General features: G+C 43.1%; 2 protein-coding genes and 2 long non-coding RNA genes across 16 annotated transcripts; 2 read left to right on the top strand and 2 right to left on the bottom strand.

Moving 5' to 3' along the window:
• Positions 1–8,392: 8,392 nt before the first annotated feature.
• LOC124003431 lies at positions 8,393–11,534 on the bottom strand. Its single transcript, XR_006833219.1, has 3 exons — positions 11,484–11,534; positions 10,477–10,631; positions 8,393–10,278 (listed from the first exon to the last, which is right to left on the bottom strand). It is a non-coding gene; the product is annotated as an uncharacterized LOC124003431 (long non-coding RNA).
• A 697-nt stretch (positions 11,535–12,231) lies between these two features.
• Positions 12,232–13,918, bottom strand: LOC124003426. The gene is made up of 3 exons (XR_006833218.1): positions 13,744–13,918; positions 12,380–12,458; positions 12,232–12,280 (listed from the first exon to the last, which is right to left on the bottom strand). It is a non-coding gene; the product is annotated as an uncharacterized LOC124003426 (long non-coding RNA).
• On the top strand, positions 13,868–102,552 carry LOC124003378 (protein-methionine sulfoxide oxidase mical2b-like). 13 transcript variants are annotated; one of them, XM_046311589.1, is made up of 38 exons: positions 13,868–14,102; positions 29,394–29,757; positions 32,106–32,313; positions 35,548–35,664; positions 37,051–37,152; positions 38,139–38,294; positions 42,809–42,909; positions 43,765–44,022; positions 57,555–57,670; positions 58,335–58,461; positions 64,231–64,321; positions 64,949–65,096; positions 73,989–74,188; positions 76,846–76,946; positions 77,313–77,384; positions 77,487–77,612; positions 79,577–79,708; positions 79,943–80,194; positions 80,517–80,633; positions 81,164–81,277; positions 81,381–81,482; positions 81,736–81,822; positions 82,080–82,172; positions 82,365–82,457; positions 84,758–84,944; positions 85,063–85,139; positions 85,262–85,343; positions 91,030–91,138; positions 91,244–91,314; positions 92,028–92,093; positions 93,698–93,789; positions 93,946–94,711; positions 95,399–95,481; positions 97,513–97,608; positions 98,250–98,346; positions 101,442–101,547; positions 101,648–101,721; positions 101,851–102,552. In XM_046311589.1, the coding sequence occupies exons 2-38, from the start codon at positions 29,494–29,496 to the stop codon at positions 102,033–102,035; spliced, it is 5,268 nt and encodes a 1,755-aa protein (XP_046167545.1). In that variant the 5' UTR covers positions 13,868–14,102; positions 29,394–29,493; the 3' UTR covers positions 102,036–102,552. The 13 variants fall into 13 exon arrangements, 12 of the variants coding, with proteins under 12 accessions (XP_046167545.1, XP_046167536.1, XP_046167527.1 ...); XM_046311580.1 differs by having other exon boundaries at positions 93,698–93,804; XM_046311571.1 differs by having other exon boundaries at positions 93,698–93,804; positions 93,943–94,711.
• Positions 102,553–106,005: 3,453 nt separating this feature from the next.
• On the top strand, positions 106,006–125,023 carry LOC124003371 (alpha-parvin-like). Its single transcript, XM_046311558.1, has 12 exons — positions 106,006–106,273; positions 112,957–113,046; positions 113,137–113,310; positions 113,495–113,635; positions 114,708–114,823; positions 115,110–115,168; positions 118,712–118,731; positions 118,906–118,967; positions 119,051–119,119; positions 120,780–120,881; positions 121,888–121,960; positions 122,623–125,023. Exons 1-12 carry the CDS (start codon positions 106,138–106,140, stop codon positions 122,697–122,699), a joined length of 1,119 nt encoding a protein of 372 aa, XP_046167514.1. The 5' UTR covers positions 106,006–106,137; the 3' UTR covers positions 122,700–125,023.
• The last annotated feature ends 3,774 nt before the right edge of the window (positions 125,024–128,797 follow it).

Raw genomic sequence — 128,797 nt, 5'->3', positions numbered from 1 at the left:
CCTCCAAATTGATCCCGCTCCAGAGAACAGGCCTCGGTGTAACGCTCATTACTTCGACGATAAACGCAAATCCGACCATCACCCCTGGTGAGACAAAACCGCGACTCGTCAGTGAAGAGCACTTTTTGCCAGTCCTGTCTTGTCCAGCGACGGTTGGTTTATGGCCATAGGCGACATTGTTGCCGGTGATGTCTGGTGAGGACCTGCCTTACAACAGGCCTACAAGCCCTCAGTCCAGCCTCTCTCAGCCTATTGTGGACAGTCTGAGCACTGATGGAGGGAATGTGCGTTCCTGGTGTAACTTGGGCAGTTGTTGTTGCCATCCTGTACCCGTCCTGCAGGTGTGATGTTTGGATGTACCGATCCTGTGCAGGTGTTATTACACATGGTCTGCCACTGCGAGGACGATCAGCTGTCCGTCCTGTCTCCCTGTCTTAGGCGTCTCACAGTATGGACATTGCAATGTATTGCACTGGCCACATCTGCAGTCCTTGTGCCTCTTTGCAGCATGCCTAAGGCACGTTCACACAGATGAGCGACCCTGGGCATCTTTCTTTTGGTGTTTTTCAGAGTCAGTAGAAAAGCTTCTTTAGTGTACTAGATTTTCATAACTGTGACCTTAATTGCCTAATGTCTGTAAGCTGTTAGTGTCTTATCAATTCAAATCAAATGTATTTATATAGCCCTTCATACAACAGCTGATATCTCAGAGTGCTGTACAGAAACCCAGCCTAAAACCCCAAACAGCAAGCAATGGAGGTGTAGAAGCACGGTGGCTAGGAAAAACTCCCTAGAAAGGCCAAAATCTAGGAAGAAACCTAGAGAGGAACCAGGCTATGTGGGGTGGGCCAGTCCTCTTCTGTACCCAGCTGTGCCGGATGGAGATTATAACAGAACATGGCCAAGATGTTAAAATGTTCATAAATGACCAGCATGGTCAAATAATAATAATCACAGGCAGAACAGTTTAACCTGGAGCAGCAGCAAGGCCAGGTGAACCTTGGCGTGATCCTGGACAACACCCTGTCGTTCTCAACTAACATCAAGGCGGTGGCCCGTTCCTGTAGGTTCATGCTCTACAACATCCGCAGAGTACGACCCTGCCTCACACAGGAAGCGGCGCAGGTCCTAATCCAGGCACTTGTCATCTCCCGTCTGGATTACTGCAACTCGCTGTTGGCTGGGCTCCCTGCCTGTGCCATTAAACCCCTACAACTCATCCAGAACGCCGCAGCCCGTCTAGTGTTCAACCTTCCCAAGTTCTCTCACGTCACCCCGCTCCTCCGCTCTCTCCACTGGCTTCCAGTTGAAGCTCGCATCCGCTACAAGACCATGGTGCTTGCCTACGGAGCTGTGAGGGGAACGGCACGTCAGTACCTCCAGGCTCTGATCAGGCCCTACACCCAAATAAGGGCACTGCGTTCATCCACCTCTGGCCTGCTCGCCTCCCTACCACTGAGGAAGTACAGTTCCCGCTCAGCTCAGTCAAAACTGTTCGCTGCTCTGGCTCCCCAATGGTGGAACAAACTCCCTCACGACGCCAGGACAGCGGAGTCAATCACCACCTTCCGGAGACACCTGAAACCCCACCTCTTTAAGGAATACTTAGGATAGGATAAAGTAATCCTTCTCACCCCCCCCCCTTAAAATATTTAGATGCACTATTGTAAAGTGGCTGTTCCACTGGATGTCATAAGGTGAATGCACCAATTTGTCATTCGCTCTGGATAAGAGCGTCTGCTAAATGACTTAAATGTAAATGTATGTAAATGTCATTGTCCATTTGGAAGACCCATTTGTGACCAAGCTTTAACTTCCTGACTGATGTTGCTTCAATATATCCACGTAATTTTCCACCCTCATGATGCCATCTATTTTGTGTAGTGCACCATCCCTTCTGGAGCAAAGCACCCCAACAACATGATGCTGCCACCCCTGTGCTTCACGGTTGGGATGGTGTTCTTTGCCTTGCAAGCATCCCCCTTTTTCATCCTAACAAAATGATGGTTATTATGGCCAAACAGTTGTATTTTTGTTTCATCAGACCAGAGGACATTTCTCCAAAAAGTATGATCTTTGTCCCCATGTGCAGTTGAAAACCGTAGTCTGGCTTTTTTTTTTTTTTGGAGCAGTGGCTTCTTCCTTGCTGAGCGACCTTTCAGGTCAGACTTGTTTTACTATGGATGTAGATACTTTTGTAGCTGTTTCCTCCAGCATCTTCACAAGGTCCAATTTGTAAGTCGCTCTGGATAAGAGCGTCTGCTAAATGACTTAAATGTAATGTAATGTAAATGACTGGGGACAGCAAGGAGTCATAAAGCCAGGTAGTCCTGAGGCATGGTCCTAGGGCTCAGGTCCTCCGAGAGAGAGAGAGAAAGAAAGAAAGAGAGAATTAGAGAGAGCATACTTCCATTCACACAGGACACCAGATAAGACAGGAGAAGTACTCCAGATATAAAAAACTGACCCTAGCCCCCCGACACATAAACTACTGCAGCATAAATACTGAAGGCTGAGACAGGAGGGGTCAGGAGACACTGTGGCCCCATCCGATGATTTATTTATTTATCATTTATTTTACCAGGTAAGTTAACTGAGAACACAGTCTCATTTGCAGCAACGACCTGGGGAATAGTTACAGGGGAGAGGAGGGGGATTAATGAGCCAATTGTAAACTGGGTATTATTAGGTGACCGTGATGGTTTGAGGGCCAGATTGGGAATTTAGCCAGGACACCGGGGTTAACACCCCTTCTCTTATGATAAGTGCCATGGGATCTTTAATGACCGCAGAGAGTCAGGACACCCTTTTAACGTCCCATCTGAAAGTCGGCACACTACACAGGGTAGTGTCCCCAATCACTGCCCTGGGGCATTGGGATATGTTTTAGACCAGAGGAAAGAGTGCCTCCTACTGGCCCTCCAACACCACTTCCAGCAGCATCTGGTCTCCCATCCAGGAACTAACCTGCTTAACTTCAGAAGCAAGCCAGCAGTGGTATGCAGGGTGGTATGCTGGTATGCTGATGATTCCTCCAGACAGGGCCAAACAGGAAGGATATAACCCCACCCACTTTGCCCAAGCATAGCCCCCACACCACTAGAGGGATATCTTCAACCACCAACTTACCATCATGAGACAAGGCTGAGTATAGCCCACGAAGATGGCACAACCCAGGGGGGGGGCCGCCAACTCAGACAGGAAGATCACATCAGTGACTCAACTCACTCAAGTGACGCACCCCTCCTAGGGACGGAAAGAGCACCAGTAAGCCAGTGACTCAGCCCCTGTAATAGGTTTAGAGGCAGAGAATCCCAGTGGAAAGAGGGGAACCGGCCAGGCAGAGACAGCAAGGGCGGTTCGTTGCTCCAGAGCCTTTCCGTCTACCTTCACACTCCTGGGCCAAACTACACTCAATCATATGACCCACTGAAGAGATGAGTCTTCAGTAAAGACTTAAATGTTGAGACCGAGTTTGCGTCTCTCACATGGGTAGGCAGATCATTCCATAAAAATGGAGCTCTATAGGAGAAAGCCCTGCCTCCAGCTGTTTGCTTAGAAATTCTAGGGACAATTAGGAGGCCTGCGTCTTGTGACATATCGTACTTGTAGGTATGTACGGCAGGACCAAATCAGAGAGATAGGTAGGAGCAAGCCCATGTAATGCTTTGTAGGTGAGCAGTAAAACCTTGAAATCAGCCCTTGCCTTGACAGGAAGCCAGTGTAGGGAGGCTAGCACTGGAGTAATATGATCAAATTTGTTGGTTCTAGTCAGGATTCTAGCAGTCGGATTTAGCACTAACTGAGGTTTATTTAGTGCTTTATCCAGGTAGCCGGAAAGTAGAGCATTGCAGTATTCTAACCTAGAAGTAACAAAAGCATGGATTAATTTTTCTGCATCATTTTTGGACAGAAAGTTTCTGATTTTTGCCATGTTACGTAGATGGAAAAAAGCTGTCCTTGAAACAGTCTTGATATGTTCGTCAAAGAGAGATCATGGTCCAGAGTAACGCCGAGGTCCTTCACAGTTTTATTTGAGACGACTGTACAACCATTAAGATTAACTGTCAGATTCAACAGAAGATCTCTGTTTCTTGGGACCTAGAACAGGCATCTCTGTTTTGTCCGAGTTTAAAAGTAGAACGTTTGCAGCCATCCACTTCCTTATGTCTGAAACACAGGCTTCTAGCGAGGGAAATTTTGGGGCTTCACCATGTTTCATTGAAATGTACAGCTGTGTGTCATCCGCATAGCAGTGAAAGTTAACATTATGTTTTCGAATGACATCCCCAAGAGGTAAAATATATAGCGAAAACAATAGTGGTCCTTAAATGGAACCTTGAGGAACACTGAAATTTACAGTTGATTTATCAGAGGACAAACCATTCACAGAGACAAACTGATATCTTTCCGATAGATAAGATCTAAACCAGGCCAGAACTTGTCCGTGCAGACCAATTTGGGTTTCCAATTTCTCCAAAAGAATGTGGTGATCGATGGTATCTAAAGCAGCACTAAGGTCTAGGAGCACAAGGACAGATGCAGAGCCTCGGTTTGATGCCATTAAAAGGTCATTTACCACCTTCACAAGTGCAGTCTCAGTGCTCTGATGGGGTCTAAAACCAGACTGAAGCATTTTGTATACATTGTTTGTCTTCAGGAAGGCAGTGAGTTGCTGCGCAACAGCCTTTTCTAAAAAATAATTAGAGAAATGGAAGATTCAATATAGGCTTTATTACTGCCACTTTTAGTGAGTTTGGTACACATCCGGTGGATAGAGAGCCGCTTATTATTTTCAACATAGGAGGGCCAAGCACAGGGAGCAGCTCTTTCAGTAGTTTAGTTGGAATAGGGTCCAGTATGCAGCTTGAAGTTTTAGAGGCCATGATTATTTTCATCATTGTGTCAAGAGATATAGTACTAAAACACTTGAGTGTCTCTCTTGATCTTAGGTCCTGGCAGAGTTGTGCAGACTCAGGACAACTGAGCTTTGAAGGAATACACAGATTTAAAGAGGAGTCTGTAATTTGCTTTCTAATAATCATGATCTTTTCCTCAAAGAAGTTCATGAATTTATTACTGCTGAAGTGAAAGCCATCCTCTTTTGGGGAATGCTGCTTTTTAGTTAGCTTTGAGACAGTATCAAAAAGGAATTTCAGATTGTTCTTATTTTCCTCAATTAAGTTGGAAAAATAGGATGATCGAGCAGCAGTAAGGGCTCTTCGGTACTGCACGGTACTGTCTTTCCAAGCTAGTCGGAAGACTTCCAGTTTGCTGTGGCGCCATTTCCGCTCCAATTTTCTGGAAGCTTGCTTCAGAGCTCGGGTATTTTCTGTATACCAGGGAGCTAGTTTCTTATGAGAAATATTTTTAGTTTTTAGGGGTGCAACTGCATCTAGGGTATTGCGCAAGGTTAAATTGAGTTCCTCAGTTGCGTGGTTAACTGATTTTTGTCCTCTGACGTCCTTGGGTAAACAGAGGGAAGGACATCAAGGAATCTTTGTGTTGTCTGTGAATTTATAGCACGACTTTTGATGTTCCTTGGTTGGAGTCTGAGCAGATTATTTGTTGCAATTGCAAACGTAATAAAATGGTGGTCCGATAGTCCAGGATTATGAGGAAAAACATTAAGATCCACAACATTTATTCTATGGGACAAAACTAGGTCCAGAGTATGACTGTGACAGTGAGTAGGTCCAGAGACAAAACCCACTGAGTCGAAGATGGCTCCGAAAGCAGTTTGGAGTGGGTCTGTGGACTTTTCCATGTGAATATTAAAGTCACCAAAGATTAGAATATTATCTGCTATGACTACAAGGTCCGATAGGAATTCTGGGAACTCAATGAGGAACGCTGTATATGGCCCAGGAGGCCTGTAAACAGTAGCTAGAAAAAGTGATTGAGTAGGCTGCATAGATTTCATGACTAATTATTAGCTCAAAAGACGAAAACATATATTTTTTTGTAAATTGAAATTTGATATCGTAAATGTTAGCAACACCTCCGCCTTTGCGGGATGCACAGGGGATATGGTCACTAGTGTAGCCAGAAGGTGAGGCCCCATTTAACACAGTAAATTCATCAGGCTTAAGCCATGTTTCAGTCAGGCCAATCACATCAAGATTATGATCAGTGATTAGTTCATTGACTATAATTGCCTCTGAAGTAAGGAATCTAACATTAAGTAGCCCTATTTTGAGATGTGAGGTATTATGATCTCTTTCAATAATTACAGGAATGGAGGAGGTCTTTATCCTAGTGAAATTGCTAAGGCGAACACCGCCATGTTTAGTTTTGCCCAACCTAGGTCGAGGCACAGACACAGTCTCAATGGAGATAGCTGAGCTGACTACACTGACTGTGCTAGTGGCAGACTCCACTATGTGCCTGGCCTGCACCCTATTTCGTTGTGGAGCAAGAAGAGTTAGAGCCCTGTCTATGTTGTTAGATAAGATGAGAGCACCCCTCCTGCTTGGATGGAGTCCGTCACTCCTCAGCAGGTCAGGCTTGGTCCTGTTTGTGGGTGAGGCTCAGAAAGAGGGCCAATTATCTACAAATTCTATCTTTTGTGAGGGGCAGAAAACAGTTTTCAACCAGCGATTGAGTTGTGAGACTCTGCTGTAGAGCTCATCACTCCCCCTAACTTAACGACCGTTCCACAGGTGCATGTTCATTAATTGCATATGGTTCATTGAACAAGCATGGGAAACAGTGTTTAAACCCTTTACAAATAAGATCTGGGAAGTTATTTGGATTTTTACTAATTATTTTTGAAAGACAGGGTCCTGAAAAAATGGCCGTTTTTTTTCTGAGTTTGTGTTCTTGCTTATAGTGCAATGGATTATAAAAATACCTATATGCCTATGGATGTGTAGCTAGCTCCAGTTGAAGACGGAAGTTTACATACACTTAGGTTGGAGTCATTAAAACTTGTTTTGCAATCACTACACAAATTTATTGTTAACAAACTATAGTTTTGGCTAGACAACAGTTGTTTCCAGACAGATTATTTATTATAATTCACTGTATCACAGTTCCAGTGGGTCAGAACTTTACATACACTAAGTTGACTGTGCCTTTAAACAGCTTGGAAAATCCCAGAAAATTATGTAATGGCTTTAGAAGCTTCTGATAGGCTAATTGACATCATTTAAGTCAATTGTGTACCTGTGGATGTATTTCTGTTGTATACCTGTGGATGTATTACCTTCAAACTCATTGCCTCTTTGCTTGACATCATGGGAAAATCAAAAGAAATCAGCCAAGACATCAGAAAGAAAATTGTCGACCTCTACAAGTCTGGTTCATCCTTGGGAGCAATTTCCAAATGCCTGATGGTACCACGTTTATGTGTACAAACAATAGTACGCAAGTATAAACACCATGGGACCACGCAGCCGTCATACCGCTCAGGAAGGAGATGCGTTCTGTCTCCTAGAGATTAATGTACTTTGGTGCGAAAATTGCAAATCAATCCCAGAACAACAGTAAAGAACCCTGTGAAGATGCTGGAGGAAACAGGTACAAAAGTCACTATATCCACAGTCAAACAAGGCCTATATTGACATAAACTGAAAGGCCGCTCAGCAAGGAAGAAGCCACTGCTCCAAAACGCCATAAAAAAAACAGACTACGGTTTGCAACTGCACATGGGAACAAAGATCGTACTTTTTGGAGAAATGTCTTCTGGTCTGATGAAACAAAAATAGAACCGTTTAGCCAAAATGACCATTGTTATGTTTGGAGGAAAAAGGGGGAAGCTTGCAAGCCGAAGAACACCATCCCAACCGTGAAGCACGGGGGTGGCAGCATCATGTTGTCGGGGTGCTTTCCTGCAGGAGGGACTGATGCACTTCACAAAATAGATGGCATCACGAGGGAAAATGTGGATATATTGAAGCAACATCTTTAGACATCAGTCAGGAAGTTAAAGCTTGGTCGCAAATGGGTCTTCCAAATGGATAATGACCCCAAGCATACTTCCAAATCTGTGGCTTAAGGACAGCAAAGTCAAGATATTGGAGTGGCCATCACAAAGCCCTGACCTCAATCCTATAGAAAGGTTGTGGGCAGAACTGAAATTGTGTGCGAGCAAGGAGTCCTACAAACCTGACTCCGTTACACCAGCTCTGTCAGGAGAAATGGGCCAAAATTCACCCACTTTGTGGGAAGCTTGTGGAAGGCTACCTGAAACGTTTGACCCAAGTTAAACAATTTAAAGGCAACGCTACCAAATACTAATTGAGTGTATGCAAACTTTGACCGACTGTGAATGTGATGAAAGAAATAAAAACTGAAATAAATCACTCTACTATTATTCTGACATTTCACATCCTTAAAATAAAGTGGTGATCCTAACTGACCTAAAACAGGGAATGTTTACTAGAATTAAATGTCAGGAATTGTGAAAAACTGAGTTTAAATGTATTTGGCTTAGGTGTATGTAAACTTCCGACTTCAACTGTATCTAGCCTATCGGTGATTTGACCCAAACATTTGGTATACATATTAGTTCAGAACCTAGCTATGAACCTCAGCTATCATTAACCAGTTGTATCAACTTCAAAACCGTCTAAATGACATTAATGAAGCCTATGGATTGAGTAGAATATAACTTTGTGCCAAGGATGCTAGTCGTATATACATGTAGTTAATACCAAGCATGAGATTGGTAGCCTGTACATTTCATATATTCATTGATCATGTACTCTACCTTGGCAATTAAAGGTGCAGTTCAGGTATGAATGTCTTTTAGATAATTTTTCAGTCGTATCAAATTCCAGTCTTTGAATGACACCGTCTGAATGTATGTATTACAATTATACACTTCAGTGTTTACCAATCAATGGTTACACATTGTAACTAATAGACTAGAAACAGGATTTAACTAGTTCAAAGACTGATTTGTAATTCATATATACAGAATTTTTTTTTAAACAGTACACTACACTTCCTATGCATCATGTTAATACTCTAAAACCAGTTAATCTTAATATCTAATTCCCTTCATCTGCATTGATCTGATAAACACAGGATAGGTGTAGTATTTCATCAAATGAGACTTAATTTCAACTAGTAGAGAATATGAAACGCTTTGTGAAAGAAGTTCATTATCAAGTGTTATAAATACATGCATAAATATAATACAATACAAGTTCAATCTGTACTTCAAAGCACATCTGTTGTGCACTATAAAAACAGAGGAAGAAAGAGGTGTAATCATAAGCATCAGGAGGTGAAATGCAAAACTGACCTTCGATCATTAACTCTGAAATACAGATAGATGCAGTAATCCCGATGTGAAGCATCTCTTTAATAATACTTCCTGTTGACCTGACCAAGTGCCCTCTATGTAGCCAGCTCAGATGCGGGAGGGGTTCCCCGACACAGCTGATATAAACTAAAGGATTTAGGGAGAAGAGGGATGAAGTGAAGGAGAGAGACCGTTATTGAGAAAATGTTCAACAGGAATCAGTGTGGTGTGAACCCACCACACTAAGTGGCTGCAGAGTACTCTTTGCTGAAAAACATGAATGGACACACAAGGACAAACATTATAGCGTAGTTATAGAAATAATAAAGTGTCTTATTATTCTCCATGGTTGCCCTCTTGCCTATTCTTTGAAGGTGTACAGAGCCACAGTTATACAGTCAAGTCTGCTTACTGCACAACACAGTCAGTTCATCAATCAGATTGATACATGAGTGTGTAGGTGTGGGTTATAGGGTGTCTAATTGTTCTCCATTTTTTCAATATGGATTATTTAAAATAGCCCGTTTTGTTTTTGTACAGACGTCACACCCTTACCTAAACAGTACCCTCCTACCTGAGAAGTAGGACTCAAAGAGCGAGAAACTGGGAATTGAATAACTGCAGTTAACATAGCTAAGTAAATAGAATAATACTCTTAATGCAATGTCAATGACTCTTAAAAGAGTCTTTGGTTGTGCGTAGTGTAGTCTATGGTGTTGCCAGGGAACAGCACCCTCTTCCAAGAAGTAGGAGGTGAAGATCTCCCGCACACGGATTTGCTCTTGCTGAATTGTTGGAAACTCCATCCTTGAAACATCCTGCAGAGCAGCAGACTCGAGCTGCAGAACCCCTCCTGCAGATCCCCTCCTGTCCATCCTCATGAAGTTATGCAGGACACAGGTAGCCTTCACACACCTGTATTCCTCCAACAGGAAGTCCCAGATGGCCCTGGACACCCAACCTTGCAGTGCCCTGCACGTTAACTGTAGCCAATCGTTTTGAAGGAATCTCCAGTTACAAGGTATCTGTAGGAATATGGAAGACAATGTCATTATTAGACTTTTACATCACCAGGTCATTGTGGATTACCAAAGTATAATATCCCTGATATCAATCCATTGTTATCATGATTTGTTAGATGCATGGGCACACGTGTGCATGTGTAGCATGTGACAATAACAGGATCATATCAAGGATAGCATCACAAATGAATACATAAATACCACTTGAAGCTTGATGAGGAGTTGATCATTTGAGTCGGCTGTGCAGTGCTGAGGCAAAAATAAAAATGTGCACCGCTGTGAGTCCCCAGGACTGAGAACCACTGATCTTCATTGGGACCTCTTCATATGTAGACAGGTTTCATAGCTCTCTTTATCTGAGGACATCATTAAAAAAATATATATTTCACCTTTATTTAACCAGGTAGGCTAGTTGAGAACAAGTTCTTATTTGCAACTGCGACCTGGCCAAGATAAAGCGTAGCAATTCGACACATACAACAACACAGAGTTACACATGGAATAAACAAAACATACAGTCAATAATATAGTAGAACAAAATAAAAATAAAAGTCTATATACAGTGAGTGCAAATGAAATAAATAGGCCATGGTGGCGAAGTAATTACAATATAGCAATTAAACACTGGAATGGTAGATTGGCAGAAGATGAATGTGCAGGTAGAGATTACCCATCAAAACACAAACGAGAATAGCCAGGCACTTCTATGGAACAACAAAGATATTCTTGTAAAAACAAAGTCTTTGTTCTAAGTGATTTGTTCTAAGTGATTTGAAAGAAATATATTTGTGCTTGATTTATTTGACAAAGAAGGAAATATACTCTCTTCAAATCAAATCGAATTGTATTTGTCACATGCACCAAATACAACAGGTATAGTAGACCTTACAGTGAAAAGCTTACTTACAAGCTCTTAACCAACAATGTAGTTTTAAGAAAAATAAGTGTTTAGTAAAAAATAGAAAAGTAAAAAATAAAAAATAATAATAATTAATTAAAGAGCAGCAGTAAAATAATAGTAAGGAGGCTATATACAGGGGGGTACCAGTACCGAGTCAATATGCAGAGGCACAGGTTAGTCGAGGTAATTGAGGTAATATGTACATGTAGGTAGAGTTAAAGTGACTATGCCTAGACAATAACCAGAGACTAGCAGCAGCGTAAAAGAGGGGATTGGGGGGGGGGGGGGGGGGGCATCACTGCCATACCAGGCCCCGTCGATGAGAATGGGGGCGTACTCTGTCCTCCTTTTCCTGTCGTCCACAATCATCTTCTTTGTCTTGATCATGTTGAGGGAGAGGTTGTTATCCTGGTACCACATGGCCAGGTCTCTGACCTCCTCCCTATAGGTTGTCTCCTTGTTGTCTGGGATCAGGCTGTTGTGTCGTCAGCAAACTTAATTATGGTGTTGAAGTCGTGCCTGGGCATAGAGTCAAATCTAATTTCATTGGTCACATACACGTGTTTAGCAGATGTCATTGCGAGTGTAGCAAAACACTTATGCTTCCAATTCTGACAGCAATATCTAATTCTAATTCTGTGCAGCAATATCTAACAAGCAATATCTAACAATTTCACATCAAATACCTAATACACACAATCTAAGTAAAGGTATGGAATGAGAATATATAAATATGTGGATGAGTAATGTCAGAGCAGCATAGGCTAAGATGCAATAGATAGTATAGAATACAGTCATGGATGAACAGGGAGTATAGGAGGGGACTGAGCACGCACCCCTCAGGTGCCCATGTGTTAAAGATCTGCGTGGCAGATGTGTTGTTACCTACCCTTACCACCTGGGGGCAGACCATCAGGAAGTCCAGGATCCAGTTGCAGAGGGAGGTGTTCAGTCCCAGGGTCCTTAGCTCAGTGATGAGCTTTGAGGGCTCTATGGTGTTGAACGCTGAGCTGTAGTCAATGTAGCATTCTCACGTAGGTGTTCCTTTTTTCCAGGTGGGAAAGGGCAGTGTTGAGTGCAATAGAGATCGCATCATCTGTGGATCTGTTCGGGCGATATAGAAAGTTCTCAGAAACATATAACTTTCCAGTACATTATAAAGAATTGAATTCTATATACAAAAGCAATACTTTCAGGACTTACTCAATTAATGAAATCTCATTTGTGTTTTGAAGAACATGTCAAGATAGATGCCGAATTTATGTTAGCAGGTTGCCCCCTGCTGGATAAGAAATATAATACGTAATAATACATTCATAATGTTATTTTATGTTTCTTCAGAGAAAAATACGTAAGGTGATGTCCTATGTTTTTTTGTTATTCATTTGTAATTTGACATTTTATAATAATAAAAATTAAATATATTTTTTATAGTAATAATATTTGTAGCATATAACGCATAGAGCAGTGGAGGCTGGTGGGAGGAGCTATAGGAGAATGGGCTCATTGTAATGGTTGAAACAGAGTAAATGGAACGGTGTCAAACACATCAAAGATAGACACCACATGCTTGATTCCGTTCCATTAACTCTGTTCCAGCCATTACAATGAGCCCATCCTCCTATAGTTCCTCCCACCAGCCGCCACTGGCAGAGAGAGAAGTTGACCATGTTGGCTGTGCTGTGCAAATTGTTATGGATTTGCAATAGCACCTTTTGTCCTGTAGATGGACAGCTAATCCTATGTTTCCACACATCGAGTCAAAGGCATATGATCAGTCTCGGATTCCGTTTGAAAATTCAACAAAAAAGTTTTTTTTTTTGCACAATCAAATGATCATAGAAAATATTATTTTTACAATATGTTTCCATAGGGCCTGTTTTCCAAATGTATGGGATAACTCACTCTTAAACACTCACAGATGCCCCTTAGGCCCTGTCTTGGGATGTGAAATAAAATAAAAAATAAAACAAGGCAAGTCAGTTAAAAACAAATTCTTATTTACAAATACGGCCTACACCGGCAAAACCCGGACGACGCTGGGCCAATTGTGCGCCGCCCTATGGGACTCCGAATCACTGCCGGTTGTGATACATCCTGGAGATGTACTTATCATAGGCTATTGTGGCAGGTTATAAATGTTAGCTCCTTGATCATCTAGGTTCACTTTACTATGAGGCTGGTTTGTCATTCCGAAGCCCTAATTTGTTATGTCAGTGTGTGGAGGGTTTGCTCGCTCTCTGTAACTGAAGTCGACCAAAAGCATAGCTGTCTGAGGGCAATAAAATACCCTGCAATGTGGAGAAGGGCGCGCGTGTGTGTGAGTGCTTTCTTATTATGTCTATCCTGTCTATTGACATTGACTCCTTGGAGTTAACTATTTGGGGCTGCATTGGGCATCTATTGTCACATGTTACCCACTGTCAAGACGGTCACGACAAATTGTGCAACTTCTTTATCATGCTAGACAACATAATGCATATTATGCTAGACAACATAATAATAACTATTCCTCCATGTATTCTCAAATGCATTAGGTACCAAAATGTTTTTCGAGGTCTACTTACAGGGAGAAAGTTGCTCACAGTTGATCCGAGGATTCGTTTGGCAGCAAATTTACGCTCCAAGGTTATCGCTCAGCTTCTCATTGGACGTCATAACTCCGTAGCACCTCCTCTAAAGACTTTGTCAGGCTTTATCCGGCTCCGGTTTGTCGGCTACAACTTCATAAAATTTTCAGTAGTCAACTGACAGAGATAGAAGTTATTGCTCGGTGGAAACGTTGTTTATTCTGGACAAAACAAGGCGTGTTTGATTAGGACAGCTGTCTGTCATTTTGAAGTTCGTTTCAATTGACACACAGATGTCAGTGAATGACAGTCTATTTCTCATTTGAGCGTGAGTGTACGACTGACCGACTATTCAGGTGAATATTCAACACTTTAAACATGCATTGCCTGTGTGTTCTATTCAACTTTAGCTCGTATTATTTCTGTTCAAAGCGTGCAACTGAAATATTTATACATTTATTGGGAGATGCTATCGGATTCTGAATACTGTATAAATAGTGTTTGGTTACACAGTCCCAGTGGTGTAAAGTACTTAAGTAGTAATGCAAAACCGTTTTACTGAAATAGTTTTTTGCGGTATCTGTACTTTTATATTTGTGACAACTGTTACTTTTACTCCACCGGATTCCTAATGAAAATGTGTACTTTTTACTCCCATACATTTTTCCTGGCACCCAAAAGTACTCGTTACTTTTCAAATGCTCAGGCAGGACAGCAATATGGTCCAATTCACGCACTTATCAAGATAACGCATTGTCATCCCTACTGCTTCTGCTCTGGCGGACTCCATTAACACATACGGAGTTTGTAAATTATGTATGAGTGTTGGAGTGTGCCCATGTCTGTCCGTACAAACAAAATTGAAAACACAAAAATCGTGTCGTATGGTTTGCTGAATATAAGAAATTTGATGTAAAGCATTTACTTGAACTTTTACTCAAGTATGATAATTTAGTATTTTACTGGGTGACTCACTTTTACTTAAGTCATTTTCTATTAAGTTCTTTACTTTTACTCAATGACAAATGAGTACTTTTCCACCACTGCACAGTCCTAGTTTAAAAAGATCATGTTCCATATTTTACAACGGGTGATGTGTGCATACGGGGCCCTGCACTGTTACTGCAAAATCAAGTGTTTTCTATGGTGCATGTATGATTATTTGAGACACTTAACTATTGAAATAGCCTACAGTCATCAATTTGATCTGAGTAACATCTCTGACAACCTGGTCTCAGAGAATTTTGTATTTTTCTGTATATACATTTGAGACACTCCATTTAGCAAAATATTTTATGTTTCATATGGCATGTATTAATTTGTGGATGTCATCACATTACGAATTACAATTCCTATTCTATGTTACAAATTTGCAAAACGAGATGTTATGAATTCTAGCTAGGTGGCTAACCCGTTGGCTAGGTGGCTAACCCGTTGGCTAGGTGGCTAACCCGTTGGCTAGGTGGCTAACCTGTTGGCTAGGTGGCTAACCCGTTCGAGTTAAGCCACAACTGGCCGTGACCGGGAGTCCCATAGGACAGTACACAATTGGTTAGGAAAGGGGGGGTTTAATTGGCTCATCAGGCCCTAATGACTCCTTATGGCGGGCCGGGTGCCTGCAGGCTGACCCCAGTTGAACCCAGTTGAACGGTGTTTCCTCCGACATATACTGAGCGCTTGTTGGCTGCTTTTCCTTCACTCTTCAGTCCAACTCATCCCAAACCATCTCAATTGGGTTGAGGCCAGGTCATCTGATGCAGCATTCCATCAGTCTCTTTGGTCAAATAGCCCTTACACAGCCTGGAGGTGTGTTGGGTCATTGTCCTTTTGAAATATAAATGATAGTCCCACTAAGCGCAAACAAGATGGGATGGCGTATCACTGCAGAATGCTGTGGTAGTCATGCTGGTTAAGTGTGCATTGATTTCTAAATAAATCACCAACAGTGTCCCCTGCAAAGCACCCCCACACCATCCTCCATGCTTCACGGTGGGAACTACATGTAACCGATGTGAAATGGCTAGCTAGTTAGCAGTGGTGCGCGCTAATAGCGTTTCAATCGGTGACGTCACTCGCTCTGAGGCCTTGAAGTAGTTGTTACCCTTGTTCTGCAAGGGCTGCGGCTTTTGTGGTTCCATGGTTAACGATGCTTCGTGGGAGGCAGTTGTTGATGTGTGCAGAGGGTCCCTGGTTCGAGTGGCGAGGGGACGGACAAAAGTTATGTCACAAACACATGTAGAGATCATCCATTCACATACTCTGCGTCTCACAAAGACACAGCGGTTGGAACCAAACCATCTCAAATTATATGATTGTATTCCAGGTCAAGATTTCCTGGGAGCAGAACCTGGCTCTTACTGGATGTACAGTATTTCCTGCCAATTTGACTTTAATCCTGAGCCCTCTCAATGGCCAAAGGATTTTTTTCTATAAGGGCCTTATTCCCATTGTTACAGCAGATATGTTAATCTTCTACCGTTTTCATGTGAGTTTTTCAGAATAATCTCTCCCTTGCCCATTCGAGGGAGACAAACAGTTACACAAGGTCTCACTACTTCCTGTCACTTATAAGTGTCTTATAAGGGCTGTGCCTGCATATCAGCCCTGAGGCAAGACAAAAATACACCAGAAGCTAGTGGTGTCAGTGTCACTGTTGAACCGGATGGGTTTCTGTCAGAGGCCAATATATATTCTGGGAATGTTGACAGAGACCAAAATATTCATACAGATAGAAGCATGTGAGCGGGAGATGGACATTTTCTTTTTACAGTATTATTACTGTGATTGCTTGTGTGTTTTACTAGATAACTTTTGGACATTGTATGTCGCAAAGCACCACATAATGCACATACAGTGTGTTCTGAAAGTAGTCTACATTTTGTTACGTTACAGATTTATTCTAAAATGGATTCAATTGCTTTTCAGTCAATGCTCCTGAGTGGCGCAGCGGTCTAAGGCATTGCATCTCAGTGCAATAGGCATCAGTTCAGGCCCTGGTTTGATCCCGGGCTGTATCACAACCGGCCGTAATCGGGAGTCCCATAGGGTGGCACACAATTGGACCAGTGTCGTCCAGGTTAAAATGGAGGGTTTGGACGGTGTAGAATAAAATTTGTTCTTAACTGACTTGCATAGTTAAATAAAACAATCTACACACAATACCCCATAATGACAAATCAAACTTGTTTTTAGAAATGTTTAGAAATGTGGTATTTCAGTTTTTCATAAGTCTGAAGAGAGTCTGAATCTCTTTACTCAGTACTTTGTTGAAGCAACTTTGGCAGTGATTACAGCCTTGAGTCTTCTTGGGTATAATGCTACAAGCTTGGCACACCTTTATTTGGAGAGTTTCTCCCATTCTTCCATGCAGATGCTTTCAAGCTCTGTCAGGTTGGATGGGGAGCCTTGCAGCTATTTTCAGGTCTTTCCAGAGATGTTCAAGTCTTGGCTCTGCCTAGGTCACTCGAGGACATTCAGAAACTTGTCCGGAAGGCACTCCTGTGTTGTCTTGGCTGTGTGTAGTCGTTGTCCTGTTTTGAAGGTGAACCTTTCCCCAGTCTGAGGTCCTGAGCATTCTGGAGCAGATTTTCATCAAGGATCTCTCTGTACTTTGCTCCGTTCATCTTTCCCTCGATCCTGACTAGTCTCAAAGTACCTGCCGCTGAAAAACATCCCCACAGCAGGATGCTGCCACCACCATGCTTCAACGTAGGGATGGTGTCAGCTTTCCTCCAGATGTGACGCATGACGTTCAGGCCAAAGAATCTTGGTTTCATCAGACCAGAGAGTAGGGGCCTTTCGGCAAACTCCACGTGGGCTGTCGTGTGCCTTTTACTGAGGAGTGGCTTCCGTCTGGCCACTACCATAAATGCCTGATTGTTGGAGTGCTGCAGAGATGTTTGTCCTTTTCGAAGGTTCTCAGAGAGGAGTCGGAGAGGTGCGTGGGGCTTTCTTAATCGACATCAACGTCATCAGCACCCAGGGAGCAGTTATTGGGGGTTGACTGCCTTGCTCAAAGGTAGAACAGCAGACTTTTTTTTTTCTCTCTTCTGTTACTGGCCCAACCCTCTTAATCGCTAGGCTACCTGCCATCCTTATAGCCAGTCCTCCATGAAAGAAATTTAGTACATCCTTCTCTTGGCTAAATATCTGTCCAGGAAATAGCCCTTTGTGGTTTATTCCCTTAAAAAATATCTAGATTAGTTAGACCATTCCTGGTGAACAAGCAAACCATTAGGTTACAGCAGTTCTAATGGCTTCAATGGTAAGTCCCAAACACATGTTTTGTTATGGTGTTGGGTTTAATGGTAAATGTCACTAATCACACTAAATAGATGTTTTCTTCGTGCATTGGTTTACAATTAATATTATTTGATTAGGTTTGTCACAACATTTTAGTCACTAGCCCATATCTCAAGTTTTGTGCTTGTAGGAAAAGTCTTCATATGAGAATTGAACCATAGTCCTCTCAGAAAGCTGATATTTGTTGACTCAAGGAGAGTTTGGTTGATGCATTCGGTTGCTAAAGGAAGGACACACTGAATTGCTTTCATGAAGAACTGACTTGACTTGTGAGGATGACCACACCATTTATTTTCATCATGAGCAAAAGCTATTGGTTTTCTACCTAAAGTTGCAAATAAAATGTTGTGATCCATTTTAAAGCTGCAGTATGTAACTTTTTGGACAACCTGACCAAATTCACATTACAATGTGAGTTATAGATCTATCATTCTCATTGAAAGCAAGTCTAAGAACAGATCTACTGCTTCTATGTGATTTGTTGCATCTTTTACTTTAAGCTTTGTACATCAGCTGAAAATACAATATCTTTGGTTATTGACAATATTTCACAGCAGTTTGCTTGTTTTGTAACAAACTGAAATTACATATCAAATCAAATGTTTTGTCACATGCGCCAAATACAACAGGTACTTACAGTGAAGTGCTTACTTACAAGCCCTTAACCAACAATGTAGTTTATAGAACAAATGTGTTAAAGTATGTACTAAGTAAACAAATGAAAAATAATTAGAGCACCAATAAAATAACACAAGGCTATATACAGGGGGTACCGGTACAGTCGATGTGCGGGGGCAAAGGTTAGTCCAGGTATTTGAGGTAATATGTACATGTAGGTAGAGTTAAAGTGACTGCATAGATAATAAACAGAGTAGCAGCAGTGGACAAGTGTGTGTGTGTGTGTGGGGGGGGGGGTCAATGCAAATATCCTGGGTAGCCATTTTACTAGCTGTTCAGGAGCCTTGTGGTTTGGGGGTAGAAGCTGTTAAGAAGCCTTTTGAACCTAGACTTGGCGCTCCAGTACTGTTTCCGTGTGGCAGCAGAGAAAGTCTATGACTAGGGTGGCTGGAGTCTTTGGCAATTTTTAGAGCCTTCCTCTGTCACCGCTTGCCACATAGGTCCTGGATGGCAGGAGCTTAGCCCCAGTGATGTACTGGGCCGTACTCACTACCCTCTGTAGTGCCTTGCAGTCGGAGGCCGAGCAGTTGCCATACCAGGCAGTGAGGCAACTAGTGCAGCTGTAGAACTTTGAGGACCAATGCGAAATCTTTTCAGTCTCCTGAGGGGGGGGGAAGGCGTTGTCGTGCCCTCTTCACGACTGTCTTGGTGTTTGGACCGTGACAGTTTGTTGGTGATGTGGACACCAAGGAACTTGAAGCTCTCAACCTGCTTCACTACAGCCCTATCGATGAGAATGGGGGCTTGCTCGGCCCTCCTTTTCCTGTAGTCATCTCCATTGTCTTGATCATATTGAGGGAGAGATTGTCATCCTGGCACCACACTGCCAGTATTCTGACCTCCCTATAGGCTGTCTCAACATTGTCGATCATCAGGCCTACCACTTGTGTCATCGGCAAACTTAATGATGGTGTTGGAGTCATGCTTGGTCATGCAGTCATGGGTGGGTAAACGGGTAGTACAGGGGGGACTGAGTACACAATCCCGAGGGGTCCCTGTGTTGAGGATCAGTGTGGCAGATGTGTTGTTACCTACCCTTACCACCTGGGGGCGGACTGACAGGAAGTCCAGGATTCAGTTCCAGAGGTAGGTGGTTGGTCCCAGGGTCCTTAGCTTAGTGATGAGTGTTGAGGGCACTGTAGTGTTGAACGCTGAGCTGTAGTCAATAAACAGCATTCTCACATAGCTGTTCCTTTTGTCCAGGTGGGAAAGGGCAGTGTGGAGTGCAATAGAGATTGCATCTGTGGATCTGTTGGGGTGGTATGCAAATTTAGTGGGTCTAGGGTTTCTGGGATAATGGTATTGATGTGAGCAATGACCAGCCATTCAAAGCACTTCATGACTACAAACGTGAGTGCTACTGGTCGGTAGTCATTTAGACAGTTTACCTTGGTGTTCTTGGGCACAAGGACTATGGTGGTCTGCTTGAAATTGGTCTGTGCATGCTCAGAGAAAACGTCCTGGTTATCCTTTCGGCCCTGTGGCCAAAATGATGACCTGTTTTTAAAGGTCATACTCACACAGTTGTCCGGAACAGCTGGTGCTCTCATGCATGCTTCAGTGTTGCTTGCCTCGTCGCGGACATAGAAGTAATTTAGCTCGTCGTGTCGCTCACAGCTGTGCTTCCCTTTGTAGTCCGTAATAGTTTACAAGCCCTGCCACATCCGATGAGCATCTGAACCGGTGTAGTAGGATTCAATCTTAGTCCTGTGATGAAGCTTTGCCTGTTTGATGGTTCGTCGGAGGGCATAGCGGGATTTCTTAATTGTCCGGGTAAGAGTCCCGCTCTTTGAAAGCGGAAGCTCTACCCTTTAGCTCAGTGCTGATATTGCCTGTAATCCATGGCTTCTGGTTGGGGTATGTACGTACGGTCACTGTGGGGACATTGTCATCGATGCACTTATTGATGAAGCCAGTGACTAATGTAGTGTACTCCTCAATGCCATCGGAAGAATCCCGGAACATATTCCAGTCTGTGCTAGCAAAACAGTCCTACAGCTTAGCATCTGCATCATCTGACCACTTCCGTATTGAGCGAGTAAGCAGGAATCCAGAGGATAGTTATGGTCAGATTTGCCAAATGGAGGGAGAGCTTTGTACGGAGTGTGCTAAGCTGCCAACAAGGCAGAGGGTGGCTACTTTGAAGGATCTAAAATATCTTAATTTAACACTTTTCTTGGGGGGGGGGTTACTGCATGATTCCATATGTGTTACTTCATAGTTTTTATGTTTTCACTATTCTACAATGTAGAAAATAGTCAAAATAAAGAAACCCTTGAATGAGTAGGTTTGTCCAAACATGACTGTACATTCCAGGTCATTTAAGGCTAACGTATGAAACTGTCCATTGGGTAGACAGACGGGAGGCCATGTCAAGCAGGAAGTTCTCTGATAGAGTTAAATGCTAATCAATTAAGAGGACTTTGACTGAGTCAGACTATGATCTTCAATGGATTGTTCTGTATTATTTTCATGATGAATCTAAGTTGGAATATTATTAATTAGATTTCATTTCTGACTGCAATGCAATTTTTTTGTCAAGTTAGGTTATGTTATTTTCTGATTGGACGAAAGGATAACGGCTGGCCTGAATAATAGGATTATATTTCATAATGGCCTTAGGCCTTCTCTGTTTGTTCGAGGAGAAAGAGAAGGAACACAAACTGTCCTGAATCAGGTCTATATTTCTCTGACATTCCTCCAGTGGATGTTTCCTGCCTCAGAGGAAACAAAGCGTGCTGGAGTTAATCAGCATCATATTTAAACCTGCATGTCACCAGCCAACCGCTTTGAATTCCCTTTCACCACACCACCACTGACACGCCTAAACCCTTAACCCTTAGTGTGGCACCATTGGATCGTCCCTCAGAAAAGTAATGTGCTATGCTCCAGATTGTCTGACGATATTCTCATTGCCTGTACTGTACTCTACAAAGATCTGATTACACAGGCTGTAGTGGTATGAAGAGAAGTCTTTGTGAATCTCTTTAATTGGTGCTCTGAGCCAGTGAGCCACGTTTTTCAAAGGTGTTGCTGGCACACAGTCTGTCTGGCCAGACACTTGTTGGCTCTCCTTTGATTCCTGTCTCGCACTGAGAAGGCACAACTTTCTCTGCCTCGCACTGTGTCTGCTGGGCAGACAGCACTGTTCTGTTCTTGACATTAACACACTGTGGTACTACAGCAAACTCATTTTGCTTTGTCGGCCACTTAAACTCTTGAAAGAAAAAAAAGGAGTTTGAGGGAAAGTCTTACAGTAAAGATTTTTAGGTAATTATATTTGACTTTCGGTAGTTCTGGCTGTTACAGAAATGAAACCCCTCCTGTTGTAACTGATACCCATGTCTTGCCTGTGCGTTGTACTCCTTCTTTACCTGGATGTATATATTCTATACCCTAGCTAAGGCAAATTCCAGGTAACTTACACTGTGTAAAAAAACATTAAGAACACCTGCTCTTTCCATGACATGGAGTGACCAGGTGAAGCTACTATCCTTTATTGATGACACTTGTTAAATTTACATTTACATTTAAGTCATTTAGCAGACGCTCTTATCCAGAGCGACTTACAAATTGGTGCATTCACCTTATGACATCCAGTGGGACAGTCACTTAACAATAGTGCATCTAAAACATCAATCAGTGTAGATGAAGGGGAGGAGACTGGTTTAAGACGGTTTAAGCCATGAGACATTGATTGTGTATGTGTGAATGGGCGAGACAAATGTAAGTTCCTTTTTGAACGGTGTATGGTGGTAAGTGCCAGGCACACAGGTTTGTGTCAAGAACCGCAATGCTGCTGTGGTTTTCACGCTCAACAGTTTGCCGTATCCAACATGGCGTAACAGTCGGACGTAGTGTCGTGTCCCTTGTATATATCGTTTTTTTTAAACATTCTTCTTCGCACATCTTTTAAAACATTTTGCTAAACCTCAACTACTAAATACTCTCCTGCAACCCGCCTCACCCAATGTAGTGCGGATCTGTTTTTTAAAAATTTTCTTCGGATCGGGAACCCCTCAACTGAAGCTAGCCAGCTATCAGTCAGCAAACCATTGCTAGCGGTCTTCATCTAACCGGTCATCAGCTAACCTTTAGCTCAGAAAGCTCTCGCCAGTTCGGACAACGCGAGTCTAACCATGGCATAACGGACTTTTTAAAAAAAATCCAGCGCAAACGGAACATTTTCAGCTGGATCTTCACAGCTAGCTAACTAACTAACAGCAACCCCGGATGATTACTCCTGGCTAGCGTTCCCACCCACTTAGCTTGAAGCTAGCCAGGCCAGAGCTCCAGTGCTACCACCGAAGCATACTCCTGGGCTACAATATCCGGACCCACGACCGGTCTATCGATGTTACCGCATGAAGAAGCATAAACACTCACCGCATCGCAACGTCCCACAAAGGCTAACCTTCTAGCCCTTGCTATCTCCTTGCTTGCTAATTCGGCCTGCTAACTGCTAGCTTGTTTAGCCCCGGTCCGCTAACTGCTACCTTGTTTAGCCCCGGCCTACTAACTGTTAGCTTGTTAGCACAGGCCTGCTAACCGTCAATCGCCGTGTCCCAACCACTCACTGGACCCATATTTACTTTCAATCTCTTTTCGATTTTTAATTTGTTTATACCTTCCGGTATAATATAATGCCTCACCCAATAATATAATATAATATAATTCTGAGATTTCCATACCCAACTATAACATTTTCCATCAAGATAGAACTGCCAAAGGGGAGGAGTTAGCCTGCAAAGTAATGTCATACTTTCCAGGTCCATACCCAAACAGTTCGAACTACTAATTTTGAAAATTACTCTCTCCAGAAATAAGTCTCTCACTGTTGCCGCCTGATTCCGACCCCCCCCCCCCCCCCCTCAGCTCCCAGCTGTGCCCTGGACACCATTTGTGAATTGATCGCCCCCCATCTAGCTTCAGAGTTTGTTCTGTTAGGTGACCTAAACTGGGATATGCTTAACACCCTGGCAGTCCTAAAATCTAAGCTAGATGCCCTCAATCTCAGACAAATCATCAAGGAACCCACCAGGAACAACCCTAAATCTGTAAACAAGGGCACCCTCATAGACGTCATCCTGACCAACTGGCCCTCCAAATACACCTCCGCTGTCTTCAACCAGGATCTCAGCGATCACTGCCTCATTGCCTGTATCCTCTACGGAGTCGCAGTCAAACGACCACCCCTCATCGCTGTCAAACGCTCCCTAAAACACTTCCGTGAGCAGGCCTTTCTAATTGACCTGGCCCGGGTATCCTGGAAGGACATTGACCTCATCCCGTCAGTTGAGGATGCCTGGTCATTCTTTAAAAGTGACTTCCTCACCATTTTAGATAAGCATGCTCCGTTCAAAAAATGCAGAACTAAGAACAGATATAGCCCTTGGTTCACTCCAGACCTGACTGCCCTCGACCAGCACAAAAACATCCTGTGGCGGACTGCAATAGCATCGAATAGTCCCTGCGATATGCAACTGTTCAGGGAAGTCAGGAACCAATACACGCATTTAGTCAGGAAAGCGAAGGCCAGCTTCTTCAGGCAGAAATTTGCATCCTGTAGCTCCAACTCCAAAAAGTTCTGGGACACTGAAGTCTTCAACAAGCATTTCTCAACGGCTGGCCATGCCTTCCTTCCGCCTGGCCACTCCAACCTCGGCAAACCGCTCCCCCCCCCCCCGCAGCTACCCGCCCAAGCCTCTCCAGGTTCTCCTTTACCCAAATCCAGATAGCAGATGTTCTGAAAGAGCTGCAAAACCTGGACCCATACAAATCAGCTGGGCTTGACAATCTGGACCCTCTATTTCTGAAACTATCCGCCGCCATTGTCGCAACCCCTATTACCAGCCTGTTCAACCTCTTTCATATCGTCTGAGATCCCCAAGGATTGGAAAGCTGCCGCAGTTATCCCCCCCTCTTCAAAGGGGGAGACACCCTGGACCCAAACTGTTACAGACCTATATCCATCCTGCCCTGCCTATCTAAGGTCTTCGAAAGCCAAGTCAACAAACAGGTCACTGACCGTCTCGAATCCCACCGTACCTTCTCCGCTGTGCAATCTGGTTTCTGAGCCGGTCACGGGTGCACCTCAGCCACACTCAAGGTACTAAACGATATCATAACCGCCATCGATAAAAGACAGTACTGTGCAGCCGTCTTCATCGACCTTGCCAAGGCTTTCGACACTGTCAATCACCATATTCTTATCGGCAGGCTCAGTTGCCTCGGTTTTTCGGATGACTGCCTTGTCTGGTTCACCAATGACTTTGCAGACAGAGTTCAGTGTGTCAAATCAGAGGGCATGCTGTCCGGTCCTCTGACAGCCACTATGGGGGTGCCACAGGGTTCAATCCTCGGGCCGACTTTTCTTTGTATATATCAATGAAGTTGCTCTTGCTGCGGGCGATTCCCTGATCCACCTCTACGCAGACGACACCATTCTAGATACATCCGGCCCATCCTTGGACACTGTGCTATCTAACCTCCAAATGAGCTTCAATGCCATACAACACTCCTTCCGTGGCCTCCAACTGCTCTTAAACGCTAGTAAAATGAAATGCATGCTTTTCAACCGTTCGCTACCCGCACGCCTGACCAGCATCACCACCCTGGATTGTTCCGACCTTGAATATGTGGACATCTATAAGTACCTAGGTGTCTGGCTCGACTGCAAACTCTCCTTCCAGACTCATATCAAACATCTCCAATCGAAAATCAAATCTAGAGTCTGCTTTCTATTCCGCAACAAAGCCTCCTTCACTCACGCCGCCAAGCTTACCATAGTAAAACTGACTATCCTACTGATCCTCGACTTCGGCGATGTCATTTACAAAATGGCTTCCAACACTCTACTCAGCAAACTGGATGCAGTCTATCACAGTGCCATCTGTTTTGTCACTAAAGCACCTTATACCACCCACCACTGCGACTTGTATGCTCTAGTCGGCTGGCCCTCGCTACATATTCGTCGCCAGACGCACTGGCTCCAGGTCATCTACAAGTCCATGCTAGGTAAAGCTCCGCCTTATCTCAGTTCACTGGTCACGATGGCAACACCCATCCGTAGCATGCGCTCCAGCAGGTGCATCTCACTGGTCATCACTAAAGCCAACACTTCATTTGGCCGCCTTTCGTTCCAGTTCTCTGCTGCCTGTGACTGGAAGGAATTGCAAAAATCACTGAAGTTGGAGACTTATCTCCCTCATCAACTTCAAACATCTGCTATCTGAGCAGCTAACCGATCGCTGCAGCTGTACATAGTCTATCGGTAAATAGCCCACCCATTTTTACCTACCTCATCCCCATACTGTTTTTATTTATTTACTTTTCTGCTCTTTTGCACACCAATATCTCTACCTGTACATGACCATCTGATCATTTATCACTCCAGTGTTAATCTGCAAAATTGTAATTATTCGCCTACCTCATGCCTTTTGCACACAATGTATATAGACTCCCCTTCTTTTTTCTATTGTGTTATTGACTTGTTAATTGTTTACTCCATGTGTAACTGTGTTGTCTGTTCACACTGCTATGCGTTTATCTTGGCCAGGTCGCAGTTGCAAATGAGAACTTGTTCTCAACTAGCCTACCTGGTTAAATAAAGGTGAAATAAAAGTATGTATCAAGAATGGTCCATCATTCTTACTCCATAGACCTGTCGTCAAAGAGCTCCAGTCAAGGCTTGGTGAAATGCTAAGAAATTGTGACCTGTGTCTTTGCAAGGAAATTTGTCCTATACTTGGCAGCATATATAACCCTGCTGGGTCCTGGAGTCTTGGCTCCATCACACCACTGCCCATGAGTCTCTGTGGAGGCTAGTGGTTGTGCTGCTCCCTGTTGATAGAGACTAGACCGGCTTATTTCTGGATTCTTTTGATCAACGTTGCTTTCTACTCTTTGTCCATTAAGGTCTCTCAAGATGAAGCTCTCTCTGGATAAGCTGTGTTCTCTCGAGTCAATGGACCTCTGTTACGTTGTGGTTGTGGTTGTTTTGCATTGAACGTGAGCTGGACATTGGTACATGTTGACATGTTCACACGCCACACAGGACATAGAACAGTGTCTTTGTTCCAGTAACGTGAAATCCTTTGGACAGTGTTTAGACTATATGAATGACAGAGGGAGGCAGCTACATTTCCCCTGAGTGCATGTCTAATTACAAACGCATGGACTTCAGTGGAAATATAAATGTCTTTTTCCTGTACTCAATTTAAAACTGTTTCTGCAAATAGAGGCAGATTGTGAGCGCGATATCATGCTAGGCACTTCCTGTGCAAATTCCCACAATGCACAGTGCTACAATCGGTTATATATAGATTAAGCCGTGAACACTTCCATACCACACAGAGTCCCTGGAAGTGTGTGTGAGGGCTGCTTTTTTTCAATGCTAGAACAGCTGTCTTTCAATGCTAGAGACTCCGTCCGTGTTAGATTAGATTTTGTTGCTATCTGCCGAATGTGATTACATATGAGATATGACACCCCTTCTGGTCCACTAAAAGCAGTGGGGAGAGGGGAGCTACTGTGGACTGGCAGGCCTCAACCACTGCAGCCAGACTTCTCACTTGTTCAGGTTGCATTCGGCACATAGCCTTTCCACTATTGAAGGAGCTCCTGTTTCGAGCCTCATGGAAAATGCTTTCGCTCTCCTCTCTGACGAAGAGTTGCCACTACTGTAGTGCTTTGATGGTATTGGGATTTTGTCAAGTTCCTTTGACACATCTAGGTTTACATTCCAATTGACATGAAGGGTAGAGAAGTCATTGTTGAAAGAATATTATACAAGGTCATTGAATAATATACATTTGATTTTCCTTATACACTCTGACCACATGCTTCTACAATATACTGCTTGAAATTAGTAGTCCTTACTTTAACTATGGAGACAAGCACAGAGGATAAGCTACTGAATGGTGACTAGTTGAATGGCTGTCTAGTGAAACTATTATATACACAGGTAATGGGAGAGGCTGCAGGTAGGGAGTTGTGTAGGGTACACTGGTGTTGTAATGAGGAAAGATCCCTTATCTCATCCCTGGGCTTTTTTTTAATGGTTTCAGAGCTGTCATTATGAGCTGATTTAATATCTTCAGCTATGCAAATTAGAGGTATTTTAGAGAGGATTTATGCAAAGTCCTCCTCATGCTTGAAACAGGCCGTACTGTTTCAAGTTTTCCTGCCCCCCCCCCCCCCCCCCCAAGTCTTCTTGGGTATGATGCTACAAGCTTGGCACACCTATATTTCAGGAGTTTCTCCCAATCTTCTCTGTAGATCCTCTCTAGCTTTGTCAGGTTGGATGGGGAGCGTTGCTGCACAGCTATTTTCAGGTCTCTCCAGAGATTCCCATCGGGTCTCTGGCTGGGTCACTCAAGGACGTTCAGAGACTTGTCCCGAAGCCACTCTTGCGTTGTCTTGGCTGTGTGCTTAGGGTTGTTGTAAGGTGAAGCCCAGTCTGAGGTCCTGAGCATTCTGGAGCAGGTCTTCATCAAGGATCTCTCTGTACTTTGCTCTGTTCATCTTTCCCTCTATCCTGACTAGTCCCTGCCACTGAAAAACATCCCGACAGCATGATGCTGCCACCACCATGCTTTACCGTAGGGATGGTTCCAGGTTTTTTCCAGGCGTGACGATTGGCATCCAGGCCAGAGAGATCAAGCTTGGTTTCATTAGACCAGAGAATCTTGTTTCTCATGGTCTGAAATTATTTTTGGTGCCTTTTGGCAAACTCCAAGCGGGCTGTCATGTGACTTACTGAGGAATGGCTTCCGTCGGGACACTCTACCATAAAGGCCTGATTAGTGGAGTGCTGCAGAGATGGGAGAACCTTCCAGAAGGGCAACTATCTCCACAGATGAACCCTGGAGCTCTGTCCATGACCATCGGGTTGTTGGTCATCTCCCTGACCAAGGCCCTTCTCCCCCGATTGCTTAGTTTGTCTGGGTGGACAGCTGTAGGAAGAATCTTGGTGGTTCCAAACTTCTTCCATTTAAGACTGATGGAGGCCACTATGATCTTGGGGACCTTCAATGCTGCAGAAGTTTTTGGTACCCTTCCCCAGATGTGTGCCTCGACGCAATCCTGTCTCGGAGCTCTGCGGACAATTCCTTCGACCTCATGGCTTGGTTTTTGCTCTGACATGCACTGTCAACTATGGGACCTTATATAGACAGGTGTTTGCCTTTCCAAATCATGGCCAATCAATTGAATTTACCACAGGTGGACTCCCAATGAAGTTGTAGAAACATCTCAAGGATGATCAATGGAAACCGACTGCACCCGAGCTCAATTTCGAGTCTCATAGCAAGGGGTCTGAATACTTATGTAAATTGGATATTTCTGTTAAGTTGATTTTGATGAGGAAAAATAAATTATTGAATCAATTTTATACTAAGGATGTAACTGTAAATGAAGGGGTTTGAATACCAAGGAGTGCATGTAGAGTCTATTTTAAGCCTCAGACATTCTGTACAGTTAATGTGACCTTGTTTTCATTTAAAACATGTTAAGCAAAGTAATTTTCATTTTCAGTAATAGTTTTAATTGTTTATTAAGTGCTATTAATTACTGGGAGAGAAAATGTCTTGTTTTTTTGCCTGTAGTACCACAGTCTGAGTGCAGAGTGATACTGTAGTAAAATCCAATGCCATTTCCTTTTCCAGAACCCGCTGAGATGGCAGTCTGATCATAGTCTAACTAAGCCAGAGAGCGGCTGTAGACCGAGCGAGGGAGTTACGGACAGATCAAGTCTCCAAAACAAAGATGGGTGAAAAGGAGGATGAGAGGAGTGCCCAGGCAGGGCAACTCTTTGAGAACTTTGTCCAGGCGTCCACATGTAAGGGCACTCTGCAGGCCTTTAGTATCCTATGCAGGCAGATGGATCTGGACCCGCTAGACTACAGGAACTTCTACAGCAACCTCAAAGCCACGGTCACCAATTGGAAGGCCAAGGCCCTCTGGACCAAACTGGACAAGAGAGCCGGCCACAAGGAGTACAAGAAAGCCAAAGCCTGCGAGGGCACCAGGGTAAGAAGTCAGTCAAGCTATCACAGTATTGCAAATGCACAAGTCACACACTCATCTGTGTGGCAGGTTTTGATTTTTAACTTAGTCCCTTATAGATGATCTACAGATGGTCATATTATCAACGGTGTTTGTTGATAAGAAAATGCTTGCTTAGGTTTAGAATAATGGTTAGGATAAGGGTTAGTAGATGTTCAGTAACATTTAAATAAACTAAGGCTGGTTTACCAAACGGGCCCCCCCCCCAGATAGCATATGAATACAGGGGTTGGGGGCCCTGGAGGTAGGTGTCCCAGGGCCCTAAATGCAGTAGTTCAGCCCTGTACTAAACATCTACAAACCATCTACTTGGGACTATCCAAATAAAGTGTTAACCTTTCCTGTGTCAGATGTAGGGGGTCACCGTCGGATGGAAAAGGCTACTTTGTATTCAAGGCCCGTGCAGTCAACTTGATCTCCCTGTTTTTTTATATTATTTCATAGCTGGAATAATACTATGAAATTGTGAAAAATACAACAATACCCTTTTAACATGCTGTTTGAAAAGACCATCTTGGATGGAGTTTTGGCCTGCCTGGTGAGATATTTGTCAACAGGTGGTAAATTGGTTAATATACCAATAAGAAAGGCCTAACTATTCAAATAGCCCACAGGGAATTCTTCCATCCCCCTGTGTAGATTTGTAACAGTCTATAAAATGGAAGTGTAGATGCATGTTATGTCCCTCCATACTACACTGTATAGTGTAAAACAGAAGCACATAACTGTGTTCTACTTAGTTATATGGTTTACAATATGTTAGAGTACTAGCTGTACAGTAACTTCATAATGTGACTTCTCTTTCATGGTAATGTTGTGATGCAGGTGAAACAGAGCTTGTGTCTCATGTATCACCGTCTTGATGTGATATCCCTGCACACCCAGCTGGTAGATGCTTGTGAGCAATGAAACACTACGCTGCACACGTCTATGGGATCATTTTAAACAAAGAAAGCATATGAAACCTACCAAAATAAAAATAAAATTGTGATAGATTTGCTGATTTTTGCAAAGAATGCAGACTGTTAAAAAGAATGATTCTGCCCATTTCATATCCATGTTTTCTAGCATGTTTAGCATAGGGGCAATTCCATGACCTCTCTGGGATATGTGGGATGCTAGCGTCTCACCTGGCCAAAAGCCAGTGAAAATGCAGTGTGCCAAATTCAAATAAATTACAATTAAAAATAAATATCACACACGCAAAGATAGCAGATTAAAGCTACACTAGTTGTGAATCCAGCCAACATGTCAGATTTCAAAAATGCTTTTTTTGGCGAAAGCAAACAATGCTATTATCTGAGGAGAGCACCATAGTAAACAAAGAGGAGCATATTTCAGGCGTGACACAATGCAGAAGTAAAAATATAATTTTTCTTATTTTGCACTCCAATATTTCACATAGACATCACAAATGGTCCTTTTGTTCGATTAATCCCGTCGAAATATATCCAAAATGTCCATTTATTTGGCACGTTTGATCCATAAAAAACACTGGTTCCAAATTGCGCAACGTGACTACAAAATATCTCTCAAGTTACCTGGAAACTTTGCCAAAATATTTCAAACTACTTTTGTAATACAACTTTAGGTTAAAAAAAAGTAAATCATTGATCAAATTGAAGACTGGATGATCTGTGTTCAATACAGGAGGAATACAAACTGTAGCTAGCTTTCTGGTCACGCGCCTCTATCTAACAGTACACTTCAAGTTACCCTCGTTCAAGATGGCCGTACTTCTTCATTACACAAGGGAAAAACCTCAACCAATTTCTAAAGACTGACATCCAGTGGAAGCGATAGGAACTGCAAGAAGGTCCCTTAGAAATCTGGATTCCCAATGAAAAGCCATTGAAAAGAGTGACCCATTTTTTTTTATCTGAATAATTTGTCCTCGGGGTTTCGCCTCTGTTTCGTTCTGTTATACTCAGACATGATTCAAACAGTTTTAGAAACTTCAAGTGTTTAAAAAAAATACAAATCTACTAATAATATGCATATCTTATCTTCTGTGGATGAGTAGCAGGCAGTTTATTTTGGGCATGCATTTCATCCGGATGTGAAAATACTGCCCCCTGTCACAAAGACGTTTTAACAGAATGGTGCTGAGACTCAGATGTTTTACTTTTGTAAAGTTAAACAAACCATGCCACAGTGTACCAGAGGTTGCACTACAAGATAACGCCTTCGATGTAGCTGATCACATTTTCTATAATCACACTTCATTTCACCTTTGCAACAGTTTACCTTGATTGTGTTTTAATGAGTTTTTTTTACTGTATACTGATGTCTCTTGTTCTCCTCCCGCCCAGTCTTTGATCATTGGAGGAGGGCCCTGTGGCCTGCGCACAGCCATCGAGCTGGCTCTGCTGGGGGCCAAGGTGGTGGTGATTGAGAAGAGGGACACCTTCTCCAGAAACAACGTGCTCCACCTGTGGCCCTACACCATCCACGACCTCAGGGGCCTCGGGGCCAAGAAGTTCTATGGCAAATTTTGTGCCGGAGCCATAGACCACATCAGTAAGTTTCATACTTTTCGGAATGCCATTCTTATCTCAGTGGGAAGTATGTTAAGTAATATTGTTCTTCATTGTTTTGGTGTACTGCTGGGGAAAACGGTATTTTTCAGATGGTAACATTGTTACATGATATGAATATACAGTACCAGTACCATGATATGAATATACAGTACCAGTCCAAAAAGTTAGGACACTTATTCTTTCAAGGGTTTTTCTATTCTTTTTACTATTTTCTACATTGTGGAATGATTGTGAAGACATCAACTATGAAATAACACACATGGAATCATATAGTAACCAGTAAAGTGATAAACAAATCTAAATATATTTTTCAAAGTTGCCACCCTTTGCCTTGACAGCTTTGCACACTTGGCATTCTCTCAATCAGCTTCACCTGGAATGCTTTTTCAACAGTATTGAAGGAGTTCACAAACATGCTGAGCACTTGTTGGCTGCTTTTCCTTCACTCTGCAGTCCAACTCGCCCCAAACCATCCCTAGTGTCGCAGTGGTCTAAGGCACTGCATCTCAATGCTAGAGGCTTCACTACAGACACCCTGGTTCGATTTTTTTAATTTGAATTTTATTTATTTCACCTTTATTTAACCAGGTAGGATAGTTGAGAACAAGTTCTCATTCCAGGCTGTATCACAACCGGCTGTGATTGGGAGTCCTATAGGGCGGCGCGCAATTGGCCCAGCATAGTCTGGGTTTGGCCGGTGTAGGCTGTCATTGTTCAGAAGAATATGTTCTTAACTGACTTGTCTAGTTAAATAAAGGTGTGTTAAAAAAAATCAAAATGGAGGTCTGTTGATTGTGGAGGCCAGGTAATCTGATGCAGCACTCCATCACTCTCCTTCTTGGTCAAATAGCCCTTACACAGTCTGGAGGTGTGTTGGGTCATTGTCCTGTTGATAAACAAATGATAGTCCTATAAAGTGTAAACTAGATGGGATGGCGTATCGCAGTAGAATGCTGTGCAGCCATGCTGGTTAAGTGTGTCTTGAATTCTAAATAACTGACAGTGTCACCAGCAAAGCACCATCACACCACCACCTCCATGCCTGACTTCTGGCGCCGACAGAGATGGCCGCCTCGCTTCGTGTTCCATGTGTATGTGACAAATAAAATTTGATATGATTTCCATGCATCACCGTGGGAACCACAAATGCAGAGCTCATCCTTTCACCTACTCTGCGTCTCATAAAAACGTGCGGTTGGAATCAAAAATCTCTAATTTAACCAAAGGACAGATTTCCACTGGTCTAATGTCCATTGCTCATGTTTCTTGGCTGAAGCAAGTCTTCTTCTTATTGCTATCCTTTTAGTAGTGGTTTCTTTGCAGCAATTTGACCATGAAGGCCTGGTTCACACAGTCTCTGAACAGTTGATGTCTGTTACTTGAACTCTGAAGCATTTATTTGGGCTGAAATTTGAGGCTGGTAACACTAATGAACTTAACAACTGCAGCAGAGGTAACTTGGTCTTCCTTTCCTGTGGTGGTGTCATGAGAGCCAGTTTCATTATAGCTCTTGATGTTTTTTGCGACAGTTCTTGAAATTTTCCGCATTGATTAACCTACATGTCTTAACGTACTGATGGACTGTAATTTCTCTGTGCTTATTTGAGCTGTTCTTGTCATAACATGGACTTGGTCTTTTAACAAATAGGGCAATCTTCTGTATACCACCCCTACCTTGTCACAAGACAACTGATTGGCTCAAACGCATTAAGAAGGAAATAAATTCCTCAAATGAACAAGGTACACCTGTTAATTGAAATGCATTCCAGGTGACTACCTCATGAAGCTGGTTGCGAGAATGCAAAGGGTGGCTACTTTGAAGAATCTCAAACATTTAAATATATTTTGAATTTTTTGAACACATTTAATTTTTGTTGGTTACTACATGATTCCATATGTGTTCATAGTTTTGATGTCTTCACTACTATTATTCTATAATATAGTAAATATAGAGAAACCGTTGGAGTAAGTGTGTCCAAACCTTTGACTGGTACTGTATTTCCAGGTCGCTCTGCCGAGAGATCTGATGATTGTGTGAGTTATAAATCTCCCTGCTACTTCCTTGCCTTAGATAACATGCAAAGTGGAGGAGCCCATAAATGCAAATGTTGTGTGTTTTTCAAACCAAAGCTGCCAGATAGTGACCTTCTGGTGTCCTTTATCGGGGTCATAAATACTGCTTCTCACGTTAACTTATGAAGTTGAAAACGGACTTACCAGCTGCTAGCTAGCTACACCTATACCTCAGAATGGAATCAGTCATGTGGCATTTCACTAACCTTGTCTCTAAGCCTAGCAAGGCCACGGGTTATTGGATATTGTGTGTTGATGGATAAGTGTTAAAGCCCCCATGCAGTTTTTTTTTAATGATCACTATGTCTAACAAATCACTGTTTATTTCATGAAAATAACACAAAATATTTTTAATCATTTATTTCCCTGAGCCTCATTTTGCCATTGAAATGCTCAGTCTGATTGTGTGGGCATGATGTAAATGTATTTACATAAAAGTCTGATTGGCAGTGATGGGTACTGATTTCTAAACTTGAAATATCCTTATTCATGCTACTGAGGGAGAGGGTAATGCAGAAAGTTTACATTCTGTCAGAACATATTGTTAGATATTAGGTATCCTATGGAGAGAAGGGCCACAGTCTGGTTTCAGTCAACAGATAAGGTAGGACAGCTGTGAGATGGGGAGGGAGGAATTTGGGCCGAGGTCAGGTCAGATGAAGTGAGAAAGAACGGGCATCCCTTAAATCCTGTCTAGCAACGGATGTATTGGTTGTCCAGATGTGTAAGGCTTTGTCTTAGGTAGCTGTGATTTCCCAGTTGGTGAATTAACTTGGTTTGAGCTTTTACTAGCCATTCGTGGGCTTATTTCCAATTTTACAGCGGATAGGATCATTTAGACTCTAGAGCCTATCCTTCTTTCGCCTTCAAAGTAGGAGGATGCATATGCAAATAAAAGATGATGGTGGTGATGGTCAGAATGATCAGATCAGATTGTGATGTGATCTGGGCCAAAAATTCCATCCCACCTGTACAGGCTGAAAATCCAGGAATTATTTTTCAAACTGCTCTTACACAAAAAGGCCTTTAATGTATTTTTTATAATGGGGAAAATACTGTGTCAGTAAAATCACATATATATATATATATATATAAACTGCACTGCCACTTTAAATATACCTGATCTGTTTGTCTATGAAAGGTATTCGCCAGCTCCAGCTCATGCTGCTGAAGGTCTCCCTCATCGTGGGAGTGGAGGTCCATGTTAATGTGGAGTTTGTTAAACTGCTGGAACCACTGGACAACCAGGAGAATGAAGGTAACTATTTATTTTTTGTCCGAAAATACAGCTTTCTGTCCCTACACTTTTGAATCTGACCCAGTGGTATCGGGTCCGGCATCAGTCTGTGAAAGGAAGTATCAGAACTTCAAACCTCCATTAGGGCTTGCACAAGTACCGTATAATTGTGTAATCTACGATTATGGATGAAGAACATCATGAACCCCACCACCACCATTTGGGCTGTTGAGTCGGTTTCAGGGGTAAAATGGTGTAGCAAACAAGTCTTTGGTTGCTTAGGCAATGCCCCCTCCCTGCAGCAGCACATTTATATATTTCTTGCTAAATTATTTAAATGAATATAATTGTGACCGAGGGTCATTTGGCTGAACAACAACCATCATTCAAAATTCCATGACTGTCACAAGCCTGGCCTTCATGCCATGGCAATCACTAAACAGCTGTGTTTACAACAAACAATTTATTTCTGTTTATTTTACTGTCATTTCATGCTTGCATATTTGTCATAAATCTGCATTTTGCATTGTTATTCTGCGAATTCTCAGCTTGCAATGTTGCTTGCCTAATTTGAGTTGATGCCAAAAACAAGCCCATTGTATATTTATGAAGCTGTATTTCAAAGTTCTTCAACTGCTTCACCAACTGTCCCATTTTCTTTTGATTTTGAACATTGGATTTAAACAAGCGTCTTGTTTTTCTCCTGGTTATTTCTTCAGTAGCATGTGGTGGCAGACTTGTCACTAGATGGATAAATATAGAAGACAGAAGGAAGACTAGCCTAAATTTAGGGTTGCAATGTGTCCTTCTCTGCAGCAGTGACAGTGTCCTTCAGGGGGTACCTCAGGAGAATGGGCCTGGTGCATTTCTGTAAGACGGTGTGGCACGAATGTTGAGCTGATATGGAGAGGGTCAATGTTTTCGCTCTGTATCATTGCCACTTACCACGCTGCATTGTGAAAGATTGCAAACTCCCAGCAAGACTCCAGCTATATGGGCTCCCGAGTGGCACAGCGGTCTAAGGCACTGCATCTCAGTGCAGGAGGCGTCACTACCTGGTTCGAATCCAGGATGTATCACATTTGGCCATGATATTGGGAGTCCCACAGGGCGGCGCACAATTGACCCAGCGTCGTCCGGGTTTGGCTGGGGTAGGCGGTCATTGTTCTTAACCGACTTGCCTAGTTAAATGCAAATAAAATAAATAGTTGCAGAGAACTTGGCTATGTATTTAACCGTGCCCTCACATGAATCGAAAAGCACCATGTAGTGACTCGTCATCCAATAACAAACTGATGAAACCTTAACAGTCATGGAAAACAGGAAATGTTTACAATAGATTGCTGTATTCATGACTTGCTGCTGTCTCGAACGCTTGTCTAATACTGTATCTTCTCCTTTTCCCAGGGCTTGGATGGAGAGCTGAGATTAGACCATCAAACCACCCCCTCACTGACTATGAATTTGACGTGGTGATCGGTGCGGATGGACGCAGAAACACGCTAGATGGTGAGAACAGACGATGGAGATGTTAATGTTTGACTGTTTTCAACATTGACAGGAGCCTGGAAGACCCTTGGGGTACAGCTAAAAGTTGCACACCTGAACATTTTCAACTACAGAGTTTCACTCACCAATAAAATACTAGACCGGGAAAGTCCAATAGAAATGCACACAAACGAGGTGTTACAGTATGTGAGAGGAAAAAAGGGGAATACATGCATGTTTACACAGTGGATTGCTTCTAGCATACATTGAGGGAGCCCTTTAAAGCTATGGTTCAAAGCACAAGTCGTTCATTTTATAGGAACCGAGGTTGCTGAGTTGGGGCGAGATGGTGCAACGCTCCTTTTTAGTTCCAAATCCTTCCTGTTGACAGTTTGAGCTGCACTCCAAGGGCACATTGGCCGACTGGTTTTGATTGTAGTGACTAGGGGCGCAACTTTCACTGGGGACGGGGGGGACATGTCCTCCCCAGATTCTGAAATTAATATTTTAAAAAAAAATGTATGTCCCCCCACTTCTAAAACCGAAGTTGCACCCCTGGTAGTGTCTACTACTCTTCATCTGCAGTTAACTCTAGTTAGCACTGGCAACATTGGAACTGCATCAGAGCACTTTGCCCAGAGGTCTACTTGGGAGCCTGAGAAGGTAAATGGCTTGTATACAGACTGACCCTGGTCATGTGACAGGTGAGTCAATTGCAGTATTTGCATCAGTCTTGAGTGTAGTCTGACTGCACCTAAAAAGGAAAGCAAATGGGTAAATCATCACCCAGACAATTATTACTCAAAGTTCAAAGGTAGTATTTTGCAATTCTACCATTGTTAAAAAAAATTGCTTAATCTAAACCTTCAGTCTGTTTATTACATGGTGCTATAAGAATAATACAATAAAATTATTACTCTATGTAATAAATCAATCTGACCCAGTTTAATATAAAATGATTGACTTCCAAAATGTTAAGCAGAACAATGACAATACTTTCCCCTCAGGTTTCAAGAGAAAGGAGTTCCGGGGTAAGCTGGCCATCGCCATCACAGCCAACTTTGTCAACAGGAACACCACGGCCGAGGCCAAGGTAGAGGAGATCAGCGGAGTGGCCTTCATCTTCAACCAGAAGTTCTTCCTGGAGCTCAAAGAGGAGACAGGTGGGTCCTCTACCAAACCTGACCCCCAACACACCTGCATTTACCCTTCTCCAGGGCAATGACTTATAGCCTGGTCTGTGATCTCTTTGTACAGTCTTGCCAATGACCATAGTTGTCAAGACAGCGCAAACAGATCTACGACCAGGCTAATGACATCCCTAGATGTCATCACATCAGTCCAAACTAGTGTGGCTCCTAAAAAAAAGGAGTTGTTTACGATGAAGTACCAGCCTGTCGGGTAGATAAGATGTGCTTTGCCATGCTAGAACACCATGGAGGATCCTGTGCTGCTGATTTTCTGTTTGCTTGGCTTTGTGAGGACAGTTGGCTCAGCAGTGAAGACAGGCTGGAATCGCTTCCATTCCAATCCCCTCTTAACTTCTTACGGATCATTGGGTCGCTAGCGTCCCACCTCGACAACATCCGGTGAAATTGCAGAGCGTCAAATTCAATTTACAGAAATCGTAATATTAAACATTCATGAAAATACAAGGGTCATACATCATTTAAAAGCTTAACTTCTTGTTAATCCACCTGCTTTGTCAGATTTCAAAGGCTTTACGGGGAAAGCACACCATGCGATTATCTGAGGACAGCGCCCCGCAAGACAAAAGCATTACATACATTTTCCAACCAAGCAGATGTGACACGAAAGTCAGAAATAGTGATAAAATAAATCACTTAGCTTTTGAAGATCTTCATCTGGTTGCAATCACAACGGTACCAGCTACATAACAAATGGTCCTTTTGTTCGATAAAGTCCATTATATCCCAAAAAGTAAGCTTCAATGACGCGCTTGACTCTGTAATCCACCGGTTTCCTTCGTTCAAAATGAATCCCGTAAGTTACCAATAGTTATTTGAAACAAGTCCAACAACATTTCTAATCAATCCTCAGGTACCCTATTATGTAAATAAATGATATAATTTAAGACTGAGAATACCGGAGACCGGAATGCGCTACAAACACTACAGCCAAAATGGGAGCCACTTAGAAAAACAACATTCTAGCTCATTTTTCAAAAAAGAAGCCTGAAACCACTTCTAAAAACTGACATCGAGTACAGTTCCTAGAGCTTTTAATCTGGCAAGATTTGGTTTGATATTCCCATTCCCAGCCATTGTAATCAGAGGTGGGCTGAATAAAAACAATTTGGGATGGATTGTCCTCGGGTTTATGCCTGCCATGTCAGTTCTGTTATACTCAGACATTATTTTACGTTTTGGAAACTTCAATCTTTTCTGTCCAGTACTACCAATTTAGTGGGGAGAAAAAGTATTTGATACACTGCCGATTTTGCAGGTTTTCCTACTTACAAAGCATGTAGAGGTTTGTAATTTTTATCATAGGTACACTTCAACTGTGAGAGACGGAATCTAAAACAATCCAGAAAACCACATTGTATGATTTTAAAGTAATTCATTTGCATTTTATTGCATGACATAAGTATTTGATCACCTACCAACCAGTAGCAATTCAGGCTCTCACAGACCTGTTCTCCACTCATTACCTGTATTAACTACACCTGTTTGAACTCGTTCCCTGTATAAAAGACACCGGTCCACACTCAAACAGACTCTAACCTCTCCACAATGGCCAAGACCAGAGAGCTGTGGAAGGACATCAGGGCTAAAATTGTAGACCTGCAGAAGGCTGGGAGAGTCTACAGGACAATGGGCAAGCAGCTTGGTGAGAAGGCAACAACTGTTGGTGAAATTATTAGAAAATGGAAGATGTTCAAGATGACGGTCAGTCACCCTCGGTCTGGGGCTCCATGCAAGATCTCACCTCGTGGGGCATCAATGATCATGAGGAAGGTGAGTGATCAGCCCAGAACTACACGGCAGGACCTGGTCAATGACCTGAAGAGAGCTGGGACCACAGTCTCAAATAAAACCATTAGTAACACACTAGGCCGTCATGGATTAAATTCCTGCGGCGCACGCAAGGTCCCCCTGCTCAAGCCAGCGCATGTCCAGGCCCGTCTGAAGTTTGCCAATGACCATCTAAATGATCCAGAGGGGGAATGGGAGAAGGTCATGTGGTCTGATGAGACAAATAGCTTTTTGGTCTAAACTCCACTCGCTGTGTTTTGAGGAGGAAGGAGGAGTACAACCCCAAGAACACCATCCAACCATGAAGCATGGAGGTGGAAACATCATTCTTTGGGGTTGCTTTTCTGAAAAGGGGACAGGATGGGTGGGCCATGTATCGCAAGGTCATGGCCCAAAACCTCCTTCCCTCAGTAAGAGCATTGAAGATGGGTCGTGGCTGGGTCTTCCAGCATGACAACGACACAAAACACACAGCCAGGGCAACTAAGGAGTGGCTCCGTAAGCAGCATCTCAAGGTCCTGGAGTGGCCGAGCCAGGCTCCAGACCTGAACCCAATAAAAAAATCTTTGGAGGGAGCTGAAGGTCCATATTGCCCAAATAGTTAGTGGGGCAAGAAAGTATTTAGTCAGCCACCAATTGTGCAATTTCTCCCACTTAGAAAGATGAGAGGCCTGTCATTTTCATCATAGGTACACTTCAACTATGACAGACAAAATGAGAGAAAAAAATCCAGAAAATCACATTGTAGGATTTTTTAATGAATTTATTTGCAAATTATGGTGGAAAACTTTTGTTATTGACCAAATACTTATTTATCTCAATACTTTGTTATATACCCTTTGTTGGCAATGCCAGAGGTTAAATGTTTTCTGCAAGTCTTCACAAGGTTTTCACACACTGTTGCTGGTATTTTGGCCCATTCCTCCATGCAGATCTCCTCTAGAGCAGTGATGTTTTGGGGCTGTTGCTGGGCAACACTCACTTTCAACTCCCTACAAAGATTTTCAATGGGGTTGAGATCTGGAGACTGGCTAGGCCACTCCAGGACCTTAATGTTTCTTACGAAGCCACTCCTTCGTTGCCCGGGCGGTGTGTTTGGGATCATTGTCATGCTGAAAGACCCAGCCACGTTTCATCATCAATGCCCTTGCTGGTGGAAGGAGGTTTTCACTCAAAATCTCACGATACATGGCCCCGTTAATTATTTACTTTACACGGATCAGTCGTCCTGGTCCCTTTGCAGAAAAACAGCCCCAAAGCATGATGTTTCCACCCCCATGCTTCACAGTAGGTATGGTGTTCTTTGGATGTTACTCAGCATTCTTTGTTCTCCAAACACGACGAGTTGAGTGTTTTACCAAAAAGTTGTATTTTGGTTTCATCTGACCATATGACATTCTCCCAATCTTCTTCTGGATCATCCAAATGCTCTCTAGCAAACTTCAGACTGGCCTGGACATGTACTGGCTTAAGCAGAGGGACACGTCTGGCACTGCAGGATTTGACTCCCTGGCGACATAGTGTGTTACTGATGGTAGGCTTTGTTACTTTGGTCCCAGCTCTCTACAGGTCATTCACTAGGTCCCCCCGTGTGGTTCTGGGATTTTTGCTCACTGTTCTTGTGATCATTTTGACCCCACGGGGTGAGATCTTGCGTGGGGCCCCAGATTGAGGGAGATTATCAGTGGTCTTGTATGTCTTCCATTTCCTAATAATTGCTCCCACAGTTGATTTCTTCAAACCAAGCTGCTTTCCTATTGCAGATTCAGTCTTCCCAGCCTGGTGCAGGTCTACAATTTTGTTTCTGGTGTCCTTTGACAGCTCTTTGGTCTTGGCCGTAGTGGAGTTTGGAGTGTGACTGAAGTTGTGGACAGGTGTATTTTATACTGATAACAAGTTCAAACAGGTGCCAGTAATACAGGTAACGAGTGGAGGACAGAGGAGCCTCTTAAAGAAGAAGTTACAGGTCTTTGAGAGCCATAAATCTTGTTTGTAGGGGACCAAATACTTATTTTCCACCATAATTTGCAAATAAATTCATAAATCCTACAATGTGACTTTCTGGATTTTTTTTTCTCATTTTGTCTGTCATAGTTGAAGTGTACCTATGATGAATATTACAGGTCTCATCTTTTTAAGTGGGAAAACTTGCACAATTGGTGCAACTAAATACTGACTAAATACTGACTAAATACTTTTTTGCCCCACTCTGTCATGCAATAAAATACAAATTAATTACTTTAAAATCATACAACGTGATTTTCTGGATTTTTGTTTTAGATTCCGGCTCTCACAGTTGAAGTGTACCTATGATAAAAATTACACACCTCTACATGCTTTGTAAGTAGGAAAGCCTGCAAAATCGGCAGTGTATCAAATACTTTTTCTCCCTACTGTATATACATATCCTAGCTTCTGGGCCTGAGTAACGGGCAGTTTACTTTGGGCACCTCATTCATCCAAACTTCCGAAAACTGCTCCCTAGCCTGAAAAAGTTAATGAAAGGTTCGCCCCCATCACTCACATGGATCATAAGATGCACACTGTATGTGAAACATGATCCACTGGGCTAATCCCTACTGTACAGTTGGTCAACTAATACAACCACCTCACTGGTTGTACGGTCAACATGATGAAGGACATAAAGGTGTTAATTCATCTTTTTTTTCTTGTTGCAGGGATTGATCTGGAGAACATCGTTTACTACAGAGACAACACACACTACTTTGTGATGACTGCAAAGAAGCAGAGTCTGCTGGACAAGGGGGTCATCATTCATGTGAGTGGTGTTTGTTTTGCTCCTTTGTTTTCACTTTCCCCATATGTCATTCCCCCACTCTTCTAATCCCCAACAGTTCAGATTAGTACAGCTGTGCCATTGTGCCCTATCTGCCAGAGGGTGCTAAATCTCAGCCCTTTGTTTGAACTGGGAATAAAAGCACAGAACAATATACATTGGAGTGAGAGAGAAAAAGGTGTTGCTGGGTGAGAAGGAATCTGGCACCTGTGTGTGTGTGTCTGGTCTCTGAAGGCTCGTTTTAATTTAATTTCTCCTTCAGTGAAGATGGACTCCTCATCCTTCCTGCTCTGAATGTGACCTCTCTGTGTAGTCTTTAAGCTCTCGTCATAGCACTGCTGACTGGTTTGAATTGTCAGCGAGCTCTTGACTTATATTTTAAACTGTACAATGAAAGTGTTTGATAAAAGAATATGATGGGGATTTGCATGTGAGGGCGCTGATCCATAACAATAATGTAGTAGACTTGTAATCCCTGTAATTGCTTGCTACTTGAGGTGAAACCTGTCCCTTAGTTTTTTTTAACCAGCTGCTGAAACAGACTTGTACTATGTAGTTTTTCAAAGTCTGCTTACGTGTTCAGAAATGTTGAACAAAACTGTCTAGGGTAACTGTCTAGGGCAACTGTAAAGTCTTTAGGGCCGGTTGCCATCACCTCAGTCTAATCTACACATGATTAAGAGGTAGGTAGGTAGGGCCCTGATGTTTTCCTGACCATATGATCTAACCAGGAGAATCTTAAGCCCCAGTTATAGGCTCCAACTAGGACTTGGTAGAGGTGGCGCTCTGATTCTTTCGTAGCCATACCATTTATTTTCCTGTTTCTTGGTCCTGCAGGATTACATTGAAACAGAGAAGCTGCTGGGCCAAGACAACGTGAACCAGGAGGCTCTTCTCTCCTACGCCCGCGAGGCGGCCGACTTTGGCACCAACTACCAGCTGCCCTCTCTGGACTACGCCATCAACCACTGCAACCAGCCCGATGTGGCCATGTTCGACTTCACCTGCATGTGCGCCTCAGAGAATGCGGCGCTGTTCAGGGAGAAGTGCGGACATAAGCTACTGGTGGCTCTGGTGGGGGACAGTCTATTGGAGGTGAGGGGGCTTTACGTCATACTGATGTTGTGGGTGAAATGAATACACATTGTCACACCATAGTAAAATAGAGTAAAACATTTTGCAGCAGAAACAAAAAAATGCCTTTCTTATTGGACAACTTCAGGTTTTCCCCCTCCCTGTTCAGTCTGTTTTCATCCGTATGGTGTGCCGGGATATAGATTACTGTTCATTTAGTTTCTCATGCTTGTTAATTCTCAAAGCATTGTCTAAATGCCTCTCAAGTCACAGGAGCCAACAGTGAATGTATTTTATTGGGATCCCCAATGCTGCCAAGGCAGCAGCTCCTCTTCCTGGGGTCCAAACATGAAAAAAACACAAATAAAATGAATAATATACTGTGGCAGACCAGGGGGTTGGGTCAAAATGTTTACACAGATCAGACACAGACAGTAGAATTAGCTCAGTATCAAAGGTATTTATTAAAATAAAAGTCCAAAAGAAAAGAACAGGTTTCCCCCAAGAGACCCTCTCCGGGCTACTGTCTTCTGGGCTCTGGTTCTTTCTGTATCCTGTGGGGATTAAAAACTGAACTCCCTCCTGTTACCTCTGATACCGTCCGCAACTATACAGGAGTCCTTTCCTCCCCTAGTCTCTCCCCTGTGTGCTGCTCTTCTTGAGGCTTTATGGGATTTGTACAGTTGGTGAGCAATCAGCCCTTGATTACTCACCAATTCCCAATTAGTCCTGGCTGGAGAGCCTGTCGAGACCTGGCACGTCCAGCAGATGGATGGAGCCATCGCCCTGTGTCTTCTCCGTCAGCCCCCCCCCGCCCTAGCTCTGTCGGGGAAGGAACGAGGTATGTCGCCCTTCTAGATAGGGTATCTGCGTTTCATGCTTTGCCCCTAACCTGTGCACAACAGAAAAAGAGCCGTTGAAGGGACAAGAACCACCTGGTGACTGGATCGTTTGTCCCTTCCCCTGGCCATCCAGACCAGGGGTGCATGGTCCGTGACCAGTGTGAAGTGGGTACCTAACAGGTAATACTTGAGGGCCCACTTTACCGCTAGACACTTTCTCAACAATATAGTATTTTTTTCTCTCGGGGTATCAGCTTTCGGCTGATTTACACGGTGGGGAGGAGCACCACATGTATCTGGGACAGAACGGCCTCTCGTCCCACGTCCGTCTGGGCCAACATCGGCAGCTGGAAATTGGGAGCAAAGCGTGTCCTTCAGGCGGCTGCTTGCACGATACTTCTTTCTCGTTCGTCCATTTCACTGTTTTCGGGAGACTGGCCCTGGTTAGATCATTGAGAGGGAAGCTATAGCCGCAAAGTTGGGGACAAACCGGCTATAGTATCCTGCCAGTCCCAGGAAGGACTTGACCTGTGTCTGGTCAGGTGCTTTTTCCAACCTTGCCTGTGGATGAGGATATCATCCAAATGGGCGAAGAACTTTGTTCATCAGCCTCTGGAATGTGGGTGGGGCTACGTGGTGACCGAACGGGAGCACCTGGTACTGATACAATCTGTCTGGTGTTGAAAACGCTGTCTTCTCCCGGGAGGAGGCTGCCAACGGTACCTGCCAAGATCCTTTGGTCTTCAATGACCCAAATCCTCAACATAACTTTCACTTCCTGTTTCACGGCCTTCCTTTGTGCCTCCGGAATCAGATATGGCCTCTTTCGTACCGTTTCCCCAGGCCGGGTATGGATGTGGTGTTCAATGAGGGTCGTGCGGCCCGGATTCTCTGAGAATATTCCGATCGACAAGCTCCCTGAGCTCTTGCTTCTGGGCCAGGTCGAGGTCCTTATTGCTCGGGACCACCACTGGTACCACTGGTGTCCTGGCTCCCGACCATAACATGGCCAAGGCTGTCCTCTCGTGCCATTTCTTCAACAGGTTCACCTGGTAAATCTGGTTTCCATCACCCGGGCTGCCATACGCGGTAATTGATAGGTCCCAGCTTCTCGATCACCTCGTATGGCCCGTGCCTTGTTGCCAGGAACTTACTTTTGGCTGTGGGGATCAAGACCAACACCCTGTCTCCCACTTGAAGTTCTCGGGCTGGGCTCCCCGATTGTAGGCTTGGGCGCGTTGGGCATTCTTCATATGTTCCCTCACGACTGGCCATATGGCTGTCATCCGCTCCCTCATTGTCTCCACGTGCTCTACCACGCTGCGTAAGGGGGTCAGTTGGGCTTATCACACCACCTTGGTGAGGTCCAGTAGGCCGCGTGGCCTCTTCCTGTAGAGGAGTTTGAAAGGGGGAAAACCCTGTGGAGGACTGGGGCACATCTTGGATTGAGAACATTAGGTGGAGTAGTAGCTGGTCCCAGTTCTTCCCATCCTGCTCGATGACCTTCCTCAGCATTTGTTTGAGCGTTTAAAAAAAAAATTAAACCGCTCGACAAGCCCATCCGTCTGCGGGTGAAAGGAGGTCTAGATCTGCTTGATCTGCAGGAAAGCACACATCTTTCATTAGGCGGGACAAACTCCGTACCGTAGTCTGTCAGGATCATTTTCCGGATGCCCACTCAGCTAAAGAAGTGGAACAGCTCCTGAGAGATTCCCTTGGACGCCGCCGCCAATAGGGGAATGGCCTCGGGATACCGCGTGATATAGTCTATGATTTAACAGGATGTACCGGTGTCCTCGTGCTGTTTTTACCAGGGGTCCCACTATCTCCATGACGATGCATTCAAAGGGAACCCTGATGATCGGTAGGGGGACCCGTGGGTTTCGGAAGTAGGCCTTTGGGGCAGGCATTTGGCGCTCCGGGCAGCTGCGACAGCACTCTTCTACGGCCCTCCTCATCCCGGGCCAGTGGAATCTGGTGGTGATCTGTTCCCGGATCTTCTCCATTGCCATGTGCGCCCCCAACAGGTGGATGTGGGCCAGCTGTAGAACAGTTCCCACATACCGTCGGGGCAGCAACAATGCCTCTCGAAGTTCCCCCTGTTGACCCGACACCTGATACAAAAGGTTATTCTTGATTTCTAAATTGGGGGATATCACCAGTCACTCACCCCCGGAAGTAGCTGTCCATCCACTGCTATCACTTGGGCTGCGGCAGCTTTCAAGTTAGGGTCCTCCCACTGGGCCATCCCGAATTGTCCCCTCAGTTGGCCCCCAGGGGGTGTCTTGACTGGCCCCTCAATCGTTCGGTCTCCTGGTTCAGCAGGCTCGTGGTTACGAGGGTAAACATGCTTCTGCCGTTTTAATAGAGCTTCTGTGTCATGTCCATCAACCTTCACCGGGATCATGGGTGCAGTTCGTGGTGTGCCCAACAGGGGGTGATGTAGTTCACTCCGTGACCCACCTCGCTTCCGGGGCTTGCTGATGGCATCGACTCCCCTCAAGCCGGGAAATACCAGGCCATGTGCCACACTCAACACCTCCTTTGGTCTTTATCTACCTGTGGTTGTTCGTGGCGGGTCGGCCCTAACCCAGCCATCTCTTTGCGGTCCTTTGGCGCTGCCGACTGTCGGTTCGGGGTACCCAGCATTGGGGCTGTCCTTCCGACTCCTTGAATGAGTCGCCGACTCGGCCCAGCTCCCACTTAGCAGGGCCTGAATGTTCTGATGCATCTCCACTGCTTCCAGGAGGCACTCCAAGGTCTGGGGCGTGCATAGACTCGCTGCCCTCTTCATGTCGTGGGGTAGTGCCCGTTGGATGCAATCCTGGACCACTTTGTCTAGGATGGGGGAGGTGGGTACATCGGTTAGGAGCCACCCCTGGTGATGCCAGCAGACTGGCCCACTTCTGCCTCGGCCATCCTTCCAGTAGTGCTGTCCGTTCAAATGTACAGAAGTAGGTTTCAATGTCCTCTTCTGTTAGCTGACTTTCTCTACGCCACTACATATACATAATATTCTGCCTCTCCCTCAAGCTTCGGAAACACTAGATGGCTCCAGCCCTATGAGCTGTTCCGGCCAACTACATACATAATACAATAGGTAGTACATTGCAATTTGTTTCATTTTTTAAATTAATCTTTATTTAACCAGGTAAGCTGGTTGAACGAGTTCTCATTTTACAACTGCGACCTGGCCAAGATGAAGAAAAGCAGTGCGACACAATCAACAACAGTTACACATGGAATAAACAAGCGTACAGTCAATAACACAATAGAAAGAGAAGTCTATATACAGTGTGTGCAAATGGTGTGAGGTATGGCAATAAATAGGCCATAGTAATGAAGAAGTTATAGTTTAGCAAATTAACACTGGAGTGATGGATGAGCAGATGATGTGCAAGTGGAAATACTGTTGTGCAAAAGAGTATAAAAGTAAATAAAATATGAGGTAGGTAGATTGGGTGGGCTACTTTACAGATGGGCTATGTACAGCTGCAGCAAATGGTTTACTGCTCAGATAGCTGATGGTTAAAGTTAGTGAAAGAAATGTGTCTTCAGTGATTTTATTTTTTATTTTTAGCAATTTGTTCCAGTCATTGGCAGCAGAGAACTGGAAGGAAAGGTGACCAAAGGAGGTGTTTGCTTTGGGGATTACCAGTGAGATATACCTGCTGGAGCGTGTGCTATGGGTGGGTGTTATCATGTCTGGTGAGCTGATATAAGGTGGAGCTTTACCTAGCATAGACTTATAGATGACCTGGAACCAGTGGGTCTGGCGACAAATATGTATTGAGGGCCAGCCCATGAGAGCATACAGGTCGCAGTGGTGGGTGGTACAGTGGGGCAAAAAAGTATTTAGTCAGCCACCAATTGTGCAAGTTCTTCCACTTAAAAAGATGAGGCCTGTAATTTTCATCATTGGTACACTTCAACTATGACAGACAAAATGAGAAGAATTTATTTGCAAATTATGGTGGAAAATAAGTATTTGGTTACAAAACAAGCAAGATTTCTTGCTCTCACAGACATGTAACTTATTTTAAGAGGCTCCTCTGTCCTCCACGTGTTACCTGTATTAATGGCACCTGTTTGAACTTGTTATCAGTATAAAAGACACCTGTCCACAACCTGTCACACTCCAAACTCCACTAGGGCCAAGACCAAAGAGCTGTCAAAGGACACCAGAAACAAAATTGTTGACCTGCACCAGGCTGGGAAGCCACTTGGTTTGAAGAAATCAAATGTGGGAGCAATTATTAGGAAATGGAAGACATACAAGACTACTGATAATCTCACCCCGTGGGGTCAAAATGATCACAAGAACAGTGAGTAAAAATCCCAGAACCACACGGGGGCACCTAGTGAATGACCTGCAGAGAGCTGCGACCAAAGTAACAAAGCCTACCATCAGTAACACACTGCGCCGCCAGGAACTCAAATCCTGCAGTGCCAGACGTGTTTCCCTGCCAGTACATGTCCAGGCCCGTCTGACGTTTGCTAGAGAGCATTTGGGTGATCCAGGAGAAGATTGGGAGAATGTCATATGGTCAGATGAAACCAAAATACAGTGCCTTGCGAAAGTATTCGGCCCCCTTGAACTTTGCGACCTTTTGCCACATTTCAGGCTTCAAACATAAAGATATAAAACTGTTTTTTTTGTGAAGAATCAACAAGTGGGACACAATCATGAAGTGGAACGACATTTATTGGATATTTCAAACTTAAAAAAAATATAAAAAAAACTGAAAAATTGGGTGTGCAAAATTATTCAGCCCCCTTAAGTTAATACTTTGTAGCGCTACCTTTTGCTGCGATTACAGCTGTAAGTCGCTTGGGGGATGCCACACACCGCCCGGGCAACGAAGGAGCATTTAAACGAAGGAGCTTTTAAAGGTCGTGGAGTGGCCTAGCCAGTCCCGAGAATTGAACCCTGTGGTCCCCCCCCGTTGAACCAGGCGAGGCAGTCATTTGAGATACAAAGGCTATTGAGTCTGCCGATATGAATATGGTGATTGACAGAGTCGAAAGCCTTGGCCAGGTCGACGAATTCGGCTGCACAGTAGTCTTTTATTGATTGCGGTTATGATATTGTTTAGTACCTTGAGCTTGGCTTAGGTGCACCCATGACCAGCTCCGAAACCGGATTGCAGAGCGGAGAAGGTATGGTGGAATTGGAAATGGTCAGTGATCTGTTTCTTAACTTGACTTTCCAAGACTAGAGAGGCAGGATAGATATAGGTCTGTAGCAGTTTGGGTCTAGTGTCACCCCCTTTGAAGAGGGGGATGACCGCGACAGCTTTCCAATCTTTAGGGATCTCGGACGATATGAAGGAGAGGTTGAACAGGCAGTAATAGGGGTTGCAACAATGGGGTGGATAATTTCAGAAAGAGGGTCCAGATTGTCTAGCACAGCTGATTTGTACGGGTCCAGGTTTTGCAACTCTTGCAGAACATCAGCTATCTGGATTTGGGTGAAGGAGAAGCTGGGGAGGCTTGGGAAAGTAGCGGATTGTGGATTTATTGGTGGTGAGTGTTACCTAGCCTCCGTGCAGTAGGCAGCTGGGAGGAGGTGCTCTTTTTCCCCATGGACTTTAGTGTCCCAGAAGTTTTGGAGTTTGTGCTACATGATGCACATTTCTGTTTGAAAAAGCTAGCATTTGCTTTCCTGACTGATTGCGTGTATTGGTTCTTGACTTCCCTGAAAAGTTGAATATCGCAGGGACTATTCAATGCTAGTCCAGTCCGCCATAGGATGAGTTTTTGCTGGTCGTGAGTTTTTGCTGGTCGAGGGCAGTCCAGTCTGGAGTAAACTAAGGGTTATATCTGTTCTTCATTCTACATTTGTTTTAAAATTGGGCATGCTTATTTAAGATGGTGAAGAAATTACTTTTAAAGAACGACTAGGCATCCTCGACTAACAGGATGAGGTCAGTATCCTTCCAGGATACCTGGGCCAGGTTGAATAGAAAGACCTGCTCGCAGAAGTGTTTTATGCAGCATTTGACAGGGATGAGAGGTGGTCATTTTGTCTGCAGATGCAGGCAGTGATCGCTGAGATCCTGATAGAAAAGAGCAGAGGTGTATTTGGAGGGCAAGTTGGTCAGAATAATATCTGAGAGTGCCCATAGTTACGGATTTAGGGTTGTGCCTGGTGGGTTCCTTGATAAATTGTGTGAGATTGAGAGCATCGAGTTTAGATTGAAGGACTGCTGGGGTGTTAAGCATATCCCAGTTTAGGTCACCTAACAGAACGAACTCTGAAGATAGATGTGGGGCAATCAATTCACATATGGTGTCCAGGGCACAGCTGGGAGCTGAGGGGGGTCTAACAGGTGGCAACAGTGAGAGACTTATTTTTGTAAAGATTCATTTTTAAAATTAGAAGCTCGAATTGTTTGGGCATAGACCTGGAAGGTATGACCGTACTCTGCAGGCTATCTCTGCAGTAGATTTCAACTCCTCCCTCTGACAGTTCTATCTTGATGGAAAATGTTGTAGTTGCAGATGGAAATCTCTATTTTTGGTGGCCTTCCTGAGCCAGGATTCAGACACGGCAAGGACATCAGGGTTGGCGGAGTGTGCTAAAGCAGTGAGTAAAACAAACTTGGCGAGGAGGCTTCTGATTTTATCATGTATGAAACCAAGGCTTTTTTGGTTACAGAAGTCAACAAATGAGTGCTTAGGAACACGCAGGGCCTGGGTTAACCTCCACATCATCCAAGGAACAGAGGAGGGTACGGTTAACGGCTATCAAAACTGGTTGTCTAGTGCGTTGGGGACAGAGAATAAAAGGAGCAGATTTCTGGGCGTGGTAGAATAGATTCAGGGTGTAATGTACAGACTGTACGGGTATAGTGGATTTAAACCCAGGCACCGAGTGATAAGAGGTTGCATCTCTGGAAGGGTTAGTTATGCTGGGTGAGGTCACCACATGTGTGGGAGGTGGGACAAAGGAGGTATCTAAGGCATGTTGAGTGGGACTAGGGGCTCCGCAGTAACTATCCTAAACAACAGTGTACAAGGCATATTGACATTTGAGAGAGACAAAATGAGGCATAAAGCAATCACAGGTGTTGATTGGGAGAGCTAGCTAAGGCAACAACGGGTAAGACGACTGCTAATCAGCGAAGACAACAACCGGTACAATGGTGATGAATGGGCAGAGACAATACAATTTACATACATTTACATTTAAGTCATTTAGCAGACGCTCTTATCCAGAGCGACTTACAAATTGGTGCATTCACCTTATGACATCCAGTGGAACAGTCACTTTACAATAGTGCATCTAAAACTTAAGGGGGGGGGGTGAGAGGGATTACTTATCCTATCCTAGGTATTCCTTAAAGAGGTGGGGTTTCAGGTGTCTCCGGAAGGTGGTGATTGACTCTGCTGTCCTGGCGTCGTGAGGGAGTTTGTTCCACCATTGGGGGGCCAGGGCAGCGAACAGTTTTGACTGGGCTGAGCGGGAGCTGTACTTCCTCAGTGGTAGGGTGGCGAGCAGGCCAGAGGTAGATGAACGCAGTGCCCTTGTTTGGGTGTAGGGCCTGATTAGAGCCTGGAGATACTGAGGTGCCGTTCCCCTCACAGCTCCGTAGGCAAGCACCATGGTCTTGTAGCGGATGCGAGCTTCAACTGGAAGCCAGTGGAGAGAACGGAGGAGCGGGGTGACGTGAGAGAACTTGGGAAGGTTGAACACCAGACGGGCTGCGGCGTTCTGGATGAGTTGTAGGGATTTAATGGCACAGGCAGGGAGCCCAGCCAACAGCGAGTTGCAGTAATCCAGACGGGAGATGACAAGTGCCTGGATTAGGACCTGCGCCGCTTCCTGTGTGAGGCAGGGTCGTACTCTGCGGATGTTGTAGAGCATGAACCTACAGGAACGGGCCACCGCCTTGATGTTGGTTGAGAACGACAGGGTGTTGTCCAGGATCACGCCAAGGTTCTTGGCGCTCTGGGAGGAGGACACAATGGAGTTGTCAACCGTGATGGCGAGATCATGGAACGGGCAGTCCTTCCCCGGGAGGAAGAGCAGCTCCGTCTTGCCGAGGTTCAGCTTGAGGTGGTGATCCGTCATCCACACTGATATGTCTGCCAGACATGCAGAGATGCGATTCGCCACCTGGTCGTCAGAAGGGGGAAAGGAGAAGATTAATTGTGTGTCGTCTGCATAGCAATGATAAGAGAGACCATGCGAGGTTATGACAGAGCCAAGTGACTTGGTGTATAGCGAGAATAGGAGAGGGCCAAGAACAGAGCCCTGGGGGACACCAGTGGTGAGAGCGCGTGGTGAGGAGACAGATTCTCGCCACGCCACCTGGTAGGAGCGACCTGTCAGGTAGGACGCAATCCAAGCGTGGGCCGCGCCGGAGATGCCCAACTCGGAGAGGGTGGAGAGGAGGATCTGATGGTTCACAGTATCGAAGGCAGCCGATAGATCTAGAAGGATGAGAGCAGAGGAGAGAGAGTTAGCTTTAGCAGTGCGGAGCGCCTCCGTGATACAGAGGAGAGCAGTCTCAGTTGAATGACTAGTCTTGAAACCTGACTGATTTGGATCAAGAAGGTCATTCAGAGAGAGATAGCGGGAGAGCTGGCCAAGGACGGCACGTTCAAGAGTTTTGGAGAGAAAAGAAAGAAGGGATACTGGTCTGTAATTGTTGACATCGGAGGGATCGAGTGTAGGTTTTTTCAGAAGGGGTGCAACTCTCGCTCTCTTGAAGACGGAAGGGACGTAGCCAACGGTCAGGGATGAGTTGATGAGCGAGGTGAGGTAAGGGAGAAGGTCTCCGGAAATGGTCTGGAGAAGAGAGGAGGGGATAGGGTCAAGCGGGCAGGTTGTTGGGCGGCCGGCCGTCACAAGACGCGAGATTTCATCTGGAGAGAGAGGGGAGAAAGAGGTCCGAGCACAGGGTAGGGCAGTGTGAGCAGAACCAGCGGTGTCGTTTGACTTAGCAAACGAGGATCGGATGTCGTCGACCTTCTTTTCAAAATGGTTGACGAAGTCATCTGCAGAGAGGGAGGAGGGGGGGGGGGGAGGAGGATTCAGGAGGGAGGAGAAGGTGGCAAAGAGCTTCCTAGGGTTAGAGGCAGATGCTTGGAATTTAGCGTGGTAGAAAGTGGCTTTAGCAGCAGAGACAGAGGAGGAAAATGTAGAGAGGAGGGAGTGAAAGGATGCCAGGTCCGCAGGGAGGCGAGTTTTCCTCCATTTCCGCTCGGCTGCCCGGAGCCCTGTTCTGTGAGCTCGCAATGAGTCATCGAGCCACGGAGCGGGAGGGGAGGACCGAGCCGGCCTGGAGGATAGGGGACATAGAGAGTCAAGGGATGCAGAGAGGGAGGAGAGGAGGGTTGAGGAGGCAGAATCAGGAGATAGGTGGGAGAAGGTTTGAGCGGAGGGAAGAGATGATAGGATGGAAGAGGAGAGAGTAGCGGGGGAGAGAGAGCGAAGGTTGGGACGGCGCGATACCATCCGAGTAGGGGCAGTGTGGGAGGTGTTGGATGAGAGCGAGAGGGAAAAGGATACAAGGCAGTGGTCGGAGACTTGGAGGGGAGTTGCAATGAGGTTAGTGGAAGAACAGCATCTAGTAAAGATGAGGTCGAGCGTATTGCCTGCCTTGTGAGTAGGGGGGAAGGTGAGAGGGTGAGGTCAAAAGAGGAGAGGAGTGGAAAGAAGGAGGCAGAGAGGAAAGAGTCAAAGGTAGACGTGGGGAGGTTAAAGTCGCCCAGAACTGTGAGAGGTGAGCCGTCCTCAGGAAAGGAGCTTATCAAGGCATCAAGCTCATTGATGAACTCTCCGAGGGAACCTGGAGGGCGATAAATGATAAGGATGTTAAGCTTGAAAGGGCTAGTAACTGTGACAGCATGGAATTCAAAGGAGGCGATAGACAGATGGGTAAGGGGAGAAAGAGAGAATGACCACTTGGGAGAGATGAGGATCCCGGTGCCACCACCCCGCTGACCAGACGCTCTCGGGGTGTGCGAGAACACGTGGGCGGACGAAGAGAGAGCAGTAGGAGTAGCAGTGTTGTCTGTGGTGATCCATGTTTCCGTCAGTGCCAAGAAGTCGAGGGACTGGAGGGAGGCATAGGCTGAGATGAACTCTGCCTTGTTGACCGCAGATTGGCAGTTCCAGAGGCTACCGGAGACCTGGAACTCCACGTGGGTCGTGCGCGCTGGGACCACCAGAGTAGGGTGGCCGCGGCCACGCGGTGTGGAGCGTTTGTATGGTCTGTGCAGAGAGGAGAGAACAGGGATAAACAGACACATAGTTGACAGGCTACAGAAGAGGCTACGCTAATGCAAAGGAGATTGGAATGACAAGTGGACTACACGTCTCGAATGTTCAGAAAGTTAAGCTACGTAGCAAGAATCTTATTGACTAAAATTATTAAAATGATACAGTACTGCTGAAGTAGGCCAGCTGGCAGTGGGTGCGTTGTTGACACTACACTAATCAAGTCGTTCCGTTGAGTGTAATAGTTTCTGCAGTGTTGCTATTCGGGGGCTAGCTGGCTAGCTAGCAGTGTTGTTTACGTTACGTTGCGTTAAAAGAACGACAATAGCTGACTAGCGAACCTAGAAAATCGCTCTAGACTACACAATTATCTTTGATACAAAGACGGCTATGTAGCTAGCTATGTAGCTAGCTACGATCAAACAAATCAAACCGTTGTACTGTAATGAAATGAAGTGAAAATGTGATACTACCTGTGAATGCGACCGGGTTGTGAGTCTTTTCGGTAGACGTCGGCTAGCTGTTGGCTAGCTAGCAGAGTCACCTACGTTAAGGACGACAAATAGCTGGCTAGCTAACCTCGGTAAATTAAGATAATCACTCTAAGACTACACACTCTAAACCTAAACAACACAATTATCTTGGATACGATGATACGAAGACAGCAAAGACAGCTATGTAGCTAGCTAACACTACACTAATCAAGTTGTTCAGTTGAGTGTAATAGTTTCTCCAGTGCAGCTAATCAGTGGACGTTAGCTAGCTGGCTAGTGAAGACAAGACATGTTTAAAAAAATGGCAGGTCCCCCCCCCAGTGTACATCTAAATGCAGTATGTGCCACTTTTTTCTGGACCAACTGCAATTTACCCATGGCCCTCTGCCACACATGACTACACAACTGGGCAGTAGTCCAGATGCAACAAAACTAGCACCTGTCTGGTCGACTGAGATGTCAAGAAAGCAGAGCAACTCCTTAACATTGTCACGAACCGGCTCATAGTACGCAACAAAAAGGTGATATGTGGTGATAATAAATATATTTTTGTTATTCCTTAACTGAGGAAATGTAAATACAATTAACAGTGGTGTGTGTGTGTAGTCAGTACTCCATCGTAAGTGTGTGCATAAATGTGATGATGAGGGGTGTTGAAAGGAGCCAAAGCAAACAACCAAAAACGAACAGTTTTTCTGCATGGAGAGAGTCTCCTCTTCCCCATTCATTGAGGTGTATTCATCTCAGACATACCCGGGCCCAGGTGTGTCCCATATCGATGACGACCCTCCCAGCTCCGCTTGCCGACATCCTAATAAGGAAAACAAGAGTCAAGACAAAGAATACGGCAGACAGAGTGGGAGGGTCGTCACATGGACAGACCTCTAACCCATTTCAGCAACAGTCTGTTTTGACCATGACAGCTTACTCTGTCTTTTTTTAACCATTTTATTTAACTAGGCAAGTCTGTTAAACAAATTCTTATTTTCAGTGACTGCCTAGGAACGGGGCAGAACAACAGATGTGTACCTCAATAACCACGTTATTCAATATTACATCCTAAATTAGGCTTAGCATTGAGTGAGTGTTTTGTCCCAAAAACTGTTTTTAGTTTTTTATATATATTTAGCACCAGCCTATTGCTAGTTACCCATTTGAAAACTGACTGAAGCCCTGTTAAGTGTTAGTTATTTATTTTATTGTGGTAGCTGACGTGTTTACTTTTGAGTCGTTAGCGTTCAATGAAACACAAGCTTTATTCAAGGACATTGGAAAGTGATTAGTAATAACAGAAAACAATTCCCCAAGCCAGCTGCCCTGTGGTACACCACAGAAACCCCTTTGTGTTCTATTAGATCGGTAACTCTCAATCCATAAGGCAGATGATGCAAATCCATAACACAAGTAAAAAAAATTCAGCAATAGTTTGATCAATGATATCAAAAGCTGCACTGACGTCTAACAAAACAGCTCCCAAAATATTCTTACTATCACTTTCTTTCAGCCAATCGTCAGTGCTGAGCGTCTTGAGTGCCCTTCTCTATAAGCATGCTGAATGTCCGTTGTAAAATAACTTTTTGATCAAACATGATTATTTTCAAAACGTTTGCTAATCCCTGGTAACAGGCTGATTGGTCAGCTATTTGAACCATTAAAGGGTGCTCTGCTATTCTTGGGCAGCGGAATGACCTTTGACTCTCTCCAGGTCTGAGGGCACACACCGTCTTCTAGGCTTAACTTGAACATGTGGCAAACCGAAGTCACAATGTATTCTGCTACCAACCTCACTAATTTAGCATCTAGGTTGTTAGTACCAGGTGGCTTGTCATCTCTTCTTACAGTAGAATAGATGAGCATTTTTCTTCCCACACATATTCCCTTTAGGCAGTTTGAGAACATTCCTAGCTTGCTTGATGTCGCTGAACAATCAGTGTGTCCCACTTTGTATGCGTGTAGTGTGTTGACCCATGTTCTCTCTGTCTATAGCCCTTCTGGCCCACGGGGACAGGCTGTGCTAGAGGGTTCCTGGCTGCCTTTGACACGGTGTGGATGGTGAGGGGCTGGGCGCAGGGCAAGACTCATCTGGAGATCCTGGCAGAAAGGTACAGTAGGCTGGAGATGTTTACATGAGATTCTAATGACGGTTTCCTGTGTGGCACAGCGGTCACTACAGACCCGGGTTCGATTCCAGGCTGTGTCACAGCTGGCCGTGACCGGGAGACCCATGAGACGGCGCACAATTGGCCCAGCGTCGTCCGGGTTAGGGGAGGGTTTAGCCGGCCGTGATTTCCTTGTCCCATCATGCTCTAGCGACTCCTTGTGGCTGACTTTGGCCGCCTGCTGGACGGTCTTCCTCCATGTTGGTGCGGCTGGCTTCCGGGTTAAGTGAGTAGTGTGTCTAGCAGTAGGATCAACCTTCGCCTCTTCTGAGTCGTAAGGGAGTTGCAGCGATGGGACAAGACTAACTTCCAATAGGATATCACGAAATTGGGGAGAAAAAGGGGTAAAAGTAATAAAAAAATATATATTATATTGACATTTTCTTAATCCAGGTTAGAGACCGGTTCCACTCACTTTGGAAGAAATTGCTATCAGGTGTCTACATTCAAATTATGATTAGATCCATATTGCTACATGTTAGAAACGTTTGGTTATCCTATTAGTGGAAGTGATGGTGATTTTGTGTTTGTCCCACAGTATGACAGGTAATCTGTTGCTCTGGTTTTAACAAAAAATGAATGATTTCATCTCATGACATGTTTGTAGGGAGGGTCTCTACAGGCTATTACCCCAAACAACGACAGAGAACATCTCAAAGAACTTTGATCAGTACACCATAGACCCGGTAACACGGTACCCTAACCTCAACTCCAGCTGTGTCAAGCCACATCAGGTTCGTCTGAGATGGAGAATACCTCACATTTACATTTTAAACAGAGAAATTGTGGTGTTCTATTTACACTGTATTCAGACCCTCTGACTTTTTCCACACTCTGTTATGTTACAGCCTTATTCTAAAATTTATTAAATTCATCACAATTCATCACCCACCCCCCCCCCCCGCCCCCATTAATCTACACAGAATACCCCATAAAGAAAAAGGTTTTTAGAAATGTTTGCAATTTTTTAAAATCAGAAACCTTATTTACATAAGTATTAAAACCCTTTGCTATGAGACTTTAAACGTGTCTTCGGTGCATCCTGTTTCCATTGATCATCCTTGATGTTTTTACAACTTGATTGGTGTCCACCTGTGGGAAATTCAATTGTTTGGACATGATTTGGTAAGGAAAGGCACACGGTTTATGCTCTGACATGCACTGTCAACTAAGTCATGAGGTCGAAGGAATTGTCTGTAGAGCTCTGAGACAGGATGTCGCAGCACAGATTTGGGGAAGGATACAAAAACAAATATGCAGCATTGAAGGGCCCCAAGAACACAGTGGCTTCGTTAATCTTAAATGGAAGAAGTTTGGAACCATCAAGACTCTACCAAGAGCTGTCCGCCCTGCCAAACTGAGCAATCTGGGGAGTAGGGCCTTGGTCAGGTAGGCGACCAGGAACCTGCGGGTCACTGACAGAGCTCCAGAGTTCCTTAGTGGAGATGAGAGAACCTTCCAAAAGGACAACCATCTCTGCAGCACGCCACCAATCAGGCCTTTGTGGTAGTGGCCAGATGAAAGCCGCTCCTCAGTAGTTTCCCATAAGATACCTAAAGAAACAAGATTCTCTGGTCTGATGAAACCAAGATTGAACTATTTGGTCTAAATGCCAAACATCACGTCTGGCACCATCCCTAAGGTGAAGCATGGTAGTGTTAGCATCATGCGGTTGGGATGTTTTTCAGTGGTACGGACTGGGAGACTAGTCAGGATCGAGGGAAAGATGACCAGAGCAAATTACAGACCGGTCCTTGATGAAATCCTGCTCCAGTGGGTTCAGGACCTCCGACTGGGGTGAAGGTTTACCTTTGTCCAGGACAATGACCCCAAGCACACAGCCAAGCAAGGCAGGAGTGGCTTCGGGACAAGTCTCTGAATGTCTTTGAGTGGCCCAGCCGGAGCCTGAACTTAACTTTATCGAACATCTCTGGAGACCTGTGAAAATAGCTGTGCAGCAACGCTCCCCATCCAACCTGACAGACCATGAGGGAGTCTGCAGAGATGAATGGGAGGAACTCTCCAAATAAAGGTCTCCAAAGCTTGAACCGTCATACCGAAGAAGACTCGAGGCTGTCATCGCTGCCAAAGGTGCTTCAGCAAAGTACTGAATAAAGGGTCTGAATATTTATGTAAATGTGGTATTTCTGTTTTTTATTTTGAATACGTTTGCTATCATTTCTAAACCGGTTTTGGCATTATGGGGTATATAGATTGCTAACAAAAAAATGTCAAGATAATCAATTTTAGTATAAGGCTGTAAAGTAACAAAATGTGGAAAGTCAAGGGGTCTGAATACTTTCCGAATGCACTCTAGAACAGTTGACAATTAACCCATTCATATCCATTGCAGAAATGTTATTTATTTTAGTCTAGTTTATTTGATTCTTGTTCTCTCTGCTTCCTAATGGACAAATCTGCAGACATTTTTAAATCGGCCAAAGCATTTGTCTACAGTGAGTTTTTTATATTGTACTATATTTCGTCTTTGGACACATGGGGTTACTGTTTTTTTACACATTTCATGACTCATGTGGCAGGTTCATTAAATACAGTTGAAGTTGGAAGTTTACATACACCTTAGCCAAATGCATTTAAATTCAGTTTTTCACAATTCCTGACATTTAATCCTAGTCAACATTCACTGTCTTAGGTCAGTTAGGATCACCACTTTATTTTAAGAATGTGAAATGTCAGAATAATAGTAGTGATTTATTTCAGCTTTTTTTCTTTCATCACATTCTCAGTGGGTCAGAAGTTTACATACACTCAATTAGTATTTGGTAGCATTGCCTTTAAATTGTTTAACTTGGGTCAAACGTCTCGGGTAGCCTTCCACAAGCTTCCCACAATAAGTTGGGTGAATTTTGGCCCATTCCTCCTGACAAGGATGGTGTAACTAGGTCAGGTTTGTGGGCCTTCTTGCTCGCACATGCCTTTTCAGTTCCGCCCACACATTTTCTATAGGATTGAGGTCAGGGCTTTGTGATGGCCACTCCAATACCTTAACTTTGTTATCCTTAAGCCATTTTGCCACAACTTTGGACGTATGCTTGGGTTTATTTGTCCATTTGGAGACCCATTTGCGACCAAGCTTTAACTTCCTGACTGTCTTGAGATGTTGCTTCAATATATCCAGATAATTGTCCATCCTCATGATGCCATCTATTTTGTGAAGTGTGTGACTCTGCCACCCCCGTACTTCACGGTTGGGATGGTGTTCTTCAGCTTGCAAGCGTCCCCCTTTTTCCTCCAAACATAATGATGGTCATTATGACCAAACAGTTCTATTTTTGTTTCATCAGAGGACATTTCTCCAAAGAGTATGATCTTTGTCCCCATGTTCAGTTGCAAACCATAGTCTGGCATTTTTATGGCGGTTTTGGAGCAGTGGCTTCTTCCTTGCTGAGCGGCCTTTCAGGTTATGTCGATATTGGACTCGTTTTACTGTGGATGTAGTGACTTTTGTACCTATTTGCTCCAGCATCTTCACAAGGTCCTTTGCTGCTGTTCTGGAATTGATTTGCACATTTCACACAAGTACATTCATCTCTAGGAGACAGAACGCGTCTCCTTCCTGAGCGGTAGGACGGCTGCGTGGTCCCATGGTGTTTATACTTGCGTACTATTGTTTATACAGATGAATGTGGTACCTTCAGGCGTTTGGAAATTGCTCCCAAGGATGAACCAGACTTGTGGAGGTCTACGAATCTTTTCTGAGGTCTTGGAATGTACCAAGCTGTTTAAAGGCACAGTCAACTTAGTGTATGTAAACTTCAGACCTACTGGAATTGTGATTAGTGAAATAATCTGTCTGAAAACATTTGTTGTAAAAATTACTTGTGGCATGCACAAAGTAGATGTCCTAACTGACTTTCCAGAACTATAGTTTGATAACAAGACATTTGTGGAGTGGTTGAAAAACAAGTTTTAATGACTCCAGCCTAAGTGTATGTAAACTTCTGACTCAAACTGTAGTACCTGTCAGGTACAGTCTCAACGTCAACTGTGAAAAGGCGACTCCGGGATGCTGGCCTTCTAGGCAGAGTTCCTCTGTCTATTGTCTGTTATTTTTGCCCACCTTAATCTTTTATTTTTATTGGCCAGTCTGAGATATGGCTTTTTCTTTGCAACTCTGCCTAGAAGGCCAGGATCCCGGCGTCACCTCTTCACTGTTGCCGTTGAGACTGGTGTTTTGCAGGTGCTATTTAATGAAGCTGCCAGTTGAGGACTTGTGAGGTGTCTTTCTCAAGCTCGACACTGACGTACTTGTCCTCTTGCTCAGTTGTGCACCGGGGCCTCCCACTCCTCTTTCTATTCTGCTTAGAGCCAGTTTGCTCTGTTCTGTGAAGGGAGTTGTACACAGCGTTATGAGATCTTCAGTTTCTTGGCAGTTTCTCACATGGAATAGCCTTCATTTTTCAGAACAAGAATAGACTGGCGATTTTCACAAGTAAGTTCTTTGTTTCTGGCCATTTTGAGCCTGTAATCAAACCCACAAATGCTGAGGCTCCAGATACTCAACTAGTCTAAAGGTAATTTCTTTTTAAATTTATTGCTGTTTTAATCAGCACCACAGTTTTCAGCTGTGCTAATATAATTGCAAAATGGTTTTCTAATGATCAATTAGCCTTTTAAACTTGGATTAGCTAACACAACGTGCAGTTGGAACACAGGAGTGATGGTTGCTGATAATGGGCCTCTGTACGTCCATTTAGATATTCCATAAAAAATCAGCTATTTCCAGCGACAATAGTCATTTACAACATTAACAATGTCCACACTGTATTTCTGATCAATTTGACTTTATTTTAATGGACAAAAAATGTGCTTTTCTTTCCAAATCCAAGGACATTTCTAAGTGACCCCAAGCTTGTGTGTTTGTGTGTACACGCACTACAGAAGATATCCCTATTTGGTAAAAGACCAAGTCAATATTATGGCAAGAACGGCTCAAATAAGCAAAGAAAAACGACATTCCTTCATTACTTGAAGACTGGAAGGTCAGTCAATGTGGCAAATTTAAAGAACTTCAAGTTCGGCCTCAAAAACCATCAAGCGCTATGATGAAAGTGGCTCTCAAAAGGACCGCCACAGGAATAGAAGACCTGGAGTTACCTCTGCAGAGGATAAGTTCATTACAGTTACCAGCCTCAGAAATTGCAGCCCAAATAAATGCTTTCGAGTTCAAATAACAGACACATCAATGGTTCAGAGGAGACGGAGAATCAGGCTTAATGTCAAATTTCTGCAAAGAAACCACTAAGGGACACCAACAAGAAGAAGAGATTTGCTTGGGCCAAGAAACACAAGCAATGGACATTTGACTGGTGGATATTTGTCCTTTGGTCTTGACTCCAAATTATAGATTTTTGATTCCAACCGCTGTGCCTTTGAGATGTGGTGTGGGTGAACGGATGATCTCTGCATGTGTGTTTCTTACCGTAAAGCATGGAGGTGGTGTGGGGGTGCTTTGCTGGTGACCCTGTCAGTGATATTTGTTTTTGTATTTTTTCATTCAAGGCACACTTAACCAGCATGGCTACCACAGCATTCTGCAGCCATCCCATCTGGTTTGAGCTTAGTGGGGCTATCATTTGTTTTTCAGCAGGACAATGACCCAACACACCTCCAGGATGTGTAAGGGCTATTTTGCCTTGAGTAGAGGGATGGAGTGCTGCATCAGATGACCTGGCCTCCACAGTCCCTCGACCTCAACCAAATTGACATGGTTTGTGATGAGTTGGACCGCAGAATGAAGGAACAGCAGCCAACAAGTGCTCAGCGTATGTGGGAACTCCTTCAAGACTGTTGAAAAATATCTCCTCATGAAGCTGTTTGAGCGAATGCCAAGAGTGTGCAAAGCTGTCAAGACAAAGGGTGACTACTTTGAACAATCTCAAATATGCAATATATTTTGATTAGTTTAACACTTTGGCTTACTACATAATTCCATGTGTGTTACTTCATAGTTCTGAAACATAGTAAAAATAAATAACCCTTGAATGAGTAGGTGTTCTAAAACTTTTGACTGGTACTGTATATATGGAAACAAGATTGAGTGGATGAAATCCACACACTCTCGCTCTCATATATTCTGACATCAGAGCTTGGAGAAGCCTAATTACCATGACTAAATGGTCAGGTCACAGCAACAGCCCTAGGTATATACATACACATCTGGACCATTTGTGTCCAATGATAACCCCACGTGTCCAAAGGTATAGTATGATGCAGAATCGGCTATAGTTCACAAACAGTGAGTTTATTTTGAACAGGTCAAATAACAATATTATATGCTGGTGTCAACACATTGCATTCATTTACACCAAACAGAATTTGTTCTGTGGTGCTTTTTTCATATTTTACTAAATATAGTACAGGGATGTGAATGGGTTAACTTGCTTAACATGTATTGACATTGGCATGCTAAAGAACCGGTTTCACAAAGCAGGTAACTAGTTTTAATATTGTAATATACTTATCATGCCTCTCTCTCACAGGTGCGTCACCTGTTCATAGACGGGCAGCAGGACAATTGTCCTCTGGAGCGGGGTGGACCCACACGTAGTTCTGTCAATCTCTCCAGACGAGGTCAGTCTTCACAAACACAAACTGACCACAGTCTGAGACTTGTCATTTCTCAGGCCTGTCATCTCAATGACTAACCTGATGCATCATCCTCTAATTATATTAGACAAGCTCAGACATAGACACCCATGTAGGCCAGGACATAGAAATGCAATTACGGCTGCAGGTCCACCCATTATAGATCATTGACTTGAATGGGAATGTCTGTTCTAGAAATTGTATTTCTACAGGCCAGGAGCTGACCGAGACGGTTTGGATTAGTCAGACGTGCAAGCATTATGGATTAGTGGCTCCTTGTGACGTTCTATTAGTAATCTGATCTGTGTTTGTCCCATAAACTTGCCTCACCTGAGTGAATAAAAGGACTCATCACAGTTACACCCACTTGAAACAATGACTGCGGTCACATTACATGAAGCAGGGTCAGACATGCCCAACAAAAGCGTGTGCTGGCCTACACTCCCATACCCTCATACTACTTTTAAAAAGGTATCCATGAAGATGTATTACACTACAGGGATGTGTTGTATTCTCTAGCCACTAGCCAGGTATATTTATCTTTCTCTGTATGTTTTTATTTGGTGATGGCGTGATTGGATGACTGATTGGTTGGCCCCTCTTCTCCCACAGAGTCTGACATCCGGCCCAGCCGCCTCCTCACCTGGTGTCAGAAGCAGACACAGGGGTACAGGGGTGTGGATGTCACCAATCTCACCTCTTCCTGGAAGAGTGGCCTAGCACTCTGTGCTCTTATACACCGCCTCCGGCCAGACCTCATGTGAGAGCATGCACAGCGCCTTCAGAAAGTATTAATACCCCTTGACTAGTTCCACATTTTGTCGTGTTCCAGCCTGAATTCAAAATTGATTTAAATAGATTATTCCCTCACCCATCTAAACACAATACTCTATAATGGCAAAGAAAAACATGTTTTTAGAAATGTTAGCAAATTCATTGAAAATTAAATACAACTATATCTCATGTACATTAGTGTTCACATGCCTGAGTCGATACTTTGTAGAAGTACCTTTGGCAGTGATTACAGCTGTGGTTCTCTCTGGGTAAGTCTCTAACAGCTTTCATCACCTGGATTGTGCAACATTTGCCCATTTTTTTTTTTATTATTTTCAAAATTCTTTAAGCTCTGTCAAATTAGTTGATCATTGCTGGACAACCATTTTCAGGTTTTGCCATAGATTTAACTCCAAACTGTAACTCGGCCACTCAGGAATATTCACTGTCTTCTCTGTAAGCAACTCCGGTGTATATTTGGCCTTGTGTTTTAGGTTATTGTCCTGCTGAAAGGTGACTTCATCCCCCAGTGTCTGGTGGAAAGCAGAATGAACCAAATTTTCTTATAGGATGTTTGCCTCCATTCTGATTTTTATTCATTTTCTTCCCTGAAAAACTCCCCAGTCCTTAACGATGACAAGCATACCAATAACATCATGCAGCCACCACTATGCTTGAGAATATGGAGTGTGGTACTCAGTAATGTATTGGATTTTCCCCAAACATATAACACTTTGTTCGGGACAAAAAGTTATTTGCTTTGCACTATTACTTTAGTCATCAGAATATTGTTGTTCTGTACAGCAGGGGTGTCAAACTCATTCTATGGATTTTATTTAATGTTGATTTATTAGGATCCCCATTAGCCGAAGGCCAATGGCGTCAGCTAGTCTTACTGGGGTCCAACACAGCAAAAAATACAATACAGACAAAATACTTTACAATTTACATACATTTTAAAAACATTAACAGGTAGTGTGTTTGTGCATCTATCGGTTACACATGCATGTCAGTATATACACACAACAAGTAGGTCACATGGGAGAGAGGCATTGTGCCGTGAGGTGTTGCTTTATTTTTTTTTAACCAGGTTTGCTGTTCACCTCCGCTATGTAAGATGTAAGGGAGTTCCATGCACTCATGGCTCTGTATAATACTGTACGTTTCCTTGAATTTGTTCTGGACCTGGGGACTGTGAAAAGATCCCTGGTTGTATGTCTGGCGGGGTGGGTGTGTGTCAGTTGAATATACAAACAATTTGGAATTTCCAACACATTGTTTCTTTGACAGTCACTAATTGTTTTTGTCTTTCCTCAACACTTAGCCAAGAGAGACTGGCATGTGTATTTATTATTATTATATTAGCCCTCTGATTACAATGAAGAGCAACACTTGTGGCTCTGTTCTGCGCCTGCTGCAGCTTAACTAGGTCTTTCTTTGCAGCACTTGACCATATGACTGGACAATAATCAAGATAAGATCAAATTTGAGCCTGCAGAACTTGCTTTGTGGAGTGTGGTGTCAAAAAAGCAGAGCATCTCTTTATTACTACCCATCTTTACAACCATTTGAATCTGTTTGGACCATGACAGTTTACAATCGAAGGTAACATCAAGAAATGTAGTTTCATCGACTTGTTCAACAGTCATTAACAGTTTCTGCTATGGTGTAGAATGTAGGAAATTGTCTACCAAATACAATGCTCTTAGTTTGAGATGTTGAGGACCAGTTTATTACTGGCCACCCATTCCAAAACAGACTGAAACTCTTTGTTAACTTCTCTGAACCACCCATCCTGGATCCGGTATAATTGTCATCAGCAACGCTGAATAGCATAGCGCCACAGTCAAATAAAACTAATTACACTTAGCATCAGGTAACTTGGTCACGAAAATCAGAAAAGCAATCAAATTAATCATTTACCTTTGAAGATCTTCGGATGTTTTCACTCAAGACTCCCAGTTAGACAAATGTTCCATAAAGATATTTTTTATATCCACCGGAAAGAGCGGTCACGACAACGCAGACAAAAAAATCCAAATTCTATCCATAATGTCCACAGAAAAATGTCATGTTTTTTATAATCAATCCTCAGGGTGTTTTTCAAATAGCTATTCGATAATATATCAACCGTGACAGTTGGCTTTTCACTAGGACCGGGAGTAACAATAGCTGCCTTTCTCTTTTGCTCACAACTCACTCTGAGAGCCCCCACCTATCCACTTACGCAATGTGGTCGTTCACGCTCATTCTTCAAAATAAAAGCCTGAAACTATGTCTAAAGGCTGTTGACACCTTCGGGAAGCCATAGAAAAATAAATCTGGTTGATATCCCTTTAAATGGACAATGGGGATGCATAAGAGGTTTCAAAAACGGGGGCACTTCCTGATTGGATTTTCCTCAGGTTTTAGCCTGCAATATCAGTTTTGTTTAACTCAGACACAATTTTGACAATTTTGGAAACTTTGGAGTATTTTCTATCCGAATATGTCAATTATATGCATATTCTAGCATCTGGTCTTGAGAAATAGTCTGTTTACTTAGGGAATGTTATTTTTCCAAACATATAAATAGTGCCCCATAGCTTCAAGAGGTTAAGGGTTTCAGTGACTTCATTGGCTGTGGTTGCTGATGCGTATATGGTTGAATCATCAGCATACATGGACACCCATGCATTGTTTAATTCCAGCGGCATGTCATCGGTGAAAAATGTAGAGGGCCTAGAGAGCTGCCCTGCAGTACACCACACTTTACATGTTTGACATTAGAAAGCTTCCATTAAAGGAAATCCCTTGAGTTCTATTAGATATCTATGGTTCTATGATATGGCAGAGGTTTAAAATCCAAAACACATACGTTTTCTTAACAACCGGTTATGGTCAATAATATCAAAGGCTGCATGGAAATCTAACGGTACAGTGACCACAATCATCTTATTATCAATTTATTTTAAAAAATCATACATTGGGGCAAAAAAGGATTTAGTCAGCCACCAATTGTGCAAGTTCTCCCATTTAAAAAGATGAGGCCTGTAATATTCATCATAGGTACACTTCAACTATGACAGACAAAATGAGAAGAATTTATTTGCAAATTATGGTGGAAAATAAGTATTTGGTTACAAAACAAGCAAGATTTCTTGCTCTCACAGACATGTAACTTATTTTAAGAGGCTCCTCTGTCCTCCACGTGTTACCTGTATTAATGACACCTGTTTGAACTTGTTATCAGTATAAAAGACACCTGTCCACAACTTCAGTCACACTCCAAACTCCACTATGGCCAAGACCAAAGAGCTGTCAAAGGACACCAGAAACAAAATTGTAGACCTGCACCAGGCTGGGAAGACTGAATCTGCAATAGGTAAGCAGCTTGGTTTGAAGAAATCAACTGTGGGAGCAATTATTAGGAAATGGAAGACATACAAGACCACTAATCTCCCTCGATCTGGGGCTCCACGCAAGATCTCACCCCGTGGGATCTCACCCCACACGGGGGGACCTAGTGAATGACCTGCAGAGAGCTGGGACCAAAGTAACAAAGCCTACCATCAGTAACACACTACGTCGCCAGGGACTCAAATCCTGCAGTGCCAGACGTGTCCCCCTGCTTAAGCCAGTACATGTCCAGGCCTGTCTGAAGTTAGCTAGAGTGCATTTTGATGATCCAGAAGAAGATTTGGAGAATGTCATGTGGTCAGATGAAACCAAACTATAACTTTTTGGTAAACTCAACTCGTCGTGTTTGGAGGACAAAGAATGCTGAGTTTCATCCAAAGAACACCATACCTACTGTGAAGCATGGGGGTGGAAACATCATGCTTTGGGGCTGTTTTTCTGCAAAGGGACCAGGACGACTGATCCGTGTAAAGGAAAGAATGAATGGGGCCATGTATTGTGAGATTTTGAGTGAAAACCTCCTTCCATCAGCAAGGGCATTGAAGATGAAACGTGGCCTGGGTCTTTCAGCATGACAATGATCCCAAACACACCACCCGGGCAACGTAGGAGTGGCTTCGTAAGAGGCATTTCAAGGTCCTGGAGTAGCCTAGCCAGTCTCCAGATCTCAACCCCATTGAAAATCTTTGGAGGGAGTTGAAAGTCCGTGTTGCCCAGCAACAGCCCCAAAACATCACTGCTCTAGAGGAGATCTGCATGGAGGAATGGGCCAAAATACCAGCAACAGTGTGTGAGAACCTTGTGACGACTTACAGAAAACGTTTGACCTCTGCCATTGCCAACAAAGGGTATATAACAAAGTATTGAGAAACTGTTAATGACCAAATACTTATTTTCCACGAAAATTTCCAAATAAATTCATAAAAAATCCTACAATGTGATTTTCAGGTTCTCTCATTTTGAATGAAATATTCTTATTAAATACTTTTTTCTTTACATAGTTGAATGTGCTGACAACAAAATCACACTATCAATGGAAATCAAATTTATCAACTCATGGAGGTCTGGATTTGGAGTCACACTCAAAATGAAAGTGGAAAACCACACTACAGGCTGATCCAACTTTGATGTAATGTCCTTAAAACAAGTCAAAGAGGCTCAGTAGTGTGTGTGGCCTCCACGCACTCCTGATGAGGTGGTGGATGATCTCCTGAGGGATCTTCTCCCAGACCTGGACTAAAGCATCCGCCAACTCCTGGACAGTCTGGCGTTGGTGGATGGAACGAGACATGATGTCCCAGATGTGCTCAATTGGATTCAGGTCTGGGGAACGGGCGGGCCAGTCCATAGCATCAATTCCTTCGTCTTACAGGAACTGCTGACACACTCCAGCCACATGAGGTATAGCATTGTCTTGCATTAGGAGGAACCCAGGGCCAACTGCACCAGCATATGGTCTCACAAGGGATCTGAGGATTTCATCTCTGTACCTAATGGCAGTCGGGCTACCTCTGTCGAGCACATGGAGGGCTGTGCGCCCCCCCCAAAGAAATGCCACCCCACACCATGTCTGACCCACCGCCAAACCGGTCATGCTGGAGGATGTTGCAGGCAGCAGAACGTTCTCCACGGCGTCTCCAGACTGTCACTTCTGTCACATGTGCTCAGTGTGAACCTGCTTTCATCTGTGAAGAGCACAGGGTGCCAGTGGCGAATTTGCCACTCTTGGTGTTTTCTGGCAAATGCCAAACGTCCTGCACGGTGTTGGGCTGTAAGCCGGTCTGTTTCTGACCGTTTGAGCAGACACATGCACATTTGTGGCCTGCTGGAGGTCATTTTCCAGGGCTCTGGCAGTGGTCCGCCTGCTCCTCCTTGCACAAAGGCGGAGGTAGCGGTCCTGCTGCTGGGTTGTTGCCCTCCTACGGCCTCCTCCACGTCTCCGGGTGTACTGGCCTGTCTCCTGGTAGCGCCTCCATGCTCTGGACACTACGCTGACAGACACAGCAAACCTTCTTGCCACAGCTCGCATTGATGTTCCATCCTGGATGAGCTGCACTACCTGAGCCACTTGTGTGGGTTGTAGACTCCGTCTCATGCTACCACTAGAGTGAAAGCACCGCCAGCATTCAAAAGTGACCAAAACATCAGCCAGGAAGCATAGGAACTGAGAAGTGGTCTGGTCACCATCTGCAGAACCACTCCTTTATTGGGGGTGTCTTGCTAACTGCCTATAATTCCCACCTGTTGTCTATTCCATTTGCACAACAGCATGTGAAATGTATTGTCAGTGTTGCTTCCTAAGTGGACAGTTTGATTTCACAGAAGTGTGATTGACTTGGAGTTTCATTGTGTTTAAGTGTTCCCTTTATTTTTTTTGAGGTGTGTGTGTGTGTGTGTGTGTGTGTGTGTGTGTGTGTGTGTCAACCCCTCCCCATAAGCATTCCTGTCTCTTCTATAGATGTTAGAGCAGCAGCAATAAAAGTGTATAACATCAAATCAATTAGTCTCAGAAATGTCTATAAATGTTATTGATTTCATAAACCTCATTTCTAAGGCTAAATATATTGATATGGGATATTTTCATCCTTTTCCTGGGTAGCTTATAAGAATGAAATATGGAAAACAAGAATAAACCAGGCAAGAGAAATGTATACGTTCAGCAGTCCATTCATCAACTGGTGTGTGTGCGCTGCGGGGTTGAAGCTACGAACCCATAGGCTTGGCTCTCTCATCCTTTCCGGACTTTTGAGAGGGAGGATGGGCTATGAGCCTGTCATAGAAGGTATAAGTAATGTCCCTACGCTCTCTGGCAGCTTTCATGTCTGGGATAAGTTCTTTCCTCTTCTGGCGCACAGCTTCAGGATAGTCCTCGTTGAGGAAGATGTACGTTCCTCTCAAGTTCTTGGCTCTTTCCAGAACAGCTACCTTGTCCTTGAACCTAAGGAACTTTGACCACTGTGGAGATTCTGCAATTCCATCCACAACCATGTTGTTCCGCTTTGATTGCACCTTGATAACAATGATGGAAAAATCAAATTATCATGGATTCGCATACAGAAATGATGTCCTCTCGCAATGACTTACAGGTTGTTTTCTTCATGCCATTCTCCTGTTTAACCTCATCGAGCTGACCCTGGGAGATGTGCAAACTGTTCTACAGGTCCTGGACCTCTCTGGTCAGGTCATCCAATATTTTATTAGTTGACTCCAGAAGTATTTTGACAACACTTGAAGCTATTTTCTTGTAACAACTGCTTGTATAACCATTTTTGTTAGTTTAAAAAGATCTTGAACCTGTGATAGACATCACTGTCCTCAACGGTACTCCTACCTGCTTTGGTCTTTGTCATGGTAGGTTATGCTGTTACTCCCCGCAGTTCCAGACAGGGTAGATCACTGGGAGGATTGGAAACCAGAACAACAAACAGCAAGGATCTACACTGACACAAGGCCTGGATAATCCGCAGTCCCAGCCACAATGGCTAATCGCATCTCGGGCTGTGTTCAAGCCCTCAAGAAAACCCAGCTAGCTTGATAGGCAGCTAGTCTAGCTGCCTACGCCAAGCAGCTCCTCAGACCTGGCCTTGGTCACTATACAGATAGTATCGATCCCAGCAACTGATGCCATCCTCTCTCACACCAACTTCTCTCCCTTTTCTCTCTCAACCCCCTCCTCCCCCTCTTCTTATCGCATAACTTCAAAGGGCCTAGTGTCTTTTTTTCTTCTTTCAAATAAGACTTACACAACCAGGTGATGGAAGTTCCTTAGTAATCAGTGACCTTTATTAATTTATCAATTGAATACAAGGGAGGAGCGAAAACCCGCAGCCACTGCCCTCTGGAATGAGTTTGACACACTGTACAGTCTTCCCTCTTCACTTGTCAATTAGGTTAATATTGTGGAGTAACTGCAATGTTGTTTATCCGTCCTCAGTTATCTCCTATCACAGCCGTTAAACTCTAACTGTTTTAAAGTCAACATTGGCCTCATGGTGAAATCCTGGAGCGGTTTCTTTCCTCTCCGGCAACTGAGTTAGGAAGGACTCATGTATCTTTGTAGTGAGTGACTGGGTGTATTGATGCACCATCAAGTTTAATGAATAACTTCACCATGCTCAAAGGGATATACAATGTCTAGTAAAAAAAGCAATCTACCAATAGGTGACCTTTGCGAGGCATTGAAAAATCTCCCTGGTCTTTTGTGGCTGAATCTGTGTTTGAAATTCACTGCTCGACTGAGGGACCTTACAGAGAATTGTATGTTTGGGGTACAGAGATGAGGTAGTCATATAAAAATCATGTTAAACACTATTACACACAGTGTATAGATGCAATATATTATGTAACAATTTTACTCCTGAACTTATTTAGGTTTGCCATAACAAAGGGGTTGAATACATATTGACTCGAGACATTTCAGCTTTTTGATTTTTAATTCATCTGATAAATGTATAAAAATAAACATTCCACTTTGACATTATGGGGTATTGTGTGTAGGTCAGTAACACAAACATCTACATTTGATCAATTTTAAATTCAGACTAACACAAAAAAATGTGGCAAAGGTAAAGGGGTGTGAATACTTTCTGAAGGCTGTGTGTGTGTGTGTGTGTGTGTGTGTGTGTGTGTGTGTGTGTGTGTACATACACACAGTCATGGTCTTATTGGCACCATCAAAGCACACACTGATTGTCATCTTGTCTATGGTCATGCACTGCCTTTGTGTCTGTCACATGTTATGCTGTTGAAAATGTGAACAGTGATATTGATTATATTGTAGACAACACTTCTGTTTAAACTCTAGGTGTAGGATTCCTAAATTAGGAACTGTACTATGTGTACTGACCTTTGCGGGCAACAGCTAGGTTTGTCTAAATAGAGAAATGAGAAAGCGAGCATTCTGATTTGGCTTTCATATTGCGCGTCCAATTATGTGTGTAAAGCATTTGTACTAACAGTATTAGATACTGATGGCACGGTTGAGCAACTCCACGCCTTGAAATGTTTCCGTCTTACCTAAATAACAAGTGGGTGTTTTATCCTTCATGCGGTGTGAATTTGGCCCGCTCAAGTCATTTTTTGTGTGTGAGTCAAAATGAGTGTGAGCTGAGGGGGTGCAGCCGTGATGACCTCATCACCCCCCCCCCCCTTCTGTGTCACAGGTAGATGTGATTCGACAGTCCATTCTGAATTAAATCCTTTTTCTGGAAAGGAAATGTGTTTACAATCTGTTTATGACATTGCTATGGGCTGTTGCTAAGGGACTTAAGACCTCACCTTTCAGCTAGTGCAATGTTGGTAGGAGTCTGGTGGTGCAGAAAGTATAATGATTATAAAATGCAGCATTAAACCAATGTTTTAATGCTTAGCAACAAACCGTTTTAGGGCTAACATTCTCACTCCATAGGGGAAACAACTTTATTAAGGTCTTATAGGAGGTGAACCTTATGCCTCTTCTCTGTATCTCCCTCCATCCTAGTGACTTTGACTCCCTGAATGAGAAGGACTCGGCTAAGAACAACCAGCTGGCCTTTGACATAGCAGAGCATGAGTTTGGTATCCAGCCTGTGACCACGGGGAACGAGATGGCTCTGGACCAGGACCCAGACAAGCTTATGATGGTGCTGTACATCTCCAAGCTTTACGAGATGTTCCGCAACTCTCCTGCATCCATCACTGGTAGGCTGCTGTTCTTGGTCATTCTCTCAACTCTGATGCCTCACACAGTATAGACTCGAAAACGAGTCTCTAGGAAACAGACGTTTGTATTTTGGCAACTTCAGAAAGGGGGAGAAAACAACATTTTCTGGAGTGAATTCGCTTCAGCCCGAAAACTCTCGCAACAAATCATGAGGCAGACATGCCAGAAGGTTGCTATTCAAAACCAAAGTTTGCAGGTAAAAGCTTTGCAGTGGTTTTAGTGGAGGTAGTTGATGCAAATTAGCCACTTACGAAATGCAGACATTAACCCTTTGACGCGTACCAACACACGTGTGTGTGTGTGTGTGTGTGTGTGTGTCATTCTCCAGTGGTCTCTGCAGCGTACTCTCAAACCAATGTGACTCAGAACATCCAGTTTCAATTGACGCAACAGTCAGCATTTGAGCTGGTTACTTTTTTTTTCTCACAAACAGTCCTTAAAACCTTATGTCCTGAATGTGACCAGTTTATTTTTGGATGCAATGCTCAGACATTCACAGAAGTTGCGACAGCACAACACAATCATCCAAACCGGAAAATGTACAGTAGGCTACATTAGTCCTTGTGCTGAGAAAAGTTTGACCTAACACAAGCGGCCATATTTACAGAACTCTCGGCTGACAGAAACCATAATATGAATTAGCTATAGAAATGACCATTTACAATTCATTGTGTGTCTACCATCCTTCACTTCCGGACGTTTACTCATTTTACTATAACATCTTTGGTCTGACAGACTTTTTACATGACACCCAGAATGCCTTTTATATCTTTGCATTAGCTCATCATAATCAGTACAGCCTTAAAAGCATTTTACACACGTGTGTACATTACAATCAATGCAAGAGCCCGACTGCATCATTTATCACCAGTACTTGAAAATCTGAATAAAGCAGTAAATACATTATGCTCCATATATACATACAGTAGAAACACCAACATGATATACAGAAAACAAGGCACTTTGATAGGAACGCACACATGTCCAATGTTATTATTTGTAAGGAGAACAACAATGAAGGCAATGCAAGAGCCTGACAGAAAATGTGCCAGGGGCAAAAAGTTAATGCGAGACTGCGCAAACATCTGCATAGTTGATCTGGGGAAAGACTGGGGATGTGCTTGGGCTCTCATCGAAAGAGAATTTTGTCCGGTTCAGTAAAGCCTCAACATAAATTGTCCGCAACGGTGAAATGGGCAACTTCTATGCGAATTAATGAGGCGGAACTCACTCACACTCCCTTCAAACTATTGTTGGAAGATGAAACTTGTTAGAAAATTATTTCAAATTGACAAGTTGAAATATAGCCTGTAGATAATTAGCAGGCAGCGTGTGTCTTGGTTTGAGGGCAGCGAGGGTTAACTGTCCTGTTGCATGACAATCACATTGTGGAACAGTGAGTGCATTCTCACATCACAAGCATAACTCACGCTGGGCGCAACCTTAAGAGATATCTGGAACTCATGTGTGAAAAGGTTAAAAATAACCCCTGTGAGCTTTATCTTGCTAGCTACTATTTTTGTATTTTTATTCAAGTGGATAAGGTACTGTAGGCAGTGACACAGTTCCTCTATGCCAAACTGACGTTCTATTAAGTACAGACATGAACGTCGGAACATTTTGAAAATTGTGGGAGGTGACCCGGATGTCTAGGGAGACGACACGCACTAAGGAACAGTTCCTGCAGTAGCTCGAGTCGGTTTCCTGATGTAATGATGTGGGCTGAGAGTCGGGAAGCAAGTTCAGGGAGTGAGTTTTAAAAAATTAAAAAAAATAAACATAATACAAACACTAACAGCACACAGACATAATCCCTTATATGTATATGAGAAGGTAATCAGGGAGGTGATAGTCCAGTTGAGTCTGACAAGCAGTTGTGCATAACAATGGTAACAGGTAATGCGCCATAACGAGCAGCCTGGTGACCTAGAGGCCGGAGAGGGAGCACCCGTGACACCTGAAGCCTCAGAAATTGAATCTCCATGCACAAGGGTTACGTAATGGGATCCCGAAGTCTGATCTGTTAATTAACATTATTGATTTAAATTGAATTAAAAATATATATACTACATACTATTTTCCATAAACTACTCCATAACTGGAGTTCTACTACTCCTGAGAAATGATTTGTTTGCAGGATTGTGAAGGTTAGATTGAGTTTAAGATTGAACCCTTAATGAGGATAGTGTGCCTGAGGGATAAGATGTGCATGTTACACAACCTGGTCAGTTATGAGTGTGGTATGTAAGAAATGCATTCGGGCCCCAGTTCAGGTCATCTCACAGGGCCATGGTAATAATAATGCCTCTATGATCTATAGGGCTGCCTCTTATAGAATACAGTAGGCGTTTATGTTAAATGTCTGACAATTCCTTCACTTAAAACACTAATGATTCAGCCCTACTGTTTATTGTAATGTCCTCATAATAGTTTCTGACACTTGGTGATTAATCAAAAGGAATCTGTTTTGAATTCTGGATACTACTATTTTGGGGGTTTATTTTCACATTACTCTATCTGGTTACCCTCTTGATTTGGCTTGACCTAGGCTTAGAGGGCTGGTTTATAACAGTGTGCGTATTGGAGTATGTCCTGTATCAAAGCACCCATAACACACTGCTATGCTTTGTTACAGGGACAAGGGAAACGGATGAGAACAATGAAGCGACTTCATCGTCTGCACACTCTGTTTACAACTTAATGAACCGAACACAGCCCAAAAAAAGGATCCCAAAGGTACCGTGGGCTCACCCTCTCCTCCTCCTCCTCCTCACCCATCTACAGGCTTTAAAAGGAAAGCATTGCAACAACAAAGGCATCCATGTAAATGTGATTTTAGCCTACGTAAAGTGTGTCAAAATAGGTGCGTGTTTACTTGACAGATGAAAGGAATTCCTACGTGCCAATAAATGACAAAGTCATTGAAATGTAGATTAGATAAGGTACTGTATGTCAACAAGACTGAGAGACCCTAGATAATCTACATCTTACAAGGCATACTTTCTTAATGATTACCCCCACACTCGATGACCTTTGACTGTGATGCGAATGACTGTGAAGGAACAGTTGTTTTAGGTCTATTTTGTACTACATTTTCCTCAGGATAACGGGAAGCTGGAGGCGAACGACCCGATGAACAAAAGACGAAGAAAGGGCAGCACCTATTTAGAGGAGGTGTGTTAGTGACTACAACAAACATTTCTCTGTCACCAGTATGGCCTTAGATGCAGCCATTTTAATGTCGATAAAGGGACTGATCATTCATTGTGTTGTCAGTTGTCCTGTCAGAGTGCCCCCCCTGCAGGTGACGGTGGGGAGCAGAATAAAGTGCGCTCAATGGCCACACAGCTACTGGCCAAGTTTGAGGAGAATGCATTGCCCAGCAGTTCCCTGCGCAATAAGGTGAGCAGCTCCAGGTGTACAGTACTCTGACTAGAGGGGTCAAGGTCCCTGTACACTGTGCTGTGTAGAGACAATGGGGGGGGGGGGGATACATTGTAAAGTCACATACAGACAAACTGTCGATGGCCTCTGTGCCAATGGTTACTGTATGACTCTTCTGTTGGTTCTCTGATGGTTGATCATATCTGATTTTAGAAATCTGTACTATTGTATAGTACTTTCTGCCGTGCGTGTGTGGGGCGGGGGTTTAATCATACACAGGTCATGTTTTTGTGTTGAAATTTCAGATAATGAAGGCTCTGTGGAACCTACTTGTTCTCTATGGTACATAACATTCTGAGAGAGTTTGGAAATGTATGAAATTCATTTCATAGACCTGCTTTTATGTCCGGGCAGAGCACTTATGTCCTTGTATCCAATTCTGCAACATCACTGCCACTATAATAATGTTTGAATATAGCCCATTGTGTTGTAAGACTGTACAATGGGACAGATCTACCACACCCACAGCCACTACCCTTGGGTACAGTTTGAGTACAACGTTTTGACGAGGTTTAGGTGATGGTCAAGAAAGCTATGAAGAGATTGAAGATTAATTTACTGTATCGTTTTACTTCTACCAATAACGTACTTCTAGTATATCGACCGCTACCTTAGTCACACAGTATGATTAGCTACTCCATCGTAAGAAGAGGCTGTCCCTGGATTATAGGATTAAAGAAAGCAGGTTGTGCATTTGGAACCTTGATGAAGAAGTGGATACAGTATAATCTGCCTGTGAAGCCCCATCAAAGGACTGAGTGGCTCTGTCTGATTATGGTGTGGAATACCATAGATATGGTTATGGTGCATATACGATAATGCCAGAGAAACTGGTATTTGGAGGTAAATATTGGCACGGCTGTTGTTATGCCCGATTCAAAGTCGAGGACCGGCAAGCCGTACCAATATATCCTCCAAACACCGGCTTCAAGGGTACAATCGCTTTTATACAACGGGTTACCAACATATGCAAATAATGATTTGCATATTTTCACTTAAAAAATATTTAGATTAATTTATTCATACCATTTCATCCTTCCACAAGAGAAGTCCTGACACAAATCTAGGGTTGCTTCCCAAGCCGGCTGGTTCTTCGTTCTATCAGTTCGGTTGCCAGAGACGCGACCTGGTTGTTCTGTATTTATTAACGAGACCCAGTCGTTTGTTCTAAATGTTCCATTGCCATACTGGCAGGCAACATTCTTATCCCTTGGTTGCTAGCTAGCCAACATAACTTAATGTCATGTCAAACAGTGCAGCCAGAATAACAGCAAAGTAGCTGCATTTGCATTTGTTTAAGCTGTTTTCTAGTGACATTTTATTTGGCAACATCCATAATATTGAGCAAATATTGCACGACTTTGCCTGGCGTAGAAAATGTGCTCTCTAATCAAGACACTGTTGTTCAGAGGAGCTTCAAACTGAAGCTGGAAAGACTGCAAACTTGCTGCACTTTGTTTTGTTTTGTCTTTTTTTATTGATAGCATCATTTTTATGGATATATACAAAGAACTGACTCATGATTTCGACTGGCTGAGAAAAGCAGACAGCAAGGTTTATACAAATCTCTGCTGTTAAAGTAAATGTTAGTTTAAAAAGCATAAAACATTTTTTTTTATATAGTGCAGATCAAGTTTTAGATGTCTGGGCTGAAGAGACAGTGGATTGCTCTGTCAGATGGAACAGAGTAAATAGGCATTTTAACATCATAGATTTAGCCTGTGGTAACTTGTGGAATAGACACCGGATGGAATGTGGTTTTAACCAATCAGCATTCAGGATCAGACCATCACACTTTATGCAATGGGTGGATGATGGCAGGGTGTGGTTTTGAAACAAATCATTCTGCACTACTTTCTTTTTTCTCTCCTATTCCTCCTGCTCGTCCTTCCTGCCTCATCTCGTGTCTGCTGCTCTGTCAGTCTGATTTGAACTCTGACTCTGATTCAAGCCGTCCTTCATCTCCTTCTCTGGATATGATGGAGAACCCTCGCTTCGCTAAGCCCAAGAAACAGCCCCCTCCCTCGCCTCCACCCCCACGCCCCAAGTGGCAGGTACAGTCACGTCAATCTGGTGTGTTGAGACCATGAAGGGTCAGCCGCTGCATCATAAACTCAATAAACCCCCCCCCCTAACATAGGCTCTATGTTAACAAAAGAACCAATAAGTCTTCTAGACCAAGAGTCATTGAAAAGACACTCCTTTTATGCCACCCTGGAGGTTCGCCCTCTACTGGTTGGAGGTCCGTGCTGCTTTACACATTGCTTTGTGTGTATATCTGCTTTCAGCCGTCCATCTATATGCGACTCTTAGAAGAGCCTGCAGCCGTGGCGCAACCGACTCCCCTTCACGTTCCAACAAGGTCCTGGAGTCCTCCTCCACGTGATGATCAAACACAGGCCTCTCCGCGCGCAGACTTGGTGCAGCAGAGAGTGTGGATTCCACACACCGAAACCCCAGATGACGTAGATTACCCAGAACAACCTTCTCCTGGCCCCACAGGGAAGGGCCTAGAGAAGCTGGAGCGAAAGATGAGCCAGGTGACAATGAGCCTCCATTATATCTGTCTGGAAACACCATGTTAGCCCCATTCACAGCTATGCCTTACTTCTGCACTCTCACAATTGTTTTGCGTGGAAATATATTTTTATGCCCATTCAAAACAGTAAATCCACATGCGCCTTAGCCACAAGTCTAGCAGACAGCACAACTCGGCAACAAAAACAGAATTGTTCAAAAGATACAAAATTGCCATACCACATCATCAGCTTTACGGATTATGTTTGCTGTTCAGTATTTATTTGCCAACTTCCTGTAGTTTCACACTTGCTTTTCTTTCCTTTCCTTGTTGCTGTTCTAAAGAAAAAAGTACAAACCGTAACTACCGGGGAATTTAACAGGAAGAGTATAAAGGAGAGAGCTGTGCTTCTGCGTTCTATGTTTCCTGAGTCCGAGACTCCTCTAGTGAAAGAGTATAAGGTGAAAGTGTAGTGCCACCCCTCGCCTGCCTGCCTGCCTGTCTAACTCCATCTAAGGAAATGAGGCACAGTATGTTTGACCCTGTACACAAGTTCTGTTTGACCGTCTCGGACTGTTTAGAAGGATGTAATGTCACCAGTCAAACCTACTCACATTTTACTGAGTGGAGCATGTTTTTAAAGGCTGGTAACAGCTTGGTAATCCCTTTTAAATCCATTTGTTGGCAGAGGTTGTTTTCTTGCAGCATGTCTTGTTTCCATGGTGTTACAGCTCTGCGAATTAAAGGTCAGGTGACTTCTCTCTGCATGATGAAAGTAGTCTGTGATGATACTAATGAGTGAACATTCATATCTTCATTAGAAGAGATAAAGGTTTGAGCTGTTGAATATTTCTCTGACCAATTGTTTCCCCCAATTGTTCCCCTACTTATATTCAGCTTGCATCTCCTCAGTATTTTTGGGGTGGGATATGAAGAGTTAGAGATTTTGGAGATTGCTCTCATTTCTGATATGAACCCTTTTTTTCTACAGACGGATCGATCTGCCTCTGTTCCTAAAATCACTTCAATACACCTTGTCCCTGAACCGTCTGCTCTGTCTTGCGCCTCTTCTCTTACCCCAACATCTCCTGTGCGTCATTACAAGGTGAAAACGACTGCCGCTTGCAGTGCCTTGTGGTCCTGACCAGCCCAAACCTAAAAAGATATCAGCTCACTCTGACAATGTTTGTTTTTTAAAATGGTTTTAGTGCGATGGAAGTGCTGCATCAAGTAGACTCATTCAAACGCCAACCGAATGTCCTGTGAGTTATCAAGCTGAACCCTTCAAGCCTGATATGTCTGCCGAACAGGTACCAGTAATTTGAAATGCATTTGAAGTATAAGAATAGAAGAGAGACTCAACTCACTCCAGCCATGTTGTTATTGCTTTTAGTGCAACGGGAATGCTTTGTTAAGTAGACTCCTTCAAAAGTCAATCGATCGACTCGAAAGCTGTCATTCTGAACCCTTCAAGCCTGACAAACAAGTTTCAGTAAAAAAAAAACTCATTTGTAAAAATAGAAAAAAAAAAAAATCAACTCACTGTATTTTTGATGATTTAAGTGCAATGGGAGTGCTGGATCAAGTATTCAAAAGCCAATCATTCGATTTGAGAGTTACGAAGCTGGCCCTTTAAAGTCCACCGAACAGGTATCAGTAAAAATCTCACTCTACATTTGACATGAGAGAACGGAAGACGCTGTTGCCTCAGCTACCTCTGACCATCATTTATTTAGCTTTTAGTGCAATGGGAATGCTGAGTCTCTAGTAGAATAATTAGATAGGAGCGTTATCGAGCTGAACCCTTAGTCTGCCCAACGGGTATCAGTAAAAATTTGAAATGGAAAAAGTAGAAGCTTCTTATATATTAAATCGGCTCACTCTTACCATGTTTTTATTGGTTTTAGTGCAATGGGAGTGCTGCACCAAGCGTAATGGTTAAAAAAACAATTGATCAATCTGAACACTGTCCTGCTGAGCCCTCTATGCCTGCCAAACAGGTAGGAGTAACAACTTCACTGTCTGCATGATTTCTGCATCTCCTCTCATGTCTGAGTAGAAATGTCTTTCTTTTCCTTCATCTATACTATTCTGATCCTTACTTTTTCTGTTTCCTTCTCTTTTTCCCCCCCCCCCCTTTTCATTTCTGTCTCTGTGGCTCCCTCCCTCTACCTCTGACTGGGTTCTGTTAGAGGACAGTTGGGAAGGTCTCTTCTCACATAGGCGCTAGGGCTGAAACTCTAGCCATCCTTTATGAAACTGACCACAGGCCTAATGCCTTGCCGGTAAGCACAGTGTGACTAACGATTATGTTTGTGCCGACACAGCCCAGTGGGAATATACATCACAAGACACACACACACACACACACACACACACACACACACACACACACACACACACACACACACACACACACACACACACACACACACAAGTGGGCTCTATATCTATTACCACCCCAAGCTTCAGGAGTTTTGGTAACCTTCTAAACATTAATCAAGTCATGTCTTGCTTCAGGCTACTACATCTGTTATTAGTAGGAAAGATAATCCTGTTCATTGTAAACTGTAAAACATTCTGACCTGAATCTTACTGGGACCTCTCCAGTCATGAGCCATGGTGTTTTGTGTGAAGGGCCTTCAGGGGCCACGAAAGTAGTAACTCCATGCACTCATGTGGGTGCCTGTTCACACAGTGTTTGGCCCCACTTCAGGTCTTCAGGTCGAGAGCAGTGAACAGCATTTTGCTTTGCCTCACTATGCAGGCAAAGCAAAAGCGAACTGCAATCTTGTGTAGAGCTTTGTGAAACCTCTGTATTTGACTAGTTAGTTCTCTGCTATGGTCCCGGGAATTGTTGATTCATCTCTGTTGATTCATTATCATCTCTCACTGGACTGGAGAAATGCCCTACTAATATGACACATTAGTAAAAAAGTTCCCATTCCATGTTATATTACTCTGCCTTAACATCCACGTTATGGTTAGGTGGTCACACCACCACTTAATATTGTACACCGTTAGAAGAAAGGGTGCTATATAAATTCAGCAAAAAAAGAAACGTCCTCTCACTGTCAACTGCGTTTATTTTCAGCAAACTTAACGTGTAAATATTTGTATGAACATAACAAGATTCAACAACTGAAACAAACTGAGCAAGTTCCACAGACCTATGGTCACTTATGTGACATAGGAATAATGTGTCCCTGAACAAAGGGGGGGATCAAAAGTAACAGTCAGTATCTGGTGTGGCCACCAGCTGCATTAAGTACTGCAGTGCCTCTCCTCCTCATGGACTGCACCAACTTTGCCAGTTCTTGCTGTGAGATGTTACCCCACTCTTCCACCAAGGCACCTGCAAGTTCCCAGACATTTCTGGGGGAATGACCCTAGCATTCACCCTCTGATCCAACAGGTCCCAGACGTGCGCAATGGGATTGAGATCCGAGCTCTTCGCTGGCCATGGCAGAACACTGACATTCCTGTCTTGCAGGAAGTCACACACAGCACATGCAGTATGGTTGGTGGCATTGTCATGCTGGAGGGTCATGTCAGAATGAGCCTGCAGGAAGGGTACCACATGAGGGTAATGCACAGTGTTGAGATTGCCTGCATTGACGACAAGCTTAGTCCGATGATGCTCTGACACACCGCCCCAGACCATGATGGACACTCCACCTCCAAATCGATCCCGCTCCAGAGTACAGGCCTTGATGTAATGTTCATTCCTTCGACGATAAACGCAAATCCGAAGGGGGAAAAAGTGCTCAGTGCAGTCCTGTCTGGTCCAGCGATGGTGGGTTTGTGCCCATAGGCGATGTTGTTGCCGGTGAGGACCTGCCTTACAACAGGCCTACAAGCCAGTTCAGCCTCTCAGCCTATTGCGGACAGTTTGAGCACTGATGGGGGGATTGTGCGTTCCTGGTGTAACTCGGTCAGTTGTTGTTGCCATCCTGTACCTGTCCTGCAGGTGTGACGTTTGGATGTACAAATCCTGTTCAGGTGTTACACGTGGTCTGCCACTGCGAGGATGATCAGTTGTCCGTCCTGTCTCCTTATAGTGCTGTCTTAGGTGTTTCACAGTGCAGACATTGCAATGTATTGCCCTGGCCCCATCTGCAGTCCTCATGCCTCCATGCAGCATGCCTACGGCATGTTCACGCAGATGAGCAGGGACCATGGGCATCTTTCTTTTGGTGTTTTTCAGTAGAAAACTTTTCACAACTGTGACCTTAATTGCCTATCATTTGTAAGCTGTTAGTGTCTTAAAGACCGTTCCACAGGTGAATGTTCATGAAATGTTTTATGGTTCATTGAACAAGCATGGAAAACTGTGTTTAAACCCTTTGAAATGAAGATCTGGGAAGTTATTTGGAATTTTACGAATGATCTTTTGAAAGACAGGGTACTGAAAGAGGGACATTTCTTTCTTTTTTTGCTGAGTTTAGAACCAACCATGCTCAATGACTAATTTCATATGGCCCTCAACCACCCTCATTGTTAGCAGTAGACGACTACAGTAACAGCTTGCCTATTACGTTGATCTCACCGTATCACTAACCGGCTGCTGTTTGTCTCCTGACAGTGTATCGTGCGGAAGGAGTTCCCTCAGAACCTGGGAGGCAGTGACACGTGTCACTTCTGCTCCAAGCGTGTGTACGTGATGGAGCGACTCAGCGCTGAGGGCCACTTCTTCCACAGGGAGTGTTTCCGCTGTGACGTCTGCAGCTCCACACTACGCCTGGGAGGACACGCCTATGACTCCCAACACGGCATGATGCTGACACACCGACACCAGCCCCTCTCCCACCTGGGGACAGAAGCTGTTTGTGAATTAATTTGATATTTAGTGTCAGCCGGCATGTGTTTTTACAGTGTTTTGTGTTTCAGGCAAGTTTTACTGCAAGCCTCATTATTCTCAGCGACGGTCCAGCCTACAAAGTTCAAGCAAGTTCCTGAGGAGAACGGTAAACAGCTTTCAGTAACAGCAAACATAAACACAGCCATTTTTACTATTCATGTTATTTTTTTATTTTAATGTGTTTTATGTGGTCTGATTTCAATTGTATGTTGTGTCTATCACATGCAGGAGGATCAGGGACGTCTGACGTCTTCGCCGGACCGGAGTGAACCCTACTCGGCCACAGACAGCCTGCAGAGCCAGCCCTCAGGTACCCTGAGTTCCTTCCTTAGGAGAAGCCTGCGTTGGCCGCTGCACGCGGGCCGGGCAGTGTGTGGGACGCCCTGCCAGCTGGCCCGCTGGGTGCATGCGGCGGTTGGCCAGGCAGGGCTCCACCTCATAGACCACTCAGAGGACTACGGCTTCCTGTACGAGCTGCTGAGTCTGGGCATGCCCCTACTGAGCATACTGCACGAGCTCCTGGGCCAGATGTACATGGAGGCTGAGCCAGCCTGAGCCTCAGCCTCGCAGCCTACTGCACTAAGTTCAGCAGCACCTAGGCCTCAGGCTCACCTAGTGGGGGCAGAGACTGGTGCCTCTGGGTCTCATGGACTTAATGATGCACTTGTACTGTACTCGCTGCTAAAGCACAGGCACTTGCTTCAGTCTGTACAGTACTCTATGCAGACTGGTTCAAATTCAAAAGTCTTATTTGTTCTTCCATGATTATGATTTGATGCTGAGAAACCTCAAAGTATCATCAAAGTATTATAGCAAGTGTGACACATGGTCCTTAGCATTTGAGGAGGTCATGCATCCTTTCAGTTGCTTGAAATCTTTTATTTCAGTATTCCCATGCTTATGTTTGGGTTCAACTTTTATTTTTAACTCCAAAGTAATCCAAAAAAAGGATCCACTAAAAGCACTTTAGTTGACTTGGAGGGGCTGCTAAGGCCTCTGCGTTGTGCCTGGTGTGCTTGTGATGTGGAAAGTTAGAGAACGAAGTCCTGCTATGCTTCTTGAACTGCACTGCTATATTGCACATGTGCAATGGAAATGCCAAACAGTATTTATTTTCTGACCAATAGTTTTTTTTTCTGTTATTAAGATGATTCTAGAGACTATTTTGTTGTAATTTTTTTTGTGTACATTTTTGGTTTTAAAACAGCTTTCGCACAGTATTCTTTTTTTATTTGTCTAGGCCGTTTAATGGAACACACATATGATTTTATGTATCTGTTTGAAAAACGGATTCTTATTGTTGTAAATTATTAGATAAGTGGGGTAGAAACAGATGTCTGGAAAGACTGAGAGGATTCTAATTTTTACCTCCTACACCAGGTACTGTAGCCAATTCTGCCAAAAATATATTTTTATTTAAAATATTTAGTTATAATTTTTTTGCTTTTGTTGCTGGTATCAAAAGCCTTGGATTTAATGCACATTTCTGCACATATTCTAAGGTATGAATTATCACAAATGTTTGTGCTGATGTGTTGTATATGTTTAATCAATAGCTTGTTCCAGTAGTACAGTATTATTATCTGTTATGGTACAGTGATGCCACAAAGCTTTTATTTAATTTGTGATTCTATGTACTTGTCTCTTATGTTTTCCCTTCCATATATCCCCATTTTCATTCCTCCATTATTTCTTTCACTTCATATGTAATTTCAAGTTTCCAATGCTGCAACCTCTGATTGGCTGAATTGTGGCTGCAGGAAGGTGATGTGGCTGCTTGGGTCACGTGATCAATAGTGTTGCTTTGCATTAGCTGCCTTCATAGCTCTTCTTAACCACACATGTACTATTCATGTTGAGAACTAGGCATGGGTCCTGTGTATGACGAGTTAATTTAGTTAGCCACACACTTTGTTTAATTGACGCATGTCTCGAAAGCCTTCCATTCCTCCAAGCTAACCCACATGCTCAAGGTCCGCATGCCTCTAATTTTTTGGCATGCAGTTTTTTTTCAACCCATCTGACACATGATAACCTCCCTGTCTCTACTTCTCTGTATGTCCCCTTGTGATTCTCTGTTGCAGAAGGTGGTTACCTCTCAGAAACCTTCTCAAAGGCTCTCTCATGTTCCTCCTAATACACAAAGCTGAGCTCATTGCGCTTGAGAGGATCCTAGTTGTTTTGGGGGGGAGGGCACAATTCTGCATGTCAGCTCCAGAATATTTTGTTGTACATTTTAGTTGCTTAATCATTTTGTCTGCTACCTTGTATTTTTCCATAGTGAATAAAACGGGTTGCTTAATTTATGCTATTTAAAGCTGTAAGTATAAATAAATTGATTTGATTACAGAAGTTACTTGCTTCCTCTTTTTTTTTTACTTGCAAAATTTACCAGCTATTATCCATGGCTTAAGCTGTTAAAAATGTACTGTTTATAGTTGTCATGGTTGATCCATTACATTTATAACATTCTCACAGGTTTCAAATTAACAACAGAATTAACTATTTAAATATTAAAGACTTTGGGGGGGGGAATATATATACAGTGGAGCAAAAAAGTATTTAGTCAGCCATCAATTGTGCAAGTTCTCCCAAAAGATGAGGCCTGTAATTTTCATCATAGGTACACTTCAACTATGACAGACAAAATGAGGGGAAAAAATCCAGAAAATCACATTTTAACTCAACTCGTCGTGTTTGGAGGACAAAGAATGCTGAGTTGCATCCAAAGAACACCATACTTACTGTGAAGCATGGGGGTGGAAACATCATGCTTTGGGGCTGTTTCTCTGCAAAGGGACCAGGACGACTGATCCGTGTAAAGGAAAGAATGAATGGGGCCATGTATCGTGAGATTTTGAGTGAAAACCTCCTTCCATCCGCAAGGGCATTGAAGATGAAACGTGGCTGGGTCTTTCAGCATGACAATGATCCCAAACACACCGCCCGGGCAACAAAGGAGTGGCTTCTAAGAAGCATTTAAAGGTCCTGGAGTGGCCTAGCCAGTCTCCAGATCTCAACCCCATTGAAAATCTTTGGAGGGAGTTGAAAGTCAGTGTTGCCCAGCAACAGCCCCAAAACATCACTGCTCTAGAGGAGATCTGCATGGAGGAATGGGCCAAAATACCAGCAACAGTGTGTGAAAACCTTGTGAAGACTTACAGAAAATGTTTGACCTGTCATTGCCAACAAAGGGTTTATAACAAAGTATTGATAAACTTTTGTTATTGACAATACTTATTTTCCACCATAATTTGCAAATTCATTAATCTTACAATGTGATTTCTGGATTTTTTTCCCCCTCATTTTGTCTGTCAGTTGAAGTGTACCTATGATGAAAATGACAGGCCTTGCACAATTGGTGGCTGACTAAATACTTTTTTGCCTCATTGTATATATTTTTTGCACCAGCTGCCTCCCATTAATAACCCTGTTCAAAGCATAACCTCTGTTCACAAAATAAACTTGTCATTTGTTGACTGGCACATTCCCATGCGCTTAACCACATCTATTTTTTTTTATTCAAATAGCACAGTCCCTTACTGTCACAACAAATTATACATTAGACCTACAAAAGCGCTTTAACTGAACTTAAATCAAATAATAGTAATAGACCATTGCACGTATCCTTTCACTTTATGGCTTTGTCTTTCGGGTCTTTCTCATCTTTCTTGTTGGGTCAAATCTGGTCTGCATTGTAAGAGTTCTCGCAGAGTTCATTTACAAGTGGTGCTTTTCTGTTCTGCATTGGAATCCTAACCATAAATCTGACAATGTTTGGGTTATTACCATATAGGTTATCGTTAATGTATGTGTGTTGAAGCTGTGTTGCCTCTAATCACACACGCTTCCACAATATACTACACATCCTAACCAATCCATTCGGGTGATTCCGATACTGAGCATGCCCCATATATTTATGTATATATCTATATCTAATGTTTGTATAGGTTTTTTTAATTGTAGTATATATCTAGATATATCTATATCTAATGTTTATAGGTTTTTTACATTTTTTTATGGTTAGGTTTTTTTAGTTGTAATTCAATCTAATGTTTGTATAGGTTTTTTACATTTTTTTATGGTTAGCGATGTAATTCAACTAATCGGTGGAACTTCTCAAAAGAATGTATAAAACAATGTCAACATGGCTTCAGTTTAGTTCTGTAAGTAATCACCTAGCTGTGGCTAGCTGAATTCTCCCTGTAATGTTTCATGTCACATGGTTGGTGTTAAAATGTTTTAACATGCTTTTCCAAAGTCTCAGTTTATACCTGTGTATATACAGGTGACTTCCAAAATAACGGAAATGCCAACACAGTGTCTTAATAGGGCGTTGGGACACCACGAGCCAGAACAGCTTCAATGTGCCTTGGCACAGAGTTCCAGACACTTGTAGAATCTATCGGATGGGTGCGAAATCATTCTTCCTTCATAAAATTTCATTATTTGGTGTTTTGTTGGTGGAAAATGCTGTCTCAGGTGCCGCTCCAGAATCTCGATTTAGTTGGGATCTGGTGACAGACGCCCATGACATATGGTTGACATCGTTTTCATGCTCATCAACCCATTCAGTGACCACCCGTGCCCTGTGGATCGGGGCATTGTCCTTCCTAGGGGATCATAGCCATGGTAGCCAAAATAATGGTTCTGACTAGGTGGAATACAGCTACGACCGTGACTTTCGTAGCAGGTTAGGAGAACTTACACAATAGGTTAGGAGAATTAACGTAGCATGTTAGGAGAATGAGGTTAAAGTTAGCTAAACTGCTCTCCTAACCTGCTACGAAAAGTAAATTCCGGTCGTAGCTATACTCCATCTAGTTACAATGCCCAGCATTTTTATACATGACCCGAAGCATGATGGAATGTTACCACACCTGTGTGGAAGCACATGCTTTTAATATACTTTGTATCCCTCATTTACTCAAGTGTTTCCATTATTTTGGCAGTTAACTGTATAAAATGTATAGATGAGACTTCACTGCATGCTGACTCATGCAAATATACACTGAGTATACTTAAGCAATAAGGCCTGTTCTTAGGCACGACGCAACGCCCAATGCAGAGTGCCTGGACACAGCCCTTAGCCGTGGTATATTGGCCATATACCACAAACCCCCGAGGTGCCTTATTGCTATTATAAACTGGTTACCAATGTAATTAGAGTAGTAATAATACATGTTTTGTCATACCCATGGTATACGGTCTGATATACCACAGCTGTCAGCCAATCAGCATTCAGGGCTCAGACCACCCAGTTTATAATAAACATTAGGAACACCTTCCTAATATTGAGAACAGCCTCAATTTGTCGGACATGAACTCTACAAGGTGTCGAAAGCGTTCCACAGGGATGCTGGCCCATGTTGACTCCAATGCTTCCCACAGTTGTCAAGTTGTTTGGATGTCCTTTGGTTGGTGGGCCAGTCTTGATACACACAGGAAACTGTTGAGCGTTAAAAACCCAGCAGTGTTGCAGTTCTTGACACAAACCAGTGTGCCTGGCACTTGCTACCATACCCCATTCAAAGGCACTTAAATATGTTGTCTTGCTCATTCACCCTCTGAATGGCACACATACACAATCCATGTCTCAAGGCGTAAAAATCCTTCTTTAACCTCTCTCCTCCCCTTCATCTCAATTGATTTGGAGTGGATTTAACAAGTTAAATCAATAAGAGATCATAGACTGTCAAGGTGAATCCAGGTGAAAGCTATGTCATGGAAAGAGCAGGTGTCTTTAATGTTTTATATACTCAGTGTATAAAGTAAGGTCAAATGTTAGTTGTTACCATAGCAATAATGCAACCTGGGACTGTGTACTAGGCAGTTAGAAAAGAGCCAGACGTAATTACACGAGGTAAGAGTAGTCGTGTTCCAAAAAAGCTTAGTCACCAAAGATATCCTTGTTTGTTTATAGTAAACTTTGTGTCATAAATAGCTATACTAAATCTGGCAGAATGTATAACCTAATAAGATGGGTATGTTTTCAGGGCATCACTACAGATACAAGGGCCTGTTGAATGGACTGTACACCCGCATGGTGCCTGAAGTGGCAGAGGAGGAGGCCGTGGACCTGGACATGCCTGACTCCAACAGGACGTGAGTCCACTAGTACAGTACAATGCTCAGAATGTGTCCTTGTTCACAATCCAAATGGATATTTGCCAGTTGCTCGTTGTGTCTGTTGTCTATGACCATTTGCAGTGCCGACTCTGAGAAACAGGACAACTCGAATACTTCTCTCCGACCACAAGATTCTGCACAAGAGAAGAAAGGTGTGCAGGTCTCCCTGACATTCACCACCATGAGAAACACATAGGTCTTCTGATTTTTCCCTAGCTACAGCGATCGCTCTTTCCCTATTCTCACCGTCCACAGCCTTGGCCTTGTAGCAGCCTAACCTCTTTCCCAGGATCACTACAGACATCAGTCGGGAGCATGTAGGAAATTATTCCATCCGTTTAGTGATTTAGCCCTGGTCCTGTGGGATATAGACATAGTTTATTATGCTCTGAGTGAGTTAGGAGCAGCTCACCATACGTTGTTTCCCCAAGTGTGAGACTCCCACTCCTCCAGTTAAGGCTCTGAAATCTGGGTGGAGCAGACAAAGCCATTCTCCCTTATTAATTGAATAGTTGTCTTGGCATGGGGAGCCCTGAGCACTGTGAACGGCCGGAACATTCTGTTCGGCTGCACGGATAGGGCTGTCTGTTGGCTGTCTATAGACCACATCTGTTCTGTTCTCCACGCTACGTTGGCTGGGCTCAGTTATAGGTTTGTGACGACACCCCATGGCTGAGTTGGAGGAACTCTGGAACGAGGTCTCCTCATTGGCTTGGTTCACATGTACATTCAGAACTATACTGTAGCATCGTTTATCATTGTTGTGTGACAGACATCCAGTTCAAATGTGTTGGCACCGATCAGTACTGTGTGTGGCATGTGTTCCTTATTACGTATTCTCTCCCTCTCCTACCCACACCTATAGAACCTTCCGGTTCCAATTCATCTCTCCTGTCTGGGAACAGCCGATGGAAGAGGAAGATCCGTGCTAGTGAGTAGACTATCTGCTGTTGACAATCTGACATGATCCTTATACATTATCTGGCCTATCCATCACCCCCTGTCCTTATCATACAAGTATAATCTCACCCCTTTTTATGCTCTACTGTGGCTTTACTAGCTCTGTGATGTTTGTGCTTTGTAGAAGTGTTGTAAAGAGCTGTTGCAGTTAGGGGCCTACGATGCGTACTTCATGCCTTTTTAAGAATCCCAATGGGTCATTGACCTTCAACTCTCTCGCTGTCATTGCAGTAGTAAGCTATACTTCTAGCGGGCTCTCCCTGAGATTGTTTATACCAACTCGTCATCCATTTTATGGAGTTAGACCTGAACGACTGTAAAGCCCCATGGTTCAATAGAGCAAGATAGTGGAGATTCAAATCCAATCGGACCATGACTTTCTAATGACTTTCTACTGATGGATATAAGGTTTATCGTCTTTAAGCTGGTTACATGCAAGAAAAACAAAAAAGTTAGTGAGAAGACCTGAGCGTCAGAGCTGTTCTCTCCACACTAGAGGGAGCTGCTGATCTCTGGGCAAAAGAGTTTTAATATTAGTTTTTATTTGGAGTTGTCTACAATTGAATGAGATTAGATTAGTGTTTAGAAAAAGGTCATTTTTCGGGATAAACAACATAAATGTGCTCTCTTGCTGATGAAACGCAATAGTTCTGTTTTTTTTCAACTATTTTGAACCATAAGGGTTTTGCATACATTATTTGAAAATTTCCCACATGATTGGTCATTCATGCGTGATGACCCTAATGTTATGCACAATGACAACACAGAATATGCATGTTAATGTGAATGCATCTGAGTTGTGTGTTAAGTCTGATCTACAGCACTGTGTTGCTGTATGAGCTCTGATGAATGTATGTTATCTATACTGAACAAAAATATAAACACAACATGTAAAGTTTTGGTCTCAGGTTTCATGAGCTGAAATAAAAGATCCCAGAAATGTTCCATACGCACAAAAAGCTTACGTCTCTCCAATTTTGTGCATATATTTCTTTACATCCCTGTCCGTGAGCATTTCTCCTCTGCCAAGATAATCCATCCATCTGACAGGTGTGGCATATCAAGAAGTTGATTAAACAGCATGCTCATTACACAGGTGCACCTTGTGCTGGGGAAAATAAAAGGCCACTCTAAAATGTGCAGTTTTGTCACACAACACAATGCCACAAATGTCTCAAGTTTTGAGGGAGGGTACAATTGGCATGCTGACTGCAGGAACTGGCAACAGCTCTGGTGGACGAGGTTTGAATGTTAATTTCTCTACCATAAGCCACCTCCAACGTCGTTTTAGAGAATTTGGCAGCACGTCCAACTGGTGGCCTCGCAAACCACAGACGACGTGTAACCACGCCAGCCTAGGACCTCCACATCCGGCTTCTTTATCTGCGGGATCGTCTGAGACCCACCCATTGCTGCGCCCCTTCCCAGTCATGTGAAATCCATAGATTAGGGCCTAATGAATTTATTTCAATTGACTGATTTCCTTAAATGAACTGTAACTCAGTAAAATAGTTGAAATTGTTACATGGTGCGTTTATATTTTTGTCCAGTATATGTTGTACTCTACTCCTTTAGCTCTCCCTCTCATCCTGGTGAGGCACTTCTCACATGAAAACACTACAGAAAAAGAGGAGCCCATCATTGAAGAGGCCAACTTTGAATTCAACGTGATTGAACCAACAGTAAAACACAAAATTCATACAGATACTCAACAATTTCCTATGTTATAGAAACATTTCACATATAAACCTTATTGCAATTAAGCAATAAAACAATACTTTGGTACTGAGCAATAATAAAAGACTTTGGCATTTTTTCAGCAGGTCTCCCATGATGGTCCTAAACTACCTCCAGATTCTCCGAATCAGAATCCATCGATGGGTAAAGAAGCGCCTCCTATCACCAAAGTGCCACAGCTGGAGAAAGCAGTTGGCCCAAAGAAGAGGCTTACCCTGTCCCTGTCTGAGAAACAGAAGCTCCTAGACTGGAACCTGGTTAGTCCAGAAGAGGCCCGAAGCCCTGGAGGAGGAGACCCATCCAAACACTCCAAGCCTGGGGACCAGATCCTCCCATTGCCTCAGGTAGAGGCAGAGCCAGTCCCAGCTCAGGCCCAGCCGGCACCGTCCATGTTCCAGATTTGGGCAAATGCCTTCAGAAGGTCTTTTGGAGTACCAGGGACAACCACAGACTCCAACACAGTTGTGACCAGGAGGAACAACAAAGGGCCCACCAAGCCCAGGCCTCTGTCTGACGGCGCCTTCAGCTTTAGCTCCCTGTTTGGGGCTACTGCCCAAAGCCAGGAGGCCGAACCAGTGGGAGTGGGTCAGAAGAGCCAGCCGACCCCACACCCACGCAAGGCATCCATGGGTGATAGACCCGCAGACCTGCCCATGCTACTGGACCAGGTGTCCCTAGGCAGCAACAAGTCTGTGGGATCCTTCACCACAGACGACATGGCCTCACTGCCGCCCAGGAAGCTCAACTTCTTCTCCTACCTTAGGCTGAAGACGAGAGAGGGGCCGGAGAGCGTGGGAGCGGGGGTTCTGGAGAAGGACATCAGGACCATCCTGTCCAACATCAGGAACAAAGGTCAGGGGTCAGGAGGATGTGATGAGCATTATGATATGCTTCTACTCCTTTTCCGTCCGTGGCTACTAAATGCTACAATGCTATAATGAAATGCTATAAATTAGATTACAATTACAATTAGCCTATACTTGGTGTTTAATGTCGATGGGTTTGGGTTTCTGAGCTTAAACTATTATTAATCTTTAGTTATAATAGAGACATGAGGGGTGCCATAGCAGAGGGTTTACACTAGGAGTTATCTGTAGGAGGAAGGGTTATGGTGGGTGCAGTTAAGCTTGGGAGGGGCTGAGTGCTGGGAAAACGGTCCCATGTGGCAGTACTGATAAGGGGAGAGAGCCATGGATAAGGGGCTCGAGGTCACGTTAAGGGAATTGGAACCGTTTATTGCCCGTATCACTTTGTTTCCTGCCTAGCAATAAAGATGCAGTGTTTTAGCGAGAAGGAGGAGACTCCACCCAAAGTGAGGTACATATACCACCACTATTATAACCATGTCTTTGTCGATTCAGCTGTTTGATCCTTTGGGAAGAATACACTTTTTTTAAGCTTTCATAGTGTCCGTCGAGTTCTTACTCTGACAATTAGAACCTAACAATGTAAATCACATAGTTGAAGTGAGTGTACAACTACAGTTTGAAGACCACTGATCCCAGTGTAATGCCCTTGTGTCGTCTCATCTATACACAGCCTCCAGCGAACAGCAGAAGGATGAGTCCAACTCCTCAAGTGACGATGAGCTTGTCCCAGCCAAACCTTTGTCCCAGCCGAAGGTAAGGGCCCTCTTCCAACACTCTTACATTCATCATTCCTTCCTGCCTTTCTTGGAAGTAATCACTGATTGTGATGTTAAATAATGGGTGAAGGCAACAATCCATGTCACGTCAGATCCAGTGGCGGTCAGTGCCGTTTAAGATGAGGGAGGACCTTTTTTTTAATGAGCATGGCCTTGTTTCTATTACAGAATATTGGATGTCTGTCGTTCATAATCCATTCACCCAGTTCAATGTAACATCGATAGGTTTAGGCTACTACATGATCATTTTCCCTATACCCATCATGAGGTTGCTATAACCTAGCCTAAGAATTAACGTTTACAAGGTAGGTGCACACAGGTCGAGAGAAAAGGTGACAGACAGTGACACATGGACAGACAGTGACAAATTCAATACCACCTTGCACACCCTTACCTGCATCTAGCTTATCTAGGGTCATTAGTCCAACAGTTGCAAACGTGAGTTTCTATTGGACAAATCCAGGTATTTTTTTTGCTTTGCTTCCGTTTAAGAAATGTTTTTCAACAGAATTGGCAGAATGAATACAACCCTGATCACGCGTAAACACAGTTCACATTCATAGCAGCTACGTTGTATTCCTTCTTGCATCTATGTACTCTCCTCCTCTCACCTTTTCCCTTTGTTTGTGGACTTCAATGAACAACACATCAGCTGTATGTGACTAGGCAAAAAAAAGTTTCCAAGTTTCCAAGCCAAACCATATCAAAACCTACATCGTTGACCCCATATTAGCTAAAGTAACATCCTAGTCAAAATAGCTAATAGAACTAATACGTTAGTAGACCAGCTACAATCATGAGTTAACGTTAGTGTATAGTCAGTAAGCAGTTTAGCAATTACACCGGCAGGCCCGGTGGCAATTAATACAACCAAAAGCTTACCTTGACTTGGAAGAGTTTCAGTGTTGTGTTGGATAGTCATAGCCAGCTAGCTAACATAGCATCCCTCTGTTTGAGCTGGTTGTTTGAATAGGCTAAACTAGATAGCTGCATTTGCTAAGTAAGTAAGTGAAACTGAAAGTGAGAAAAAAAATACTCTTGCTTCTCCTTCATTTTTCAATAAATTAATTTGTTGAAAACTGTTCAACTATTGTCTTTTTACCTCTGAGTCAACTACTCAACACATTTTTTTGCGCTGCAGAGCTAGCTAGCTGTAGCTTATGCTTTCAGTACCAGATTCATTCTCTAATCCTTTGATTGAGTGGACAACATGTCAGTTCATGCTCCAAGAGCTCTGATAAGTTGCAGGATGTCCTCCCGAAGTTGTCATAGTTACTGTGCAAGTCTATGGAAGGGGGAGAGGACCAATAGTCTCCTAGGTTTTGTATTGAAGTTAATGTACCAAGAGGAGGACAGACGCTAGCTGTCCTCTGTCTACACCATGGTGCTACCCTACAGAGTGCTGTTGAGGCTACTGTAGACCTTCATTGCAAAACAATGTGTTTTAATCAATCATTTAGTGATGTGAATATATTTAGTATAGTTTTATCTAAAAAGGAGAACTTATTTAATGTTTTACAGTTTTTATTTTTATGAATTTCACTGAGGATGGTCCTCCCCTTCCTCCTCTGAGGAGCCTCCACTGGTCAGATCAGCGGTTAGATGCACCTCTCCTCAAGGCAGAGGATACAGAGTAGGCAGAAAGATGCCGGTGGGGAACAGATAATCCATCCTCCATTAGAGAGTGATTATTGGGAAGGCTGAAAGGAGCACATCATGACCTGCTCTTATCACTTTACATACAGGGAGGAAATCCCACTCTGGTGTTGCAGTAGGTCTCGGCCATGGCTTCACCGCGTACACCCCACCCTCTCATTTTGAGCACTGTTTTTTGCACTTCTCTGTTAGGAACAATCTCTGCTTCTTCCGCCAGGTCAGGATAAGTGCATTACTGATAAGATACCAGACTGTTGTGCACAGCAGACTAATAGTTGTGACTAAGAAAATAGGGTTCAACTCTGCTGTGAGGTAAGTGGTATGTGACACTGTCTTGCTGGTCTGTGTTTAGACCCATGGGAGCTCAGAGAGACAGAGGAGGAGGCAGGAGGAGACTGCGATTCAACAGGACAAGAGAGAGCAGCTGAAGAGACTCCACAGAGCCCAGGTACAGTAGAGCACATAAACAACAGAACAGCACTACCACACAAAGGGCTTCTGTGATCATTTGCCATTTGTTTACATGTTTTATAAACGGTTTGGTTGTTTAGCAACAAAACCGAGGCATGCACAACTATGTGGCAAACATATGGGTTGGCTTAGATTGCTGGCAACATGTAAGCTATATTTTGTCCCTGATGTTTATTGAAAACACAATGAGCACTTGTTGTCTCTCAAGTACATTGTTACAGTTATTGGTTAGCTAGTTATCGAATTTGAGCATATTAGCATTGACATGAAATCAGTCAAAACCTTACAACAAGACATGGTATCATTAAACAAGATGAAACGAGCCCATTATGATTCCCCACATGGTAGTTTATTGTCATTCTTGCTAACAATCTGGCCATCCAGTATCACAACAACACGCTGACTTCTGCCCCATGAAAATGCGCACATAGTTTTTGTGGTATTGTCAACTAACCTATCTACATAGATTTTTTTTTCTGATACATTTGAATCACTCATGAAGTCTTCCACAAACGTATTTGATTTGTTGGGGAGATAAATGGAATATAAATATGATGTGTCGAGCTACATTGTGAGCCTGTCTTGGTTGATTCTGACCTGGTTGTTTATTGTGTGAAGGTCATACAGAGGCAGCTGGAGGAAGTGGGGGAGAAGCAGAAGGACCTGGAGGAGAGAGGGGTGACCATTGAGAAGGTCCTTCGAGGCGAATCCCCAGGTGAGCCACGCTGTGTCCTAACTGCATGTACTGTACCTTTGGCGAGTACTGTACATTTGTCATCCCATGCTGTGCGGATTCCAACAGCTGCACCGTGTACAGTATGAGTGAAGTACATAAAAGCGTATCCGTTCAGTTGACGTATCTGACTCGTGGCCAGAGAATTTTTATGAGTTTAGGAGAATGGATTGGAAGGGTCAAAATCAGAATGTTCAGTAAGTTGGTCGTCCTGGTCCTTGCATCAGAGATGCCTTATTCTCTGAAGGTACCACACAAAGACATGGCACGTGAAGACCGCTATGAACAGAGAGCGGAGGAAGGCATGGCTGATAATGGAACTCTCTTCATCTTTGTTTGACCTCAGCCAAGAACATATAGCCGAGACATGTAAATACTGTATTCAGAAAGACCTATGCTCGTTCTAGTTGACCGGTTTCTGTGAGGTTTGAAAGTGGCAATGCTTCTCTAATCATTATTTCAATTTCCTTATCTAGAGTAGTCTACAGTCAGAACTACTCTGATGCCTTTGCTAGGAAAATAAATAATAAAAATGGCACCAAATTATAGTCATTTGCATTCAAAATAACCTTAATAACCAAAATAACCTCAAGCTAAAATTGTTTTGAAATCACTACAGTGGCAATTGGTCTTGTGAAGAGAGGAAGGCGGTGGGAAAGCCACCCATGTTTCATTTCCACTGCACATCGTGATATACACGTTAGCCATTAAAGACAGCCATTTTAGAATGAAAAACAGTCATTCCTTTTAACAAGTAATGTTTTTATACTGATAATCATAGTCCTCAAAGGTAAATTGTGTTTTGCCGGAATTGTAAATGGGATTTTCATAGGTTTCTCAGAAATGTGTTTGTTCCTTCTGCACCCTCCAGATAAATAATTATTGGGAGTTTAAGCATAGTTAGCTGTTACTTTTATTATCATTATATTAAATTAGATTACAATGCATAAAAGCACACAGAACCGAGTAATGCAATTGTTTCATCCACATGTTTTCCCTTCTATTCTCAAATGGAAAGCACATTTTTGTGTAAACTCACGTTTCGTTCAATAGTCAGGCTCTATGTTAAAAGCCTCCACTGAATGACTGAGTGTATCTTGTCTAAGTACCATTTGAGACAGATACATTAACAGGCAGGCTCCGCTCAGTACAGTGAATGACCTTGCAAATTCTGATTCTAAAACTACACAGAGATATTCTCTTGTGATGTGGCCGTCATTGTGCAGATGTTTTTGCTTTGTTTGGATAATTGCATTATAGCGAAGGGCTCTTGGCTCAATAGACTCTTTGTTCATTTATGTTATTAACGTACTCAAATGGATAGAAAGAGGGCAGGGGTAGTTGTCAGACAATGACAAGTTTATGTGCATGGCAAGATTCTGAGTTTGAAAAAGGAACACAAAGTTTAGACTTTGTATCTGACTCTCCTCAATCAAATTAGATTTGTCTAGGTAAAAAAAATGAATCAATAGATGTTTGCAGGGGGATTTGGAGGCAAGGGTCACAGTGCTCTACAGTATGTGGCAATGGTAGAGAAGGCGTTTCCTCTTAACTTTCTGACAACAAAGACGGCATAATGTTTCAGAAGATTTAGAAAAGGAATGAGGAGCTGTCGTTCAATCAAACACACTCTTCTAATGGGTCTAATATGTCATATCTGTAGTTGATTTAAATCTCTGTGTTTAGTAGCTTTGACATATAAATCAATTGCTCCAGATCCAGTCACCCACTAACTTGTTTAAATGACACACTAGTATGGAGAATGTGCTTATGCAGTTTAAATAAATACCTTTAGCCTGTTGTCTACGCGTTACACTTTCATGCTATTACATTTTCAAAAATTAACTCTTTAACCTCTGATAGTTACGACGGTCCATTATAAAGTGCTTTATGAAGTCGCTAGCGTTAGTATTTGGCCGTTCCACGAAGTGATTGGCTTTTGATATTTTAAGTAGAAATTATGGACCAAAATTGAATTTTAAAAGTCGGTTATATGAAGTCCCCTTTACTATAGACCCCATGAAGAATTCAATCAATCAGATTTTTCATCTGAAAAAGGACAAAACCCACTGGGCACAGATGTCAGTTCAACGTCTATTCCATGTTTGTTCAATGTAATTTCATTGGAATGACGTGGGAACAATGTTGATTCAACCAGTGCTGAAGTGCCAAAAAGGCTGAGGTTCCAAAATTCTGCATTTTGACATGTCCCTCCATGTGACCTTCCAGGAAGGTTTTAACTCACTTAACCCCAACATTTCTCCAAGTTCACCTTCAATTTTGAATATTATTATTTATTTCAAGTGATTAGTGATTCATTTATGTCTGTCCCTCATTTTAAGGTCAACTCTGTTACGTAAACTGAACTCGTTTATTAATATGGTGTAACTATTCATATTTTGATATGTTTTTCAAAAGAAACCTTGAACATCTAATAGAAAAATCATAGTGTAAAAGTAGGTGAGCTGGTTGTACTCTTTTTGGCCATTTGCTGGAGTTTTGTGGTGGAAAACTGAGCAGGTTGATCATAACACGTCAACCCTGTTACGCATAAATTGACAGGCTAGAAATGTTTCAACAATAAATACAAATTGTGAAGCTTGCGTTCAATTGCCACTCCCTGTTCCACACAACAAGCTTCCAATCCCTTTGTGACAGGGGGATTTATGGCTGATTTAAGATGAAATCGTCAACCCTGTTACTTTATTTGGCTCTTAATAGGCACTTTCTATATTCATTTACATGTTGTATTTATTGAGATGGGGAGAACACGTTTTATGAAGATGAACGTGTGCTCTCTATTACAGAATGTTAAAATCAGGTGAAAATCTAGCATTCCCCCCCCCCCACACACACCAAGTTATACTCCTCAAAAGGTACCGAATTGATGGAACGACCCATTTACGTTATCGGCTCATGTACAGTTGGACGATTACTATGTCCGTCTACTGTATAACCTTGTGACAGGGAGCTTATTCGTCGACCTTGGACGTAATGAGGAATGAAGAAACAGGATGATCAAACTTCTATATGGGGTTGGGGTAACTGATTGTGACCTTGCTCTCTCCCACGATCAGACAAAGGTGATGGTCTCTCTGATGAGCACGAGCTCCTTCAAACGTGGTTCAAGCTGGTCCTGGAGAAGAACAGACTGGCACGCTATGAGGAGGAGCTGGTCATATTGTAAGTAGGAAACAATGAGAGGCACAGTGCATTCTCAGATAGCGTGACCGCCTTATGGAGTGAAGAGTGTTCGAAAATGGGTTGTCTTGTCTGTTGTTAGTGCTCAGGAACTCGAGCTGGAGGACAGACAGAGTCAACTACAGATGGATCTACGGTGCAGGATGTCCATAGATGGTATGGGTCACATACTGTGCAATTGTGGCGTAGTACTGTGCAATTGTAGTGTGCAGCTGTTACACATTCTGTACTTACCACTGTTATACGTTTGCGCCGCTGCCCTTTATCCGCTGTGGCCCTTTGCAGATTCCAGGAAGAGCTCCAGTGAGCTGGCGGAGGAACAGGAGATGCTGACGGAAATCATGGAGGTGGTGGAGAGGAGAGACACTCTGGTCAGCCTGCTGGAGGAGCAGCGGCTGCAGGAGAGGGCTGAGGACAGAGACCCGGAGAGCCTGGTACTGTCTAGAGGCTACCAGTTCCACTGGACCTGAAAAGAATCAGCCCTCTGGGGCAGGGAAAAGGCTACAGCACCATGCAGCTCCACAGGCAGAAGAGACAAGTGACTTGACTACTAGTGACTACCCTACTGGATTTGGCCGCACGTGGCATGATGACCCTTTTGAATATGTATATCAATTTGACTTGTCAATTCCTACTTGAGGACCTGAGGGTTGTACATCAAGTGTTTGTTTAGGCTAGTCTCCCGAGACAGCCTTCAGAGATTACTGTATGCCTTACCAAGAAAACCTTAATGTTATGCAGCCTTAGAAATATAATAATATAGAACACTTTTTCAGTTGCACTGGAAAGCACTTATAAACACTACAGAAACCCATAGATTCAGCCTATCAAATGTGTTTTCCCTCTCAAAGAAAAATATTGCCTATGTACAGTACCAGTCAAAGGTTTGGACACCTACTCATTCCAGGGTTTTTCTTTATTTTGACTCTTTTCTACATAATAGTGAAGACATAAACTATCAAATAACATAGAATTTGAGATTTGAGATTCTTCAAAGTATTCACCCTTTGCCTTGATGACAGCTTTGCACACGCTTGGCATTCTCTCAACCAACTTCACCTGGAATGCTTTTCCAACAGTCTTGAAGGAGTTCCCAGGTCGGGTGACTGTGGAGGCCAGGTAATCTGATGCAGCACTCCATCACTCTCCTTCTTGGTCAAATAGCCCTTACACAGCCTGGAGGTGTGTTGGGTCATTGTCCTGTTGAAAAACAAATGATAGCCAAACTAAGCTCAAACCAGGTGGGATGGCGTATCGCTGCAGAATGCTGTGCAGCCATGCTGGTTAAGTGTGCCTTGAATTCTAAATAAATCACTGACAGTGTCACCAGCAATGCACCCCCACACCATCACACCTCCTCCATGTTTCACTGCAGGAACCACACATGCAGAGATCATCCATCTCACAAAGACACAGTGGTTAGAACCAAAAGTCTCTAATTTGGACTCATCAGACCAAAGGACAGATTTCCACTGGTCTAATGTCCTCATGAGAGCCAGTTTCATCACAGCACTTGATGGGTTGACTGCACTTGAAGAAACTTTAAAAGTTCTTGACATTTTCTGAATTGACTGACCTTCATGTCTTAAAGAAATGATGGACTGTAATTGCTCTTCGCTTATTTGAGCTGTTCTTGCCATAATATAGACTTGGTATTTTACCAAATAGGGCTATCATCTGTATACCACCCCTACCTTGTCACAACACAACTGATAGGCTCAAACGCATTAAGAAGGAAATAAATTCCACAAATTAACAACAAGGCACGCATGTTAATTGAAATGCATTTCAGGTCACTACATCATGAAGCTGGTTGAGAGAATGCCAAAAGTGTGCAAAGCTGTCATCAAGGCAAAGGGTGGCTACTTTGAAGAATCTCAAATATCATTTATTTTTCATTTTTTAAACATTTTTTTGGTTACTACATGATTCCATATGTGTTATTTCATAGTTTTTATGTCTTCAGTATTATTCTACAATGTAACAAATGTTAAAAATAAAGAATAACCCTTAAATGAGTAGGTGTGTCCAAACTTTTGACTGGTACTGTATATATATATCCATTCATTCTTGAAGAATATAACTTAGAAATGCCTCATGATCTTAGTTAAACTGTCACACTCCATAAGAACCCAAAATATAAGCTTGTTTTTCTCCAATGTTTGTAAACAATGTAAATGTAAACTAACACTGTATAACCTCATAACATGGCTAAAACAATCATGTTGATATCATGGATGGTCAGTCCTTGCATCCATAGCTCTGTCTGTTATTCTGAGGGTGGTTACATTTCTCCAGGCCTATCGCTCAGCTTTTTACCAAAACAGAGGTGGGATGGCTGTTTATTTATTGTTTCACTGTGGATTTGCCCTTTTAACAGCTGCATATTATCAAGATATCAAAGTGTTGCCAACAAAAAAGTGAAACAATAGGCCTATAGCAAATGATGCATATGGTATTCATTTTTCACATGTAAATAGCACTTTTCAGTAATGCTCAAACCAAGCAATTCCATGAGAGCAGCATTTATTTTTCAACTCGAATCAATGAGCCTAATCAGTCCTCCATGACATAAACAACAGAGTAGGGCTGGTTAATAAATCCTTTGTTTTGGGGTTATGCTCAGGTAAAACAATTTGGCAAATCTATTCTTCCATATTTCCAAGTCCTATTCTTGAAGATCAAGGGGTATAACATTTATTGGAATGACTGGAATTCTGATAGACTTTGGTTTTTAATGTAAAGATATAATTTAATAGTAGAATGTGATGGGTTAGAAGAAGCCTACATAACCAACCCATAAAGTAACATTTAACATCCATATATGACCAGCTATGTAAAATTTAACATTGATTTATCCTGCAATAGATGTGGTTCAATTGGTAACATACATTTTTGTCTTCTTCTAATGCCTCTTAAGGGGAAAGTCATCTAAAAGTAATCGAATGTAATCAGATTACGTTACTGAGTTTGGGTAATCCAAAAGTTATGTTACTGATTACAATTTTGGACAGGTAACTAATAGATTACATTTAGGAAGTAACTTACCCAAACCTACCCTGAGTGCCGCAGCGGTCTAAGGCACTGTATCTCAGTGCTAGAGGTGTCACTACAGATCCTGGTTCGATCCCGGGCTGTATCACAACCGGCCATGATCGGGAGTGCCATAGGGCCCGGCACAATTGTCTCAGCGTTGTTATGGGAGGGTTTGGCTGGTGTAGGCCGTCATTGTAAATAAGAATTTGTTCTTAACTGGCTTCACCTAGATAAATACAAATGTATTTTTAAAAAACCTTGGCAAAGGGTGGCTACTTTGAGGAATCTCAAATATAAAATATATTTTGATGTGTTTAACACTTTTTTAATTATTACTACATGATTCCATGTGTGTTATTTCATAGTGTTGATGTCTTGACTATTATTCTACAATGTAGAAAATAGCAAAATAAATAAAAACCCTTGAATGAGTATGTGTGTCCAAACTCTGGTACTGTTAGTAGGGGTAAAGTGAATAGGCAACAGGATAGATAATAAACAGTAGAAGCGCGTATCTGATGAGTCAAAAGAGTTAGTGCAAAAAAGGTAATTGCAAATTGTCCTGGTAGCTATTTGGTAACTATTTAGCAGTCTCGTGGCTTGGGGGTAGAGCTATTTAGGGTACTGTTGGCTCCAGACTTTGGCTTGCTGTGCGGTAGCAGAGAGAACAGTCTATGACTTGGGTAGCTGGAGTCTTTGACAATTTTTAGGGCCTTCCTTTGACATTACCTGGAATAGAGTAAGAGGTCCTGGATGATAGGGAGCTAGGCCCCAGTAATGTACTGGGCCGTATGCGCTACCCTCTGTAGCGCCTTGCGGTCGAATGCCAAGCAGTTCCCAGCAAACATAACCCCATTGGCCTCATGCGGACAGGGGCTAGCCCACAAAAAGCCATAACAAGTCCACACCTACCAAATACGGGCTATCCCAGCATGGGCCAGCCCACAGCCATCCCACATCAGCCCAACACGGTTCATCCCAACACTGGCTAGTCTAAACCAAACCCAGCACGGGCTATCCCACACCAAGCCCAGCACGGGCCCTTGAGCTCAAATGTTTTAAGCCGCATTGGACCCACATCGTACCAATATGGACATGTTTGCTGGGTTGCCATACCATGCGGTGATGCAGCCAATCAAGATGCTTTCAATGGTGCATCTGTAGAACTTTTTGAGGATCAAAGCCTATTTTGGTGGTATTAGAATAACGCCTATAACAATGTCTATGCATACTTACTGATATCACTAGAAAAATATGATAATGAAGAAATGTGTTTGTAATAAATCAGAAGTGACATAGCACACTGGTCAAAGCAAACAGGGGCCAGATGCTCGCTACAATGTATTCAGCCAGTAGGGTTTTATTTACAATAGAAATAGGGGAGGGAACAAGGAAGGGATTTAAGCCTGGATGAAATTCCGTTTCCGCTTTAGGGAGTGAAAATTGATTTGAGCAGAACTTGACTTGAAAATCTATTTATTTCAGAGACCCACTCAACTTTCACAATATTGATTGTACTTTTGGATAAATTGTATCATGGCTACTTCGCCGCAAAAGTCGCCATCCTCTCCGTCGCCGACAACTCCGAAATCACCCTCTTCCAGAAAGAAAGATGACTCGTTCCTGGGAAAACTTGGAGGAACTTTAGTAAGAAGAAAGAAGGCAAAAGAAGGTACATTTCTGATCAAAACAATACTGTCACGAACATGTCTAAACTTTACTTGCGTGAAGTGGCTTGTGTATAAAAAAAACAAATAAAAACCATCAGCAAAGCACAAGCAGAAAATAAGTATTTTTAAGGAACGACCGTGTAGCTCATTGTAATTAGCTAGTCGCTACAACATTGTTTCAATCCGTTGTGTAATGAAGTCACGCCTCGACCATTGTCTAATTCTGTCTATTCGTTATTGGTAAAGGAATATCGCCTTTGCCTGCTTTCCGAACTGCAGATTCATTGAAGAGATCAGAATGGAGTAGGGTACTACATAAAATCGGTAAACTAGCGTACACACTCACTTTCTTGTAATTCAACGTTCTTGTATTGACCCGAGTTGGCCTGCAGGGCAGCCTGGGAGCGCATGCAGTGCCTAGTAGAGTTCCTCACTGTAGCTGCAGGTTATGGTTGCCATGTAGGGTATGCTACTACTTCAGATGCAATTACTTTGGAATGAGGCAAGAGCAAACACAACTCCAGGAGCAGCTGCACTGCTAGAGTATGTCCTTTATTTCACTGCTACGAGATTAACACACCTATAAAATGAACGAGTTGCCCATTGTTTTTCCTCAAGTTCCGTTTTTGATTTTGTTTTTTATTTCACCACTATTTAACGAGGTAGGCTAGTTGAGAACAAGTTCTCATTTGCAACTGTGACCTGGCCAAGATAAAGCAAAGCAGTTCGACACATACAACAACAACAACACAGTTACACATGGAATAAACAAACATACAATCGATAATATATATATATATAATGCAGTAGAAAAATCTATATGCAGCATGTGCAAATGAGGTAGGATCATCATCAAATGAATTAGTTGCACATTAAGTGGAAATGTTCCCACTTCGTTTGTCCTGTTCAGAGTGCCCCCGATCTCCAGGGGGCCCCCAAATGTGGTTGCCCGGCCCTGCACTTGTGTTATGATTGGTTTGTTTCAATCAGGGTTCACAGGGCTGAGTGGTTGGCACACCACAGCTGAGCCCTATCCCGTCTCTCCCTCACACCCATCCACAGCGGAGCACACTGGCCAGGATGTCCGCAGTGTGTTCCTAGTGATTTGATGGAAAGCGTCTCTGGTCCCGCGTTGCGGCAGTATATTTAATTTAAAGCTCTCTGACATATTACGATGGGGAGGAAGAGAGGGGGCACGGCCTTGAACAAGCCTGTTGATTGGACCGCGGCGGGAGAGGGAGGAAAGGGTGAGACAGGACAGTGGATGTTAAGCAGGCTGGAGGAGAGGATGAGTCAGTGAAGGGAAGATGCTGGAAACTCAGAGAATGGAGAGATGGGCTGTGGAGCACTCTGCCCACCAGGTAAGACCGCCTGTTAGTATTCACCCACCCACTGCTGGAGCATGAGGAGAGGAAGGAGAAACACTGTGGCTGCATTTCAACAATCTAAATTGGCGTCCTTTGCTGCTTTCCCTTCCTTCATTTACACAGATGGTGTTGCAGGATTGGTGTAAGCAATGTGTGGTGGATACCTACCTGTTACTTGCTTTCACCAATCCAGGTCCTTCACATCAGTTCATATGAAGGAAAGTAGACGAGGAATGGAGACCCAGTGTCTGTAGCAGGTCTGGGATAGGATTTAGCACCCCAACTCATAGCATCACATGCTCTGTGTGTGAATCTCTGCTGGTCAAGGGGACATTGTTTATGGGGATTATTTAAATGTGTGATTGGGAGGGCAGTGACAATTCCTCTATTGTTTTGTAGACACGCTGATGCATGCAGTTTTCAGTCATACAATTATTTCTGAGAGAAGGCATAGTGTGCCCTCAAAGTATTCATACCCTTTTACTTATTCCACATATCAAATTTTATTTGTCATACATGCCGAATAATTTTAACCAACAATGCAGTTCAAGAAATAGAGTTCAGAAAATATTTACATTTTAAAAAAGTAACACTTAAAAATGACAACCTTGGCTATATACAGGGGGTACCGGTTCCGAGTCAATATGTGGGGGTCCGGGGGTACAGGTTAGTAGGTAATTTGTACATGTAGGTAGGGATAAAGTGACTGCTCGGTTACAGCCTGAGTTCAAAATGGATTACAAAGGTTATCACCCATCTACACACAATACCCCATAATGACAAAGTGAAAACATGTTTTGAGAAATGTTTGCTAATTAATTGAAAATGTAATGCATATAGAGTGCCTTGCGAAAGTATTCGGCCCCCTTGAACTTTGCGACCTTTTGCCACATTTCAGGCTTCAAACATAAAGATATAAAACTGTATTTTTATGTGAAGAATCAACAACAAGTGGGACACAATCATGAAGTGGAACGACATTTATTGGATATTTCAAAAAAATTTAACAAATCAAAAACTGAAAAATTGGGCGTGCAAAATTATTCAGCCCCTTTACTTTCAGTGCAGCAAACTCTCTCCAGAAGTTCAGTGAGGATCTCTGAATGATCCAATGTTGACCTAAATGACTAATGATGATAAATACAATCCACCTGTGTGTAATCAAGTCTCCGTATAAATGCACCTGCACTGTGATAGTCTCAGAGGTCCGTTAAAAGCGCAGAGAGCATCATGAAGAACAAGGAACACACCAGGCAGGTCCGAGATACTGTTGTGAAGAAGTTTAAAGCCGGATTTGGATACAAAAAGATTTCCCAAGCTTTAAACATCCCAATGAGCACTGTGCAAGCGATAATATTGAAATGGAAGGAGTATCAGACCACTGCAAATCTACCAAGACCTGGCCGTCCCTCTAAACCTTCAGCTCATACAAGGAGAAGACTGATCAGAGATGCAGCCAAGAGGCCCATGATCACTCTGGATGAACTGCAGAGATATACAGCTGAGGTGGGAGACTCTGTCCATAGGACAACAATCAGTCGTATATTGCACAAATCTGGCCTTTATGGAAGAGTGGCAAGAAGAAAGCCATTTCTTAAAGATATCCATAAAAAGTGTTGTTTAAAGTTTGCCACAAGCCACCTGGGAGACACACCAAACATGTGGAAGAAGGTGCTCTGGTCAGATTAAACCAAAATTGAACTTTTTGGCAACAATGCAAAACGTTATGTTTGGCGTAAAAGCAACACAGCCCATCACCCTGAACACTTCATCCCCACTGTCAAACATGGTGGTGGCAGCATCATGGTTTGGGCCTACTTTTCTTCAGCAGGGACAGGGAAGATGGTTAAAATTGATGGGAAGATGGATGGAGCCAAATACAGGACCATTCTGGAAGAAAACCTGATGGAGTCTGCAAAAGACCTGGACTGGGACGGAGATTTGTCTTCCAACAAGACAATGATCCAAAACATAAAGCAAAATCTACAATGGAATGGTTCAAAAATAAACATATCCAGGTGTTAGAATGGCCAAGTCAAAGTCCAGACCTGAATCCAATCGAGAATCTGTGGAAAGAACTGAAAACTGCTGTTCACAAATGCTCTCCATCCAACCTCACTGAGCTCGAGCTGTTTTGCAAGGAGGAATGGGAAACAATTTCAGTCTCTCGATGTGCAAAACTGATAGACATACCCCATGCGACTTACAGCTGTAATCGCAGCAAAAGGTGGCGCTACAAAGTATTAACTTAAGGGGGTTGAATAATTTTGCACGCCCAATTTTTCAGTTTTTGATTTGTTAAAAAAGTTTGAAATATCCAATAAATGTCGTTCCACTTCATGATTGTGTCCTACAGTTTTATATCTTTATGTTTGAAGCCTGAAATGTGGCAAAAGGTTGCAAAGTTCAAGGGGGCCGAATACTTTCGTAAGGCACAGTATATCTCATTTACATAAGTATTCACACCCCTGAGGTAATACTTTGTAGAAGCATTTGTAAGTCTTTCTGGGTAAGTCTCGAGGAGCTTTCAACACCTGGATTGTGCAACATTTGCAACTTTTGCACAATCCCATTACTCTTTTCAAAAATGTTCAAGCTCTGTCAGATTGGTTGTTGATTATTCCTTGACAACCATTTTCAGGTATTGCCGTAGATTTAAGTCAACTGTAACTCAGCCACTCAGGAACATTCATTGTCTTCTTGGTAAGCAACTCCCGTGTAGATTTGGCTTTGTGTTTTAGGTTATTGTCCTGTTGAAAGGTGAATTCATCTCCCAATGTCTGGTGAAAAAAACTGAACTAGAATTTTGTCTCTGCTTAGCGGCGTTTATTTTTTTTTATCCTGAAAATCTCCCCAGTCCTTAGCGATATAAAATCATACCCATAACACTATGCAGTGATGGAAAAAGTACTCAATTGTCATACTTGAGTAAAAATAAAGATACCTTTAATTTAAAAAAAGACTCAAGTAAAAGTGGAAGTCACCCAGTAAAATACTACTTGATCCAAATTCAAAAAGTATTTGGGTTTTAAATATACTTAAGTATCATAAGTAAATGGAATTGCTAGAATGTACTTAAGTATAAACCAATTCAAATTCCCTATATTAAGAAAACCAGACAGCACAATTTTATGTACATTTTTTTGGTGGTTAGTTGGGGGCACACTCCAACACTCCGACATAATTTACAAACAAAGCATTTGTGTTTAGTGAGTCCGCCAGATCAAAGGCAGTATGGATGACCAGGGATGTTCTCTTGATAAGTGTGTGAAATGGTCCATTTTCCTGTCAAAATGTAACGAGTACTTCCTGTCAAAATGTAATGAGTACTTTTGGGTGCCAGGAAAAATTTATGGAGTAAAAAATACATTATTTTCTTAAGGAATGTAGGGAGGTAAAAGTTGGCAAAAATATAAATAGTAAAGTACAGATACCCCCAAAAAGTACTTAAGTAGTACTTCAAAGTATTTTTTACCTAAGTACTTCACACCACTGCCACTATGTTTGAAAATATGGAGAGTGGTACTCACTAATGTTATATTGGATTTGCCCCAAACATAACACTTTGTATTAAGGACAAAAAGCGAATTGCTTTGCTACATTTTTTGCAGTACTACTTTAGTGCCTTGTTGCAGACAACTGTTTTGGAATATTTGTATTCTGTACAGGCTTCCTTTTCACTCTGTCAATTCGGTTAGTATTGCAGAGTAACAACATTGTTGATCCATCCTCAGTTTTCTCCCTTCACAGCCATTAAACTTTCACGGTTTTAAAGTCACCATTGGCCTCATTGTGAAATCCCTGAGCGGTTTCCTTCCTCTCCGGCAACTGAAATGGAAAGGACGTCTGCATCATTGTAGTGACTGAGTGAATTGATATACTATCCAATGTGTAGTTAATAATTTCGTTTCACCATGCTCAAATGGATATTAAATGTCTGCCCCCCCCCCCCCATCTACCAATAGGTGCCCTTCTTTGCAAGGCATTGAAAAACCTCCCTGGTCTTTGTGGTTGGATCTGTTTTTGAAATTCACACCTCGACTGATGGACCTTACAGATAATTGTATGTCCATTAATACATTTTAAAGTCGGGCTGTAACACAACAAAATCTGGAAAAAGTGAATACTTTCTGAAGGCACTGTGTGTCGCGCTGTCAAGGCACAGGATATTCTCCTTAGTCTTGATATGACGCTACACGGGCGGTCCGAATTAGGGCTGCTGATGGTGTTGATTATGAGGATGTCATCCTCACTGGGAAGGAAGGATGAGAAATCCAGCACAGGATGTTCACACCACTACAGGTGTCACTTAAACTGACACGAAGCAGTATAGTGAAACGCATGCTTGGGCAAGGCAGGGGTTGATGGGGAAACCAGGAAGTTCTGTGTGATAAATAGGCTACTAACAGGTGGGGAAAGTACATTGTCTTGATTAACTGAGAACAGTGTCCGATCAGATAAAGCTGATTTTAGGAACGGTGACACAGAAAGCTGAGGTGGTGCAGTGATCAAAGGAGAAAACATGATATTGATTTAAGTATCAATTGTAGCTGCTGATATTGATTTAAGAATACATAAGAATCATCCCCTTTAGAACACGTCTCCTCTGTTGTGAGATATAGCCTAGGGAGGAGGAGTGTACGGATGAGGGCCAATAAGTAGTAGACTATGAGGAAATGCCTGTCTGGAGGACAGAAGGGCATTACCTGGACGGGCATTACTGTGTTTTCCCAATGAGCGGCAGCTTCTAAGAAAATATTCCTTGACGAGTGAAACCACTTCCAGAAATAACCGCTACGCCTCAATAATATACCATATTAGACATGATAAAGAAGGCAACGCCCGGTCCTGTGGGGTTATGTTTGCTGGGAACTGCTTGGCATTCAACCGCAAGGCGCTACAGAGGGTAGCGCATACGGCCCAGTACATTACTGTGACCAAATAGCTGTGGTAGTAGTTAGCTAGTGTGTTAGTGGTGTGGGAACACTATTACATTTATCATGTGCTGGTCCCTATCCTAGTAGTTGTCCCCCGCCTTAACAACAACTTCTCATTTCCCCTGACCCTCTGTGCTTATGTCTGCTGGATTTGCCATACTGGCAAAGCTTAGCTGATGCTAAGAGCAGCAAAGTACTGAGCAGTATGAAACATGTAGTAGCCTATGTTGTAGAAAGCTTCTTTTTTTTTTGTGAAATTATCACAGTTAGGAGGCACAAACAGTAAGCCACTTACAACCTACGTGAATTTATAGCTGTTGCACTGAAAGATGTCGGTTTGAGAGGATGCCTTGTGAGTGACGTGACGTGCTCTCCCTACAGTGTCTGAGCTCCAGGAAGAGGGGATGAACGCCATCAACCTGCCCTTGAGCCCCACCCAATACGAACTGGACCCAGAAGACACCATGCTAGGTAAGTGCAGTCCCTATCTGAGATCCCTGGCCATAGAGGATGAGACGCCTTGACACTGGCTATACCTAATCTTGCTTTCTGTTCCTACAGAGGAGAATGAGGTCCGCACCATGGTCGACCCCAACTCCAAGAACGACCAGAAACTACAGGAACTCCAGAAGGTGTTGATCGACTGGATCAATGATGTGTTGGTGGGGGAGAGGATCATCGTGAAGGACCTGGCTGAGGATCTATACGACGGGCAGGTTCTGCAGAAACTCTTTGGTGAGGAACAAGTCCATTTAATGGTTCTCCATCAAACTTAAAGGATCACTGCTAGCGCTCGCCTTCTCCCTCTGACCATTTTCTCTCAGGCCTTTCTCTCATTGTGCAAATGCCTGTATTTATGCTAAAGCAAGACCCCTGACCAAATGTAATACATGCTGTTTTCTTTGTATATGTGTTTCAGAGAAGCTGGAGGGGGAGAAGCTAAACGTAGCTGAGGTGACCCAGTCGGAGATCGCCCAGAAACAGAAACTACAGACGGTGCTGGAGAGGATCAACGACTCCATCAAGGTCTCTGCCAGGAGCATCAAATGGAACGTGGACTGTAAGTAGAGGCTGAGAACTTGGTCGTATTAATTAGGGCACACCGTAGCAAGACATTACGCAACCCTAAAATGATAACGAGCGTTCTTATTGGACAGTCCCTCCATGTTCCAGTCCATTTTCCTCTCTTTGGTGAGAGAGACTCGGCATACAGTAGTTGTTGAGTGAGCCAAAGTGGTCAGACAGGTGGAATACATGGGGGCTTCAGCTTGTTACCAGTCCATACAGTGGTCGTCGAGTTTCTCTGCTTCCCATTGAGCCGTCTCTAATGGAGAAGGAATGTTTGTCCATACAGTACATTTAGGTAAAGCACTTTAGGTTTCCCGTGATTTTATGAGGCTTTTAACAAGAATATGATGACACTGGTAATAGGCATTCTAGCTTGTGTTTTATCATTAGCGTACATGTATGAGAAAAGGAGAGAGAGTTGTACGGATGAACTGATTTCAGGGAAGTAGTCCAGAAATATACATTTTCATTAAAGTTGGACTCCGTGGCGGTGAAACTGCCACGTCTGTTTGCAATATTCCAAACAACAAAGACGTGACTTAAAACAACACTGTTTTAATCATGGCACATCATGGCACGTGATAGAACAGCAGAGTATGTGCAATGTTTTATTTTTTGTATTACTTTGCTTTTCAAAAACCATAACAAATGCGCCTGGGGCAGCCAGTGGTGCTAATGTGGATCTCGGCTTATGGTAAGAGGTAAATGCATGACTACATCACGAAAGAGGAACACGAAAGAGGTATGATATGATGGCGTTTTTGATCGAATTTACAGCAGAATACTGTCAACCAAGCGCTAACCAAATCAATGCGTTGTTCCCTGCTTTCAACCTTTTTTCTTTTAAGCTGAAGAAAACACTTAAGGGAGATGTAACACACACTTCTGTTCTGATCCTCTTAGGCTGAGAGGATCAGGCCGATATCTGAGGGCTTTTAGATACCTCTCCTTTAATTTATCTTCTTTTTATTAGGCGGGAATCAAAACATTGTTTCCTTCATTGATTTTTCTTCCAACCAATGAAAACTAAAGCAAATCCCCATTTCTGTCGGTTTCTTGCCCAGCGGTCCATGCTAAAAGTATAGTGGCCATTCTTCACCTGTTGGTGGCGCTATCTCAGCACTTCAGAGCACCTATCAGACTTCCTGATCACGTGTCCATCCAAGTAGTGGTGGTTCAGGTACTGTAAATCCTCTTATTTTGCTTGGTGCATAGTGCACATGGAATGAAACTTGATTTAAGTCTCTGAGGTCATACACCTGTTTTGTTACGTGTTATAATAACTTCGCTATAAATGCTGTTTTGCGATAAATTGAAGTACTACAATACTTTGTCAAATTATACCACGGGTGGGTCTAATCCTGAATGCTGATTGGTTAAAACCGCATTCTGGCTAAATCTGAATGTTAAAATACCTATTTACTCTGTTCCTTTTCCTGTTTCTTTTTTTCTTTATCTTCTCTCAGAAAAGGGAGGGGATTCTGCAATCTCGCCAGATCCAGGAGGAGATTACAGGCAATACAGAGTAGGTCACGTTTTTCTCTGATGGAATGAACCAGTCATTGAGAGAACACACTCCTTCTCACTCAGTGTGAGAGCTCTGTTTTGTCAGAAATAGGGATGGGTTCACCACAGCAGTAAACCACATACCACTGTCTTCCCCAAAACACAATGCAATCTCCTATTTACAATATGAAGTACTTTAATATAGATTTGTATCTCTCAAATGCAATCCCCTCTGTAGCCTTTATGTAATAACCACATCATATTAATACATTTTTCAAGCACAATTATTTCACCAGTGTGTATGAACACAGTTGACCATTGTATAAACAGGGACGTGATGGTTCCTTGCCAGTGTAGTGTTGCCCCAGCTGAGATTGGAGCGAACCAGCAGGTCCAGAGCAGCTGGGGAGATTAGTGGGCGAGCAAAGCGCTCATATCATGGTCACGGTCACAGGGCTGTTATCATATGACCAGGACCGTTGCCCTGCCATCAGGGATCACACCACGAAGAGAAAGGGTGTCGTGCGTGCGTGTGTTTGTGCGTGTCTAAGGCCCTCTTTTGTGTGATAGCTGTTGGGATGTTGCAGCAGCCCCTTGACTCAACATGTGTGACAATGCCTAGTGGCCCATTCTGTTAATGTTTAGTGAAGTTAATCGCATTACTGTATTCACCACCAACATTCCTCTGTATCAGGTTGATATCAATGTATCAATAGTATTTTTATTTTTTATTTAACTAGGCAAATCAGTTAAGAACACATTCTTATTTACAATGACGGCCTACCAAAAGGCCTCCTACGGGGGCTTAGGATTAAAAATAAGTACATATAAATATAGGACAAGAGAGACAACACTAAGTAAAGAGAGACCTAAGACAACAACATAGTAAGGCAACATAACATGGCAGCAGCACAAAACATGGTACAAACATTATTGGGCACAGACAACAGCGCAAAGGGCTAGAAGGTAGAGACAACAATACATCACACAAAGCAGCCACAACTGTCAGTAAGAGTGTCCATGATTGAGTCTTTGAATGAAGAGATTGAGATAAAACTGCCCAGTTTGAGTGTTTGTTGCAACTCGTTCCAGTTGCTAGCTGCAGCGAACTGAGAAGAGGAGTGACCCAAGGATGTGTGTGCTTTGGGGACCTTTAACAGAATGTGACTGGCAGAATGGGTGTTGTATGTGGAGGATGAGGGCTGCAGTAGATTTCTCAGATAAGGGGGAGTGAGGCCTAAGAGGTTTTTTTTAATAAGCATCAACCAGTGGGTCTTGCGGCAGGTATACAGAGATGACCAGTTTACAGGGGAGTATAGAGTGCAGTGATGTGTCCTATAAGGAGCATTGGTCGCAAATCTGATGGCCAAATGGTAAAGAACATCTAGCTGCTCGAGAGCACCCTTACCTGCCGATCTATAAATTATGTCTCTGTAATCTAGCATGGGTAGGATGGTAATCTGAATCAGGGTTAGTTTGGCAGCTGGGGTGAAGAGGGATTACGATAGAGGAAACTAAGTCTAGATTTAACTTTAGCCTGCTGCTTTGATATGTGCTGAGAGAAGAACAGTGTACTGCCTAGCCATACTCCCAAGTACTTGTATGAGGTGACTACCTCAAGCTCTAAACCCTCAGAGGTAGTAATAACACCTGTGGGGAGAGGGGCATTCTTCTTAACAAACCAGATTACCTTTGTTTTGGAGTTGTTCAGAACAAGCTTAAAGGTAGTGAAAGCTTGTTGGACATTAAGAAAGCTTTGTTTTAGAGCATTTAACACAATATCCAGGGATGGGCCAGCTGAGTAGAGGACTACCATCTGCATATAAATGGTTGAGCACTTCCTACTGCCTGAGCTATGTTGATGTAAATTGAGAAGTGCGGGGGCCTAGGATCGAGCCTTGGGGTACTATCTTGGTAACAGGAAGTGGCTGAGACAGCAGATTTTGACTTTATGCACTGCACTCTTTGAGAGGTAGTTAGAAAACCAGGCCAAAGACCCATCAGACACCCCAATACTCCTTAGCCGGCCCACAAGAAAGGAATGGTCTACCGTATTAAAAGCTTTGGCCAAGTCAATAAAAATAGCAGCACAACATTGCTTAGAATCAAGGGCAATGGTGACATCATTGAGGACCTTCTTAAGGTTGCAGTTACACATCCATATCCTGAGCGGAAACCAGATTGCATACCCGAAAGAATACTATAGACATCAAGAAAGCCAGTCAGTTGATTATTGACAAGTTTTTCCAACACTTTTGATAAATGGGGCAAAATAGAAATAGGCCTATAACAGTTAGGATCAGCTTGATCTCCCCCTTTTAAATAAAGGATGAACCGTGGCTGCCTTCCAAGCAATGGGAACCTCCCCAGAAAGGAGCGACAGACTTGGCGATGACAGGGGCAGCAACGTTAATGAAGAAAGGGGCTAAACCATCTGACCCAGATGTTTTTTGGGATTCAAGATTAAGGTGCTCCTTTAGCACCTCTGACTCAGTGACTGCCTGCAGGGAGAAACTTTGTAGCGGGCAGGGGAAAAATAAGAAGAATTGAGGATAGTCGTATTAGAAGGTGTGGGAGATGAGGAAATGTTGAACTGGCAAGGAGGCATGGCTGAGTCCAATAGGAATCATGACTTAATGAAGTGGTGATTAAAGAGCTCAGCCTTGTGCTTGTTGTAAGTAACAACCACATCAACATTAGGGACATGGGCAACTGTAAGGAGGAGGGTTTATTCCCTAGGTCTTTAACCGTTTTCCAGAACTTCTTGGGGTTAGACCCACAGAGAGAGAACTGCTCCTTAAAGTAACTAACTTTGGCCTTCCGGATAGCCTAAGTGCACTTATTTCTCATTTGCCTGAACGAGAAACAGTCAGCCGGAGTATGCGTGTGCCGAGCCTTTCGCCAAATGCAATTCTTGAGGTGGAGTAACTCTGCAAGATCCCAGTCGAACCAGGGGCTAGACCCGTTTTTAATACTAATTTTATTTATGGGAGCGTGTTTGTTAACAATGCCACTGAAAATATCAAGAAAAGAAGGTCCTTGTGTCTTCGACAAAGGGGATCAAGCTGATTCTATACCATTTCAGAGGCCAGTTCATGAAGGAAGTCTTGCTCTTTTAAAGTTTTTTAGCAAGTGTCTATGACAATCAAGACAGGTTGTTTCATTGAGCAGCCATTACAGACACAGGCTGTAAAACAGTGATCACTAAGGTCATTACAGAAAATTCCAGACTGAAGCCTATCAGGAATATTTGTGAGGATTACATTGTAGAATTGGTAATAATTTTAAAGATTTAGTAGTTGTGGAATAATCCCATGTGGCTCACTTGGTAGAGCAAGGCACTTGCAACGCCAGGGTTGTGGGTTCGAATCCCATGGGGGAACCGTGTGAAAATGTACTCGCTCACTACTGTAATTCTCACTGGATGAGAGTGTCCCTCTGCTAAATTACTAGAATGTAAAGTAGGCTAATGTGGAAATTTTAATGAAGTTCTTCATGAGCTGTCCTTGTTGACCAAATGGAGCTTTTATATCTTGTTTTTTTTCTTTCTCTTTTCCCTCAGGGCTTTATCTGGCAGACATGGTATGTCTTCTACTTGGTCTATTCTCTCCTAATACATCTTTTAATCAGTCGCAGTAAATTTGACACTTATTTAAATTTTTTATTTTAAATCGCTGTTTTCAGTATATGACGACCTTGATGCTTTTTATCTCGTTTCTGTGAGTAACGGTATGACTGTTCTCTCCATCCATTAAGAGCGAGATGCTTTCGACACCCTGTTTGATCACGCTCCGGACAAGCTCAATGTGGTAAAAAAGGTAGTGTGTGTTAATACTAGTAGTAGTAGAGTTTTCTGTTGTACTGTTGGCGTGCCTCACAGAAATGACTGCTGTTTCCACAGACTCTCATCACCTTTGTGAACAAACACTTGAACAAACTCAATCTGGAGGTGGCTGAACTGGACACACAGGTACAGTATGAACTAGAATTACAGTTGAAGTCGGAAGTTTACATACACCTTAGCCAAATGCATTTAAACTCAGTTTTTCACAATTCCTGACATTTAATCCTAGTAAACATTCCCTGTCTTAGGTCAGTTCGGATCGCCACTTTATTTTAAGAATGTGAAATGTCAGAATAATAGTAGCGAGAAGGATTTATTTCAGCTTTTATTTATTTCATCACATTCCCAGTGGGTCAGAAGTTTACATACACTCAATTAGTATTTGGTAGCATTGCCTTTAAATTGTTTAACTTGGGTCAAACGTTTCGGGTAGCCTTCCACAAGCTCCCCACAATAAGTTAGGTGAATTTTGGCGTATTCTTCCTGACAGAGCTGGTGTAACTGAGTCAGGTGTGTAGGCCTCCTTGCTCGCACACGCTTTTTCAGTTCTGCCCACTATTCTATAGGATGGCCATTCCAATACCTTGACTTTGTTGTCCTTAAGCCATTTTGCCACAACTTTGAAAGTATGCTTGGGGTCATTGTCCATTTGGAAGACACATTTGCGACCAAACTTTAACTTCCTGACTGTCTTGAGATGTTGCTTCAATATATCCACATAATTGTCCAACCTCATGATGCCATCTATTTTGTGAAGTGCACCAGTCCCTCCTGCAGCAAAGCACCCCCACAACATGATGCTACCACCCCCTGTGCTTCATGGTTGGGATGGTGTTCTTCGGCTTGCATGCCTCCCCCTTTTTCCTCCAAACATAACGATGGTCATTATGGCCAAACAGTTCTATTTTTGATTCATCAGACCAGAGGACATTTCTCCAAAAAGTACGACCTTTGTCCATGTGCAATTGCAAACCATAGTCTGGCTTTTTTTATGGCGGTTTTGGAGCAGTGGCTTCTTCCTTGCTGAGCGGCCTTTCAGGTTGTGTCGATATAGGACTTGTTTTACTGTGAATATAGATACTTTTGTACCAGTTTCCTCCAGCATCTTCACAAGGCCCTTTGCTGTTGTTCTGGAATTGATTTGCACTATTCGCACCAAAGTACGTTAATCTCTAGGAGACAGAACGTGTCTCCTTCCTGAGCGGTATGACGGCTGTGTGGTCCCATGGTGTTTATACTTGCGTACTATTGTTTGTACAGATGAACGTGATACCTTCAGGCATTTGGAAATTGCTCCCATGAATCAGACTTGTGGAGGTCTACAATTGATTTATTTTGATTTTCCCATGATGTCAAGCAAAGAGGCACGGAGTTTGAAGGTAGTCCTTGAAATACATCCACAGGTACACCTCCAATTGACTCAAATTATGTCAATTAGCCTATCAGAAGCTTCTAAAGCCATGACATAATTTTCTGAAATTTCCAAGCTGTTTAAAGGCACAGTCAACTTTGTGTATGTAAACTTCTGACCCACTGGAATTGAGATTAAGTGAAATAATCTGTCTGTAAACAATTGTTGGAAAAATTACTTGTCGTGCACTAAGTAGATGTGCTAACCGACTTGCCAAAACCATAGTTTGTTAACAAGAAATTTGTGGAGTAGTTGAAAAACGAGTTTTAATGACTCCAACCTAAGTGTATGTAAACTTCCGACTTCAACTGTATCTAATTAGAATGATACCTCTTGTATATTTATATGAATAAGCATGTTTTTTTTATTCTTTAGTTTGCTGACGGTGTGTACCTTGTTCTGCTGATGGGATTGCTGGAGGGCTACTTTGTTCCACTCTATAATTTCTTCCTGACTCCTGAGAACTTTGAACAACAGGTATGTTGACATTTACTCTCCATTTTTCCCATTTCTCCAATTTCTATCTTTGCTCGGTGTGGTACACTTTAATGACAGTGAACACACTAGTCTTTGTTTTGTTCCATTTCATACATTTCCAGCAAATTATTGTTTTTCTCAGGCCCTAATTGTTTAATTCAAACATTTGCATAATTTTCTACTTCAAGATGGCTAATCCCTCAGTGATTAATTCTATTTGCTGATATTAGTATTTATCATGAAGATTATTCCATATTGTCAGACAGACAATGTGCAGCCCAAAGCCTCTATTCTTAGCAGGCTTTCTAAAGGGACGCCCTGTCAGGCCTGAGACTGGGTCCTCTCCAGCCGGCTGTGCTGTGCCAGGCAGTGGGCACCCGGCAGGCAGCATCTGTAATCTGCTCCTGCACAGAAAATCAATAAGTGGCCAGGAGATTAGCGCTAATGCAGGGAGAGGGGGGAGAAGGGACAAGGGGTCTTTTCAGGGACAGCTGCTCTATAGGAGTCCCTGGTACTCGCCTGAAGGAATCCTCCAATGGTCAGTCTCGGTATTGCTTGATTTTTAACTCTTGTTCTTCCTTTTCTTTCGCTCTCTCACTCTTTCTTCTGTCTCAAGCGCTCTCTTAAGCTTTGGCTACTAATTATCCACTCCATATTTCCTTAATTGCCTTCACCTCCTAGCTGGTCTGTTCCAAGGCTTCCCACATTCTGTACTGACACTCTGTACCACACTTTTACATGAACCAAACAACAACCAAATTATGATAGAACTCCCCGTCCTTTTTGCCTGGTGCTGAGTGACTGTTTGTCCAGCTGTAAAGAGCTTATGGGTTTATGGAGCTGATGTTTACACACCTAGGAACCTGTGGTAGGGGAGCTGTAATGACTTGTGTGAATTGTATAGGTGTGTTATGGTTTAGGAGCGGTTTCCTCATACTCTAGGCCTACCTGTGTGTGGCTTGCGCTTCTGTTGTGTAATGTTGTTGTCATTGTGTTTCTCACGCAGGTGCACAACGTGTCCTTCTCTTTTGAGCTGATGCAAGACGGAGGTTTGGAGAGACCCAAACCTAGACCTGAAGGTAGTTGTTTTCCTTTAAGATGCTGTTTATATAGTTCCCATGGACAATTATTTTTTGTATTACTTTTACATTTTTTTTGTCCTTTTTCTTATTTTTAAGAAGATTAATTCTGGAAATTTGGTGCAAAACCATAATGGCGCAATACATTTGCCTCCTAATTTAAAGTCCAGTATTTTTTTTTGTGAGAATTCTGTCAGGCAAGAAGCCCTGAAAGCAAAACTTATGTGATAATATTGCTGTATCTTCCAGTCGAACTGTTCCGAGAGAATTGGCTATATGCTCCTCTATGGTACAAATCCATTCAGTAAATCTTAAATACCACACATTGCTAAAGTAAAAGCATTACACACCAAGCCCCTTAATGGATATGTTTACTTGTTGGGGTTTGTGCGTCTTTGTTAATTTGTCCTTAGTATTATGTAGTAGTGTGTCTGTGAATGCGTGTTGAAACACATTCATGGTCGGTGTACCTTTTTCATTGGCAGTGTTGTACCTGAATCATTTCTCATGGTCAAAACATTTCCTTTATACCACATATCCTGATAGAATTCAATTAACAATTTAAAAAATTAAGATTTTACTGGTATTGACTCTATCAAAACATTTTTTTTAGAGAGATTGTCTGTGTTTATTTAAATGTTATTAATTCCCTTATTTCCCAGATATCGTGAACTGTGACCTCAAGTCAACCCTGAGGGTGCTGTACAACCTCTTCACCAGGTACAGAAACGTGGAGTGAATATGCTGTGTTGGGGGTGACTCATTTTATGGGGTATCACATTCAAGTTTCAAGCGTTTTTCCCCAATTACATGCTACAGGGGAAGTAGTCCCTTGCAAAGAACACTACGAACCAATTCAGGACATTCAGCATTGGTATTATCAATATTTTTTTTAGAGATTCCATTATTCCAAATATTTTATGTGCTATAATAATAACTTCTACTATTGTATGTGCTGTTTGCCATTTTAAAATACACTACATACTGTATGTATTTTTGTTAAATGAATGCATATTAGTCTAAATAAAAACAGTCATTGTATTTTTAATAGATGAAAATTCCATATTTTTTTCTTAATGTCATATTTCAAAAGGTTGATATTGTGATGAAATTTCTTCATGTTTCCATCGCTAAAGCCTGTTTAATTTATTTACTAAACAAATGTTTGTTAACCTACATTTGTTGTGCTTTTGTGTGCACCTGACCTTCTCATTCACTTAGCTGTTTTCTACTTTCACTAGTGGATAAGTGCCTTTTTTAAAATAAAAAGACTGTACTGCATGCCATTTATTAGGAAGACGCCACTTAAAGTGCTGACTGTGATTGAATATGCTCTCTTACTTTATTCTCAAAACTGCTTTGCATGTCTCATATATGTTAAATGTTTTAGTAACCCCAAACTGAAATTCCTAAAATGTTGTAATGTTAAAACAACCTTGTAAAGAAACGGAAGGTCTCCCTCACGCTAACACTTTGTTTGGATAGTCCATCTGTAGATGTTCTACAGCAGTGGTCACCAACCCTTTTGGAGTCCATTAGTTTCTGAGTCAAAATGCAAGCCGAGCTCTACTGTGGAACATGTATAAAAAAAATTATAACTTGAACGTAAACCTATGCAACATCACCCTATTAAAAACAGCACTGTATTAATGAGGTTTGTACAGAACATTATCACTGCATATTGGCTTTGCTTGAATTGCCGTGCCAATGCATTGTTGTTCTTCAGACCATTAAAAAAATCTATATATATTTGATGTAGGCTATAGGATCACACCAATAATAGATGAGTTGTTGTATTACTTGTGAAGCATGGCTGAGTGAGCGTACATTTTAAATAATTCACTTTGTTTTCTGTTTACTGGTCTGACGGTGCCTGCATCTGATGGTCAGTCTCAGCGGAGGGAGAGAGCAGCAGACTGAGGGTCCGTCTCTCAACATCCCTCTGCTCTCTCTTTCCTCCACTGACACTGACCAAGAAGGGCCACCGTCTTCCAGCTGATGGAGAAACTCGAGTCGCGCCGCATTATTTCTGCCTCGTGCACAAATTCATGTTGTTACACCTATGAACAGAGAAAGTGAGATATTCCTCTATTAAAAAAGACCGAAGCCGCTAATAATAACGCAAGCCAATCGATACACTTTCCTACTCATTCTTTGCTGTATTTGTTGAGTCTCTCTCTGGTCATGGTTTTTAAACGTTTAAAAATCTTACAGCCTCAACTTTGCTGTAGCGTTCTTTTACGCCTGCTACTTTTACTGCAGATATGTTCATCTGAGCCATTCGATTGGCCAGTGGTCGACCTACACTTCACTTGATTTGCTCCCGCCGGGAAGGCATAGTTTGTACCTCCAGACATATGAAATGGGAACACATCGCCTACCCGGCATACAGGGCAGCTGAATCGAGTGCGTCTACCACTGACAGCGCGAGATTAATTAATAAAATGGGAACGCAAGGCTTACCACTGTTTTTTTGTTTACAGAAACGTTTGGCGATTTAGACTAGGAATGCCTTGGAGATCACTGCTCTATAGACTATCAGTAACATTTCCACCACATTACAGCCTTATTCTAAAATTGATTAAATAGTCCCCCCCCTCATTAACCTATACACAATACCCTATAATGACAAAGCGAAAACAGGTTATTCAGAACCGCTTTGTCATTATGGAGTATTGTGTGTAAATTGAGGGAACAAATTATCTATTTTAGAAAAAGGCTAACGTAACAAAACGCGAAAAAAGGGAAGGTGGTCTGAATCCTTCCTGAATGCACTGTACCTACTAATCATATCCTTAACCCTGACCCTTATTCTTTACCCTAACCATAACCTTGTCAACATATAGTCTGTAGAGCATCTACAGATGGATAATCCGGACTATCCAAATAAAGTGTGACCTCGCTCACTAATGCAGAGGTCTTAAAGATGTCACGTGTGAGAATTGGGGGTTTTGCAAACACTTTTTCAAATGATATACACTACAAGCTTTTGTATTTTGAGTTAATTCATCCATAGTTTCTATTGCTCATCTGTTAATTCTGAAATAAAACATTGTCTGTGGATATTATGGTGATTGAATGTTATTCCATTACTGCAATGTTACCAGCGGCCTCACTTCCCTCTTCAGAAAAGGATATATTTTATGAAGCTGAGTTTTGATCAGAGCAGTATTTCTAGCGGGTCTCAGCCTTTCCTGTCATATATTCTACAATCGAGCTGAGTGACCTCTACAATACTATTAAAGATGGTCAGCTCTGCGATACTATTAAAGATTGGGAGCAGGTGGTCACTGTTGGGGGGAAAACTGCAGAAAAACAAGGTTCTTTCTGTATTTGATCATTTTAAAGGTGAAAGTAAACCAGTGCACCAATGTACCAGGTCATGTCTGTTAGTGCAACATATATGATATTTGGTTGTCCCTTTAAGAATAGGGTAGAGCTATGCTTTATTTCTCAGTTGAAGCCAGATGGCAGTCCGGCTAGTATGAAGCCACTACGACCATCATAACGTTAGTTTCCAATTGCTCTGCCTCTGACACATTCACTACTGAGCTATTATCACTAAAGCTAAGGGAGAGAGCTTTCAGTACATTTGAGTACACGTCCGCCCTATAGAGAGAAAATAACAGAAAACGACAGCAGAGTAATTGACTGGTCGTGTAAGGTGCCCTGACTGCTGAATACTAGTGTTACCCCCATTAGAGGGTAATTACCCCTATCTCTCTCCCTCTACATCCCTCTCCCCTTTATTCCTTTCATTACTTTTCCTCACAGCAGAGCTAGTGCTTGTGCATCTGCCGAGTCTCTGCCTCTCGTACCTCACCTTTTAGCAGGCGTAAGAGTATAGAGAGTACAGCAGAGGAAGAGAAGGGACCATTGGCAGAGATGTGAAGAAGAAAATGTGATACCTTTGGCCTCCTTTATTTGCATGTGAGGTTGATCATTCATTTTTGGAAAAAGCTGAACACATGTAGGCTAAACACCATAATACCTCCATAGAAACGCACACAATGTCTGCTCTGTTAGGCCCGTTTCGCTAGGGGTCATGTAACCTGGCTGCCCTTTCTCCTTCAAGTGTTGGGATTTTCACATGCTGCTAAGAAAGCAGGGCCACATCAAAGGCTGAGGCATTCACCCGTAACATCACAAGCAGCCCTGTGGACTATGAATCAGAGAGACGATTGGTGCACAAACATTCATGTATTTACTGTGCATTTGGAAAGTATTCAGACCCCTTGACTTTTTCCACATTTTGATATGTTACAGCCTTTTTCTAAAAATGGATAAAAACATTTTCCTCATCAATCTACACACTACCCCATAATGACAAAGTGAAAACTGTTAATTTATTAAAAATAAAAAGTACCTTACTTACTTATTCAGACCCATTGCTATGAGATTTGAAATTGAACTCCGGTGCATCCTGTTTCCATTGACCATCCTTGATGTTTCTACAACTTGATTGGAGCCCACCTGTGGTAAATTAAATTGATTGGACATGATTTGGAAAGGCCCACACCTGTCTATATAAGAACCCCCACTTGACAGTGCATGTCAGAGCAAAAAAACAAGATGCCATGAGATAGAAGGAATTGTCTGTAGAGCTCTGACAGGATTGTGTTGAGGCACAGATCGGGGGAAGGGTACCAGAAAATTTCAGCAGCATTGAAGGTCCCCAAGAACACAGTAGCCCCCATCGTTCTTAAATGGAAGTTGTTTGGAACCACCAACACTCTTCTTAGAGCAGGCTGTCCAGCCAAACTGAGCATTCGTGAGAAGGGCCTTGGTCAGGGAGTTGACCAAGAACCCGATGGTCACTCTGACAGAGTTCCTTTGTGGAGATGGGAGAACCTTCCAGAAGGAAAGCCATCTCTGCCATCTCTGCAGCACTCCAACAATCAGGCCTTAATGGCCAAGTGGCAAGACGGAAGCCACTCCTCAGTAAAAGGCACATGACCACCTGCTTGGAGTTTTCCAGAAGTCACCTAAAGGACTCAGACCTTGAGAAATTAGATTCTCTGGCCTGATGAAACCAAGATTGAATGCTTTGGCCTAGAGGAAACTTGGCACCATCCCTACAGTGAAACGTGGTGGCAGCATCATGCTGTGGCGATGTTTTTCAGTGGCAGGGAGACTAGTCAGGTTTGAGGGAAAGACGAACGCCGCAAAGTACAGAGAGATCCTTGATGAAAACCTGCTCCAGAGCTCTCAGGACCTCCGACTGGGGTGAAGGTTCACCTTACAACAATACACCGACCCTAAGCACACAGCCAAAACAACACAGGAGTGGCTTCGGGACAAGTCTCTGAATGTCCTTGAGTGGTCCAGCCTTGAACCCAATCAAACATCTCTGGAGAGACCTGAAAATAGCTGTGCAGTGTTGCTCCCTATCCAACCTGACAAAGCATGAGAGGATCTGCAGAGAAGAATGCAGAAACTCCTGAAATACAGGTGTGCCAAGCTTGTAGCATCATACCCAGGAAGACTTGAGTCTGTAATCGCTACAAAAGGTGCTTCAACTAAGTACTGAGTAAAGGGTCTGAATAACTATGTAAATATGATATTTATGATAGTTCATAAATTTTCCTGCAAAAAAATACTAAAAGTGTTTTTGCTTTGTCATTATGGGGTATTGTCTGTAGAATATTGAGGGGGGGAACAATTTAATCAATTTTACTAAATAAGCCTTTAACATAACAACGTTTTAAAAAGTCAAGGGGTCTCAAATACATTCCGAATGCACTGTATGTGTATAGTGACAGCAACCCCTTCAAATGTCCCATTGAAAAGGCCTGCAGCTAACCAGTTTTTCTGTAACACCATCCACTAGAAGAACCATGACCATGAATGTACATACCCTTCAATGAAGTACACTTAGTTTATCAGACCATTTGATATACATGGATGTGCATAGAGAATGCAGGTGCCATCTAAGTTATTGAAAGAGTGGATTATTGACCAATTTAAAACAATTAAATCAATTCTGCGTAGTCCACCCCAAGCTCTAAATGTCAGAAAATCTGCTCCCGTTGACAACTGTCATATGTGACCTTGTGGTATAACGACAGTGTAATAATGAAGTGAATTTATGCTGCCTGTGAAAAAAACAAGAAGTTGAACTATGCTCAATCACTGTATGGTTCAAATTCAAATGACTGTCCCAGAGGCTCAATTTCCAATGACCGGAAAGCATTTGGATGCTCAAGCATTGCCGCATCCCTTCCTGTCATTCTATTTACCCAGATCAACACTGCTTTCTTCTGACCACAAGATGGCGACTGCTCACATGCTGAGATCTAATTGACCAGCTCTTCTGTCGAAGGCAAATGATGTTCAAAACAAGTAGCCAGTTCATGATACTGCAGCCAAGGGACTGTCACGGGCCGAGGCAGAGAAGAGGAAATGAAGGCAGAGCACCGTAGCATTTTTATTTTATACAATATAACGTTTATTATACAATATATAATGTTCTCCGTGTGTTTCATCCCCTGTCCATCTCCCTAAGTATTTAACTCCCAGGATCTATTATATTGGTGGCTTCTGGGAGATGGATTAGGAGAGATCATACGTCACAGGTATAGGGTAGTAAATCAGGCCAATTTAACCTCTGACCTCAGGGTGAGAGGGGTCAATTTAAGCCAGCAGAGACATTAAAAATCAACACACTTATGATGGAGAGGCAAGCGTTTCTCTACTTAATCATGACCGTTTTTAGTCATGTTTCTGGTTTCCATGAAAATTGCTCTGCATGTGTATTATATTGACAACGCAGCGTCATATCCTCTGTGCCTGTGTGTGCGTCCGTGCGGCGCGCTTCTATTTACGTGTGTGTTTGTG

The sequence above is a fragment of the Oncorhynchus gorbuscha genome, linkage group LG02, assembly GCF_021184085.1.
Source record: "Oncorhynchus gorbuscha isolate QuinsamMale2020 ecotype Even-year linkage group LG02, OgorEven_v1.0, whole genome shotgun sequence".
Classification (NCBI taxonomy): Eukaryota; Metazoa; Chordata; class Actinopteri; order Salmoniformes; family Salmonidae; genus Oncorhynchus; species Oncorhynchus gorbuscha.
The sequence above is the reverse complement of the archived record's forward strand: the minus strand, read 5'-3'. Positions and strand labels throughout refer to the sequence as shown.

Coding starts and splice junctions, on each gene's coding strand:
- LOC124003378 (XM_046311571.1), top strand. CDS start 29,494: ATGGGTGAAAAGGAGGATGAGAGGAGTGCCCAGGCAGGGCAACTCTTT. Junction 77,385..77,486: donor GCAGCACCTATTTAGAGGAG/GTGTGTTAGTGA, acceptor TTGTGTTGTCAG/TTGTCCTGTCAGAGTGCCCC. Junction 93,805..93,942: donor TCAACGTGATTGAACCAACA/GTAAAACACAAA, acceptor GCATTTTTTCAG/CAGGTCTCCCATGATGGTCC.
- LOC124003371 (XM_046311558.1), top strand. CDS start 106,138: ATGGCTACTTCGCCGCAAAAGTCGCCATCCTCTCCGTCGCCGACAACT. Junction 113,636..114,707: donor CATCAAATGGAACGTGGACT/GTAAGTAGAGGC, acceptor TTTCTTGCCCAG/CGGTCCATGCTAAAAGTATA. Junction 121,961..122,622: donor ACCCAAACCTAGACCTGAAG/GTAGTTGTTTTC, acceptor CTTATTTCCCAG/ATATCGTGAACTGTGACCTC.